The sequence below is a fragment of the Macaca fascicularis genome, chromosome X, assembly GCF_037993035.2.
Source record: "Macaca fascicularis isolate 582-1 chromosome X, T2T-MFA8v1.1".
Classification (NCBI taxonomy): domain Eukaryota; kingdom Metazoa; phylum Chordata; class Mammalia; order Primates; family Cercopithecidae; genus Macaca; species Macaca fascicularis.
The window spans coordinates 136,002,485-136,144,718 of record NC_088395.1 but is presented as its reverse complement, the minus strand read 5'-3'; the positions used below and the strand labels follow the sequence as shown (position 1 = coordinate 136,144,718).

General features: G+C 46.4%; 3 protein-coding genes and 1 pseudogene across 4 annotated transcripts; 1 reads left to right on the top strand and 3 right to left on the bottom strand.

The window, feature by feature from the left end:
• Positions 1–367: 367 nt before the first annotated feature.
• LOC102146178 (sal-like protein 4) lies at positions 368–9,697 on the bottom strand (annotated as a pseudogene).
• A 17,255-nt stretch (positions 9,698–26,952) lies between these two features.
• ZDHHC9 (zDHHC palmitoyltransferase 9) lies at positions 26,953–67,472 on the top strand. 2 transcript variants are annotated; one of them, XM_005594543.5, is made up of 9 exons: positions 28,786–29,038; positions 41,977–42,137; positions 47,265–47,423; positions 56,041–56,178; positions 57,110–57,158; positions 58,029–58,131; positions 59,521–59,624; positions 60,028–60,124; positions 64,235–67,472. In XM_005594543.5, exons 1-9 carry the CDS (start codon positions 28,872–28,874, stop codon positions 64,349–64,351), a joined length of 1,095 nt encoding a protein of 364 aa, XP_005594600.1. In that variant the 5' UTR covers positions 28,786–28,871; the 3' UTR covers positions 64,352–67,472. The 2 variants fall into 2 exon arrangements, with proteins under 2 accessions (XP_073885273.1, XP_005594600.1); XM_074029172.1 differs by lacking the exons at positions 58,029–58,131; positions 59,521–59,624; positions 60,028–60,124; positions 64,235–67,472 and adding exons at positions 26,953–27,110; positions 27,480–27,547; positions 57,935–57,967 and having other exon boundaries at positions 28,737–29,038; positions 57,110–57,174.
• Positions 67,473–75,375: 7,903 nt separating this feature from the next.
• SASH3 (SAM and SH3 domain containing 3) lies at positions 75,376–91,368 on the bottom strand. Its single transcript, XM_005594542.4, has 8 exons — positions 91,159–91,368; positions 83,197–83,292; positions 82,690–82,836; positions 79,480–79,621; positions 78,091–78,239; positions 77,733–77,942; positions 77,436–77,586; positions 75,376–76,932 (listed from the first exon to the last, which is right to left on the bottom strand). Exons 1-8 carry the CDS (start codon positions 91,213–91,215, stop codon positions 76,742–76,744), a joined length of 1,143 nt encoding a protein of 380 aa, XP_005594599.1. The 5' UTR covers positions 91,216–91,368; the 3' UTR covers positions 75,376–76,741.
• Positions 91,369–101,785: 10,417 nt separating this feature from the next.
• On the bottom strand, positions 101,786–132,687 carry XPNPEP2 (X-prolyl aminopeptidase 2). Its single transcript, XM_005594541.5, has 21 exons — positions 132,413–132,687; positions 129,482–129,555; positions 127,550–127,660; positions 126,357–126,420; positions 125,285–125,389; positions 124,944–125,030; positions 123,849–123,995; positions 121,041–121,142; positions 119,830–119,911; positions 119,311–119,506; positions 118,120–118,209; positions 116,558–116,667; positions 115,790–115,867; positions 114,600–114,671; positions 112,013–112,073; positions 110,685–110,754; positions 109,991–110,095; positions 109,205–109,264; positions 108,492–108,568; positions 103,612–103,701; positions 101,786–103,014 (listed from the first exon to the last, which is right to left on the bottom strand). The coding sequence occupies exons 1-21, from the start codon at positions 132,459–132,461 to the stop codon at positions 102,820–102,822; spliced, it is 2,025 nt and encodes a 674-aa protein (XP_005594598.1). The 5' UTR covers positions 132,462–132,687; the 3' UTR covers positions 101,786–102,819.
• Positions 132,688–142,234: the final 9,547 nt, after the last annotated feature.

Below are 142,234 nucleotides of genomic sequence, written 5' to 3'. Positions count from 1 at the left end.
CCATTCTCCTGCCTCAGCCTCCCGAGTAGCTGGGACTACAGACGCTCGCCACCTCGCCCGGCTATTTTTTTGTATTTTTTTTACTAGAGACGGGGTTTCACCGGGTTAGCCAGGATGGTCTCGATCTCCTGACCTCGTGATCCGCCCGTCTCGGCCTCCCAAAGTGCTGGGATTACAGGCTTGAGCCACCGCGCCCGGCCAAAAATCTCAGAATGTTTTAAGAAACTTAACGAATTTGTAATTTGTGTTGGGCCACATTCAAAGCCGCCCTGGGCTGCATGTGGCCTGCATGCTGAGGGTTGAACAAGCTTGGTCTAGACATTTCACTCTGTCTACATTTCTTCTTCCAGGCAAGTTCCCCTTTAGCTTAGCTGACCACAATCTTGTTTTCTTCCAGGAAGTGAGGGAACCAGTGTGTGGGAACAGTCTCAGTAGCACCTGGTTTTTCCACATTGGCATTGATACCTGACTGGGAGCCATCCATCTTGGACTCAGTAGTGTTATTCACAGCAGAGTTGGCCCCCACAGAAACTGAGAGTGTGGGAACACCACCACTCTGGGTCATAGAGATCTTGCTAGTCTTCATGACAAGATTACTGTTAAGCATGTTGGTGTATTGGTTCCACCACCTTCACTGAAGGGGCCAGGATTTCCTGGAAACATTTCTGAGATTCTTTCCATTCATACCTAATGGAGCCACAGTGTTCTCAATGGCTAGCTTCCTTCTCTGGCATGCTGAGTTATTGTTTGCTCCATGAGTCATACAGTGGACCTTCAAGTTGCCTTTGGCGGTAAAAGCTTGCCCATGTATGCTGCGCACAAAAGGCTATTCTCTAGTGTGAGTCCACTTGTGAATCTCAAGAGCACTAGTGGACGAGAAGTTCTTCTCACACTGTGTGCAGCTGGGTTGCTTGGCCTGGTCAGTGTGGCTGGGCCACTAACACCAGGGACATGATTGAGGATCCAACAAATGTGCCAGTGAAAGCGGAGAGTTCCCTGAGCCCCCTCACAGGTCGTGTGACAGGGGTGTGGCTTGTCTGTTTGGTCGACACTGCTGCTCAAACCTCTTACAGGAGGGGGAGTAAACAGACAGACAGGTGCAGGAGCCCAAGTGGGCGTGTGTTATAGTGCGCCCTTTTAGCCTTGCCATCTGCAGATGGCTTAAGTGTTAATCAGCTCAGTGGACCCTCTACCTTTCTGCAAAGGCAGAGGGCCAGTGTGACAGCTTTCTGTGTCCTGAGTTGTTGTCCAGAATCCTGGAAGAATCAGGTCACACATGGACTTGAAGGATGGATAATGCAGAGTTTTATTAGGTGGTGGTGGTGGCTCTCAGTGGGATAGATGAGGAGCTGGACAGGGGATGGAGTGGGAAGATGATCTTCCCCTGGAGTTTGGCCATCCAGTGGCTGATTCTCCAACCATTCCCAGCCAAACTCCTCCTGATGTTTCTTCTCTTCTCTCCTGTGCCGTGCCATTCTGCCATTTGTCTGCTCATCTCCTCATCTCCTGCTTCTGGAGCCTCGGGTTTGGGGTTTATATGGGTGCAGGATAGGGGGTGTGATGGGCCAAAAGGCAACATTTTTGACACGAAAACATGAACGCCTGTTCTTACTTAGGGCTGTGGGTATCCAGGCTTGAGGGTGGGACCTTTGCTGGGGAACTGCCCTCTTCTACCCAGTGTTTCCCTGTCTCCTAGCTGTATCACCAGGAACTTCAACTTTTCATTTTTATTTTTTAGAGACAGGGTCTCTCCTTTTTGCACAGACTGGAGTGCAGTGGCACAATCATAGCTTACCACAACCTTGAACTCCTGGGCTCAAGTGATCCTCCTGCCCCAGTCTCATTAGTAGCTGAAATTACAAGCACTGGTCACCAAGCCTGTCAAAACTTGAACTTTGACATAGGTTGACTGGACTTAGAAAAACGTTGATGGGAGGTGGCCCATCTCAGTGTGGCTGTTCTTGGGGTGCTCAGCTTTGCCCCCAGCATCTGGAGACTTTGACATAATGCTTTCTGCTTGGCTACTGGCCAGGGAGCGTGCTTGGAAGGATGTGGTTTCCACAGCATCTGGAGTTTGGCTAATAGTTCTGGTGTCCCATCAGTGAGAATGAGTCATTAAACTGTTGCTCTCCACTAAATTGTTTTTTCAGCTCCTCTGCCACTGCAGGCCAGAAAGAACAGGACCCACTTTCCTGGTGACTGCTAGGGAAGCCTTCATGGCAAACCCTAAGGTAGGTGATATTAAGTGGATGCTAAGAAGAGGTATGAGGACCTTTGAGTAGCTACTGGGGGCATCCTGGATGCTGACTTTGTCCACAGTGGTGTCTTCTTTCAACATCATCATGGCAGATGGCACTTGTATTACCATTCTCACTGACCATCATTGGCTCAGGACCCCTAAAATCACCGGGATTCTCTGGCGGGGGCATGCTGGGAATCTGAGTGCCCATGTTCATCCAAATATGTTGTTGCAACATGACCATGTTGGTAAATTTCTTTTGACTAATGGGATTATGTACTTATGGATAAGTTGGTTCAGTGAACCCTGAGAAGTGTCTTTATGTTGCCTCTGGTAGAAAAAGGTTGGCCACAAATTTCACATTGGATGGGTCTCTCCCCAGTGTGGGTGTGGTAATGTATTTTTTTTCCAAGTGAGAGGAAATTTATTAAAGTAAAGGAATAAAAGAATGGCTATTTCATAGGCAGAGCAGCCTTGAAGGCTGCAGGTTGGCTATTTTTGTGGTTATTTCTTGACTACATGCTAAACAAGTGGCGGTTGATTCATGAGTTTTCCGGGAAAGGGTTGGGCAACTCCCAGAACTGAGGGTCCCTCCCCGTTTTAGACCATACATGGTAACTTCCTGACGTTGCCTTGGCATTTGTAAACTGTCATGGTGCTGGTGGGAGTGTCTTTTAGCATGCTAATGTATTATAATTGGCATATAATGAGCAGTGAGGAGGACCAGAGGTTACTTTCCTCACCATCTTGGTTTGGGTGGGATTTGGCCTGCTGCTTTACCACATGTTGTTTTTATCAGCAAGGTCTTTGTGACCTGTATCTTGTGCTGACCTCTTATCTTATCCTGTGACTTAGGATGCTTAACCTCCTGGGAATGCGGCCCAGTAGGTCTCAGCCTCATTTTACGCAGCCCCTATTCAGGATGGAGGCACTCTGGTTTGAACACCTCTGACATATTTCTCCCCTGCCTTTTACAAAGGAATCCTTAATCTATTATTATTATTATTATTACTATTATTATTTGAGATGGAGTCTTGCTCTGTCACCCAGGCTGGAGTGCAGTGGCGCGATCTTGGCCCTCTGCAACCTTTGCCTCCCGGGTTCAAGCGATTTTCCTGCCTCAGCCTCCCAAGTAGCTGGGACTACAGGTGCATGCCACCATGCCTGGCTAATTTTTGTATTTTTAGTAGAGACGGGGTTTCGCCATGTTGGCCAGGCTGTCTTGAACTCCTGACCTCAGGTGATTCACCAGCCTCGGCCTCCCAAAGTGCTGGGATTACAGGTGTGAGCCTCCGTGCCTGGCCGGGAACCCTTAATCTTAAGGGTTATCGAGAGACGAAGATCCATCTTCTGTAACTTCTTCAGGCTGAATTGGGCAATGATATTCCTGCCTACCTATTAGGGTCTCTTGTATTCAGGGTAGAGAGGAGCTCAGTCAGAAAGTGTAAGTATGGTGACGTCCATCCATAACTCTTGAGTTCTGACAAAAGGTGATATCTGTAATAAGTATTCAATTTAAGAAAATGTTGAGTAAGCTTATCCTGCGTTCCTACACAAAGAGTACAACAATAATATGGATATGGTGTTGCTAGCTGAATCTAATAGGTGCCCAGAATTAGAATACTGACCCAGATTTTTACATTACCTATCCCTCTTGTTTCTTCTGAGCAGCAGCCAGAGATCACTGGTTGGTTCACAGGAATAAGCACGGTTAGTCTAAATTGTGGGAAAAACTTAAAAACAACGAATGAGACTATAATTTAATAACAGGTGTATCATCGTTCTTGAAACAATTTTTCTCTCTCCAGTCTCCCATTTTTACTAAAGACAAATCATGGTAAGACTAATTTGCTTTATTATACTTGGCCTGATTATTTGTATAAAGTGCAGCAATAATAATAATAATTGTTAGTTTTTTTTTTTTTTCCCGAGATGGAGTCTCACTGTGTCACCCAGGCTGGAGTGCAGTGGCATGATCTTGGCTCACTGCAACCTTTGCCTCCTGGGTTCAAGCGATTCTTGGGCCTCAGCCTTCCAAGTAGCTGGGATTACAGGCACACACTGCCACGCCCAGCTAATTTTTGTATTTTTTAGTAGAGACGGGGTCTCACCATATTGGCCTGGCTGGTCTTGAACTCCTGACCTCAAGCGATCCACCTGCCTTGGCTTCAAGAACAATTATTTTTAACTAAGCTTTTAAAACTGTCTTTGACAGAACTCTGTTCCATAAGGAATCTTAGATAAGCCTCTTTTTTTTATATATATGGAGTCTTGCTCTGTTGCCCAGGCTGGAGTGCAGTGGTGCAATCTCAGCTCACTGCAACCTCCGCCCCCGGGTTCAAGTGATTCTCCCGCCTCAGCCTCCCGAGTAGCTGGGACTACTGGCACGTGCCACCACACCCGGCTAATTTTTGTGTTTTTTTTTTAGTAGAGACGGGGTTTTACCATGTTAGCCAGGATGGTCTCAATCTCCTGACCTCGTGATCTGCCCGCCTTGGCCTCCCAAAGTGCTGGGATTACAGGCATGAACCACAGTTTCGGCCAGGTAAGACTTTTTTTTAAAGCCGAACCCATCCATGGGTTTGTACCATCAAATACCTATGAGTTGGGTAAATTTCCTCTTCTCTTGAGGTCCCAAGATAACTTGGGGCTCCTGGGCCTGTTAGAAAGCAACATTCTTTACTTACCTATCAGAAGCCCTGTACAGGGACTGTGTAGACAAGGTATGGAGGCCAGTTTTCCCAAGGGAGGTAATGCATTGTGAAGGACCTTTGGCAGCTTAAGACTCGGTGGCAAATGAGACATTCACTGGGGTCAGAAGTGGCCTTGTTGCTGTTCTCTACCAGCTGCTGCAATTTCATGGTCTCTGACCCGGGCTTGGTGGTCCCACTCCCTTGAAAGCCGCCAACCCTTGGGGAATTATGGTTTGGCCCCACCCCAGGGAGTGTGGGTCCACTCTCACTTTCTGGAGAAGGCCCAGCAATGAGCCACCCATGTGGTCATTGGGGTTAGCGCCCGAAGAAAGATTTTGAGATAGTTCTATGGAGGGGGTCCTTGTTACAAGGACAAATTTGCTGTCTAAAGAGAGACTGGATTCATCTATGGGGACAGGTACAGAGAGTGCATGGGGTGACATTGCCTACCACCATTTTGTTCTGGAACTTGGCAAACAGCTGGGGATTTGCCTTCACCTGGGGATATTGATGAAAGTGTACCTTCAGGTTACCCTTGGTGGTGAAGCCGTGACCACACACAGAGAACATGAAGGGTCTCTCTCCAGTATGCATGTGGGAATGGATCTGCAAGGAGATACCAGTCTCCCAAACCTTGCTACAGTTCTTACAGTTGTGCTTGTAGAGGATGGCCTCGTCTTTGGGTTCGACATACATCTCAGATGTTTGGTGGCTTATCTTTCTCTTTCTTGGATGGGTATAATGCCACAGTAGAGAAAGGACTCTGGAAGAGCACAGAACCCAAGCCCGAGGTAGCAAAGCACTTGGGAGCTGAGACACAATGTTCAGGATCACACGTGTCCTATCCAGCTTCAGGGTGAAGGGTGTCAGCCATGGGGTCACAGAGCTGGCAGCAGAAGGGAAATTGGTGAGATAGCTTGGCTTGTTTAAGGTGTCCAGGGACAGACCTTGGCTTCCAGCTTTCTGGCTAAGCAAAGCCACAGCTGCAGAAACTTGCTTGGACATGTGGCTATCTAAGGTCTTCAGGGTATTAGCTTGAGTGGAGGATGTGGGAGGCCCATGAGTTCACTTGAATGAAGATCTGCTCAGTGAGCTGGATCTGCTGTCGTTGAAAAGATGCTGTTGGCGCTGGGCAGAGGGGCCAGCAGCACATATGAGCTCAACTGATTTACTACTCCCTTGTCTCCTTGTAATGCCTGAAGAGTCACATTAATATTGGCCACTTTGCCTTTGGGTAAATAGCTTATGTTCTGGGGTGCGGATGGTAGGGCAGTCTCTGTCTTTAAGTGCAAGACAGACTCTGCACCCAGCTTCTCCTTTATGTCCCCTTAGCTGCCACCATTTTCCTTGGGACTGTCGCTGCTTGAACTGGGTGACTGGTGGCTTGGTACAGCTGTACAAAAGTCCTCTGAAGGCACTGGCTCCATGCTGTCATTCATGGGGAGGACAGGTGGATTTTTAGTGCGATTTTTCTTATGTTCCAAGAATTCAGAGATGCTAACGAATTCTGCACAGCATTTCTTAGAGATGTGAGTTTCCTACCCATGAAGCTGCTTTACCATCACTTTGTCCTCATCCACTTCATCACCATTCCCTGGGTGGTTCATTGGAGCACCTGGCTTGTTAAGATGATGGCTTGGTAAAGGGTGAAAATAGAGATGTGGAGAAACGGATATAGGTTGGGTGGTAGGGGTAAGGAGAGTTAGAGAGAAATATAGAACACTAATATATCTTCATCTTGCAAAGTAAGTTGTTAAGGAGATACTATCTATGGTTGATTAAACAGAAAATATAAGTGGATGTATGTTATTTAAAGTGAAAAAGATTCCTATTAGAGGAAATAAAAATAATGCTACAACTTTATTGGAAGGAGTGGATGGAAGGTAGGAATGGTGGAATTGAGCTTAATCCTCATCTCTGGCTGGGCATGGGGGCTCACACCTGTAATCCCAGCAATTTGGGAGGCTGAGGTGGGCAGATCCCTCGAGCCCAGGAGTTTGAGATCAGTCTGGGCAACTGATGAAACCCCATCTCTACAACAAAAACAAATATATACAAAAAATCAGTCAGATATGATGGTGCACAACTGTGGTCCCAGCTACTCAGGAGATTGAGGCAGGAAGATCACCTGAGCCTGGGGAGGTCAAGGTGGCAGTGAGCTATGCTGGTGCCACTGCACTCCAGCCTGGGCGACAGAGTGAGACTGTTTCAAAAACAATTCCTTGTCTCTCATAGCATTAATAGATAATGTCAAAAAAGAAATATAAGCCAGGTGCAGTGGCTTATGTCTGTAATTCTAGCACTTTGGGGGGCCAACGTGGGAGGATCGCTTGAGCCCAGGAGTTTGAGACCACCCTGGGCAACATAGGGAGATCCTGTCTCTATGAAAATTAAAAAAGTTAGTTGGGTATGGTGGCGGTGGAGTGCCCATGTGGTCCTAGCTACTAGGGAAACTGAGGTGGGAGGATGGCTTGAGTCCAGGAGGTTGAGGCTGCAGTGAACTGTGATCACTGGCATGGGTAACAGAAATATACAGGCAGGGACAAAATATATATATATCTATATTTTTTTTGAGATGGAGTCTCGCTCTGTCACCCGGGCTGGAATGTGATGGCGAGATCTCGGCTCACTGCGACCTCTGCCTCCCAGGTTCAAGTGATTCTCCTGCCTCAGCCTCCCGAGTAGCTGGGATTACAGGTGCATGCCGCCACACCAGCTAATTTTTTTGTATCTTTAGTAGAGACGGGGTTTCACTATGTTGGCCGGGCTGGTCTCAAACTCCTGACCTTGTGATCCACCTGCCTTGGCCTCCCAAAGTTCTGGGATTACAGGCGTGAGACACCACACCCAGCCAAGGCAGGGACAAATTTGAGGAATTTTTTAGAAGGTAAAATTTGCAGGACTTGGCTGGGCGCGATGGCTCACACCTGTAATCCCAGCAGTTTGGGAGGCCAAGGTGGGCGGGTCACCTGAGGTCAGGAGTTCAAGACCAGCCTGGCCAACATGGAGAAACCCCATCTCTACAAAAATACAAAAATTAGCCAGGGATGATGACGGGTGCCTGTACTTCCAGCTACTCAGGAGGCTGAGGCAGGAGAGTCTCTTGAACCCAGGAGATGGAGGTTGCAGTGAGCCAAGATTGCACCATTGCACTCCAGCCTGGGTTACAGAGTGAGACTCCGTAAAAAAAAAATAAAAAATAAAAAATAAAAAAAATAAAATAAAATTGTAGGACTTAGTGATTAACCTAATACAGTGAATAAGGGAGAGGGAGGAGGCAAAGGTGATTTGAAGAGTTCTATCTTGAGTGATTGGGCGGATGTGATATCACAACTGGAGTAAAGAATATGGGGTACTATCTAGTTCCAGAGGGGAGATGATGTGGTGGTTAATTTTATGTGTCAACTTGAGTGGAACAAAGGGTGCCCAGATATTTGGCTAAATATTATTCTGTGGGTGTCTGTGAGGGTGGTTGTAGATGAGATTAACACTTACATTGGTAGACTGAGTAAAACTGATTGCTTTCCTCAGTGTGGGTGAGTCTCTTCCAATCTGTTGGAGGCCTTTATGGAACAAAAGACAGGGTAGGGGAGAATTCATTTTCTCTGCCTGATTGTTTCTGAGCTGGGACACTGGTCTTCTCTTGCAGCTGAACTGGAACTTACACCTTGCTTCTCCTTGTTCTCAGGAGACTTGGACTGGAACTATACCACCAGCTCTCTTGGATCTCTGGCTTGCAGATGGCACATCATGGGACTTCTCAGTCTCCACCACTGCATGAGCCAATTCCTTATAATAAATCTCTGTCTCTCTCATTTTATATATATATATATATATATATCTTGGAGAACCCTCAATAACCTTGACTAATACACAAGATAAATTCAGTTTTAATTGTATGTGAGGCATTGTAGTGGAGATACATACTAGATACCCACACACAAGTGGGCAGAGGTCTGGGATCAAAATATCTATTTGGAAATCTTCAGAATATGGGTGATAGTTGAAATCATAAACGTGGTTGAACTCTTCTGGGACTCTCATATATTGTAATAGGATGAAACGTGGAAAGAATAGATACAGATACATGTAGGCTGGTTAATCTGATGGTTGGAATGTGGACTTCATATTCGAGGTACTTGGTGTGTGTGTGTGTGTGTGTGTGTGTATTTGCTTATAACGAAGTCAATTGTTCAGTAATGTGCATATAATAAATTCTGTAGTGTGTGTTGTTCAGTCACTCAACTAATTTTTAAAACTCTTCTGCTAAAGCTCTGAATTGAAAGAACTCATGGTGGTGTTGTTATACATGAGTATCTTTACTTGATAGACCTCATTGATTACAGTCAGGATTCTGGTAGATAAATTGGGCAGATGAGATGAACTCCTAACGCTTCTCTGGTGCTGTCTGAATAAGGCCTGTGTTTGTCTGGCTGTGCCATACATTTTATTTTCTCTTTCATTCATTTGTAAGCCTCAGCAACAACCCCCTTCTCCAACACCTTGATGTAAATTGCCTTCATACTCTAATAGAACTTGAGAATGTTGATAAGCCCAAACTATGATATCCTGATGTTTCCATAGTAACTAATGCACACCAAGGGGGAAAAGATGGAGAATAAATGAGAATAGCATTTTAACAAAATAAGTGAGGGGCAAAGAGGCTTTAGACATGTTATTACCTCTTGTTTAGGAATATGGAAATATTCGTCTCCTTAATAATGGGGTTATAAAAGTTGCTACAATGAGACTTGTCAGTAGCCATTTATATTTCATTTTTCTCTATAATTGTCGTCATCAAAAGCAGTTAAATGCTTCTCTGCCCAACAATACTGTAGAGAGTGAGTTAAATGGACATAGTTACCATTTGCCTGTGAACCTGCAATCAGAATAGGACAGGGTAGGCCAGTGTCTGTATTCTAGTCTCCCAGGCAGAGTTTTGACCTAGTGGATATTAGGAGGAATGGCGATTCAAAGAAGACAAATCAATGTTGTGGCATTTGTTTGCTTTGATACAAGACTTTACTAGCATCTCAGCACTTCCTTGGTTAAAGGGTGCGAGAATAGGATGCTGCTGTTTCTTCTTTCCTATTTCATAAGAAGGAGGCTTTCTGTAGGCCAGGAAGAGGGCACTCTCAAATAATCAAATTGGTTGGCACCTTGATCTGGGACTTCCAGTCTCCAGAACTCTGAGAAAATATATTTGCGTTGTTTAAGCCAGTGAGTCTGTGGTATTTGGTTATGGCAGCCTGAGCAGCCTATACAACAGTCAGTGTACATGCACAACCAATTAAGCTATTGTTAGATAGGAATAGATTTAGTAAGGGTGAAGAGATGACTTTTTATTTTATGTATTTATTTGAGACAGAGTCTCTCTGTCATCTAGGATGGAGTGCAGTGGTGTGATCATGGCTCACATCAGCCTTGACCTTCCAAGCTCAAGTGATCTTCCCACCTCAGTCTCCCAAGTAGCTAGGACCACAGGCATGTGCCACCATGTCTGGCTAATTTTTGTATTCTTTGTGGAGATGGGGTTTCACCATGTTGCCCAGGCTGGTCTTGAACTCCCTCTTGCCTCGACCTCCTAACGTGTTGGGATTATAGGTTTGAGCCACCATGCCCAGCCTGATATTTTTATTTTAGAATTAGAGAGATTAGGCCAGGCACGGCGTCTCACGCCTTTGGGAGGCCAAGGTGGGTGGATCACTTGAGGTCAGGAGTTCGAGACGAGCCTGACCAACATGATGAAACCCTGTCTCTACTAAAAATACAGAAATTAGCCGGGTGTGGTGGTGCGTGCCTGTAATCCCAGCTACTAAGGAGGCTAGGGCAGGAGAATCGCTTGAACCTGGAAGGTGGAGGTTGCAGTGAGCTGAGATCACGCTATTGCATTCCAGCCTGGATGACAGAGCAAGACTCTGTCTCAAAAAAAAAAAAAAAAAAAAAAAAAAATAGAGAGATTAAATTGCCACAGATAAGTGTAATAACTGATGGGATATCTATCTAACCCAGAACAGAAACACAGAGAGTAGAGGGACAGAAAGTATACGGAATAGCTCCAGGTAAGGTAGATAGCATGACTGGGATTCTGCTTAGCCTGATACCTTCCCCATTTAGAAGAGAAAGGTTAAAAAGCACATTCTTCTTCTTCATCTTCTTCTTCTTTTTTTTTTTTTTTTCATACTCACATCACCTTTTGAAATTAGTCTTCAGTTTAGCTTTTGTGCAAATGAATTCAGAGATTAGAAGCAAGATGTGTTGGGAGGTGCCAGTAGAGTGAGGCTCATCAGTGGGAATGAAAACTAATTTCCTGGACTTGCCTGGGGAAGGTATATTAGAATGGGGGCCATTTGTTCTCAATGTTCAACTCCCACTTATCAGTGAGAACATGCGGTGTTAGGTTTTCTGTTCCTGTGTTAGTTTGCTGAGGATGATGGTTTCCATCTTCATCCATATCTCTGCCAAGGACATGATCTCATTCCTTTTTATGGCTGCATAGTATTCCATGGTGTATACGTACCACATTTTCTTTATCCTGTCTATCATTGATGGGCATTTGGGTTGGTTCCACAAACCTGCATGTTCTGCACATGTGTCCCATTTTTTTTTTTAGAAGAAATAAAGTAAAAAGAAAAGACAAAAAAAAAAAAAAAAAAAAGAATGGGGACCATTTGTCTTGGATGGCCAGAGGTTTGGTAGACATCCTCAAGTTTAGACAGGCCTTAGAAGTCAGATGAAAAAGGAGTGTATCTTCATGTTAGACTCTCAGTTTGGACAAGGGAAATTTCAGTGTGTGTGTATATGTGTGTGTGTGTGTGTGTGTGTTTAAAATTTGTGACATTTGGTCTTATAGTCACTGGGAAAAGGCAGAAATTTTGAGGAAAAGGAGTTCTCAATAAAGCATTCTTTTACCCCAAGGTATTTGGTCTCTGTCCTTATTATACCCAAATTAAAACAAGACAGGGAACTATGTATTCCTTGATAAAATGGTCTTCTTCACTTGTAATCTGTATTAGAGTACTTAAAACTCCTGATCAATCAATTATATATCGTACATTGAAATGTAATTAAAATTTTGTCACTGCAACTTTTTCAGACCTCCAATTATTCTTATTTATTTTTTGAGACAGAATCTCCCTCTGTTTCCTGGGTGGGAGTACAGTGGTGTGATTATAGCTGACAACAGCCTTGACCTCCTGGACTCAAGTGATCCTCCCAGGCTCAAGCAATCCTCCCAGTTCAGCCTCCCAAGTAGCTGAGACTACAGGTGTGCACCACTTTGGCCAGCTAATTTTTTGACTTTTTTGTAGAGATGGGGATCTTGCCACGTTGCCCAGACTGACATTGAACTCCTTGGCTCAAGTGATCCACCTGCCTTGGCCTTCCAAAGTGCTGGAATTACAGGTGTGAACCACCACACCTGACCTAATTTCTTTTTAGTCTTTTCACAGTGTGGTATTCAGAGTCTAATAGATTGCTGAAATACATATTTAATACCTCAGTTTTAAATATAAGAAATATGATAATATTACATCCAATTGTAGCTGTGTAGAGGTCTGACTTAAGATCCAAATAGTATAGCTTGGCCGGGCACAGTGGCTCACGCCTGTAATCCCAGCACTTTGGGAGGCCGAGATGGGCGGATCACCTGAGTCAGGAGTTCAAGACCAGTCTGGCCAACATGGAGAAATTCCGTCTCTACTAAAAATATAAAAATGAGCCGGGTGTGTTGGGACATGCCTGTAATCCCAGCTACTTGGGAGGCTGAGGCAGGAGAATTGCTGGAATCCAGCAGGCGGAGGTTGCAGTGAGCTGAGATCGTGCCGCTGCACCCCAGCCTGGGCAACAAGAGCAAGACTCTGTCTCAAAAAATAAAAGTGTAGCTTTGTACAATATACTGATATAAAATTAATATTTTCGTATAGCTAATATATGCACATGGAGCAAAGTTCCAAAGTTACCAAAGGGCATACACTGAATATTAGGTCTCTCTTTCTCCCTTATTTCCAAGTTCTCCAGTTCCTTCCCCTGAAGGTAACCACTATCACAAGTTTCTTATGTTTCCTTTTACAGATATTCCACAGTGCATTGATTCTGGAACAGGACATTTCCCCCTCCTTAGCAAGCTCTCAGTACCTGGCAGCAAAAAAGTGTTGCTCTTCAAGGTGAAAAACTAATGTTCCAAGTAGTAGCATGGAATAGTGACCACCCTTGTTCCTTCTCAAACTCCTCCTTAGAAATCATATTCCCAGACCAGATCAGCAGACATTTGTCTAAACCACTTCTAGCTGGGCATAACATGAACACAGACACCTTTATCATGAGTGTACAAGAACCCGAACACCTAACACATCCAGACGTTTAATATTTATTTATTGCATATGTGTATAAAAAGTAGGTGCTTTTGGTAGGTTGTTGAGCAAGGAGGGGGTTGCGGTTTTATGCAAGATGGAATCAGGGAGAAATTGTTGACTCTTTTCCAAGAAGTTGGAGAGAATTTCATCAAAGAGGTGCTGTGTAAATGACAGAAAGGAGATGTAGAGAAGGCATTACAGTATGAGTTGTGGTCTGGGAGAAATGTTGGAATTGGGGTTTGGGATAAAAGAAAGACGGTAGTGTTGAGTGTTGACTCGTGAAGAGCAAGGGGAGACATTAGATTGGCAGGAAGAGGCAGTGAAGGGAGAGTGAGGTAATATGGGATTTGCATTTGTAGATAATGAAGGCTTGTACAGGACCTGTGGACAGAAGTCAGTAAAGAACTCTGTATTTACTATGCTTCCTATATTCCTAGCACTGCAGTCGGAACTATCACTTGGTCTAGAATTTTTCTCTAACCGAGGCGCTAAAGAATGGATTGTGGGTCTGAGTGCTGTGGCTCACGCCTGTAATCCCAGCACTTTGGGAGGTCGAGGTGGGTGGATCACTTGAGGCCAGGAGTTCAAGACCAGCCTGGCCAACATGGTGAAACCCCATCTCTACTAAAAATACAAAAATTAGCCAGGCATGGTGGTGCATGCCTGTAATTCCAGCTACTCGGGAGGCTGAGGCAGGAGAATCGCTTGAACACAGGAGGCGGAGGTTGCAGTGAGCCGAGATCGTGCCATTGCACTCCAGCCTGGGTGACAGAGTAAGACTCTGTCTCAAAAAAAAAAAAAAAAAAAAAAGAGAGAGAGAGAAAGAAAAAAAAAAGAATGTATTGTGGGATAGTATAGTGGGTTTCCTATATCATGTTCTTCTCATAGGTTGACTCTGTTTACTAAACAGTCATACCACTCCCTAATAACTTGTTTTGCATCTATGATCCGCACATTTATGTAAAGCAGGGTTCCTTAGCCTCGCCCCTATTGGCATTCTGGTTTGAATAATTCTTTGTTGTGGCAAGCTGTCCTGTGCATTGTAAGATGCTTAACAGCATCCTTGATGCCAGTAACACTCTCCCAAAAATGTCTCTAGACATTGGCAAATATCCCTTGGGAAGGGAGCAAAATCACCCTCATGGAGAACCACTAGTATAAAGCCCCACAAACTTATGTTTTTTGTTCTGTAAATTCCTCCCACCTTTTTATTTATTTATTTATTTTTTCTTTTTGAGATGGAGTTTTGCTCTTGTTGCCCAGGCTGGAGTGCAATGGCACGATCTTGGCTCATTGTAACCTCTGCCTCCCAGGTTCAAGCGATTCTCCTGCCTCAGCCTCCTGAGTAGCTGGGATTACAGGCATGCGCCACCATGTCCAGCTATTTTTGTATTTTTAGTAGAGACGGGGTTTCTCCATGTTGGTCAGGCTGGTCTCAAACTCCCAACCTCAGGTGATCCGCCTGCCTCAGCCTCCCAAAAAACCCCTTTTAAAAAATTAACATCTAAGCTGGATGTGGTGGTGCCCATCTGTAGTCCCAGGTACTCCAGAGGCTGAGGTGGGAGGATCTCTTCAGCCCAGGAATTAAAGGCTATAGTGCACCATGATTGAGCCTGTGAATAGTCACTGCACTCCAGCCTGGGGAACACAGTAAGACCTTGTCTCAAAAAATCAACATTTAAAAATCTTTATCGGCCGGGCGCGGTGGCTCAAGCCTGTAATCCCAGCACTTTGGGAGGCCGAGACGGGCGGATCACGAGGTCGGGAGATCGAGACCATCCTGGCTAACACGGTGAAACCCCGTCTCTACTAAAAAAAAATACAAAAAAAAAAAAACTAGCCGGGCGAGGTGGCGGGCGCCTGTAGTCCCAGCTACTCGGGAGGCTGAGGCAGGAGAATGGCGTGAACCCGGGAGGCGGAACTTGCAGTGAGCTGAGATCCGGCCACTGCACTCCAGGCTGGGCGACAGAGCGAGACTCCGTCTCAAAAAAAAAAAAAAAAAAAAATTTATCAAAATAATGCATTGGGCTGGGTAAGGTGGCTCCCACCTATAATCCCAGCACTTTGGGGGGCTGAGAAGGGTGGATTGCTTAAGCCCAGGAGTTCAAGACCAGCTTGGGCAACATAGCAAGACCCCCATCTCTACAAAAAAATTTTCAAAAATTAGCTGGGCATGGTGGTGTGCACCTATAGTCCTAGTTACTCAGGAGGCTGAGGTGGGACAATGATTTGAGCCTGGGAGGTTGAGGTTGCAGTGAGCCAAGATTGCACCACTGCACTCCAGCCTGGGTGACACAGCATGACCCATCTTGAAAATAATAATAATAATGATAATAATAATAATGCATTTATGTAAATAAAAATCACTCATAATAGAAAGCAACTATCTCCTGCCTTGCCCCTGCCTACCTGTAGTCCCATTCCCTAAGAACTGCCACTTAACTGTTTCTGGTTTGGGTTTTTCTAATGATTTCTGCCATATATATTCACCTGTTTATCCATTTACTTAAACAATATATTAGTTGAGCACTGTGCCTGTTTGCTCGGGCTGCCATCGCAAAATACCACTAGGTGACTTAAACAACAGAAATTAATTTTCTCACAGTTCTGGAGGCTGCAGGTTCAAGATCAAGGTGCTGGCAGGGCTGGTTTCCTGTGAAGGCCATCAGGGAAGGATCTGTTCCAGGCCTCTCTCCTTGGCTTTCAGATGGTTGCTGCCTTGCTGCCTCCAAACCTGGTTGTCCCTCTGTATATGTGTGTCCCTGGTGTCTCTTCCTCTTCTAAGGACACTAGTCATATTGGTTCAGGGCCATACCCCAATGGCCTCAGTTTAATTTAATCACTTTAGTGAAGACCTTACCTCCAAACATAGTTTCATATTGAGGTACTGGGATTTCTGTATATGAATTTTGGGGGACACTATTCAACCCGAAGCAAGTACCTACTGTGTGCCAGTCAACGTTCTAAACACTGGGCATGGAATAGCCAACAAAACAGATGAAAATCTCTGCTCTTGGTTGGGCATGGTGGCTCACATCTGTAATCCCAGCACTTTAGGAGGCCGAGGCAGGTGGATCACTGGAGGTAGGGAGTTTGAGACCAGCCTGGCCAACATGGTGAAACCTCGTTTCTACTAAAAGTACAAAAAATAGCCTGGCATTGTGGTGGGTGCCTGTAATCCCAGCTACTTGGGAGGCTGAGGCAGGAGAATTGCTTGAACCCGGGAGGTGGAGGTTGCAGTGAGCCAAGATTGCAGCACTGCACTCCAGCCTGGGTGACAGAGTGAGACTCTGTCTGAAAAACAAAAACAAATAGAGTAGCCAGGGAAAACCTCTCTGAGAAGTGAACATTTGAGTAAGGACCTGAAGAAGGTGATAGAGAAAGCCATACAAATGTCTAGGGAAGGATAATTCTAGGCAGAAAGAACGGCTGGTGCCAAGGTCCTGAGGTGGGAACATGTCCAGTTTGCTCAAGGAACAGCAAGGAGGCTCCTGGGGCTGGTGAGGAATGAGCAAGGGGGAGTAGCAGGAGCTGCAGGGGTTGGGGGATGGTGAGGCAGATGATGGCATAAGGCCTAGTAAACCATTGTCATGGCTTTGGCCTTTGTTCTGAGTGAGATAGCAAGCCATTGGACAAGTCATGGGTGGAAGTAGGTTTCAAAAGAATCTCTCTAGCTGCTCTGTGAATAACAGACTAAAAGGCGGTTGGGGGGAAGCAGGGAGACCAGTAAGGGGAATGTTGCAATAATCCATTTTTTTCTGAATCCTTCCTTGGTTTACCAGCTCTAGACATCTTCTATTGACCTCCTGCTCTGATAGGTGGGGATTTAGCTCACTTCTGCTGCAGCGCTGCCTTTTTCTTCCTCCTAATGTATCATTAGTTTTAATTTCTCTGTTTGGATTCCTTCCCCAGAGGCAATCATTCTAATGGTATCTTTTTGTTTGTATGCCTTTTTGGTTATCTTTGTGCCTTTTTTTTTTTTTTTTTTTGAGACAAGGTCTCACTCTGTTGCCCAGGCTGGAGTGCAGTGATGTGATCACAACTCACTGCAGCCTCGACTTCCTGGGCTTAAGTGATCCTCCCACCTCAGCCTTCTGAGTAGCTGGGATGACAGACTTGCACCACCAGGCCCAGCTAATTTTTTAATTTTTTTGTAGAGACAAGTGTCGCCATGTTGCCCAAATTAGTCTTGAACTCCTGGGCTCCAGCAATCCACCACCTCAGGCTCCCAAAGCCCTGTGATTACAGGCATGAGCCACTGTGCCTGACCTCTTTGTGCCTTTATACAAGGTATGTAAACCTCTATTTCTTGTTCACCTATAGATAATATCTCTAATTGTACACTTTTTAAAAATTAGAGTATTAATGCCACTATACATCCTTCCACCTCCCCTAATTCTGTCTACTTTCCAACTTCTGTAAGCTATCGCTTGTACATTAAGTTTGTTCACATTTCCTTTATACTTTGTAATCATAGTTAAATTTCCTGTGATTTGTCTCTAGGTTAGATTCCAAAAGTTGAAAACCAATAAAGATAGTGTTTACATTATTATAAGTATATAAATATTTTTCAGTGTAAAGCCAAGGGATGTGCCTTGATTGCGTTTTCTTCTTTATAGTTCCAATGTCACAATTTCCATCAATTACTCTTTATCATTCCATGTTCTAGCTGCCTTTATTATTAGAAAATGGCATTCTTGCTTGCCTTTTTTTTGTAGTTAAGCTAGATATATGCCTTCTTTACCATATCTCTGCTATCTTCCAGCTTCTTCCTTATTTTGTCTATTACTCAGAATAAAGTCTATTCTTCTTAAAGCCCACTTCCTGTGTTAATTCTTTTGTTGTTGTTGTTGTTTATGGAGACAGAATCTTGCTCTGTTGCCCAGGCTGGAGTGCAGTGGTGTGATCTGGGCCCATTGCAACCTCTGCCTCCTGGGTTCAAGTGATTATCCTGCCTCAGCCTCCTGAGTAGCTGGGATTACAGGCATGCACCACCATGCCTGGCTAATTTTTGTATTTTTAGTAGAGACAGGGTTTCACCATGTTGGCCAGGGTGGTCTCGAACTCCTGTCCCCACTTGATCTGCTCACCTCAGCCTCCCAAAGTACTGGGATTACAGGTGCAAGCCACTGTACCTGGCCTGAAAGTTATATTTTATTAATGTAAATGTTAGGCTTAATATATAGGGGACACTTGCTTGTCAGCACACAGTTAATTATTGAGAATATATATATATATATATTTTTAACAAGAGTGTTCTTTATTTGTACAAAGCATTACAATCTTCTCAGCATTCTTCACTCACAAACTTTTCACTATATTTATTTAACAAGTTAACAGTGTCAAACTACATGTTACTACCTGTCAAACCCCAAGTGCTCAACTTAGAGACAAACGAAAAGTGCTTGGAGCACTGAATGGAAACAGAAAAAGGCTAAGAAAGGCCAACAGAGATATTTTAGAAGCAGTTAAAGAGGATGGTTTGGGGCCGGGCGCGGTGGCTCACGCCTGTAATCCCAGCACTTTGGGAGGCCGAGGCGGGCGGATCACAAGGTCAGGAGATGGAGACCATCCTGGCTAACACGGTGAAACTCCGTCTCTACTAAAAATACAAAAAAAAAAAAAAAAAAAAAAAAAAAAAAAATTAGCCAGGTGCGGAGGCGGGCGCCTGTGGTCCCAGCTACTCAGGAGGCTGAGGCAGGAGAATGGCGTGGGTCCGGGAGGCGGAGCTTACAGTGAGCCGAGGTCGCGCCACTGCACTCCAGCCTGGGCGACAGAGCGAGACTCCGTCTCAAAAAAAAAAAAAAAAAAAAAAAAAAAAAAGAGGATGATTTGGGGAGAGTTAGATTCCTGAGCAACATCAGATTTCCCTTAAGGTTCAGAGGGGCCTCACAAAATAATTTTTAGAAGACATGAGACAAAATTAGCTGGGCTTGGGGGCACGCATCTGTAGTCCCAGATACTCAGGAGGCTCAGGCAGGAGGATCACTGGACCCCAGGTGTTCAAGGATGCAGTGAGCTATGATCATGCCACTGCACTCCACCCTGGGCCAGAGTGAGACACAGACCCCATCTCTTAAAAAAAAATATATATATATATATATATATTTATATATATGTATAGATGTGTGTGTGTGTATATATGTATAGATATGTATAGATATAGATAAACAAACAAAGCTGGGCATGGTGGCTCATGCCTGTAATCCCAGCACTTTGGTAGGCCGAGGCGGGAGGATCATGAGGTCAAGAGATCGAGACCATACTGGCCAACATGGTGAAACCTTGTCTCTATTAATATACAAAAAATTAGCCAGACATGGTGGCGTGCACCTGTAGTCCCAGCTACTTGAGATGCTGAGGTAGGGGAATCACTTGAACCCAGGAGGTGGAGGTTGCAGTGAGCCAAGATCATGCCACTGCACTCCAGCCTGGCTACAGAGCAAGGCTCCATCTCAAAAACAAACAAACAAACAAACAACAACAACAACAAACACAATGAGATTAGACCTAAGGTATCAAGAGATCAGAGGAACTCACACTTTGGAGTACTAAGCAGGTAATCAAAGCTCCTAGACTGACAGAAGTGAGAAAAGGAATGAGAGGAGAAAATGGGATGGGGAGCAGAGGAGAGGCAGAAAAGAGAAAGGAAGTAAGAGGTGCAGAGGGAGGAAGCTGTGTTTAGAGGAAATAAAATTTGGAACTCATCATGAATTGAAGAATGAAAAGCCATAGTCACAAGTCTGGGAGATGGACTTCAAGAAGAGGAAGCCTGGGGTTTTACACTCTCCAGGAGGTGATGACAAATCCTAAAGCTGTACAGTAGCAGAGAGTAAGGTACATGTGACATTATGCCATCTGCTTTTGTAAAAGTAAGACACTGGCACCCTTGCTTGATGAATACCATTCTAAACTGCTGATTTAAGAACATTTGTGACCAGATTACCCCCACCCCAGCAGGTCGAACACCTACAGGCAATATAGAAAGGTTTTGAGCCTAGTGGGTCTATGGAAAACAAAACCCAGTTAATGCTTCTGTCAAGTGAAGAGACAGAACAGATTTTGTTATTCTCCCACAGCATTTTAGTAGTATCCTAAAGCTTACTCGTTCTGACCAATCTTAGTAAGCTACTATTGTCAAAGACTGTGCAATCAAACATAGGCTGACCATAAGCAAAGCCCCAATTTTTCCTGAGCCTTGGCTGCCTCTGTGATCTGGAACACAGCAGGCAGCATGGAAGTTATTATTACTTATTTGGGGGAATAGGAAAGACTGCGGATCAAAACCCACCTAACCATACATATAAGTAACCAAAAGTGATCAAACTGACTAATTTAGCCGGTCAGAATCCCTCTTGCCAAAAAGTCATAACCTTCAGATTGGTGAAGCAAAACAGGATTCTGCTACTCAGGTGCTTTGAGTTTAGGAAGTGCTGGTTTTGATGTCAGTTTTTATTCTGATCTTTTCAGGCACTTCTGCCTGAGACTACTCTGCCCAGCATTAAAAAGTTTCACAGAAACATGTAGCACATCTCATCCCAAGTGGTATCTTCCAAGGTGCCACAGTCTCCCACCCTATTCGGTTGTCTACTTCTTCCTCTTCATTCTGTTCTTCTTCCAGCCTTTCTTCATGTTCATCATTGTTCTCATCCCTGCTCTTGTCTTGCTCCTCCGAGTCTTTTTTTTTTTTTGTCTTTGTCCTTCTTCTTTTGCTCTGAGGCCTCCTTCTTGCCTTTCTGCTCCTGCCTATATGCTTCCAGAGCTTCTTTTTTTAAAAAAAAAATTATTTATTTATTTATTTTTTTGAGATGGAGTCTCACTCTGTCGCCAGGCTGGAGTGCAGTGGTGCGATCTCGGCTCACTGCAACCTCTGCCTCCCGGGTTCAAGTGATTCCCCTGCCTCAGCCTCCTGAGTAGCTGGTGCTACAGGTGCGCACCACCACACCCGGCTGATTTTTGTATTTTTAGTAGAGACGGGGTTTCGGCATGTTGGCCAGGCTGGTCTCAAACTCCTGGCCCCAAGCAATCCACCTGCCTCAGCCTCCCAAAGTGCTGGGATTACAGGTGTGAGCCACCGTGCCCGGCCTCAAGAAAATATTTTAATGTAAAATTTCCATTGAAATATACCCACATATAGGAAGGCAGTGGTCTGCTCTTTTCTGTATGAATGTCATATACCATTATTTTTAAGAGTGGCATGGTACTGCACTATGTGGATTTCCAATAGTTAACGGCCTTTTTTGTTTGCTAATTTTTGCAATTACACATACACAATTATGCATATTCACAAACGATTGCAATGTGTGTAGTGAACATCTTTGAACATATATGTTTGAACATTTGTGCAAGTATTTCTAGATAGAAGTAGGATTATTGGGTCAGTGGTTGTGTAATGCAAAATGTTAAAAGATAAGGCCAAATAGCCCTGCTGAAAGATTTTTACCAATTTACTCCTGTACAATAGTATTTGAGAAGCTACAACGCTTTGAGGCAAGATCTCCTTAAGAGGTTGGAGACTGTGCTATGCATAGTTGAGAATCTGACTTTGCACTGTTTTGTATTTACCTTTAATGACTTCATAGGCACAAGTCTTTTTGCCCCTAGAATATTTTAAGTTCCTTGGAGGCTGGGATCACGTCATATACTTCCTTGGTATTTCCCATATTGCCTAGTACAGGCTCAGAAAACTGTGGCTGCTTAATACATACTTCATGATTGACTGATAAACTGGTTCTATTTTTGGACTGCACAGTGATTGAGGTCAGCTCTTGGAATGAGAGAGCTGGGTGGAGTCAGAGACTAGGGTTGTGCCAGGTCAGTATCAGATGCTCTCACTTGCACATCAAGTTTAGACCGTAATCTGAGAATCTAAATGTATAAAGCACCTACTACAATCTCTGGCTCAGATGAGGTCCCCAATAAATGGTTTCTATTGCTGTTATGATTCTTTTTAATGAGAGGATTGTCTTAGGGCTGGTGTTGAGGGTTCAAGCATAGGACCTAAAGCCATCCCAGGCAGAGTCAGAAATCCACAGTCTAGAGATGAAGTCAGATTGGGAACCAGTGGGAGCAGCCATGCATCTGAGGCAGAAACAGAGACCTGGGTTTGGGCAGTTCAGGTGTATTGTGATAAACACTTTCCTGGCCATCCCAGGCTGTTTGTGTGTGTGTGTGTGTGTGTGTGTGTGTGTGTGTGTGTGTGGTGTGGGCGGTGGGGGGGGAGGGGGCTTTCTGCATGCTTGGCTTTCATACAAAAGTATCTTTTTTGTTTGTTTGTTTGTTTTTGAGATGGAGTCTTGCTCTGTCGCCCAGGCTGGAGTGCAGTGGCACAATCTCAGCCCACTGCAACATTTGTCTCCCGTGTTGAAGCGATTCTTGTGCCTCAGCCTCCCAAGTAGCTGGGATTATAGGCACCTGCCACCAAGCCCAGCCAATTTTTGTGTTTTTATTACAGCCAGGGTCTTGCCATGTTGGTCAGGTTGGTCTTGAACTGCTGACCTCAGGTGATCCACCCACCTCAGCCTCCCAAAGTTCTGGGATTACGGGCATGAGCCACTGTGCCTGGCCATGCAAGGACATCTTTAAGGTGCTGCTCAGTTCCCAAGAGAAGCCAACAATCTCAGCACAGGGCTGTGAACATAGGAGGTGCTCAGTGAAAGCAATCCCATTTACCTTTTGCCTGTTGAAACAGATAACGTGGCAGGAATGTCGATGATTTACTTGAGAAGATGAGGCTAAGGATCAGCCATTCTACTGGAACGAGATTACTATCCAGGCTTTCCCCAGTCCCGGGTGGAGTAGGGGACAGGGAAACCCAGTCAGATAAGGATTCAATTCAGTGATGAATTTAGAGGCTATGAAAACATAGTGGCACATGGATGACAAGGACTCTATACAGTGAAGAATGGGTCTCATTTTTTCTACCTCTCTACCCCAGTCAGCAGGGTGGCTAAGGGAGGGAGGTGGGAGGGGGCAGTAATGGAGATGGCATTATAACATACAGCATTGACTGTGTCTCTCTTCCATGCCAGACAGTTAGCACACAATTCCCTTTATAACTCCATGAAATAGGTATTAGCTTTATTTTACAGATGAAGAAATAGTCTCAGAAAGGATAAATTACTTGCCACAGGTTATACGAGCTATTACGTAGCAGAGCCAGGATTTGAACCTAGCTCTGTCTGGCCATAAGGCTTATGTGCTTTCTGAGCTACCTACCATCCTGGCTCTTCTATGTCAGTGATAGCAGCCCAGGCCTCAGAGAAACAGATGTTGCTTAAGAATACTAGCTCATCATGCGTGGGTAGGGCATTCCATGGTTCATTCTTTTGCTCATCAATTCATTCTACACACACATATATTTATAGCCAGAAAGCAGAAAGAGATGTGCAAGTCAGAGAGGTGGGGTGGAAAGGGCCGTGTGTGGGGGGAGGAGGGCAAGGTGACATGACAAGTTTGAGGCTACAGAAAATAGAGAATAAAGGAGCTATCATGAATTCAAAAGCAGGATGGGGGCTGACGCTTTATGTCTGCTCCTGGGTGTAGTACTGAATGGGTCTCTGGATGGTTACAGAAGAGAGTCTTTGAAGCAACACTACCAGGAAAACTTCAACCCAGTAGTGGCACTCAGGATCAAACAGCACATTACACCTACACCTACACACACCTACACACACACACACGCACACACAAAGCATAAATATGGAGACAGGTATTTTTAAACAAATACTCCAGAACATATATGATAACACAAGGAGCTGTCTTATAAATTGGAAGGCTATACTTTGATTTTTTGTGTTGCTTCTAGTGCTCATCACATGACTATAACCCCTTTCCTTCCTTCCTTCCTTCCTTCCTTCCTTCCTTCCTTCCTTCCTTCCTTCCTTCCTTCCTTCCTTCCTTCCTTCCTTCCTTCCTTCCTTCTCTCTTTCTCTCTTTGACGGAATCTCGCTCTGTCGTCCAGGCTAGAGTGCAGTGGAGCGATCTAGGCTCATTGCGACCTCTGCCTCCCAGGTTCAAGTGATTCTCATGCCTCAGCCTCCTGAGTAGCTGGGATTATCAGTGCCTGCCACCATGCCCGGCTAGAGATGGGGTTTCACCATGTTGGCCAGGCTGGTCTCGAACTCCTCTCCTCAAGTGATCTGCCCACCTTGGCCTCCCATAGTGCTGGGATTACAGATGTGAGCCACTGCGCCGGGCCTATAACCTCTTTTCAAAAGAGCCAACACTGACTTGGATGTAAAAAGTGGGAAGTCTGTTGAAAAGAGAAGAGGAAAGAATAGGAAAAAGCAGTCTCATTTTATAGTCACAATTTAGTTGTGTGTGTATTAAGACTTTAAGGATTATATAAAATGATGTAATTACATAGAAGGAAGTACTATGGGATATTTGTCCACATAAATTTTCCTTATTTTTCTTTGAGTGGTGAGCATAAATAATAATAGATTGTAATAAAACAAACCTGACTCACATAGCCACTTAATCTCAGAGGGAATGTGACCCAGAGCAGGGAGGGGCAGAGCTCAGGAATGTGTCGCCATGACACATCGATTCCAGGACTCCTCAGGCTTCACCTGCACCTGAGCTATGGACAAAATATGTTTGAGTGCTACAGAGGCTTATTTTTCACTGCTCCATAGTCAGAAGGATGGCAGCTGGGGTGACCATACTATTCCTAAGGGCATCTGATATATACAGGCTTGGAAATCCAGAGAGCTGATGAGGTTTAGGGAAGTTCTTCTCCCTCCCATACCAAGTGTGTGCAATACCAGCACCCTCCAGAATTCAAAGCAGGAGAATTGGAGGCAATAATACTGATCGTACCCTTCATGAGGAATAAACTGATGATTGTAATCAGCATGAGTGCTAAGGAACAATGGAAGCTTTATAAAGACAAACTTTCCTTTGAAAATTAATTACCACACATCTCAGAATTACCTAGTGTTTTTTAAATCCTTTGAAAGTTTTGAAGGGTGCCATGAAAGTGTCAAATGTAATTATTATGTAGCTTTTTGTTTCATATCGTGTGTGACACAAATACTGTAAACGAAAAATAGTTCTTGACTATGTATGTGGTCCTTCAACTAACATACAACTGCCTTAAGAAGAGCTTTGACGGTCTCTTCTGTACTAATTCCAAATACCAAATTTCTAAAACTTTGAAATTTTTCTCATGCTTAGGAAAACCTAGGCTGGTAATGTTGGCATTCTCCTCCAATCTTCAACCTTTTCTCCTATTTCCTCTTACACTTGGAAAGGAGATGCCACCTTCAACCTTTTCTCATATTTCCTCTTATATTTGGAAGGCAAGAGCCATACTAATGAAAACAGACCTAGTGTCTTTTAAAGTCACCCTATAATACAATACTGTGGTTCTCAATTGTTTAATTGTTTCCCCACCTCAATCTCAAACCTTTTTTTCTTTTTTTTGAGACAGGGGTCTTGCTCTGTCTCCCAGGCTAGAGTGCAGTGGCATGATCTTGGCTCACTGCAACCTTCACCTCCTGGGTTCAAGCAATCCTTCTGCCTCAGCCTCCCTAGTAGCTGGGACTACAGGCAAGTCTCACTGCTCCTGGCTAACTTTTGTATTTCTAGTAGAGACGGGGTTTTGCCATGTTGGCCAGGCTGATCTTGAACTCCTGACCTCAGGTGATCCACCGGCCTCGGCCTCCCAAAGTGCTGGGATTACAGGCGTGAGCCACCGCGCCCAGCCCAATCTCAAACTTTTGATGCATGCAACTCACTCAGCTCAGTAGCAGTGGCTCATGGTGGCAGTAATGCAGAGCTGGGTGGCAGAAGGAAAGAATCAATCTGGTTGGTGGGTGGGAATTCTGCATTAGATTCTCCCCTTAGTTATCATAAACTCTCCAAACAGAATAAAAATTTACAAACTTTTTGGCAATCTTTACTTCATTACCTACCTGGAAGAATTTATGTCCTCTCAGTGGAGTTTCTTTAACTCCATTAATGTCAATTAGTTGTTTTAGGTCTGCAAAATGATAATATGTTCTTGGGACATTTATCCTTTACAACATGCTTTTTTATGCTTGTTTGTGTGTTTTGATTTGAAAGCCTTAGAGATGCAGGCTAGGGTGACTGGGACAGATATGGGGTCCCTGGCTACTGAATGAGACTTGGGAGGCAGAGGACTTGTTTTTATGCCAATAAAGAGTAAAATCTCAAGTTGTGGTTGATTTTAATGCAAGTAGGGCTGGAGAGGCCCACGACAGACCTAGTTTGGGGTGAGCACCCGGATCTGTGAGCTAGCGTTGCTTCAGCATCTCACTCTGTGTGTGTGTGTGTGTGTGTGTGTGTGTGTGTGTGTGTGCAGGCTGGTTCCACCCTTCACTCTCCCATCGGCACTACCCTTCACCTCCGTCTCTGCGTAACTATATTAATAGAAGGCAACACTTCACCTACTGGCGCTCAGACCCCAAAGAGAGGCTGGCAGTGGCTGGGCAGGTGGGCATGCAGCAGGGAGATGGGTGGAGGAGTGGGCGGAGGCATCGTCGAGTGGCGTTCGACATATCCAATGGCAGTTCGGGATAGGGGCGGCCGGGGCGGAGGCGCCGAGGCCGATCGGCCAATAGAGGGCGAGCAACTACTGGAGCGACCTGGTGACGTGAGGAGCGTTCCATTTGGCCAGCGGTGGGCGGTTGCCACAGCTGGTTTAGGGCCCCGACCACTGGGGCCCCTTGTCAGGAGGAGACAGCCTCCCGGCCCAGGGAGGAGAAGTCGCTGCCACCTTTGGCGGCCGACGCGATCCCCTGGGACGGTCCGCTTCCTGTCGTCAGCTGCCGGCCGAGTTGGGTCTCCGTGGTTCAGGTAACGAGGGGTGGGGGCGGGGGTCTCCCGGGCTGGTCTGCAGGGTGGGCTGCCTCCCCTTCCGCTGCGCCGGGACGCGGGGACGTAGGCACCGCCCTTCTCAACTCGGCAGCCGCCGAGCCCCTGGCCCGGGGTGACTACACGTGGCGGGGCGTGTGTGAGTGTGTACGAGCGTGTGGCTGCGTGTGCGTGTGGATGTGGCGCGCGTCCCAACCTGCCTGGGGCGGTGGTCCGCGGCGTGGCAGAGGCAGGGCGGGCCTCGCGAGGCCGCGCGCGCGGCCCGGCCCCGATCTCCGCTCTCTGGCCTCCGGCCCCCCGCTGGGGAGCCGGTCGCTGCTTCCCGACGGATTTTGATCTTTGTTCTTCCAGGCCGGCTCCCCGTTCGTGGTCTCCCTTCTCCCGCTGGGCCGGTTTATCGGGAGGAGATTATCTTCCAGGTTAGTTTTACACAAAGGACGGGTTCTCTGCACCTCTGGGCCCCCTTCCCCTTCCCCGAGCCTTCTACCTTCTCATTTCCCTGCTCCGCTCCTAGGCTGTTTTTGGACGTTTGCCCTCTCCAGCCCGGGAATGATCTCGAGTTGGCTGTTTCTCCCTCTGTCCGTCGGGCTGCAGGCTTCCGCCTCAGTCCTGCCAGCGTGGGGCATGTGGTGTCGGTAAATAGAGGCCACAGCACCACACCTGAGCGGAGGAGAAGGGTGGCAGAGGCTGAGAAAGGCTGGGCCTGGGAATTCAGGATGCTGAGTAGAGATGGTACTTAGGACATGTCCCAGAAAGCGCCCTTGTGACTTTTCTTAGCTGCTGCCATTCCCCACCCCCCAACCAGCCATCAGCAGTCACCAACCATTCCAGAATCTCTCCTGCTTAAGTCAGCCTTTCACCTACAGGTCTCTGATGTGGTTTCATTATGATTCCCACAAATGTTAGGCTAGACCAGCCAGATTGTTTCATTTCCCGGACTCAGGAAGTTGCAGAGGGTTTGATGAGGGGAAATCTGTTTTGTGTAAATACAATGCACGTATGTGCACAGAGCGTCCAGAACCTCCCGGCCCTGCCAGAGGGTGACTTGTTCCCTGCTGTGATTCATACTCGAGTGGCTAATTGAAGAAAGAAGGTGAAGTGGAGGAAGGGAGGGAGGCTTTATAAGGACAGAAACTCTACTATTATTTTTAGAGTCCTTTTAATGATGTTGAAAGAACATTGTGGCATAGTGGAACATGCCCTTGACTTGAAGTTAGCAGTATCAGCATTGCTGCTGTGTGGCCCTGGATAAGTTATTTCCTCTCTCTGGTCCTCATTTTACTCATTTACAAAACAAAGTATTAATAATTGGCACGATCACCTATAAAATCCTCTCTAGTTCCAAGGTTCTGTGATGATCAGATCACCAGCATTAGATTGGAAGCATAGAGGCTTATTTAAGAGGAAATACTAGCCCTTTTCCTTATTTGAGAACCTTTAATCATATCTTCTTGTAGAGAACAAACACGAATTGGAAATAAACTTTTCCCCACTTCCCCGTCCCCACCCCTTCAGTCAGTTTTCAACTTTCTGTCTCTGGGAAAGGAGGGTTGAACTGTATTTTTTTTATTCTTGCCTCATTTTTTTTCTTTTTCTGCTTTTTCTTAGGGCTGGCAATTGGACTTTTGATGATGTTTGACCCAGCGGCAGGAATAGCAGGCAACGCGATTTCAAAGCTGGGCTCAGCCTCTGTGTCTTCTCTTGTGTAATCGCAAAACCCATTTTGGAGCAGGAATTCCAATCATGTCTGTGATGGTGGTGAGAAAGAAGGTGACACGGAAATGGGAGAAACTCCCAGGCAGGAACACCTTTTGCTGTGATGGCCGGGTCATGATGGCCCGGCAAAAGGGCATTTTCTACCTGACCCTTTTCCTCATCCTGGGGACATGTACACTCTTCTTCGCCTTTGAGTGAGTTTTGGTTGAGTAGAGTTGCCTGATTATGGTTACTTTGGGTCTAGGGGGAGAACCCGCTTTCTGGGGAGTTTGGGGCTGGTCCTTGGATGACTTTAACATCCTCTTGAGCAATGTCTGTAGATGATGCCAGCTGAATTCATTGCTTCATGGTCATCACAGAGTATGTGCTTCCCCAAAAGACCAATACCTTTGATACCAATTTTGTAGTACTGGTTTGGGGCTATCCTTGATAGACTTGGGAAATAAGGAAGTTTGTCTTAATTACTCACCTCTCCCTTTTAGTGGTCTCCTTAGAAGCTGAATGACAGATGGCCTCCCCTGCACACAAACCTAAGGGCACCCCTCATTGTTACATCACTCAGCAATCCTCACCTATTTTGTTATTCTGGGCCCTGTTTCCTTAAGGCTCAGCTCTCAGCTAGCTGTTACGGTGAAAAGCCGACTGAATTGGGAACCTACGGATTAGTTCCAGCCTCAGCTGGACCACATACTAGTTGTGTGCGTGGCACATACGTGCTTATTAGAAGTGAGTTGCTCTTTCTTTCCCTCAAAATCACTGAATGTAAACAACTCTATATTCTGTGTATGCCTGGTACCAGCCTTGGAGTGATTTTTTTCTGTGGTGTAATACCTTGTACTCGAGCCACTGTTTGAAGTCTGTGTAGGTCTCGTCTCTAGGGGAGGTGGCCGGTTGGATTCTAGGGCACTGTGGCGTGTCTCCTGGGTGTGCTGAGAATGCTCTACACTCTAGGGATGGGAGCAGTGCTAATTGTTTTGGGATTACTGTGAGGAGGCCTTTGAGAGCCAAGAGGTGTGTGTGTGGACTGTAAGCCACACCTGACGTGAGCCTGCTATGGTGTATGTACATGGGTGACCTGGAAATGGAGGCCTCATGCTGGGGTGTGGCCATGGGAGATAGGAGGGGGCACCTTGGCCAGCCTAGTGGGGAAGTAAAGTGAGCTCTGGTCCCTTGGGGCTCATTTTTTTGTCCTTCTGTGAGGGCTTCAGGCTTTCCCAATGCACCCAGAGTGATTTTCGGGCTGCTTTGCCAGACTTTTGGATGGTTGCAGCTGGCTTGAGTAACAGCAGGGGGAGGAGGGGGACCCAGTATATAACGGGGCTGGGAAAGTAAGGTCAGAGGAACTCTTTGTTAAAGGTCTTTTTGCTGCTGCTGCCGCTACTGCTGACTTTGTGAAGTGTTTAGCGAAGTCAGGCAGGTTGCTGAAGGCTTCTTACTTGCTTTCCAGTTTGAGTTTCCTGACTGAGGGTGTGTGCGTGCATGTGTGCATGCACGTGCTTGTGTGTGGTACCAGTGAGCATGTGTAGTCAGGCAGGCATAAGTTCCTAGTATTAAAAATCGTTTTTCCTTCCCCTCACCCTTCTCTCCAAGTTTTCCTTGCCTCATTCCTGCCCTGCTTCTTCTTGGAAGTGAATAGCTGACCTCTGTTCTTTATCATTCTTACTCCCTTTTTCTCTTTGTGTCCCCACCCCCACCCCCATGGTTAAATTTTTATTATTGCAACCATTCCAAACAGAGATGAGCCTTGTTCCCAGGCTTTGAGTTAGTTGGTAGTTCTGGGCCCAGGAAACCTCTGGTTTGACTGGCCAGGGGTACTTGAAATTTGGAGCTATTGCCATTTGTCCCCTTTTGTATCTGGGAGCCAGCAGAAGAATCTTATTGGAATCTGTTCCACTGAGGCCCCTGCAGGCCTCTGAAGAAAACCGCTGGTGGGATGAAGCTTCTAATTAGCCATGTTGCTGTTTGACAGAGCCAGGTTGAGTTTTCCACCATGATGACTTCCCCCTCCCCCCAGGTTGTTTCTTGCATTTTGAAGGGTGAGGTTATTTGTAAAACTTCCTTGAGTACCAGCTGTGTGTGTGAAAGACTAAATATTTTTGAAGATAGGGCTGGAGGAGGGAGTAGTGGGAAGAAGAGGGGAGAAGGAAGTAAATGTGTTAGCAGAGGAGTAGAGTGGGGAGGTGGAAATGTGACCAAAGAGGAGAGGACCCTGGTGATGAATACTTTGTACTGAGAATGGCGGAATTTGTGTTTGTGAATGTGCGTGCTTGTGTATGTGTGTGTGTCTGTCATATATAAACACATAGACACTTTAGGTGGTGGCTGCGTTGTGCCTAGCCAGTGACAGGTGGTACAAGGTACACCAGCATGCCTCTGAGGAATGAAGTCTCCTTCTGGTGGGCCTTTTTCTTTGGCGTCTATAAATTCCTGTCCACCACATAGTGGGGGCACGGTTTGGGGAGCAGAATGTGGGCTGCTTTGTTAGTATTAGAACTTAGCGCAGTGGCTCATGCCTGTAATCCCAGCACTTGGGGAGGCCGAGGCAGGCAGATCACTTGAGGTCAGGAGTTTGAGACCAGCCTGGCCAAATGGTGAAACCCCCATCTCTACTAAAAATACAAAAATTAGCCCCGTGTGGATGTTGTGCGCCTGTAGTCCCAGCTACTCAGAAGGCTGAGGCAGGAGGATCCCTTGAACCTGGGAGGTGGAGGCTGCAGTGAGCGGAGATCTTAGCCTGGGTGACAGAGGGAGACTCTGTCTCAAAAAAAAAAAAAAAGAAAAAAGAACTTAGTGAGACCTCAGGTAATCAGTTGATCTAGCCCCCTGCCTTCAGGCAGGTGAGGGTATCTGAATAGACAAATGGTAATCTATTTTCATCCTTACATTGTCTAGGAGTAGAGACTCCACATCCTCTGGCTGCTGCATTTTTGCCTTGTGGGAAGATAGTCCAACTCTTGAGGCACATCTGGAGCTGCATTTTAGTAGCAGGGTCCTGCTTGCAGCAGGTGCTTAGGAACAAGTGTGAGTTGATTTATAGCTGCCTGCAGCACAGCTCTGGGCCAGCCAGATGGCTTGAGGAGTCTGGTCAGGCATGTGGGTGCCCCTTAATGAAGAACGCACAGTGTTAGCAGTGCTGGCAGATGTCCTTTTATTTTTGGATTATGCCTTTACATATCTTCTAGAAGACTTTTCAAATGAGTGACCTGTAATTTTCAGTGGACAGATAGTAGATTGAATACATAAAACAAAAAAAGGTTGTTCCACCCTGGGGCCAGTTAGCTCTGTATTGTTAGAGTGTTTCTTTTTTCTTTCTTTCTTTCTTTTTTTTTTTTTAACTTATTTTTTGAGACAGAGTCTCGCTCCATCACCCAGGCTGGAGTGCAGTGGCATGATCTCAGCTCACTGCAACCTCTGCCTCCCAGGTGCAAGCAGTTCTCCTGCCTCAGCCTCCCGGGTAGCTGGGATTACAGACACCTGCCAAATACAAATAATTTTTGTATTTTCAGTAGAGACAGGGTTTCACCATGTTGGCCAGGCTTGTCTTGAAATCCTGATCTCAAGTGATCCACCTGCCTCAGCCTCCCCAAGTGCTGGGATTACAGGCATGAGCCACTGTGCCTGGCCTGTTAGAAGTGTTTCTGAAGAAGCTGGGGAGCCTCTCTCAGGGCCGCTGTCACAGAGTAGAAATTTGGCCAAATATTCACTAAGCCTCTTGCAACTCCAAGAACCTGAAATTCTGTATAACTCTGTGTTTGTCTGGAAGACTCAAATACACATGAAAGGAGATTATAGATTACCAGTAGGTTACTATATTTAAATATAATTGTATTCATGGCAAACGTATTTAAACTTAAAAGCAGAGTGAAAATGGTATAATGCTTAAAGAAAAAAGATTTTCTAATTAATTCTTAGGGTGAGGTATTTAAGAAATGTGAGTGTGTATTGCCAATTTCAGCTTTGAGCATATGAACAATTTTCACTTCTTTCTGCTCAAGCTCTATCCAGCTTGTGCGATGAACACATAGCTACCAGCTTGGCCTGAAGTGTCAGGACACTGTAACAGAATGACACTGACAACCTAGGAGCCATCCAGCTACTGAAAGGCTATTGAGGTATTCAGGCAAATTCAACTTCCTGATAAAATGTGATCCCGGAGAAAGGAACAAGTGCACTGACTCCTGGAATTGGCTTCCAGCTTTCTCTTTTAGCTTTCTGAGCAGGCCACTAGTGGGACCAAAGTCCTCAGACTTCCCTTGTGGCAAGAATGACTGTGTGACTCTTGACCCCTGAAGCAGAAGCAGTTTACTGCTATAATCAGTGCTTATGGTCTCACTCTGTCCTCTGTATATGAAGGAAATCTTATCAAGGCACTGTCAGACCAGGTTCTGTCAGATTGGTCCCCATTAGAGCTTTTGATGTATATATTGGCAGAAGAGTCATTGAATTGGATGAACTGAAAACAGCTTTGCAACACTGTTTAGTAATCAATAGTAATCAATACAAAAAATACTTGTCTAGCGTATCCAAATTCTACCCCTCCCTCAAATTCTTTCTTGAGTCTTCATGAAAACTTTCCAGTAATTTCTGCATTCATTGGGCTAATTGTGCACACCACTCATTCAACAGATAATCACATGACATTTCTTATAGTTTGGAGCTCTATGGTGATTACACTTCTCACTGTTGTTGTCCCCTACAGCTAGTCTCTTTCAAGGACAGAGACTATGTTCAATGGCTGTGTAGCCCCCACAGTGCTCTCTACCATGCCTTACATAGAGTAGATGGCCAATAAGTGTTGCTGAATTAAAACATTCTGGATGTACTTAAAATTTAACAATCTTGACCCGCAGAATCATAGGATGGTAGAGCTGGAAAGGACTTTTGAGACTATCTCCGTTCTTGTGTGGGTGAGGAAACCAGGCCCACAGAAGTGAGGTTCCTTCATCAAGATGAGTTGGCCAGCCAATGTCTCTATACTGTCTCAGGGCTTTTTCTTCTAATTTCGACCTTTCATTGTTATCCTTTGGCTATGGAATCCTGAAGACATTCAAACCCACATGCTTTAGTAAAGTGTACATAGTACCAAATACTAGACCAGCATATTCAGGATTCTTGCGAGCTAGTGTGTGTGTTACCCAATGGCATCTAGGCTCTTGGGGTCTCCCAAGCTTATGCTCCTAGAAAGTGAAGGCATCTTTGCAGAGAATTGATGGTGTTGCAGCATGGCATTTCTGGTAGCCTTGCAGGAACAGGGAAGCCTATCAGGAGCTTTGTGAGTTAATGAGGGATCATCACTGCTGTGGCCACTCCTGGTCCCTGCTGCCGAGATGAGGATGACTTGGAGAAGAATCGAGCAATTTGTGCTCCATACATTGTTACTTAGTGAGTTATCCTGATGAAAGGGGCAGCGTGGGCCGGGTGCAGTGGCTCATGCCTGTAATCCCAGCACTTTGGGATGCTGAGGCAGGTGGATCACTTGAGGTCAGGAGTTCAAGACCAGCTGGGCCAACTCCTGGTGAAACCCTGTCTCTACTAAAAATACAAAAAATTAGCTGGGCGTGGTGGTGCACACCTGTATTCCCAGCTGCTTGGGAGGCTGAAGCAGGAGAATCACTTGAACCTGGGAGGTGGAGGTTGCAGTGAGCCAAGATTGCACTATTGCACTCCAGCTTGGGCAACAAAACAAGAGTAAAACTCCATCTAAAAAAAAAAAAAAAAAAAAGAAAAAGAAAGGGGAGGCGTGTCTGGAAGACAGGTGAAATAGAAAAAGCAGACCTGATAATATGAACTTACTAGGTTTGAGGAGACACAAGACTATGTAGACCAAAGCCAAACTTTGACATGCCAGAATGTTAGTGCCCACAGTGACAAGGTCCAGGTTCCTGAAGAGCATCCTTATGTGAGATTGGGAAGAGGAAAAAGTGACTATATTGTGCTCACCAAGAGTACATTCTCTGGAGAATGACTCTATGGAGGTCAGTCTTGGCTTTATCTAGCTTTGGATTCTGTCTGTGACTTGGCTAACCAAATGAGTTTTAGAAAGGCATAGTTGCCTCTTTGATATCAATCTGTTACAGCACTTAGCTAAACTTAACTTCCTGATAAAGTATGTTCCTTGAGAAAGAGTTTTTCCCAAGAGTTCCTTGGGTTGTGTCTCCTGAACAGTTTGCTTTCTTTTTTCTTTTTTTCTTTTTCCTTTGAGACGGAGTTTCACTCTTGTTGCCCATGCTGGAGTGCAATGGCGTGATCTCAGTTCACTGAAACCTCCACCTCCTGGGTTCAAGCGATTCTCCTGCCTCAGTCTCCCGAGTAGCTGGGATTACAGGCATGCGCCACCACGCCCTGCTAATTTTGTACTTTTTAGTAGAGACAGGGTTTCTCCATGTTGGCCAGGCTGGTCTCGAACTCCCGACCTCAGGTGATCCACCCGCCTCGGCCTCCCAAAGTGCTGGGATTACAGGCATGAGCCACCGCACCTGGTGGCAGTTTGCTTTCTTTTAATAATTCATTTTTTTCTTTCTTTCTTTCTTTTTTTTTTTTTTTTTTGAGATAGGGTCTCCCTCTCTTGCCCAGGCTGGAGTGCAGTGGTTTGATCTTGGCTCACTGCATCCTCTGCGTCCTGGGCTCAAACAGTCCTCCCACCTCAGCCTCCCAAGTATCTGGGACTACAGGCATGAGCCACTATACCTGACTAATTTTTGTATTTTTTGTAGAGACAGGATCTCGCCATCTTGCCCAGGCTGGTCTTGAACTCCTGAGCTCAAGTGCTCCAACAGGCTTAGCCTCCCAAAGTGCTGAGATTAAAGATGTGAGCCACCACACCGGGCTCCTTTAATAATTCTTTATGGTTCTGTCATTCAGAATTTCTCTACATTTTCAGCCTCTATTACCTTTTGTGGTAATGAGTTTCACACTGTCAGTCCCCACTGAATGCCTCTCCCATCTTTTGAGGATGAGTCTTAATTAAATATAGTGATCCTCTGTTTTGGGAAAAGCAAGCCCAGAGAACAGGGATGTTTCCCAACATGTTGACATCAGTTCAGATGTTATTGAGGGAAAGAAGAGACTCCTAAATCTTTCTCCTCAGAGATGCTGGAGCTGGTATTGTGCTAAGAACAAAGGAGGTACCTTAGGCTATTTGCAGTAGCAAGAAGCTAGCTAATTCAGGGTAATTAATTAGTGGGATGTTTCTGGAATGGAGTGGGGAAGACAGGGGCCTTATGATGATGATTAGATAAGGCCAGTTAATGGAGAGCCTTGGAATACTGACCTGTGGAGTTTGGGACATAATGTAATAGGCAGCAATGAATGGTTCTAAGTTCTCGAGCAGGGGTATATTGTAATTGAAATTTGAACTTTGCTATTATAATTGAAATTTGAAAACCACTGAGCAGGTTTGCCTGGATAGAGATTTTGATGAGAGGATGGCTTCTCACTTCAGAATTGAAAATGTCCCTGTTTGTTTAATTTTCTTTATTGCTACTGGAGCAAAAGAGGGTTGTACATTTTTCTCTGACCTTCACATAGAAGTAAATCTGGAGGCTGATTGTAAATTATGTTTTTAGTGTTAAGGGAAACTTCCCCTCTCAGCAGACTCTGAGGGTCATCAGAAAAATCTTGGAACAGTCTTATGGGTGGTTCTACATGTTTATTGTGTTCTAGAGGTAGTGTCTTAGTTTGTTCTGGTTGCTGTAAGAAAATACCATCGACTGGGTGGCTTATAAACAACAGAAATTTGTGTCTCACAGTTCTGGAGGCTGGCAAGTACAAGATCAAGATGCCTACAGGTTTGGTGACTGATGAAGGCCTGCTTTCTGGTTCATAGATGGCTGTCTTCTCTCTGTGTGTTCACATGGCCAAAGGGGCAAGGGAGCTTGCCAGGATTTCTTTTATAAGGATGCTAATCCCATTCATGAGGGTGGAGCCTTAGGTGACCTAATCACCCCCCAAAGGCCCCACCTCCATAATCCATCACATTGGATGTTAAGATTTCAACATATGAATTTTGCAGGGATATAGACATTCAGTCAGTAGCAGGTAGGTAGTAAGAGGACAGATGGCCGTCTATATCAGGGAGGTATTATAGCAAAGGCTTATTTCTCTCATGTGTGACCAAAGAGTATCGTGGGGCTCTGATCCTTGGGCCTTCCTCCTTAAAGCCATATTTACCAGCTGCTACTGGAGCAGTTTCAAGCAGCCAGCAGCTCCCCCACAGAGCTCTTCCCTGACCACTTACAGCCCATAGAGGCTGAGTCACCGTTCTAACACTTGATTCATATGTCAGTTATGTTTTCCTCAACAAAATTAACTCCTATTTCCCTTGTTCTTCAGTTGTTAAACCAACGAATACTTGTTGGCTGACTGATTACATTGATAAAAGAACAAACAAACCAAAAAACATAGCAAGAAAGCTATTAGGGAGACTTAGAAGCAGTGTATTGTACAGAACACCAATCCAAGCTGCCAATCTGTAAGGCATAACTCTCTGTCTAGATTCTTACCCATTCTACTCATGAATCTCTTCTGAGTGTTTTCATGTGAATTGAAGTCTGTGTCATTACCATCATCCCTCCAGTGAACTAGCATGCTAGGGATGGGGGATGGGACATGACACATGAGCCCAGCCTGGCACTGATGGTTACTGCTGGTCAGTACCACCGTGCCGCCTGAGGGGACATGTGGGATTCCAGTTGTCTAGTCCAGCTATGGTAGCCTGAGGACAGTCAAGAAGTCAGTAGAGGATGGCTTAAAATGATGATGTCTCTTCAGGTGGCAGAAATGAAGACTTAGTTGGGACATGGTTGCATTTATAAAATTCATAAGGGAGAAAAGGAACTCTAATCCCCAGGAAGGAGAAAGGCCTCTTGGTACTTTGAATACAGGAGAGTTCTGTTTTAAGAAGTATATGGATATTATTATTCCGAGGAGTGATATAGGGAGTTTCAAAAACAGTTTATATTTGTGGATGACAGATCTGATCTAGTCTTTTTTTTTTTTTTTTTGAGATGGAGTCTTGCTCTGTCACCAGGCTGGAGTGCAGTGGTGCAGTCTCAGCTCACTGCAACCTCTGCCTCATGGGTTCAAGCGATTCTCCTGGCTCAGCTTCCCGAGTAAGCTGGGATTACAGACGCATGCCACCATGCCCGGCTTATTTATTTATTTATTTATTTATTTAGTTTTTTTTTTTTTTTTTTTTTTTTTTTTTTTTTTTTTGAGACGGAGTCTCACTCTGTAGCCCAGGCTGGAGTGCAGTGGCCGGATCTCAGCTCACTGCAAGCTCCGCCTCCCGGGTTCACGCCATTCTCCGGCCTCAGCCTCCCAAGTAGCTGGGACTACAGGCGCCCGCCACCTCGCCCGGCTAGTTTTTTGTATTTCTTAGTAGTATTTATTTATTTATTTAGTTTTGAGACGGAGTCTTGCACTGTCGCCCAGGCTGGAGTGCAGTGGCACAATCTCCACTCACTGCAAGCTCCACCTCCTGGGTTCACGCTGTTCTCCTGCCTCAGCCTCTCAAGTAGCTGGGACTACAGGTGCCCAACACCACGCCCGGCTAATTTTTTGTATTTTTAGTAGAGACGGGGTTTCACCGTGTTAGCCAGGATGGTCTTGATCTCCTAACCTTGTGATCTGCCTACCTTGGACTCCCAAAGTGCTGGGATTATAGGTGTGAGCCAACGTGCCTGGCCTTATTTTTGTATTTTTAGTGGAGATGGGGTTTTGCCGTGTTGGCCAGGATGGTCTTGAACTCCTGACCTCAGATGATCCACCTACCTTGGCCTCCCAAAGTGCTGGGATTACAGGTGTGAGCCACCGTGCTTGACTGATCTAGTCTTTATCTTAGACAAGTTAGTGATGTTTGAGGATACTCCTGACTTTGGAGGTCTGTATTGGGAATTACCACCAAACTTTCACATAGCTTATTTTTGTCAGAGACAGACTTCCAGCTTATAGCAATTATGGGATTAGCCTAGGGTGATATTTTTGAAGTATTTTTAAATTGACAAAAGTTGAATATATATATATATATATATATATATATATATATATAAAGATATATATATACACACACACACAAATATACATATATAAAGATATATATATACACACACACAAGGATATATATATATATATATCTGGTATACAATATGATGTTTCGATACATGTATACATTTGGAATAGTTAAATCAAGCTAATTAACATATGTATTACCTTACATACTTATTTTTTTAATGTTGGGAATGCTTAAAATCTACTCTCCTAGCAATTTTCTGGTATACAATATAGCGTTATTAACCATAGTCCTCATGCTGGGCAATAGATCTCAACTTATTCTTCCTTACTGAAATTTTATGTCCTTTGACAAACATCTTCCCAATCCTCCCTTCCCAAATACCCCCACCAGGGGTATTGGTGGGTTTTTTATCATAACTTTTGAAGACAAACACTATGGGTTGCAGTTCACAATAGTCGTAGTGGCTGGCGCTCGAAGTTTCCCCTTACTCAGAGTAGAAAGGCCTGCTGGTCCCACATCTGGCTTCACAGCCACACCCACTCACTAGAGATGACTGGCTGCCAATAGCCTCATCTCTGGAGGAGAACAATACAATAGGCCTGTTGTGTACTTGTTGACATACAGAGTGGATTGTTTTAGCAGGTGCAGAAGATGCTCTGTGTGGAGATTACAGAGACCTTTATCCTTGATGGCGTAGCGTAGTTCAAGTCTAAGTTGTCCTTTGTCTGGCCTACAAGCAGGTGTTGGAACTGGACTTAGTTAAGCTTGGGTCCTTCTGTGCAGCGGGGCAGCATTAATTTAGAATTTTTTGCTGCTGTTCTACTCACTCTGTATGTTTTCCCTTTAATAAAAAAATTAAACTCTCTTTGGTGGCCAATCAGATAGATCTGATTTTTTAAGGCTTTTGATTGGAGATGATACATCCAGGGCAGTTTGAGTCCTGGAGACATTACTTCTTTGTTTTCAAGAATGATCTTAGTGATGGGCAGTGGCCAGGAAGATTCCTATTTGCTGTTAGTGTGGTGATTTCACTTTGCTTGTTCATGAAATGAAGCCTCATTCTTCTCCTGCATCCTTTGGGTTCCTGATAAGTGGAGGTGATTTTCGCTTCTGAATTCCCTTTTTGGTTAATCTGTACCAGTGAAAAGGAGTAGTGGAAAATAAGGTAATCCACAAGCTAGTGATATGTAAGAACCTTAATTACCCTGAACTCAGCTGCCAGATCCTTCAATTCTCCAATTTTCCCCCCAACCCTTGGCTTTTAGGAGAAGGAAGTAAATCATTAAAGAGCAACCTAAGATGAAGGATTTTGTTAAAAATAAGCAAGCAAGCAAACAAAAAAGTCACTAAAATCATCCTCCAGGTTCAGTACATACGTTCACCTTCATCGAAAACTGCTTAGCCTAATATAAAACTTGGCTTGTGTCCCCCCATGCAGTTGTGTGTGTGGCAGGGAGCTAGGGGAGGACCTCATGGGGGTTGTTCCGAAGCTGCAGAGAATATATAACCGGGGTTAAACGTTTGCTTTGAATGGCCAGCAGCTTGCTTACTTCTCATGCTGATGAGGTAAGCGTTTTTCTTAGCTTACTTTCTCTGCTCTCCCTCTGCTCCTTGCTCCTCCACTTATAGTCTGCCTCCAAGTGAAAACTCTGTTTTCAAGGAGAAATGTGCCTCAGGAGGAGGAGGATAAAAATAGGTCAGCGATAACTCTCCTCACATATTCCTATTTATTTTGTTTGAAATTCAGTTCAGATCAACAAGTATTTATTGATAGCTTCTTTGTTCCCTTACTTATATTAGAGCTCTGGGAGATACGGAATCATGGTGATAATGTTAATAGCTAACATTTTACTTAGTGTTTAGTATTTACTGTGTGTCAAGTGCAGTTCTAAGCACTTTATACTAGTGCATTTGATCCACACAGTGACCTCATCAAGCACTGCTATTATCCTCATTTTATGGATAAGGAGACTGAAGTTAACTAAGTCACCCAGCTAGGAGCTGGTAGAGCCATAATTCAAACCCGAGCATTCCCAGTCCAATAAAACTAGGTCCTTGCTCTTAGGAAGTCCGGTTGAGGGAGATGCCATCAACATACTGAGAAATAGCTAGGAAATAATGCAAGGCTCTGGAAGTGAGGACCACAGGGAGTAGAGAAGAGAGAGATTATTGCAGCTTAGCATAAGCCTTTTGGAGGAAGTAAGAATTCTCTAAGTCCCAGATTCTTCATGTATCAGATGGGTATAGTAGAATCTATTTCATAGATTTAGTGTGAGAACTGGATGGGATAATGTAGATGAAGAGCTTAGTACAGTGCCTGGCTTATGGAGAGCCGTCAATAAATTATAGTTGCAATGATGACAATGATGATATTGATGTCTCTGGCACCTGAAAGATGAGTAGAGTTGGGATATTCAGAGAGAAGGAGAAATAGCTTGCCAGGTGCATTATGAGGAAAGGGGGGAGTGAACATGATGTTGGGGAGGGGTACTAAGGAGAAACGATTTTCTTATTTTCTTGCTGATGGTCATTAGTCACTTATTAGCTGAGCTAATTGAGGAGACCAGAGGAATGGATGTTGCAGAGTCAGTCAACAGCCCTGAAGGTTTTCATTGGTCTTGAAGCATGCGGAGATACTCTCTGACACTGTGAACCTGCTTTCTGGTTGGTTCTCATCTTTTCTCCCTCCTCATCAAGCTCAGCCTGAATGCCAGATCAGTGGATATGAAAAGCCCTGGACATTCCCAGAGTGAGATCAACCTGTGTTGCTTAGAAATCCAGGCTCAGTTGCTTCCCTATTCTTAGCAGGTGTGAACTTTCCTGAGGTAGAGGAAATGTAGCTCCCGGTGGGCTGATAGGATAGACTGGACTTGGGGGTAAGAGAGTGTCCTCAAGACTGTCTTCTGCATGTTATAGGTGGCAGCAGTCAATTATTTGTTGAGCTCTTACTATGGGTAGAGCCATATGTCAGGAGTTTTGGGTAAATCAAGAGAAAAAACATGGTCCCTGCCCTTGAGGTACTGCTGATTCTGTTGTGGGGGCCAGATTGACATACTGGTAACAATTGGAGATCAATATAGGGTAGGTATCATTAAATGTTGAATTACCTGCTTTCTTCAGGTGCCGCTACCTGGCTGTTCAGCTGTCTCCAGCCATCCCTGTGTTTGCTGCCATGCTCTTCCTTTTCTCCATGGCTACACTATTGAGGACCAGCTTCAGTGACCCTGGAGTGATTCCTCGGGCGCTACCAGATGAAGCAGCTTTCATAGAAATGGAGATAGGTGAGTCTCCCAACCAGCTGGCAAGCTGCTGTGTAGTGGGTGGCCCTAATCAGTAAAAGAATGGAATCATAATAGTAGTTGCAGATAATAATCACTTCTAGCCTTTTCTCTCTGAGATCCTGAATCTGAGATCATGACTACTCTGTGAATTTAGTAAGGCAGGTGTAGCAACAGTCTAAAGTAATAGACTTTGTCCTTCACTGCATTGGGTCACATTTGCGGAAGGATTTGTTACCAAGGTCCTGCTATATTGTTCCCAAGAGGATGGTTTTATTACTTATCTGGGGGAGGTGGTCACCAACACATTTTTTCTGAAGCAATGAAAGCACAGATTTATTATCATTTTATTTATTTATTTATTTATTTATTTAGAGACAGAGTCTGGCTTTGTTACCAGGCTGAAGTGCAGTGGCATGATCTTGGCTCACTGCAAGCTCTGACTCCAAGGTTCAAGTGATTCTCCTGCCTCAGCCTCCCGAGTAGCTGGGATTACAGGCACGTGCCACCACACCCAGCTAATTTTTGTATTTTTAGTAGAGATGGGGTTTCACCACATTGACCAGGATGGTCTCGATCTCCTGACCTTGTGATCTGCCCGCCTTGGTCTCCCAAAGTACTGGGATTACAGGTGTGAGCCACTACACCCGGTTAGCACAAATTTATTGAAACAAAAGTACACTCCACAGAGTGAGAGGGGGCTTGAGCAAGTGGCTCAAGAGGCACTTTTGGTGTTTTGATGAAAGCTGTAAACCTTCTCCCCATAAAAATGCTCTTATATGCATGTACATGTACATAGTTTTGGATGTAATTTCAGGGATTCATAGATCTTCTGAAGCACATACATTTATCCCCGCCCCCAACCAAGAATTCCTGCTTTAGGCCGGGCGCTGTGGCTCACACCTATAATCCCAGCACTTGGGGAGGCTGAGGTGGGTGGATCACTTGAGGTCAGGAGTTCAAGACCAGCCTGGCCAACATGGTGAAACCCTGTCTCTACTAAAAATACAAAAATTAGCCGGGGATGGTGGTGTGTGCCTGTAATCCCAGCTACTCAGGAGGCTGAGGCATGAGAATCATTTGAATCTGGGAGGTGGAGGTTGCAGTGAGTCTAGATTGTGCCACTGCACTCCAGCCTGGGCAACAGAGCGAGACTCCGTCTCAAAAAACAAACAAACAAAAAACCCTGCTTTAGGGGAACATGCAATGTGAAAGGGGGCAGCTGTGGCGCCAGGAACCACTGAGAATTCTAGGAGGGGTAAAAGAAGCAATTGCAGGGTCAATAGAGTGCAGACCGCAGCTCAGGATAAGGATCTTTGGTACAGAGATGAAGTGCTACATTATCTAGGAGCCAGGGTGGCTTCATGAATTGAAGCAGAACTATCCCAGGGCCAGAGGAGGAGATATCCTGGGATCTCACAGTGAGAAGAAGACTATGATGCAAGTACTAGGAGGGAGTGGGAGCCCACCAGTGCCTACCTAAATGGTTCTCAGGTTTGGTACCCAGGTAGCTTGAGTTGGCATCCAAGCTAGACAGAGTAAGAAAAAGGGACCCAGGACTTGTAAGACTAAGAAGCTGTGCCAGTAGAGCACCAATCTGTGTTCTTTGAGGGTGCTTTGAAGGCTTCCATGTATTTCTTTTTTCTTTTTCTCTCTCCTTCCTTCCTTCCTTCCTTCCTTCCTTCCTTCCTTCCTTCCTTCCTTCCTTCCTTCCTTCCTTCCTTCCTTCCTTCCTTCCTTCCTTCCTTCCTTTTTTTCCTTCCTTCTTTTTTTTTCACAGTTTCACTCTGTCCACCACGCTGGAGTGCAGTGGCGTGATCTCAGCTCACTGCGACCTCCACCTCTCAGGTTCAAGTGATTCTCGTGCCTCAGTCTCCAGAGTAGCTGAGATTACGGGCGCCCACCACCACTCCCAGCTAATTTTTGTATTTTTAGTAGAGACAGTGTTTCACCATATTGGCCAAGCTAGTCTCGAACTCCCGACCTCAAGTTATCCTCTGGCCTTGGCCTCCCAAAGTTCTGGGATTATAGGTGTGAGCCACCGTGCCTGGCCCATGTATTTCTTTTGTTTATTTTAGCTGTGTTTTCCCTTAGGCTTCTTAACGGATTTCATTTTGAAAAATTCCAGCCTGTTTTAGTTGAGCTAAGGAGAAATGGGTTTGTGCACATGTGAGCTATAACTATTTGGGGGTGGGGTGAGGGTGGGGATAATGGGAAGAGAGCAGAGGTGACGTGTGTTGGCACAGCTGGAGTTCTGGGGAGACCCGAGAGAACTAGGAGTAATTAGGAGCAAGATGGTGAGGAAGAGTTGAGTGCTGTTTTTTCTCCATCTGGGTTATTCTTTTCCAGTTCCCTTCCCATTCACATATGGAGAAACTGAGGGTCAAGGCAGTACCTTGACTTGTCTCTTGCCTCTCACAGCAGATTGTTAACAAAGTTATCTCTTTTCTGCCCGATCACTGGGCCTGGGGCTCAGACTCAAGCTGTCACATCGCGGCCTCTGCATTTAGCATGTTTCTCTCGGTAGAAGAGTACATTTTTCAGTTCATATGTGTGTTTATGTTAGGAAGTTTTTGTCATCTTGTATTTAGTCCTGTACTGGGTATGCTGTGGGTGGGGGATGGGGAGAGAGGAAGTCATGTGATGCCCTTGCCTGATACGGCCTCCCGGGGAAGGTGAACTATGAACCCTGTCTCCCAGGTGCCCTCATGGAAAGCATATGCATAGAATATTAAGGTGGCATGCTGGTACTTATCCTCTAATGAATAGCTGTCCTCATCCTTTTAAGACTTGTGACACACTGTTATTGTTTGATTTCACAGCATCTACCCCACTCCACAAAAAAAGGAAAAATGTTCCATATGGCAGATATTTTTAAAATCAAAGTGAATTGAAAAATATTCTGTTTTTAGAATTATACTGCATGGCGAGGGTGCAGTGAGACAGGCACTCTCATATGCTGTGGATGGGCAGGCATGCAAATTCATACGGTCTGTCTGGGAAGCAGTTTGGTAATAAGTAATATGTACTTTAAAGGGTCATACCCTTTGACCCAGTAGTTCTACTTCTCTGAGGGTTTAACTAAAGGAGATAAAGATTTTTACAAATTACTGTAGAAGGATTCTTAGTGCATCGTTTTTTCTTTTCTTTTAAATATGAGTAGCTATTTTAATGCCGGCAACTTCATGTATTACTGCTTAGACTTCAACATTCTTTTCTTTATTCTTTCTGTTTTAGAAATTAATTTTAACACATGAATATGTTCTTGGAAGGGAGGAGGGGACTAGGATTGAGGTGGTGATTGAAGGGGATTTAAGCTTTTATCTGTAATATTTTAAATTTTTACATGTAACGTCAGCTAAATAGTAAAAATCCCAACAATATGGAATATTTAAATAAATCACAGGACACATATATGATGGAATATTACCAGTAGTTATGTTTTAGAAAAAAATTAACAGTGAGAAAATGTTCATAGCATATAATATTAAGTAAATACTTCACGGTACAAAACTGCATTTATATTATCTCAATTTTTTTAAAAAATTATGAATGCTTACCTGTTAATAGAAGATTAGAAGGAAATACACCAAAAAATATAAATATCTCTGAGCTGAGAGACTGTCAGTGACATTTATGTTTTCTTATTTATACTTTCTGTTTTTTCCAAAAAAAAAAAAATTTTGAGATGGAGTCTTGCTCGCTCTGTCACCCAGGCTGCCTCCCAGGTTCAGGCAATTCTCCTGCCTCAGCCTCCAGAGTAGCTGGGATTACAGACGTGTGCCACCATGCCTGGCTAATTTTTGTATTTTTAGTAGACACGGGGTTTTGCCATGTTGGCCAGGCTGGTGTCGAACTCCTGATCTCAGGTGATCCGCCTGCCTCAGCCTCCCAAAGTGCTGGGATTACAGGCGTGAGCCACCGCGCCTGGCCCTGTTCTGTTTTTTTCTAAATGTTTACAATAAGCAAGTGTTACTTTTATTTCAATAACTGTTTTTGTATTACGAGTCGTTTCTTTTCACATGCATATATTTTATGTTTGCAAGATAGTATTGTTTTCTGCATATTGCTTTTTAACATTTATTTTCATTTTGCCATATATTGTATTTTCCTGTTTTTACCATTCTTTCATCTATATCATTTTTAATGGCTGCATAATATTCCATTCTATACACATAACATAATTTACTTAACCAACCTCCTATTGTGACATTGAAGTTATTTTTAGTCTTTCACTATTAAAAGGAACTCTGTGACAGATATTCTTATACAAACATCTTTCGTATATCTCATTATAATTTTGATAAGTTTCTAGAAGTAGACTCGGTCAGTACATGAATACACATGTTTAAAACTTTGGTAGCTGGCTGGGCATGGTGGCTCACGCCTGTAATCCCAGCACTTTGGGAGGCTGAGGCAGGTGGATCACTTGAGGTCTGGAGTTTGAGACCAGCTTGACCAACGTGATACAACCCCATCTCTACTAAAAATACAAAAATCAGCCAGGCATGGTGGTGGGCCCCTGTGATCCCAGCTACTCAGGAGGCTGAGGCAGGAGAATCACTTGAACCCAAGAGGCGGAGGTTGCAGTGAGCCAAGACTGAGACCACACCACTGCACTCCAGCCTGGGCGACAGAGCGAGACTCCATCTTAAAAGAAAAAAAAAGTTTAGTAGCAGCTGCCATATTGCTCACTGATAAGATATGAGAATGACCTTTCCCCACCCTTGTTAACATGGGGTATTTTTGTTCTTTGTATTGCTTTTTAATATGATAGGTAGAAATGGTATCTTTGTGCTTTAATTTTTATTTCTCTGATTATTAGTGAAATTGGATGTTTTCATTTAATGTATTTTTAGCAATTTTTTTTTATGAATGTTTTTGTTTGTAATCAGAAAAAAAGTCTCGAAGAAACACTTTTTCATATGTATACCACAGAACTGCATACACTTAGTGGAGTTTTATGGGCATATTCTGTGATGTTGAGTGTCTAGTCTATAAATGATTGCCTAGAGAAGACAGTAGGCTTAGGGAACCTTTGAATGCCCCCATTGGGTTTGGAGAGGTGGTGAGACTTTTGGGCTGAAATAATGGCTAGCTGTGATATTAGCTGTCTTTATTGATTTACAGAAGCTACCAATGGTGCGGTGCCCCAGGGCCAGCGACCACCCCCTCGTATCAAGAATTTCCAGATAAACAACCAGATTGTGAAACTGAAATACTGTTATACATGCAAGATCTTCCGGCCTCCCCGGGCCTCCCATTGCAGCATCTGTGACAACTGTGTGGGTGAGTAAAACTACAGGGACATTGCCTAGGGAAAAGTCTGAGTTGAACAAGAAAGTCAGGGTGGTCACCAATTCTTGGGAGAAATCAGTGGGGGAGGGAAGATAGATTTAGATGGAAAATGAGCTAGATTTAGATAGGAAATTTAGATAGGCAACAAGCTCCTGAAAAACTGCAAATCAGCTGTACTTATGTAGATCGAATCACAATTTAAATATACTCTAGCCTAAACTTTACAAAAACCCCTTTAGTAAATGAGAAAAATAAACTTTACCTATTTTTGAAATTTAGATTTTCCTGTACTGGATTTTCACGTGGGACCCACCTTATATAGTGGGAGGAGACTCCTAGTCCACTGGAGGGCAGTATTGAGGAAGGAAGGCCTAAGACACAACCCAAGAAGAGGAAAGTTGCTAGTAGCATTTATTGAGTTTCTACTACATGTTGGGCACTGTGCTAGGTGATTTACCTTTCTCTCATTTAAGACTTGTAACAGCCCCATGAGATTGGTATTATCCCCATTTTACGGATGAGGAAATAGGTGAAGCACCAGTATGTAAGTTCATATAATTAGCATAAGATGAAGCTAGAGCAGGTCTGATTCCAGACTGCTTATTTCTTCTCTCTGCTGCTGCTGCAAGAGGGTCGGGTATAAGTGTGCATAATACAGTGGTCTGTGCTTCCATCCACATATATGTGGCTTCGTTGTAATCACTGCCTACTGTGTGCTAAACCCTGGCCAAGATGAGAAACGGGCCATAAAGATTCCTGTTGATAGACCTATATGTGAAATTGCTTATATCATCAGGCATACTTCTAACGTTCTTTTTAGAATTACTTTTTCTTGAGTTCCCATCATTGGATAATGTTTTTTCTGTATACCATGTGGCATTCTGAGGGCGTTGCTTTCCTCTTACTAGTCATTTCTTTAGGCAAAGGTTGGGAGATATATCTTGCTTTATGTGGTAAAAAGCTATATGGTGCTCTCTTTGGCAGCATGTATACTAAAAAACTACTATATGTAGATAAGATTTTTATAAATCAAAACCCATTTTATTATTATTATTTTTAAAATTTTACTTTAAGTTCCAGGATACATGTGCAGAATGTGCAGGTTTGTTACATAGGTATACATGTGCCATGGTGGTTTGCTGCACCTATCAACCTGTCATCTAGGTTTTAAGCCCCAAATGCATTAGGTATTTGTCCTAATGTCCTCCCTCCTCACCCCACCCCACCGACAGGCCCCAGTATGTGTTGTTCCCCTCTCTATGGCCATGTGTTCTCATTGTTCAGCTCCCACTTATGAGTGAGAACATGCAGTGTTTGGTTTTCTGTTCCTGTGTTAGTTTGCTGAGAATGATGGCTTCCAGCTTCATCCATGTCCCTACAAAGGACATGATCTCATTCTTTTTTATGGCTGCATAGTATTCCATGGTGTATATGTGCCCCATTTTCTTTATCCAGTCTATCATTGATGGGCATTTGGGTTGGTTCCAAGTCTTTGCTATTGTAAATAGTGCTGCAATAAACACATGTGTGCATGTGTCTTTATGGTAGAATGATTTATAATGCTTTGGGTATATACCCAGTGATGGGATTGCTGGGTCAAATGGTATTTCTGGTACTAGATCCTCAAGGAATCGCCACACTGTCTTCTACAATGGTTGAACTAATTTACACTCCTACCAACAGTGTAAAAGTGTTCCTATTTCTCCACAGCCTCGTCAGCATCTATTGTTGAAGCCCATTTTATTTTTTTTTATTTTTGAGATGGAGTGTCACTCTGTCGCCCAGGCTGGAGTGCAGTGGTGTGGTCTCCACTCACTGCAACCTCCACCTCCCGGGTTCAAGTGATTCTCCTGCCTCAGCCTCCTAAGTAGCTGGTATTACAAGCGTGCACCACCACGCCTGGCTAATTTTTGTATTTTTAGTAGAGATGGAAGTTCATCATGTTGGTCAGGCTGGTCTCAAACTCCTGACCTTGTGATCTTCCCACCTAGGCCTCCCAAAGTGCTGAGATTACAGGCATGAGCCACCGTGCCCGGCCCTCGAAATCCATTTTAAATGAAGCAGGAAACTTGATATTTAAGGAAGGTCTATACCCAGTAATGAGATTGCTGGGTCAAATGGTATTTCTGGTTCTAGATCTTTGAGGAGTTGCCACATCTTCCACAATGGTTGAACTAATTTACATTCCCAACAACAATAGGGTTCCTATTTCTCCGAAACCTCGCCAGCATCTGTTGTTTTTTGACTTTTTAATAATCGCCGTTCTGACTGGCATGAGATGGTATCTCAGTGTGGTTTTGATTCACATTTCTCTAATGATCAATGATGTTGAGCATTTTTTCATATATTTGTTGGCTGCATGAATGTCTTCTTTTGAGAACAATGAGAACACATGGACACAGGGAGGGGAACAACAAACACCGGGGCCTGCTGGGGGATGGGGAGGGGAGGGAGAGCATTAGGAAAAATAGCTAATGCATGCTGGACTTAGTACCTAGGTGATGGCTTGATATGTGCCGCAAACCACCATGGCACACATTTACCTATGTAACAAACCTGCACATCCTGCACATGTACCCCAGAACTTAAAATTAATAAAAAAAAGAAGAACTGATGTGAGGTAGTATTTCCTTTCCTTATTAATATTCTTAACTATAAGGAACTCATACAAATCAATTTTTTTAAAAGCACTAATGTTCCGGGAGAAATATAGGCAGTTCATAAAAATATAATTGGCTAGTTATCATGACTAATAGTCAAAGAAATGATTTCAGGATGCTTTTTTTTTGGAGATAGGCTATCATTCTTTTTTCCAGGCTGGAGGGCAGTAGCACAATCACACCTCACTGCAGACTCAACTTCCTGGGCTCAGGTGATCCTCCCACCTCAGCCTCCCAAGTTGCTGAGACTACAGGCATGCACCACCATGCCTGGCTATTTTTTTTTTTTTTTTTTTTTTGCATTTTTTGTAGAGATGGGTTTTCCCCATGTTGCCCAGGCTGGTCTCAAACTCCTGAGCTCAAGCAGTCCACCCGCCGCAGTCTCCCAAAGTGTTGTTATTATAGGTGTGAGCCAATACTCCCAGCCCAATATGCTGTTTTTAAATCTAGAAAATTAGCAAGGAAAACCTGATATTTGTTCTTCCACTAGTAAGTGTAAATTGGAACAAACTTTTTGGAAGGCAACCTAATAAGAGTAATCAAAAACCTTAAAAACATCTATACTTTTTGATGCCAGTGGTTCCCTTTCTAGGGAGTCTGTCCCATGAAATCAGAGATGTGGGAAGATATTTAGGGGTAGAAATGTTTAACTCAGGATTATTATGACAATTAAAAGTTGAAAAGAACCTAATTGTGTACCAACAGACGAGTAGCCAAATAAATTATAGAGCTGGACGTGGTGGCTCACTCCTGTAATCCCAGCACTTTTGGAGGCCGAGGTGGGAAAATCACTTGAGGCCAGAAGTTTGAGACCAGCCTGACCAACATGGTGAAACCTCGTCTCTACTAAAACATAAAAAATTAGCTGGACATGTTGACATGTGCCTGTAATCCCAGCTGAGATCCCGGCTGAGGCATGAGAATCAAAAACCCATGAGGTGGAGGCTACAGTGAACCGAGATCGTGGCACTGCACTCCAGCCTGGGTGACAGAGCTAGACTCTGTCCCTAAATAAGTAAATAAATAAATAAATAAATAAATAAGTAAATGGACATTCATACATTAGACTAATGGAAAGAGTTCATACCAGAAAGCTAAATGACACAAAACAGGAGAGAGGCTACATTTATCGTGTGAAGTCAGTTACCTATTTAAAAAAATATATAATGAGGTATAAAGAAATATGCAAGGAAATACAGGAAATATGCCACAATTTTTATAATTTATTATCTATAGGTTGTGGGATTATGAGTGATTTTGTTTCTTTCATTTTTTCATATGCTGTCCTCCACTGCTGTGATTTCTTCATGTTTCTTTTTATTTTTTTTTCAAGTTTTCTATAATGAGCATGTATTACTTGTATTATCAGAAAAGATGTGATTTAAAATACTGTAAAAAATATGTATCTGTATAACCATTCTTCTCTATACCTTTCTTCCCTTTCCTGAAAAGATGTAGCCTCCTCAGCAGGAGATAGACCATTTTTACAGCCTTATTTTTTGACCAGTACACAGCTCACTTTTCTTTCAAATTGATGTATTTTATTCTTTTTTTTTTCTTTTCTTTTCTTTTTTTCTTTTTTCTTTTTTTTTTGTGATGGAGTCTCGCTCTCTCTCCCAGTCTGGAGTGCAGTGGTGCAATCTCAGCTCACTGCAAGCTCTGTCTCCTGGGTTCACGCCATTCTCCTGCCGCAGCCTCCCAAGTAGCTGGGACTACAGGCGCCCACCACCACGCCTGGCTAATTTTTTGTATTTTTAGTAGAGATGGAGTTTCACTGTGTTAGCCAGGATGGTCTCGATCTCCTGACCTTGTGATCTGCCCTCCTTGGCCTCCCAAAGTGCTGGGATTACAGGTGTGAGCCACCGCACTGGCCCAAATTGGTGTATTTTATTCTTTTGTAACCTTTTATTCATCAAAATAACACATGTTCATTGTGGAAAATATGGGAAGTACAGAAAGTATAAATAAAACTTAATCCTAAATTCACTCTCCATTTTGCTATATTTCCTTCTAGTGTTTCTGCAAAATTGGACTGTAACATGATAGTTTTTAATCCTGCTTTTGTCATTTAACATTCTATCCTATTTTTCTGCATCTTTAATAAATGTTTCTTTAATATATTATTTTAATGACTGCATAATCCATCATATGGTTCTATTCAAGTTTATTTAGGCAGTCTTCTGTCATTAGACATTATTCATTCTTCTACTTTATTCATTGTTATAACACTGCAATCGTAATTATTAAACATAAGGATATGGAACAATTGGAACCTTCATACATTTCTGGTGAGAATGTAAAATCATGCAGCTGCTGTGGAAAAGTTGGTGGTTCCTCAAAAAGTTAAACATAGAATTACCACATGACCCAGCAATTCCACTCCTGGGTGTATACCTATATTAGTCTGCTTGGGTTACCATAACAAAATACGTCAGACTGGCTGGCTCAAACAATGGGAATTATTCTCTCACAATTCTGGAGGCTGGAAGTCGAAGATAGAGGTGCGAGAAGGGATGGTTTCTGGTGAGGCCTCTCCCCCTGGCTTGCAGATGGCTGCCTTCTTGCTGTGTCCTCATGTGACCTTTTCTCTGTGCTCACACACTACTGGTGTCTCATCCTCTCCTTACAAGGACCCCAGTCCCATTGGGTTAGGGCCCCACCTGGATGACCACATTTAACTTTAGTTACCTCCTTGAAGGTTCTGCCTCCAAGTGCAGCCACATTGGGGGTTAGGGCTTCAACATATGGAACTGGGGAATGGGGGAACAGTTCATTCCATAACAATTGCCAAAAGAATTGACAACAAGGACTCAAAACCTACTTGTATGCCAGTGTTCATAGCATCATTATTCACAGTAGCCAAAAGGTGGAACCAACCCAAGTGTCTAACAACAGATGAATGGCTAAACAAAATGTGGTATATACATACAATGAAATATTATCCGGTCATAAAAAGGAATACAGTACTGATACAATGTGGATGAACCTTGAAAACATGCTACGTGGAAAAAAAAACAGACAAAAGGACAAATACTGTATGGTTCCGCTTATATGAGATATCTAGAATAGGCACATTCATAGAGACAGAATGTTAGAGATTGCTAGGGGATAGGGGAAGGGGGAAATGGAGAGTTACTGCTTAATGGGTGCAGAGTTTCTGTTTGGAGTAATGAAAGGGTTTTGGAAATAGATAATAGTGATGGTTCCACAACATTATGAATGTAATTAATACCACTGAATTGTACACTTAAAATGGTTAAAATGGCAAATTGTATGTTATGTATATTTTACCATAATAGATTTTTTTTTTTTTTAAACAAGGTCTCACTCTGCCATCCAGGCTGGAGTGCAGTGGCGTGATTTCAGCTCACTGCAACCTCTGCCTCCCGAGCTCAAGCGATTCCCCCACCTCAGCCTCCTGATTAGCTGGGATTACAGGCGTGCACCACCACGACTTGCGAATTTTTGCATTTTTTGGTAGAGATGGGGTTTCACCATGTTGGCCAGGCTGGTTTCAAACTCTTGACCTCGTGATTCCCCTGCCTGGGCCTCCCAAACAATACAAAATTTGAACTTCAGCTGGGTGCGGTGGCTCACGCCTGTAATCCCAGCACTTTGGGAGGCTGAGGCGGGCAGATCACCTGAGGTCAGGAGTTTGAGATCAGCCTGGCTAACATGGCGAAACCCCGTCTCTACTAAAAATACAAAAATTAGCAGGGCATGGTGGCGGGCACCTGTAATCCCAGCTACTCGGGAGGCTAATGAGGCTTGAACCTGGGAGGTGGAGGTTGCAGTGAGCCGAGATCACACCATTGCACTCCCAGCCTGGATGACAAGAGTGAAACTCTGTCTCAAAAATAAGTAAATAAAAATAAAAATTTGAACTTAAAATTTCTGTGTGCATTTATATTTACTTAAGAGAAATTACTGAAAATGGATTTATTCTGCCAAAGGGGTACAAGCTTTATGAAGGCTCTTGATAAGTACTGCCAAATTGCTTTCTGGAAAGGTTCTTTCATTTTATGCTCCCACAAGCAGTATGTTAGAGTGTCCATTTTACCTTATTCTCACTAGCACTGAATTTTATTATTTATGTTCTTATTTTGATAGGCATAAAATATGTTACTGTTTTACTAGTATTACACTGAATTATTGGTGAATAGGAAAAATGTTAAATATAGGTTTTATGGTATTTATTAGTTTTTGCCCTATTTCCTTTTTGTTTGTTTTTTGTTTTTGTTTTATGTACAGTTGACCCTTGAACAATGCAGTTTTGAACTGCATGGGCCCACTTAATAATGAGGTTTTTTTTTTTTCAATAAATACAGTATCAGTGGGTTCCTCATCTGCAACCAAACGCGGATCCAAAATACAGTCGTCCCTAAGTATCCTTGGGGTATTGGTTTCAGGGATTGCCCTTGAATACCAAACCCCATGCATTCTCAAGTCCTGCAGGGGCCCTGTGGAACCCATGGATATGAAAAGTCAGCCCCCTGTATCCGTATCTGGGGGTTTCATATTTTGTGAATACTGTATTTTTGATCTGGTTTTAGTTGTGGATGCAGAACCTGTTGATACGGAGGACCAACTGTATTTATTGAAACAAATCCACGTACAAGTGGACGCACACAGTTCAAACCTGAGTTGTTCAAGGTTCAAATGTACAGTATTCACAAGATGCAAAACCTGTGTACACGAGGGGCAACTTTTCTTATCTGTGGGTTCTGCAGGGCTGCTGAGTGACTTGAGTATGGGTGGATTTTGGTATCTGCCTGTAATGCTTACCACAATCAAATGAACATATTCATCACCACACAGTTGCCATTGTGTGTGTATGTGCGTGTGTGGTGTGGACACTTAAGATTACTCTCTTAGCAAATTTCAAGTAACTTTTGACTATTATTTTCTTGACGAAGTATTTGTATTTTCCTATTGATTTCTAAGAACTTTTCACATAGTCAGGTACAACTTTACGTAGATTGCCATTGGTTTTTTTCTCTTTAATTTTCTTTATGGTAATTTTAAGACACACAAAATATTTTTAAATTTTTAATTTTTTGTTGGTATTTAGTAGGTATATATATTTATGGTGTACATGAGAAGTTTTGATACAGGCATGCAATGTGTAATAATCACATAATTGATCGCCAAGGAAATGCAAATCAAAACCACAAAATTTTTTTAAAGTTTATGGAGTCAAATCTATTTTTCCTTGTCATCTGTTTTCTTCCAGTACTTTTATGCTTAGAAAGTCCTTCTGCATATAGCGGACAAATAAACATTTATTCTTTGTAGTTATTTTATGGATTTGCTTTGTTTTTACATTTAGCTCTTTAATTCATCTGAATTTACTATGACAAGTAGTATGAAGACAAAAAAGAAATTGATCCGTATTTTGCACCAAATAGCCAATTGTCACATAATTGTTTATGGAATAATACTTCCTTTCACCTGATTTTGTGATGCTGAGTTTATTAGACAACAAAATCTTATCTGTTCTAAGATCTGTTTCTGGGCTCTTTCCATTCCATTGAACTATGCCATACCATTTTAAATATTGTAGTTTTACATTTTTCCTTGGCTATTTTCACCTATTTATTCTTCTTGAACTTAGCAGGCCCACCGATTAATATTTTATTTGGACAAGCAGTGTCTCTGCTTTTAATGAGCAAAGTGAGGCAGATCACTTAACCTCTCCATGCCTTTGTTTCTTCATCTGTAAAGTGGGGAAAAGAGTATCTCCTTTTGCTCAAGTTCCAGGGAAATTGTGAGGATCAAATGAGATGGTTATGAAAACATTTTGAAAAAGTAAAAAAATAAAACCCTGTATTTTTTACAACTGAAATAGACAATGATCCTGGAGGTCTTTGAATTAGATATTATGCGGATGGCGGGGTTGATTTTTGTTCTGGAGTCTTTTGGCATTGGACTCTCTCTTTCTTCCACAGAGCGCTTCGACCATCACTGCCCCTGGGTGGGTAATTGTGTTGGAAAGAGGAACTACCGCTACTTCTACCTCTTCATCCTTTCTCTCTCCCTCCTCACAATCTATGTCTTCGCCTTCAACATCGTCTATGTGGCCCTCAGTGAGTATGCAGGGCAGTGTCCGTTGTTGGAGTGGGGCGGGGTGGGGGAAGAGTTAAGGGCGGCTTAGAGGGTGGTTGGGTTTCCTGGTGGTACCATTGTGAAAGGTACCTTAGGACAGGTTAGAAATGAGCACTGTTATCTGCTCTTGAGCAGGGTTGCAAACCTTAGTGCACATCAATGAGTATTACTCAGTGTGTTGGCCTTTTCTCTGACCAACTGCTGGGGCCTGGGGCCATAATTACTGGTCTGTATCCAGAGTACTGGGGCATTTCTGAGGTAATCCCAAAGGTTGGGGATGTATTTTGTCTCGGAAAATCCTCTCTTCTTCTGCCTTGTAAAACTTGCCTTGTGCTAAGGGGTAGAAAAGGGTTTTGCCTGAGAAATGTCTTTTGGTAGCTCACAGTCTATTTTGGGAGATAGAAAGCACACCTACATGTGTGCATGTGCACAAACATACACACACCCACACACACACCAGTCTAAGGGCAGATGTGATGTGGAGTTAAGGGAGTGGTCTTAAGACAGCTTCCTGGAAAGAGAAGAGTTCTGAGCTGGATTTTGAGCAAGGGAAGGACACGTATTGGCAAGGAGAGAGGATTTTTCTTGGGTATTTCTGATTTCTTTTATCTGTTAATATCCCCCTCACATGTCCATAGTTGGGGGCTAGGGAAAAGGGAAGGGATCCTGCTGCTTAGCTTCTACCCACCTCTCTAGTCCAGGGCCTGGTCCTGCACTGAAAATGTGAACTCTTTAGTCATGAGACTACCAGCTAGGAGATGAAGCTCTTCACCCTTGCCCGAGTGAGAGCTTAGCTCTTGCCAGTGTGTAACATGGGAAAGGGAGGGAAGGAAGTGAGTAGGCACTAGGATAGTGTGTAGTTTTGACTGAAGTCACTAATTTTTCTCTCTACTCCTCCTCCCAATTTCACAGAATCTTTGAAAATTGGCTTCTTGGAGACGTTGAAAGAAACTCCTGGAACATATCCTCCCCTGGCAGTATGTCCCTCTAAAGCCTTCTTAAGCTACTTTCCAGCATGCTTTCTCCCCACATTTCTCCCACTATCTAGTTTTTCAGACATCAGAGAGTGCCAAGGTCTAAAATAATTAAAAAATATATATAGTCTTAGTGGTAACAACCAGAATGGAAGATGACCGGGACTAAAAGGGAGTTCTTTCCTTCACTCCCTGCTCAGAACGGTGGCTGCATTTCTGCAAAGGGGGTTCAGATGAGATTTCTATAAATCACATCCTCTTTCTTTTCCCTCACTAGTTCTTCATTTATGAATCTTTTTTTTTTTTTTTTTTTTTGAGACAGAGTCTTGCACTGTTGCCCCAGCTCGCCTCCTGGGTTCAAGCAATTCTCCTGCCTCAGCCTCCCGAGTAGCTGGGACTACAGGTGCCTGCCACCACGCCCGGCTAATTTTTTGTATTTTTAGTAGAGACGGGGTTTCACCATGTTGGCCAGGCTGTTTTTGAACTCCTGACCTTGTGATCCGCCCACTTCGGCCTCCCAAAGTGCCAGGATTACATGAATTTTGTTTTTTGACAGAATTTCCATTGGCAGTGATGGCCAACATTGTTTAGCTCTGGCCACTCCCACACATCCCCTTCCAAGAGTCAATGATGAATAAATAGACAAACCCCTAAATATCCTAGATATGCTAGAAATTCTTTCATAAGGGATCTATCCAGTAAGTTCAGAATTCATCTGTTGTTATATATATGGAAACATGACTTTTTGTGATATACGTTCCAGGAGGTAAAGATGGTGTGACTGGTGCCCTGAATATGGGTGGAGGCATCAAGTCTCCTGATGTTGAGTTCTTCAATATTCCTTAACCACACCTCACTGTTCTAGAAGTCCTCATTTGCTTCTTTACACTCTGGTCCGTCGTGGGACTGACTGGATTTCACACTTTCCTCGTGGCTCTCAACCAGACAACCAATGAAGACGTGAGTCAACTTACTCTTCTCCTCACCACATATTCTTCTTCCCAAAGCCTATCCTCTTGCTACTTGCTAGAGAACTACTTGCTAGAGTCTCCAGGGCCTGGGAGGTTGAGGCAGGCAGAAACGTGGTGTGCGAGATCGTTAAGTCAGATGTGTGGAAGAGAAAGCAGAGGGCTTTGTTTGGAGTTGAATGCTTGTGGAGCATTAGGAAGAAGAGGTTGAAAAGTTGGGTTGGTATATAGCCTTTAACTGTTCACAGGTCCTTAAAGTCTAGCTGGTGCCTCTCTTTGGCATGGAGAGGGACAGTTGCACTGGATGAATCCTTGCTATATAAAAAGTTACCAATTAGGCTGGACGTGGTGGCTGATGCCTATAATCCAAGCACTTTGGGAGGCTGAGGCGGGCAGATCACCTGAGGTCAGGAGTTCAAGACCAGCCTGGCCAACATGGTAAAACCCTGTCTCTACTAAAAATACAAAAATTAGCCGGGTGTGGTAGTGCGCACCTATAGTCCCAGCTACTCGGGAGGCTGAGGCAGGAGAATCGCTTGAACCCTGGAGGTGGAGGTTGCAGTGAGCAAAGATCATGCCAATGCACTCCAGCCTGGATGACAGAATGAGACTCTGTCTCAAAAAAAAAAAAAAAGGTACCAATTAATCTACATTCACTGTAGAAAATCAGAAAATACAGATGAGCAAAAAAGAAAAAGTAAGTTCCTCTTACTTTACTTCTTAGACATCACCTTTGTTAGTAGTATATTTATATATTCTAGACTTGTCTAGACTTGTTTCCATGTTTGTGTTTATATTATGTACTTTTAAATAAAAATAATATGGGAGTTATACCTGATGTAAATGACGAGTTGATGGGTGCTGACGAGTTGATGGGTGCAGCACAGCAACATGGCACAAGTATACATATGTAACAAACCTGCACGTTATGCACATGTACCCTAGAACTTAAAGTATAATAATAATAATAATAATAAAAATAAATAAATAAATAAAAATAATAATATATATCATTCAGTTATCTGCTTTTTTCACTCTATTGTGAGCTTTTTTCATGGCTGTGTATTTCTTTTTTATTATGATAAAATATACATAATATAAAGTGTGCCATATTAAATGTCTTTCAACCCTGGCGATCAATGGGGAGACAGATGTTGCAGCCAGATTGCCCTCACATCCTAAATGTACAGTTCAGTGGCATCACATTGTTGTGCAACCATTGCCACCATCCATTTCCAGAACTTTTTTATTATCCCATGCTGCACGTGTTTCTTCAACATTATTATTATTTTTTCTTTTTTGTGTTTTTTTTAAATTTTATTATTATTATTTGTTCTTTTTAACATTATTTTTAATGTCAGCCTTGGCTTTTATCTTGCAGATCAAAGGATCATGGACAGGGAAGAATCGCGTCCAGAATCCCTACAGCCATGGCAATATTGTGAAGAACTGCTGTGAAGTGCTGTGTGGCCCCTTGCCCCCCAGGTACTCAGGGCACTCAAAATTCCTGGGACTTTTGGGATGAGCAGCTCAACCTGGTCCTGTTACCTGGTCTGATGTGTTTTTCTGAATGTGGCCTCTTGGTGTCAAATAGGTCTTCCCAGGGCTTGCCACTTGGTACCATGTCTATATGGACCATAGACCATGGGCTGGTTGTTTTGGAGGGATGATCTTTCATTCTTATTTCATTTGTTTGTTCCCTGGTTAATGTGACATTTCCTGGTTTGTGAAAGAAAAAGTGAATGGGAGATAAGAGGCGTGTGCTGTGTTCAGGCTAGATCGCCAAAGGACAGGTTTATATTTTCCAGTCTATGCAGCAAAATTCAGTAGGCTGGGTGGGTGGAGGGGTGAATGCCCAGTTCTTTGTTAACTCTCTTATCTCCTTCAGTGTGCTGGATCGAAGGGGTATTTTGCCACTGGAGGAAAGTGGAAGTCGACCTCCCAGTACTCAAGAGACCAGTAGTAGCCTCTTGCCACAAAACCCAGTAAGTGTTCCTGACTTAAGGCTGGGTCAATGATAGAGAGGGCGGAGGCCAATTTACAGCTTGGAAATATAATTAGGCAATATTGTATTCTAATCACCCCAGCTTCCCTGCCTCTACAGCTGCCCTGACATTGCCTTCAGATCTTTGTGCCCTTGATGTAGATTAAGATTTAGTCATTTCTTTGGTGTATATTGAGTGACTCTGTGCCAGCCACTGTACGAGCTGCCAGGGATATACCAATGAATGAGGCAAACGACGTCCCTGCTCTCAAGGAGCTCATTGTCTAGTGGGGGCAAGAAACAAATAAACAGGCCATTGCTCAACATTGTGAAAAGTGCCTTGATGAGGAAAGCATAAAATGCTATAGGGGCAAAGATAGAGGTCAGGGGATTGTATTAGAGTTAGTGATGTGGTTACCTTGGTAGAAGGGGGCTTCCTAACTGGAATATGCAGATGTTGTGGAAACTCTCTCAGCTGTCCTATTTAAGATATATAAGTGTATCTTTAAAGTATGTAAAGTACTTTCCAAAAAAAAAATTACTTGAGCTTTTTTTTTTTTTTTTTTTTTTGAGATGGAGTTTCACTCTGTTGCCCAGGCTGGAGTGCAGTGGTGTGATCTCGGCTCGGCTCACTGCAACCTCCGCCTCCAGGTTCAAGCAGTTCTCTGCCTCAGCCTCTGAGTAGCTGGGATTACAGGTGCCCGCCACCATGCCTGGCTAATTTTTGTATTTTCAGTAGAGACGGGCTTTCACTATCCTGGCCAGGATGGTCTCCATCTCTTGACCTCGTGATGTTCCCGCCTCAGCCTCCCAAAGTGTTGAGATTACAGGCGTGAGCTACCATGCCCGGCTGAGCTTTCTTTTTTTTAATAAGAACTTTATTGAGATATGATTCACATACCACAGATCCCCCCCCCCTTTTTTTTTTGAGACAGAGTCTCACTCTGTCGCCCAGGCTGGAGTGCAGTGGCGCGATTTCAGCTCACTGCAACCTCCGCCTCCCGGGTTCAAGCAATTCTGCCTCAGCCTCCTGAGTAGCTGGGATTACAGGCATGTGCCACCACGCCCAGCTAATTTTGTATTTTTTAGTAGAGACGGGGTTTCTCCATGTTGGTCAGGCTGGTCTCGAACTTCTGACTCAGGTGATCTGCCACCTCGGCCTCCCAAAGTACTGGGATTACAGGCATGAGCCACTGTGCCCAGCTAATCCCTATTTAAAATGTATGATTCGGTGATCTAGAATATTCACAGAGTTGTACAATCATTATAACAATCAATTTTAGAGCATTTTCGTTACCCTTCCACCCTAAGAAATCCTGTACCCATTGGTAGTTACTCTCCCTTTCCCCTCAACTTCCCCAGCCACACCCCTAGGCAACCACTAATCTACTTCCTTCTAGTATAGATTTCTCTCTTCTGGGTATTTCATGTAAATGAAATCATACAGTATGTGGTCTTTTGTGATCGGCTTCTTTTACTTAGCATGTTTTCGAGGTTTGTCCATGTTGTACTATGTAGCAGTACTTCGTTCCTTTGTATGGCCAGATGATATTCCATTATATGGATATACCACATTTCATTTATCCATTCATCAGTTGATGGACATTTGGATTGTTTCCACCTTTTGATTATTATGAGTGATGCTGCTATGAACATTTGTGTACCAATTTTTGCATGGACATATATTTTCATTTCTCTTGGCTATACACCTGGGAGTAAAATAGCTAGGTCATATGGTAGCTCTATGTTTAACCTTTAAGGTACTGCTGAACTGTTTTCCAAAGTGGCTGCACCATTTTATACCCCTACTAGCAGTGTCTGAGGGTTCCAGTTTCTCTACATCCTTGGCAACACTTACTATCTGACATTTTGATTCTAGCCGTCTTAGTGAGTGTGAAGTAGTATCTCATTGTGGTTTTGATTTGCATTTCCCTGATGACTAATGATGTCGAATATCTTTTCATGTGCTTATTGGCCATTTTTATATGCTCATTGGAGAAGTGGCTGTTCAGAGCTTTTGTCTATTTTTTAATTGGATTGTTTGTCTTTTTTGTTGAATTGTAACTGTTCTTTATGTAATCTGTGTGCAAGTCCCTTACCAGATATACAACTTGCAAATATTTTCTCCTATTCTGTGGGTTATCTTTTCATTTTCTTGATAGTGTCCTTTGGAGCACAAAATTTTTAAATTTTGATGTAGTCCAGTTTGTCTATTTTTTTCTTTTGTTGTTTGTACTTTTTGGTGTCATATCTAAGAAACTGTTATGTAATCCAAAGTCATGAAGATTTATGCCCCTGTTTTCTTGTTAGAGTTGTACAGTTTTAGCTCTCACTTTTAGGTTTTTGATCCATTTTGAGTTAATTTTTGCATATGGTGTGAGGTAGAGGGTCCACATTCTTTCTTTTGCTTGTAGCTATCCAATTGTCTCTGCACCATTTGTTGAAAAGACTGTTCTTTTCCCATAGACTTGTCTTGGCACCCTTGTTGAAAATCTAGAAATGTGAGAGTTCGTTTCTGGACTTTCAGTTCTATTGTATTGCTCAATATGTCTGTTCTTATGCTAGTACCACGCTGTCTTGGTTACTTTAGCATTGTAGTAAGTTTTGAAATCAGGAAATGTTAGTCCTCCAACTTTATACTTCTTTTTCATGATTGTTTTGGCTCTTCTGGGTGCCTTAAATTTCCATATGAATCTTAGAATCAACTTGTTATTTATGAAAAGAAGCCAGCTGGAATTTTGATGGGGATTTCATTGAATCTATAGATCAATTTGGGGAAATATTGCCATCCTAACAAGATTAAATATTCTGAGCCATTTGCATGGACTGTATTTTCATATATTTAGTTTTGATTTGATTTCTTTCAACAACATTTTGTAGTTTTCAGAGTATAAGTTTTATACTTTTGTTACATTTATTCATAAGTATTTGATTATTTTTCATGTTATTGTAAGTGAAATTGTTTTACTAATTTCATTTTTGGATTTTTCACTTGGAGTGTATAGAAATACAATTGATTTTTATATATGGATCTTATATCCTAAAACCTTGCCAGACTTGTTCACTAGTTATTTTTTGTTTGTTTGTTTTTGTTTTTATTTTATGAAATGGAGTTTCACTCTGTTGCCCAGGCTGGAGTGCGGTGGCGCCATCTTGGCACACTGCAACCTCCACCTCCTCGCTTCTAGTGATTCTCCTGCCTCAGCCTCCCAAGTAGCTGGGATTACAGGTGCCCACCACCACGCTGGCTAATTTTTGTATTTTTAGTAGAGACCGGGTTTCGCCATGTTGGCCAGGCTGGTCTCAAACTCCTGACCTCAAGTGATCTGCCCGCCTTGTCCTCCCAAAGTGCTGGGATTACAGGTGTGAGCCACCGTGCTCGGCCCTTGTTCATTAGTTCTAATAGATTTTTAGTAGTTTGAACTTTGTTTTAAAATAGAATCATACTTTTAAGTGAATGCTTTTTATAAGATACATAATTGTTCTCTACTTTGCCTTTCCTAAATTTTGAATTTCCTTTTAAACTACAGCAACCCATGTTTATATTATTGTTGTCAGTTTTAATATTATTTTTTAAATGAGTCTGGACTCAAATTGTAACAATCTAGGTTAGTTATTCTTGGTTCAAAGTGGGGAAATGTGGTATTTTAGAATCACTTGGGGACATTTTCAAACCACATATGACCAGCTGAAAATTTGGACACTTGGCCTTCTTTGGTTCAGAATCACTCTTCGAGTGACCTGTGTTTGGGCAGAAACACGATTGAGGACCATTGCGTCAGGCCTTGTTAGATAAGTATGTTATGACACTTATTCTGAAGTGGGGAGGACCTGTGTAATTATTTGTGATCCCTATTATTATGACTATTAATAATAACAGAAAAATCTGTTCCCAACAGACAGTTAAGGATCGAACTCAAATAAACTTCAGTTGTGTTCTGCTGAGAAGATGATAGCCTGGTGTTGGTTCTGAGTTTGGTGTCAGTGGCTGCATATCTGTAGCATCAGTACGGTCAGGGGGCTGAGAGGAAGAGCTCAGTGTCTAAGGCTTATCTGCATTTGGATTTTGAGGGACAGCTTTGTGTTGAATCTGATATCTTTTCCTTCTCAGGCCCCCACAGAACACCTGAACTCAAATGAGATGCCGGAGGACAGCAGCACTCCTGAAGAGATGCCACCTCCAGAGCCCCCAGAGCCACCACAGGAAGCAGCTGAAGCTGAGAAGTAGCCTATCTATGGAAGAGACTTTTGTTTGTGTTTAATTAGGGCTATGAGAGATTTCAGGTGAGAAGATAAACCTGAGACAGAGAGCAAGTAAGCTGTCCCTTTTAACTGTTTTTCTTTGGTCTTTAGTCACCCAGTTGCACACTGGCATTTTACTGCTGCAAGCTTTTTTAAATTTCTGAACTCAAGGCAGTGGCAGAAGATGTCAGTCACCTCTGATAACTGGACAAATGGGTCTCCTGGGCCCTGGCACTGGTTCTCCATGGCCTCATCCACAGGGTCCCCTTGGACCCCCTCTCTTCCCTCCAGATCCCAGCCCTCCTGCTTGGGGTCACTGGTCTCATTCTGGGGCTAAAAGTTTTTGAGACTGGCTCAAATCCTCCCAAGCTGCTGCATGTCCCGAGTCCAGAGGCAGTCACAGAGACCTCTGGCCAGGGGATCCTAACTGGGTTCTTGGGGTCTTCAGGATTGAAGAGGAGGGAGAGTGGGGTCAGAGGATTCTCCTGGCCACCAAGTGCCAGCATTGCCCATGAATCCTTTTAGGAATGGGACAGGTACCTTCCACTTGTTGTATTTATTAGTGTAGCTTCTCCTTTGTCTCCCATCCACTCTGACACCTAAGCCCCACTCTTTTCCCATTAGATATATGTAAGCAGTTGTAGTAGAGATAGCAATTGACATTTCTCGTAGACTACCCAGAAACTTTTTTAATACCTGTGCCATTCTCAGTAAGAATTTATGAGATGCCAACGGCATAGCCCTTCACACTCTCTGTCTCATCTCTCCTCCTTTCTCATTAGCCCCTTTTAATTTGTTTTTCCTTTTGACTCCTGCTCCCATTAGGAGCAGGAATGGCAGTAATAAAAGTCTGCACTTTGGTCATTTGTTTTCCTCAGAGGAAGCCCGAGTGCTCACTTAAACACTACCCCCTCAGACTCCCTGTGTGAGGCCTGCAGAGGCCTTGAATGCACAAATGGGAAACCAAGGCACAGAGAGGCTCTCCTCTCCTCTCCTCTCCCCTGATGTACCCTCAAAAAAAAAATGCTAACCAGTTCTTCCATTAAGCCTCGGCTGAGTGAGGGAAAGCCCAGCACTGCTGCCCTCTTGGGTAACCCACTCTAAGGCCTCGGCCCACCTCTGGCTATGGTAACCACACTGGGGGCTTCCTCCAAGCCCCACTCTTCCAGCACTTCCACCGTCAGAGTCCCAGAGCCACTTCACCCTGGGGGTGGGCTGTGGCCCCCAGTCAGCTCTGCTCAGGACCTGCTCTATTTCAGGGAAGAAGATTTATGTATTATATGTGGCTATATTTCCTAGAGCACCTGTGTTTTCCTCTTTCTAAGCCAGGGTCCTGTCTGGATGACTTACGCGGGGGGGAGTGTAAACCAGAACTTTTCATCTATTCGAAGGCGATTAAACTGTGTCTAATGCAAACTTCCTGCCTCCTCCTTCCCCCTTCCATTTCAAGAATATGTTTGTGTGTAGGGTGGGGGTGGGGGTTGGAAGGGGTTGCTTGTTACTCCCCAAACTTCCATTAACCAGGGCACCCTTGGGTTGGAGAGCTAGTTCCCAAACTCTCCATTGATCTATACTACATTCTGGGCTGAAGTTTATCTTATTCTGGACTATGAAGAAAGGACTTTCAAGGAAGTATAGTGTGAACAGGATCGGGAAGGTAGAGGGATTATATTTACTTAAGAGAACAAGCTCTATATTCGGATATTGTTTTGAAGCAGATGGATGCCGTTAATTGCTAATGAGCCTTGGTTATTAATGCAGGCTCATCAGGGCCTCCCCTTGGAAATATTTGATCAGTGGTCTTTTACAAGTGATGGTATATGTTTATTTCTAGGTGGTGTATAATCAAGACTCCTTATCAATTCCCATCTCATACTTCCCAGTTAATTGGAATTAATGAAATTTGGCTGCTCCCAGACTTTTTTCCATGTCTTCCTGTTTTCCTTGTAGCAGGATTTAAGTTGAGCATTCGAGAGAGAGAGAGGGAGAGAGAGAGAGAGAGAGATTGGAAGAGAGATGGGGAGAGACTGACTCAGATCCCTTTCCTGTCTTCTTCTTCTTCTGGTTCTCTCTGTTTTTTTTTTTTTTTTTTTTTTTTTTTTTTTTTCTTGAAGTTATAAAGCCAAACCTGGAGAGTTTGTAAGTTGTTAGGTTTTCCCAGGTAACCTGGCACTCATATGAACCCCATTTTAATAAGTACTCAGCCCATCTCCTCTCCCGGGCTCAGATGGATCTCTCTCCTCCCTCACCTTACCTCAAGTGTTCTCCTGAGGACCCTTAGGTCAGACAGAGAAGCTTTCTCTTTCTGATGGGGAGGGTCAAAATGGAAATCTCTTATCTCTAGTGTGAAATGATTTTTTTTTAAGTTTCTGCTTTTTCATACTCCCTGCCCTCTTTCTTTTCCTTAATAAATCTTCTGTGTTTAAGATGTTGGCCTGAAGATCTGTCCCATTCATACCATGCACCAGCCGGGACTGTCCCTATCTGATCAGAGGGGAGATTAAAGAATCAATCTTCCCAGGGGAAAAGGGCCTTAAATTGTTTGGTCTTTTCAATGGCTGACACTGTCTCCAACTCTCCCCTTCCTCCTTTTTCCTCCAGCTTCCTATGCACCCTACTTTCCCAGGCCAGGATGGTTGGCACTGATCCCAAACCTCTGGGGGCAGGTGGAAATTGGCCGTGTTGAGCCATTTCTTCATGTCCATTCAGCTCTGAGGCCTTCCTGGCCCTAGCTGAGATCATCATCTCCTCCTTTGCTTTTTTCCCCAGGAGTGAGGTTGGGTTAGAGGTGGATTCTGATTCCATAGCAGCTAAATTCCATTCTCCCTGTCCTGACCATCCTGCCTTTACCCGTAAAGCACCCGTTCCTACTGACCAAATCTCTTTACCTTGTTGGAGAAAAAAAGTATTTTGTTTTTAAATCTATTTTCTAACTTAAATACAATTTAATATGTAAATCTCTGCACTTTTGTGTGAGCCTACAAATGTGTATGTGTTGGGGGTTTTTCACTCTCTGGTATTTCTTAATAAAGAAATCTTTCTTTTGGGGGGAAGCCAATTAATGAAGGAGCCTTGAGTGGTTTTAGAAATACAGGGCTGTCTGTTTCTTTGTGCTTCTGCCTCATTTCTTTACTTGTGCCTAGTGTGAGTGATTGGCCTCCCTCCCCCACCTTTTGACCCCCTTCCTCTGAGAGGGCCCCCAACTTAGTGGGGCAGAGAGAAGGACCTGTCCTGTGTCTGGTACCCCTCTGGGACCACTTGGATTGGCTCTAGTAGTAACCTAGCAACCCAGCCCCCTTCCCTCTCCCCATGGCCTGGCCCTGTTAGTCCTTTTCTTCCAGCTCAGTTCATTTTATACTCCTGAGCTGGGACCAGGCCAGGGAAAATCACCAAGGGAGCACAGTAAATGGTTTTAAAAAAATGATAATTTGTTCTCGTGCCTTGGTGCTACTAAAGAAGAGTCATGTTCCCAGTAATTCAAAAAGCATTTGTGTCAGTTTGGAGAATACATTCTAGGAATCTCTTGCTGTTCTTGGTGGTAGGCTTTAGAAACAATGTCAAAGGCTACAACTCTGAATATCATTTGTTTTAAAGGATGCAAGCCCAGCTCACAAAAAAAGAGAATCATTATAAACTTTATGTTTGAGATTAATATGAAAGGGCAATGGGAACTGCAAATCTACATCAGTAAAACTTTCAATGTTCTATATGTTAATGTAGGTGGAAAAGACTGGTATAATTGGCTAGACCTAATTATTTTACAAATGAATGCAAAATGTTTTTACAGTTTTAATATATACACTGAATTTCCAGGAGTGCAACAACTGTGTACATTGGGGGAAGAGGATATTCTATTTTGTTCAAAACTTTACTAAGTAAGAGTTGCTCACAACTTTTGAAAATCATGTCACTGATGACAGTGCCATTCATGGGTATTTAAGTTGCCAATATAACATACCTGTATGAGTCTTCATTTATAGAGATTGCTTTCACACTGATATTACATATAGGTAGAAGCACCTCATACTCTATTATATGCTTTAGTATAGTCTTGCCTTAGGTATCTGTATATTGAAATACATATCCTATTACAAATTACTTTCTATTTCTTCTTTTTAGTCTAATTAGTATATTATGTTACTATTCTTGAAATTATATGCATAAGCAGGTCATATTAACTATGAAGTTCATTTCAGGGTGGCAAAAGATGCATGCAAAATATGACATATACCAAGGGAGTGCTAGGGCTGCTAGTTTTGAGAACCGCTGGACTACATTATCTCAAGGGTTCCTTTCTAACCCTTAATATTTGGAAAGCTTGGAGAGAAAATAAACATCCTCCTCCCCTCACACCCTTAATGTGCTTTTTAAAAATTTAAAGCTCGTTTTTGAAAATTGGAGAAGTACAGAGTAGTAAGATTTGAAAAAATCACCCATAACCTAATCACCAAGATGTCATAATCACCAGTAATGTTTTAGTGGATTTCTTGGTAGTCTTTTTTTCTGTGCACATGCTTTTTTAAACATAACTGGAATTCAACTGTAAATGTAGTTTCGTAAACCTGCTTTTTTAACTTAGTATTTTCCATATCATTAGAAAATATTGAAAACACTTTTTTTTTTTTTTTTTTTTTTTTTTGAGACAGGGTTTCACTCTGTCATCCATGCTGAAGTGCAGTGGTGCAAATTTCAGCTCACTGCAACATCCGCCTCCCAGGCTCACACAATCCTCCTGCCTCAGCCTCCCAGGTAGCTGGGACTACAGGCACGCGCCACCAAAGCTGGCTAATTTTTTTTGTAGAGACGGGGTTTCACCATTTTGCCAGGCTGGTTTCAAACTCCTGACTTCAAGCAATCCGCTTGCCTTGGTATCCCAAAGTGTTGGGATTACAGGCGTGAGCCACTACTCCCAGCTGAAAATACTTCTTTTTTTTGTTGTTGTTTGAAAATACTTCTTAATGACTTTATAACACGTACATGTCAGGCATTTAAGAGTTTCTAATTTTTCATTATTACAAATAATGCTGTGATGAACTTCCTTAAATATGGGTGTGTCTGTGATTATTTCTTTAGGACAGATTCCTAGAAGTGGGATTATTGAGTCAAAGGGAATGCTCTTTTAAAGGCTCTTGATAAATATGGCCAAATTGCTTTACTGAAAGACTGTCCCTGTTTGTTTTGCCAGCAGTGTATCAGAGAAGACTCTAATCAACCCATGTCATTTAAACCTTTCAAAGTTTTATTTTAGCTTTTTTGAGACAGAGTCTTCTTTGTCACCCAGGCTGGAGTGCAGCAGCACGATCTTGGCTCACTGCATTCTCCACCTCCGGGGTTCAAGTGATTCTCCTGCCTTAGCCTCCTGATTAGCTGGGACTACAGGTGTGCACCACCACACCTGGCTAATTTTTATATTTTTAGTGGAGATGGGGTTTTGCCATGTCAGCCAGGCTGGTCTCCAACTCCTGACCTCAAGTGATCTGCCCACCTCGGCCTCCCAAAGTGCTGGGATTACAGATGTGAGCCACCGTGCCTGGCCTGAACCTATGGTAATTTGATAGTTGTAAACTTATATCTCAGTGTTATTTAGTTTATATTTACTTGATTAATAGTGAAGTTAAACACTTTCTGCACCTTTCCTCTGCCTTATGTTTATTACCATTTGTATTTCTTCTGTAAATTGTCCTAATCTTTTGTCTATTTTTCCTCAGGCTTTAAGGGGTTTTCTGATTGATTGATTAATAAATTAGAACTTAGAGCTCACACTTCACCATGGGCCAGGAAATGAAGGGGCCTTTGATTTAGAAGTGGCTTTACAACTCTGGAACCCAGAGTAGAATTACCTCCCTGACATTTCAAGTCCTTAACTTTCTTCATGCTCCCTTGTTTGCCTTATCACTGCCTTTTCTGCCAGCCCTTGCCCTTCTTCAGTTGTTTAGCTGTTCCAACTTGTTAAAAGGGTTGGGGTTTTCTGCCCAAATAGGAGACATGATGATTATTTGTCATAAAACACGGATGCTGTTGAACAACATAGCTTAAAGGGACATATTGATCATGTAGTCTATGCTTCTCTCTCTCTCTCTCTTTTTCCCTCAAATTAAATACTGTAACTTACCCAGGGTCACATAGAGAGTTACTGTTAGAGCCAAGACCAGAACCCAGATGTACTGGCTCCCAGTCTAGAGAGCTTTCTGGCATAACTGATTGGTCCTCTGTCAAGCAGGTGTAGACAGATAAGAGAGTTGGAATAACTGCATATGACACTTGAATGAAATGAAGCTTTCATTTATTTAACATTCAATAAATACTTGTTGAAGATTGACTGCATGCTAGGGTTAACTTTAGGAGAAATTGTAGTACCAACCCTCGTAAGTTGAGAAACAGCAATGATTTTTAGGATTATTTGCCATTTGGGATATTACTGATAAGCTCTCCATTTTAGGCATATAGAGGACTGACTATATATAGTCGGGCTGATATGAGGCTGGTTGTTGGATTTTTGTTTTAAACTCAATGCTCTCAAGTCTCTCTCCAGACCCCCGCATTTAGGTTGAACTGATGGTGTGGTTTCTTTAGCACAGAAAGTCAGGAAATTGCCTTGCTAAGTTCCCACAGTCAAGTTGGCTGTCCCTTTGTGAGGGCCATTGCTCTGGGCTCTTTCTGACGCTATCCCTGGTAGGTCCCAGAGGCAATGGTATACAAATGCTATATTGGTCACTGTGAAGTTATAGGAAAAGGTGAAGCCTACATATCAAGTGCTATAGAATTCCATTTATTTAGGTCCTTCCTGGAGGAGGAGTCTTGGCTGAGTCTAGAGGGGAGGCAGTTCCTTCCCACTTGATTGTGTTGTTGGCTGAATAATCTGTAATATGGCCAATGTTGTGTGAGAAGCTATGGTAGCCTCTATTGTGAAGGAGAGGTGGGAGAGCCACTTCTTTTCCCCAGTGGGAAACCTCATACCTCATCCTGAATTTCCTGACTTGGGAGGGGGGAAGGGCCTTGTTGGGCCTTGTTGAGACGATGTGCTTATTTTTCCCGTAAGAAACCTCGTTTAGCCTTTGTTTTAATGCCCTAGGTCTCTCATGGCCCAACCGTGGGCGGGGAGCTCTGTGAGTAGGAAATGAGAAACTGACTCATGGGGGCTAGGGCCTCAGTGCCATGTATCAGATCACAGTGCCATAGGGATTGGGGTTTAGGAGAGGGAATTTGCGGAGGCCTTTGGGGGGCTGATCAGAACCTGCTGGGGTAGTCTACGGTGAGGTTGTGAGATACAGAGGAAGCAAGTGAGAGAGGACATTCTTCATTTGGGCTGTGCCGGTGCCTCCAGCTGCTTCTCCTGACAGGAAGGAGACGCAGAAGGTAGCTCTAACTCTGAACTGGTGAGGAGCTGGCTAGACTCAACTCTTTCTTCTGAAATCTGGTCTTTATTCTCTTCTTTCTAGCAGCCCCTAGAAGTCCAAGAGAGTTGCCTAAAGTAAGTCTAATGCCCAGGGCTGATCAACTTGCTGTGGACTGGGCAGAGCCAGGGCTGCCCCAGGCTCCTCAGGTGGGCTTTCTTTCATCACCAGCCTCTCTGGGCACCAGAGCTGGCACCCTCTACCCCTGAATCCCAACACCTCCTGGGGGCCTGGACATCAGTGGTCTCTGGGATATGACAGGTCTGAACATCAGTCAGTCCTCAGACAAGCATGTAGTGACACGGCCTTTGTGCCCAGTCTTGAGCTCAGTACCCTGGAGGTTACAAAAAAGTCAAATAGCCACCATTTAATGTCACTATGTGCCAGGAACTTTGTACGAGTTATCTGATTGATTTCTCTCATGTCCCCCAAGAGGTAGGTATTATTAGATCATTATTCCTGTTCCACAGAAAAGAAATGTATATGTACGTAATTTACTCAATGTCATATAACTAGTAAGTGATGTAGCAAGAGTTTGAAAACACTTTATTTGAACTCCAAAGACTTTTGCTTTTGGTCACTTCACTATACTAACTGGAGGTCAAGGGTCAGATGGGCCTTGAAAGGAGTGAAATGGAGGTAGCAGGATGGAGCAAATCAAGGCAGCCAGACACACTATCACTCCTTGAGCATTTATTTTGTGCTGGACAGTGTGCAAAGGACTTTATCCTAGTACATTAAATCTTCATAACAGCCCCATGGCGCTAGCACTAGTATTCCTACATTATTGTTGTGGAAACGGAGGCTCAAGTAGGTTAAGTGGCTTGTCTAAGGTGACCCAGCTAGGAAGTGACACAGCCAAGACTTGAACTCAGGTAGGCCTGAGCTCCTAAGTGCTAGGCCTCAACTACCCTAGAGAAGCTTCTGCTTGCTCTCCTCAGGCCCTGAAGAGGCCACGGGCAGAAGAAGAGCTTGCCTCATCAACCTCTTAGATAAGCCTGTCCCCACCCTTCCAAGGGGAGTGAGCTAGAGGCTACAGCTCTCTGGGCCGCTGACATCCCAGGCTGGGGTGGGCGTGTAAGGTCTCCAGCTGTGAAGAGTCAGCTCTTTGCACCCTAGACCTTGGTTGCTGGGTTCAGGGCACCACTTGGCACCTTCTAGAAGTGCATGGGGCAGGACAAGAGATGTCAGCAGCCCTGTCTGGAGGAGGAGCTTTGGGCCTTGTGATCCTGCTCAGCACTGCCTTTCTTGCCCCTAGGGCCCTGGCCTGTTCTACATTCCCTTGATGCCCCACCTCACCTGTCCCTTCCAAACTCCTGTGATCCCTGGGGTCCTTGCACAGCTACCTACCTCCAGACTGTAATCATCCTGTACGCCAAACTGGGCCTGATATCTGAGACATACTCCCACTCTTGAGCTGCCTCCCCAGGGTAGGAGAGGATTTCCAAACATCATGTTCCCAGGCATTCCTCTCTTTCTGATCTTTTCCTTTCCCCAGCTTAAAGCAACAGCTATTACACAGGGGTTTTAAAAGGTTTAGGAATCTCCTCTGATAGGTGCACCCTAGTATGCATGGATTTTAAGCACTTTGGCCATTATTCACCTATCATCTTTCCAGAACCGTGTGCCAAAAGGCAGCAGGATAATGGTTTTGCTGCTACTGTCCCATATTGGAGGCCAGAGGCGTGGGCTCTATTTATTTGTTAATTTAGTTTTATTTTTTAAAAAATTGAAATGCAGTTTCCTTTTTTTCATAGATATAAAAATAGTACTTTTGAAATGCAAATAAAACAAGGATGTAGAAAGTGAGCATTTTTCTCCCTCACTCCCCTAGTCCCACCCCATGCGCCTCACAAGATAACCAGTAGTAGTCATTTAGTACAGATCTTCATAATCTTTATTCTATGTATATGTTCTCCTTTTCTAAAATAAAAATGGAATCATCCTATTAATAATGTTTTAGGATTTGCTTTCCCCCTTGCTATAACACAAATTTATTTTACAACTAAACTGTTTATACATTATTTGTGTAATTTTCAAATTTGAAATTAAAGAAGGTTGGGTGTGGTGGCTCAATGCCTGTAATCCCAGCACTTTGGGAGGCTGAGGTAGCAAGATCACTTGAGCCCAGGAGTTTGAGACCAGCCTGGGCAACTGGGCAACATAACCACACTTTCTACAAAAACTAAACAAAAATTAGCTGGGTGTGGTGGCGCATGCCTCTAGTCCCAGCTAACTCAGGAAGCTGAGGTGGGAGGATCACTTGAACCTGGGAGTTCGAAGCTGCAGTGAGCCATGATCATGCCACAGCACTCCAGCCTGGGCAACAGAGTGAAACCCTGTCTCTAGGAAAATAAATAAATAGAATCAAAGAATAAAAAAGCACAAAGATTTTTCTCATGTTATTAAATATTTTTCTACAACATCATGTGTCATGGGTGCGTGGTATATGAACAAAATATAAAGCATTTAATTTCCCATTTGCGTCGTTTTCAATTTTTTACTATTACAGACAGCTGTTGTGAATATCTTTGTCCATAGGTATTTGTGCACTTGTGTGGCTGTTTCTGCACTTACGTGGCTGTTTAAATTCTAGAAGGTCAGAGGGTCAGCTTGCCTAAAGTGCCCAGGACTTTTGAATGCTTGTTGGATGAGGCCTTTGGAGAAGCATTGTAGCATAGGAGTTAAGAACATGGGCTCTGCAGTCAGGCAGACTCCTGCTCTGTTACTTTCTAGTCAACTTCTTCAACCTCTCCAACCCTCAGTTTCCTCCTCTGTAAACTGGGCTGATGAGGGTACCCATCTCAGGGGGACACTGTGAGGATTACATGAGATGCTATATGTAAAGTGCTCTGGCACAAGTGGAGGTGCTCCCTAGATGACTGCAATTATTCAGTACCCTTGGGGCTTTGAGGCTGTTAGGGCTCTTGCATCTTTGGTGAGGATCATGCCTGCGGTTTCCTGGCACCCTGAGTCACTAAGGACGGTGGGATGAATGCAGCTGAGAACAAGGCCTGGAAGTCGAGTGGCCTTGTCCTCACTCTGGTGGCAGCTCTCCCTCCAGTAACCCCCTTCCCAATGCCCAAGGCAGTTAATTCTGGCAGAAACAGAAAGGAAGCTAGGGGTCTTCATCTCCATCCCACCTCCCAGGAGATGGTACTGCTTTAGTGGGAACAGGGTGGGGGCCAGGAAAAGGTGGCTTCAGAGGAAAGGCTATGCTGACCCCAAATCTCCCCCTCTTAGACTCTGGACAGCTCCTTAGTGCAGGCCCTTCTTCACAGGGGTGAAGGTCTTGAAGGGTCCTGTGAAAATGAACAATTATTGGATGAGAGAAATAGTTATTCCCCCTGCACCTCTTGGACCCCAGCAAAGCCTATGGCCATGGGAACCTGAGCCTTGTTCTGAGGAGAGCTGGTTAGAGGGAAGGGCAGAGCCAGCTAGGGCTTCAGACTGGAGCTTTAGGTCAGCAGAGTCAAGGACACTGAACATTTAAGGGAAGAGAAAGATGGACCTGAAGAGACAGTTAGGGACACTTTGTTGAGTCCAGCCTTGAAGGAGAACGGTCTGGCCCTCCCCACAACCCTCTCTCCATAGAAAAGATAACTGGAGACAGTAATTTAGTTCTACCCATGTTTATTGCTAACAGCTGGTCTCCTTCCACCCTCTCATATTTACACCCAACCCCTTCCCCAAAGCTAGCTTTTACCAAAGTTCCTGGTAGGAGGTCAAGAAGTGTGTCCACTTAGCCGGCAGTCCTAGATGTAGTGGACGCTGTTTGTCCCCAGGCCAGTTGGGCACCAGGGAAGGGCTACTCTGGGGATTCAGGGCACAGACTTGGTACCAGGGTCAAGGGAGGCCCCCATTCACAGATACTCTCCTTTCCTTCTGGGGCTCAGTGTACACCAAAACCTTCAGAAAGCAAAGTTGGAGTGGTGGACCCCCAATGTCAAGTTTAGTGCTCTCTTTGCTTGTGAGAACCCACACAAGTGGCCAACTCTGGACCCAGATCTGCAACTGGCTTCTGAGAGGCAATTCTGTCCTTGGAAGCCAGGTTTGACCATCTGCAATCAGCCCTGTGAGAAGTCTCGTTTGAGGGGGCCAGGAATGGAAGGGGAGGGTGCATATCGTGTGAGGTATGGGCATTGTGTTAAGCTGGGGGAAGTTGCAGCTTGTCCTGAGTTACATGGGGAGGAATAAAGTGGGTGGGTAGGAGGAGCCATTTCATCTGAAAGCTTGAGGCCCCTCTGGTCCCCTTGATAAACCCCACTGGTGTCCCAGGCCACAGGTAACAGGAGAATAGACATTTAATGTCACAGAATGTCAGAGCAGGCAAGGCCTTCGGTGATCATCCATTCTAACCCCAACCAGTCCTAAGCCTAGAAAGAGGAAGCCACTTGGTTCAAGTCTCATAGGATTTAGTGGCCAAATCTCTAAGAAAGCTAAGGAGAAGGAAAGTGGGAATGGTACTTGTGGATTTCTTCAGGCCTTATTTAGGGGAACTGGATTTACCCATGGTCACTTTGGGTTCTTCTAAATGGCCAGCTTCCCTAGGGTTTTTAGACTGACCTGAAACATTGACTTGGCCCCCTTTTCAGGAGCAGTGCGACAGGGGTAGGTGGTGTGGGGGTGAGGAGGATTTGGAGGCCTTGGTGGTGAGGGACATGGGCAGGGTCTCCCAGTGCCCCGCTTGCTGTGGCCATGGCTATGGCGGGGGAGCAGTTGGGGCCAAGAGGGACTGCGCTGTCAGTCGCTGGTGGAGGGTGGGGCTCAGGCAGGTGGGATGTGCCCTTGGGCGACTCCCCAACCACTCCAGCTGAGCCTGGAACCTGTAGGACCCTGGCCTGGCCTCTGCCTAAGTGTCCCTGGGGAAGCAGGGCCAGGCTCAGTGCCAGTCCTCAGGGCCTGGGCCACCACGGGAGGCTGAGCCCACTCCTGCAGCCTTTGCAGCTGGGGCCCAGCCTTGGGTTATTGCCACCGCCACCTCAAGGTGCCCCGGCCAGGGAGAGGCCCTGCAGCTGCTCCTCAGTGCCTGCCAGCTCTGCCTCATCGCGCCCGCTCTCCGAGCCCTCAAAGCAGCCTGAGTCGCGCGGGATGTCCACCTTGGGTTCCGACACTGTGTGTGCCACTGGCTCCTGGCTGCTCTCGGCACCTTCTTCTGCCTCCTCGCTGCCAGCTGCCAGGGACGAGAGAGGGAGACAGAATATGGGGGTGGGGGGAGGGACCTTGAGAAATGCACCATAGGCGGTCTCTCCCTCTGGGCACCTGCCACCACTCTGCCCCTCTCCTCACTGCTTCCAGCTTAGAAGCCGGTAGTTGTTGTTTCCAGGCCAGCTCCGCAGTCCAGGAGCTCACACTTCTTTAGCACTAAGCTGGAGCCAGGCAGTGGGCTTGAATCCTGGCTCTGTTATTACTCGGCTTTGAGGCCTCAAGTAAGGCTTTGCGTTTTTTGGCCTTAAGGGTCCCCTTTGATCCAAAGTGGGTTGGGCCCAATCATCCCTACAACTCCTTTGTCCCATACACTTTCCCTGAAATCCTAATTCAAAGTGGAAAGTACCTTTCCACTGCAGAGCGGTCCTAGGGCAGAGCGTGGACAGAGGGCAGGGCCAGGGCAAGCCTCCCATCCCTGGAATGCTGGCGGGCACACACCCTCGCCAGGCTGTTCCTAAAGCCACTCACTGTCATAGTCCAGCAGCAGCTCGGCGGCCGTGAGCAGCTTGGCCCGGTGCTGCGGGTCCATGATGTTCAGCTCATTGAGGTGTGTTTCTCGCAGCTCTTTGAAGTCCTCTAGTGTCTGGTAGCCATTGAGCAGGAGGGTGGACGTGTGCTCCTGTGGGCAGAGGCAGGCCACCGGCACAGCTGCTTACCAGCCACCCCTGCCTAGATCCTCCCCAAATAACTGTCATTTCCTGGTCCCCATCCCTGGGTCAATTGTGTCTCCCTGATACTAGATACTAGTGAGGTCCAAGCTCAAACCTCCAGGCCGATGCGCTCCAGCAGCTCATGCAGGGTCTTAGGCTTGGGCCTCTTGCCCTTGCTCTGTCGGCGGCTGGGTCGGGCATGCCCCACGGCCTCCTCGGGCAGCACATCCACATAGATGAATTTGAAAGAGCCCACCTTGCCATTGAGTAGGCCCAGCCACGTGCCCACAGGTGGCTTTTCAATGATCTGGATCACATCTCCTTTCTGTTGGGGGAGAGGAGAGGAGAAGGGAGCAAGGGAGAGAGGAGATGGGGTCTTGGCCTCCACTGACACTCTCATAGTCTGGTTCAGTCCAGCTTCCTTTTTGGGTGCAGCCTGCCAGGCTCCAGAGAAGCCCGGATGCTGACCTTACCTGCAGTTTCAGCGAGTCGTGGTCATAGGGGCTGGGAGTGAAGTCGGTGTGGACTCGTGCTCGGCCACAGAAGGGCCCTGTGTACTGGGGGGCAGGTGGTTCCTCCCCGAAGCTGCCAGAACCTGGGCTGGGGCTGCAGAGCTCACTGCCTGCAGGAGATGGGGCAGGGAGGAGGCTCACCTTTGTCCTAGGACAGCTGAGACAGTGCCTAGCAGGTGCCTTCCAGGGGGTCTGCCTGGAAATCCCAAAGGTATACACTGGGAAGGCAGCTGGGCTCTGGCAAGCTTTACACTGCAGAAGGGATTCTGAGCCACCCCCTTGGCTACCCATCAGGAGCATGGCTTCACCTCTGGGCCCTTGGACATGAAAAGAATTGGCAACAGGAGGAGAAATGGCTCACTGACCACAGAATGGGCAAATTAGGAGAGCCTCTAGAGACCAACTGGGCCAACACCCCAGTGAACAGGAAATCTGAGGTCACACAGACCAAGTGAACTGCTCAAGGCTTCTCATTTTGTAATTGGCAGCACTGAGTCCATTAGACTCCATGTTCCCTGCCTCCCACTCCAATGCTCCCTGCACCTAGGAAGCTACCCCCTGCATTCATATTTGACTTTCCTTGCTTAATAACTCAATGTTTAGTTACAATGTCACATAGAAACTCAGTTGGGCTCCTTCTCCCTGGGAAGGACAGAATAGTGGGCATTTTGAATGATTTTCAGTGGGGGGCAGGGAAGTGTCTGTGGAGCCAGAGAAAGCAGGAAACTTGGAGTGGACCTGAGGGGCAAGAAAGGCAGTGCTGAATGGGGCTACAGAACCCAAAGCCCCTGCCTGGAGGAGTTCCCTGCTGGCACCTCTTGTCCTGCCCCATGGACTTCTAGAAGATGCCAGGTGATGCCCTGAGCCCAGCAACTATGGTCTAGGGTCAAGAGGCTGACTCTTCACAGCTGGAGACCTCATATGCCCACCCCGGCCTGGGGCATCAGAGGCCCAGAGAGCTGTAGCCTCTAGCTCCCCTTGGAAGGGTGGGGACAGGCTGGTCCAAGAGGGTGACTGAGAGTCTTTCTCTGCCTGTGGGCCTCTCCAGGGCCTGGGGATAGCAAGTGGAAGTTCCTCTATGGTACATCTGAGTTCAAGACTGGGTCACCTTGGGCAAGTCACTTAACCTCCCCAAGACTCCGTTTCCACATCAATAAAGCAAAGATAACAGTACTGGCCCCATGAGGTTGTTGAGAAGATTTAATATGAAGAGGGCTGAGAATGTTCCCAGCAGGCAAAGAGTAAGCATTCATTTCTGTTAGCCCCTTCCCAGACAGAGTGCCACCAGCACGGCTGTAACCCAGTCCTTTCCTCCAGATTCGGCAGGTGTCCCCCGCGTCCCCTACTCACCTGTTGATGCCTGGCGGCTGAGCACCGGAAGTTCACACTCCTCTTGCTCAGAAAAGGCCAGTGCCATCTTCTCAGGGCCAGGGCTGTCCAGGCTGTAGTCTGGAGATGTCGGGGAGGCAGAGCCCTCCTCCAGAGTGTCTCCCTGCAGGGAGGGTAGGCGGGAAGCTTTAAGGAGCCTTGCTGGGGTGCGCATGAAGCTGAGGAAATGGGACTGGGCTTGGTGAAGAGCTGGGGGTTGGCTCAACCCCCAGCTCTGCCACTTACAGGCTGAATGGCACTCTCTGAGTTCTAGTCTCCCCTTTTGTAAAAATGAGAGTGATAGTCCTTACCCTGGCTACCTCGCAGAAACAGGTTCGACCAGGGCACCATGTGGATGTGCTTTTGTCAGCCTCAAGTGGCGATGTACGTACAGAAAAGACCACAGTGGCACAACCTGGACTCAGCCATTGCTACCGCACAACTGGGCAGACAATGGCACTGGAGAGGAAAATACTTTTGCCTGTGCTTCTGTGTACCAGGCCTGCCTGCCATTTCATTGAATCCTTACAGTGACACTTGAAGGTAAGTGGTATTGTTGGTCTGAGTTTGCAAATGAGGAGTAAGGCCCAAGGGTTACTTACTCCTCATTTGTAAACTCAGGCCAAGGGAATTCAGGTTCAAGTCCCAAGGGAACCCACAACCAAGTCGGCCAGACTCCAGAGCTCCCCCCACCTCACCACACCTCAGTGAGGTGATAACTGTTTAACAGCTGGCCCCGATAAGTTGCCAATTCCTGTGTTGTAAACACTCCCTGCCACGGCCAATGTCAAGCTACCGTTTTGACATCACTGGATGTGTTGTCTGAAATGAGGGCGAGGCTATTTCCACCATGAAGATGCTATGGATGCAAGTAACCTCAGCAGCACTGATAAGAGTAAAAGGTAGCACAAGAATTAGGAAGTGGTAAGTTTTGAAGACTTACTGTATTACCTTTGTTCTTTTTTACAACACTATTTATTTATTTATTTATTTATTTATTTATTTATTTATTTAGAGACAGAGTCTCGCTATGTTGCCCAGGCTGGACTCTCACTGGGCTCAAGCAATCATCTTGCCTCGTCCTCCCGAGTAGCTGGGATTATAGGTGTACACCACAATGCCCAGTGTACCTTTTTAAAAAAAATACAATTTACCGAATTGTAAGTTTCTTTAATTTGATTTTTAATAATGGTTGTGTTTAACAACTGGCTTGCAAAATTTTTGACAGTTTGACCAACTGCTCTAAGCCCATTATGAGCCAACTCCAGCACACCACTGCCTCAGTGCCATGGCACCCCAGACCCACTGTGTGATTTAAGCTCCTTGGGTCATGCCTGCCCCACAGCTGTCTGTGCCAACTTTCCTCCCTGGGCTGAAGCCAACCTTTGCTGTTTTCTCTCTTTTTTTTGAGATGGAGTTTTGCTATTGTCACCCAGACTGGAGTGCAATGGTGTGATCTTGGCTCACTGAAACCTCTGCCTCCCAGGTTCAAGCAATTCTCCTGCCTTACCCTCCCGAGTATCTGGGATTGCAGGCACCCACCACCACACCTGGCTAATATATATATATATTTTTTTGGTATTTTTAGTAGAGACGGGGTTTTGCCATTTTGGCCAGGCTGGTCTCGAACTCCTGACCTTAGGTGATCCACCCGCCTTGGCCTCCCAAAGTGCTGGGATTACAGGTGTGAGCCACCGCGCCCAATCTGTTTTCTCTTATAGGGATTCTATGAGAGAAAATAGGCCTTCCCAACCCCAGGGGCTAGTTCCAAAGCAAAGCTTTGAGGTGGATGGATTGCCTCAGGCCATCTCATCTTTCTTCAAGCTGCCGCTGTCCCAGGCCCGCCTCCTCAAGAAACATCCCAGACTTTTCTTTCTTTCTTTCTTTCTTTCTTTCTTTCTTTCTTTCTTTCTTTCTTTCTTTCTTTCTTTCTTTCTTTCTTTCTTTCTTTCTTTCTTTCTTTCTTTCTTTCTTTCTTTCTTTCTTTCTTTCTTTCTTTCTTTCTTTCTTTCTTTCTTTCTTTCTTTCTTTCTTTCTTTCTTTCTTTCTTTCTTTCTTTCTTTCTTTCTTTCTTTCTTTCTTTCTTTCTTTCTTTCTTTCTTTCTTTCTTTCTTTCTTTCTTTCTTTCTTTCTTTCTTTCTTTCTTTCTTTCTTTCTTTCTTTCTTTCTTCTTTCTTTCTTTCTTTCTTTCTTTCTTTCTTTCTTTCTTTCTTTCTTTCTTTCTTTCTTTCTTTCTTTCTTTCTTTCTTTCTTTCTTTCTTTCTTTCTTTCTTTCTTTCTTTCTTTCTTTCTTTCTTTCTTTCTTTCTTTCTTTCTTTCTTTCTTTCTTTCTTTCTTTCTTTCTTTCTTTCTTTCTTTCTTTCTTTCTTTCTTTCTTTCTTTCTTTCTTTCTTTCTTTCTTTCTTTCTTTCTTTCTTTCTTTCTTTCTTTCTTTCTTTCTTTCTTTCTTTCTTTCTTTCTTTCTTTCTTTCTTTCTTTCTTTCTTTCTTTCTTTCTTTCTTTCTTTCTTTCTTTCTTTCTTTCTTTCTTTCTTTCTTTCTTTCTTTCTTTCTTTCTTTCTTTCTTTCTTTCTTTCTTTCTTTCTTTCTTTCTTTCTTTCTTTCTTTCTTTCTTTCTTTCTTTCTTTCTTTCTTTCTTTCTTTCTTTCTTTCTTTCTTTCTTTCTTTCAGACAGAGTCTTGCTTTTTTGCCCAGGCTGGAGTGCAGTGACCCGATCTCGCTTACTGTAACCTCTGCCTCCTGGGTTCAAGTGATTCTCCTGCCTCAGTCTCCGAGTAGCTGGAATTACAGACATGTGCCACCATGCCTGGCTAATTTTTGTATTTTTAGTAGAAATGGGGTTTTGCCATGTTGGCCAGGTTGGTCTCGAACTCCTGTCCTCAAGTGATCAGCCCCAGCCTCCCAAAGTGCTGGGATTATAGGCATGAGCCACCACACCCAGCCCTGTTGCCCAGACTTTCATCCCTTCTCAAACTCCACCCCTTCCCCCGCCAGCCTCCTGCACCCTCAAGATGGTGCCTGGCTGCCTGTCTGTGGCTACGAGTGAGTTTCCTCTCCCATGTGACCTTCCTTCTTGCATCAAATAGGGCCTTCGGGCCTGAGTAGTGGCTATTGAGGTGGTCATGCTCACATTCTGCCACAGCGGTCCCCAGGCCCCCATGGACTCCCCATCCCCTGCGTCCCCAGGCCTCACCATCTCTTCTGACAGGGCCTTCACCATCATCTTGCCCATCTTCCTGTTCATGGTTCGGGAAATCACTGCCCTCCACTTCTTCCCCAGCTTTTTGCCACTCTTCCCAGCATCCTCTGGGGTGGGGACACCTGAGTCATCTTCTGGAATCTGTGACAACAAAAGAGGCGATCCAGGGACCCTGGTGGTCCTGCCTGGGTCCGGGACTTGAGGCACAAGAGGCCTTGGGGTCACAGCAGAAGCTGGAGGGGGTGGAACTGAGAGACCTCCATCCCCTCCCCTCTTAGCCCCAGCCATGTCCTTAGCCCTATAAATTTATAAATAGTTTGCTATTTAATTTGTAATTGAAAGGAACGCCGGGGAGTGCTTGGTGTGGGGAGAGGTGGACCCTCTGTGTTAAAGGGGGCTTTGCCCCAACAATTCTATCTCCTCTTCACCTTCCTCCCTCCCACCCCCACTCCCCCACCCAGAGCCTGCAGCCAGGTCCCCCAAGGACACCCTGAAACTCACGTTATCATCCAGATTAAACTCCTTCTCGCTCACCACGGGGGAGCTGGGTTTGGATTTGGCAAAATCCTTGAAGCTGCTGGAGCGCTGAAGGGAGAGCTGGAAAAAGCGTGGGTATTGCAATCAGTGGGCTAAATGGCTGCCTGATGGCCCACATACTTGCCTCCCCCCATCACGCAATACCTACAGCCCAGAGCTGGCAGAGCCACATTGCCCCGAGAGCCCCAGGCTAGTGGGTGAAGCACCTTGATGTTCTTGGGGCTACCTGGTTTCATCCCATTCTTCACTCCAGCCCTGGCCACAGACCAAGCTCCTGACCTCAAGAGCTTCCCACCTCAATCGGGCCTCAGACTTAGCCTGAAATTCCACCAATTCCTCAAGTTTGGTCCCCAGAATCCTGGAGTTAAAGACTACATGAGTCAGAGTAAATGTGTATCTACTACTAGAGACATACCTCAGCATTCACAAGCACATCGCCTGGTGTGTAACTGAGCAAATCCCTCCCAAAACCCGTGGCTCTGGCCTCCATGTCCTGGGTGTGTTCTGAGCCAGGTCCCCAGTCACAGTGATAGGAACAAACACACTGGTGTCTCTAGCCTGATGAATTTGTGTCCTAATAAGAGCAAGACAATCCGACTAGAAGCCAGCAAGACCTGGCATGACACTTTCTGGAAAACCACAGTAGAGGCTTACTCACAGGAGGGGCCCACAGATTTAGGATATACGTGATTGGGGCTAATTTGGTAGAAGGCACCATTTTCTCTTTATTCTCAGCTTTTAATCTTAGCCACTAATGTGATGAGCTGGCAACCGTGACGTTTGCCAGTGTTTGGACTTTTAGGTATGGCCTATTATTGTTTGTGGTTTGTGTTGATGAGATGGTTTTCAGGATATGAGTTTTTTTTTGTTTTTTGGTTTTTTTTTTTTGACAGAATCTCACTCTGTTGCCCAGGCTGGAATGCAGTGGTGCAATCTTGGCTCACTGCAACCTCTGCCTCCTGGGTTCAAGCAATTCTCCTGCCTCAGCCTCCCAAGTAGCTGGGATTACAGGCATGAGCCACCATGCCCAGCTAATTTATTTTTATTTATTCTTATTTTTAGTAGAGACGGGGTTTCACCATGTTGCACAGGTTGGTCTTGAACTCCTGACCTCAGGTGATCCACCTGCCTTGGCCTCCCAAAGTGCTGGGATTGCAGGTGTGAGCCACCGTGCCCGGCTGAGCTTCTTAAATATATATGCGAGCACATGCAAGGTAGCAGCCAGAAACCAGGGCAAGGCAGGCAAGGGGGACAGGCCCTCGACACAAGAAGTTAAGGCTGAGCCTATATCAAGATAAACAGTTGAGCCCAGAAGATACACACAGGAACCAGGGTTCACAGATGGCCAGACAGATAGAGTGGGATAGACTGCAGACACCCGAGATAAGGGCTTGAGGAACTGAAGCCCCAAACCACACAATGTTGAAGGTTTCACATCCTCTTTCCTACTAAAGGGGTTGTATGTGTCCAGTGACAAATTCCCAGGGCAGGGGCACTATCACCTGCCCCCCACCAACACACACACAAATAATTGGCCCCAACTCCTGGGGACTGCAGTGTGGCAGCTTAGCACTCTTGATGGGTCTTGACCAAAGCCAAGTCAGCAATTGGGGGTCAGGGGTCACACATTCCTAAAAGTCACAGCGAGGTAGTTGATGAGAAACTAGGTCAGTGGTCAGGCCAAGCAGACGCTAGCACGACTGGGGCCTGATGGGTGGGGTGCCTGCAGCCTCAGTCAGAAAGCCTCTTCTGTGTTGCCCTGGGGAGCTGAAAAGGGGGCCATAGGTGGGTGTGAGGGGGAAGCATGACCACAGGGTGACCACTCTGGTTCACCTGCATCTCCTCCATCTTCCTTTCTTGGTTGTCTCCTTCCACTATTCTTTTCTCTTTTTCTCCCTTTCTTTCCCCTTCTCTCCTCCACCTTCCATTTATTTCCTCCTCTTGTATGGCTAGGATGCAGCTGCCTGGATAACTTCCTCCTCTTAGTATGGAAAAGAGGGAACGGAGAGAGGGTGGGCATCGGGCTGGCCTGGGCCCAAGGAGGGCAGGCTAGGCTGCTATTTATAGGCTGATGGGGCCTATTGTGGCCTTCTCTCCACCAACTCTCAGCCTGATCTGCAGACCAGGAGGCTAAGAGCCGACCCCGAAACCCTAGGGACTGGTGAGGCTGGAAAGCAAGCAGGAGGGCAGGCATGGGGCCGGAAGTTGGCTTTGTTGGGGAAGAGTAAACTCACCGCCTGCCTGCCCTCTAATCGCAGCTCTTTCCCAAGGCCTTTTCCTGTCATTAATCTGCAGTCTGGGGGCTGGGAGGAGAGGCCTTTGGCTCCCAGGCCCTTGTGCGAGGGTCCCTCTGTCTCAGTTTTAGTCCAAAGCGGGAGGAGATAATCACAAAGGACTATAGAGATGGTGCTGGGTCTTGGGCCTAGTTGAACACTCTCAGCCCAGGGAGATGGAAAGGACGAACACATGTTCTTTGGGTGATAGAGTTTCAGGGCCTGCCAGGGTGGCATTTTGCCAAGCCTACCTCCAACCTCAGGGACAGCCCCAAATATCTTGACCGCCTTTCAGGGAGAGGTGACCCCCACTCAGGGTTGAGTTGAAATTCTTGAGCCTGGCTGGCTTTTCTGCTGGCTTCCCTTTGGGGTGAGGACTTCCTGGGAGTCATGCCTGACGGAGGAGGTGGTACCATACACTGTTGGCCCCCTTTTCACTTCATGGCTCAGGGGAATGTGTGGGCCTCTTGGAAAGAGCTACATTTCAAATGTATATTACATTTGAAATCTACTAAATATATTGTTGAGTATACATGTGTTGTATTGTATATTACATTTGAAATATGCATTATTGAGTATATATGTATTGTATTGTATATTACATTTGAAATATATATTGAGTATATATATGTGTTGTATTATATATTACATTTGAAACATATATTGTATATATATGTGTTATATTGTATATTACATTTGAAATATATATTGTTGAGTATATATGTATTGTATTGCATATTACATTTGAAATATACATTTAGTATGCTTCAAATATATATTGAAATATATACTGTTGAGTATACTCAACAGTATATATTTAGTATATTTCAAACGTAATATACAACACATTTGAAATGTAGGGCCACCAAAGAGTATATATACACCATATGATTCCCCATGTATAATTATAGTTCAAAGCCTGGCAGAACTCACCTATGCTATTGTAAGTCAGGATAGTGATTACCGTGGGAGAAAGGGGGCATGTAGTGACTGGCAGGGGCATGAGGGAAGCTTTCTCAGAAGTTCAACTCTGGGATGTGTGACCTCCAGCAAGTTATCGAACCTCTCTGAAGCCCACTTCACATCAGGGCAAGTGTTCCCATCTTGGTTCTGCCACTGACTGTGTAAACTGGGTATGTTTCTTAACTTCTCTAGGTTTCTGTTTCCTCATTAGTGGAATGAAGACAAAAGCACTGACCTCATCTGGCTGTTGTGAGGATGAAATAAGCGAGTACGCATACAGTGCTTGGAACATTGTCTGACACAGCAGTCCCTTGTGGAATGTCAGTTTATGCTTACTCTTTCCTACAACCTACCTCCAGCCTCTTACCCTGGGCATTTCCCCACCCGGAATACTCTGCCCTTCTCTCTGTCAGCTGTAGTTTCTCCCCCTTCCAATGTAAGTGGAAAACCCGCAAATGCCCATCATCTGTAGAATGGATAAATTAATTGTGGCAGAGTCACACAAAAGAATAGTGCCCAGGATGGAGATAGAAAGGTTCCCAACAGTATGGATGAGTGTCACAAACATATGGTTGAGTAAAGGGGCCGGCCACCAAAGAGTATATATACATGATATGGTTCCCCCTGTAAGTTCAAAGCCTGGCAGAGCTCACCTGTGCTGTTGGAAGTCAGGATAGCAGTTGCCCTGGGGCAAAGGGGGCGTGTAGTAACTGGCAGGGGCATGAGGGAAGATTCTAGACTTCTGAGAGTGTTGTTTCTTGATCTAACTTCTGTCTACATGGGGATGTTCACATTACAGAAACTCATTCGGTGGAGCAATTATGATTTATCCACTTCTCTGTATGGATATTATACTTCTATAGAAAGATTTTTCAATTCCAGCTTAAAAGGCAACATCCATGCAGAAACTATGCCCTGATCAATCTCTCAGAGGTCCACACCACCCCAGCCAGCAACCTCTTCCCTCACTTCCTGAGCAAACTTGGCTTTCCCCAGTGGTCTCCTGAGCCACTCCCTCTGCTCCTTCAGGGTACCAGGCATATACTGAGCACCCTGTGAGCTCTAGGCCCCGCCTCTGTGTGTGTGAGAATCCAGCAATGAGGGTCTAAACACCTCCTGCATGCCCGGCATCCTGCCAAGCACTTCATGTGTGCCAGCTCACTCCAGCCTCATTGCAGCTCTGCGTCATATTCACACCTCAAAGCAGAGGAGACCAAGATGCGAAATGAAGTGCCCTAGGCAGGGTGGCGCAGCTGGTCTCAGGAAGAGCAAGCATCCAAACCCAAGTCTGTGACTCTGAAAGCCCAAGTATGTTGCTGCGCTCGTGCTACCTCAGAGGTCATGCTATTGCTCTGCCCCACCAGTGTAGAAGTTAGCAGTGGATTGAGAATAGTGGTGATGGCATGCAGGTGGTTTTTGAACAGAGCTCCAAGGAAAGCAGGTGGGAGTGCAGAGGGGGAAGGGCTCAGGCGGGGCTTCGTGGAGGAGGTGCATTTGAGCTGGGCCATGCAGGGAAGGCAGGATTTCTCCAGATGGAGCTCGGAAGGGTTTGAACAAGAATGAAAGTTTGAGATGTTGAGAGCATGGTGATGGGATGGTGGGTGGTGGAGTAGAAAAGGCTGTGGAAGGCTCTTGCCAGCCAGGCCAGGGGCATGTATCCTGTGGGCAGTGAGGAGCCACTGAAAATACAAAGTGCATGCTGGCGGGGTGGTGGTGGTGGTGGTGGGGGTGGTGGTGGGGGGTTATACTAGAGGTGTGCTGTAGGAAGGGAGAAAGCAGGGATGTGGTAGAGTGGGAGCATCCTTAGGGGAAGCAAGTCCAGGAAAAATCCCTCTCCACTGCCTATACCCCAACACTGGCCTTTGGGTGAAATCAGATCAAAGGGCTCGCAGAGCAAAAACTTGAAGGAAGTGAAAGTCTCCAAAGGGCAGCTAAGAGGTCTGTCTCCCAACCCTGGGGCCTCTCCAATCCTTCATGATCCATGGGAGGCGCCGTGTCCTAGCCCTACCCTTCTAGAGGGCCCGCACCCTCCTCTGCTTTGCTGGCTGGAAGGTCACTCATTCCACAACTATCTGGGTCTGCCCCACGGAGCTCTCCTGCTGATAGGTTGAATCTTTTATGCTCATCAGACTCTTCCAGCGCCTTTGAGATCAACAGGGGGACAAGAGAGTGGAGAAAGAAGGGGTCAAGACTCTGGAGTCAGACAAATCTTGGCTTGGATCCCTGCTCGGCAGCTTCCCAGCTGTGTGACCTTCATCAAGTTGCCTCACCTCTGTGAGCCTCAGGTGTCAAATAGGGATAATGACAATATCTGCCCCTACCTCACCAGGTTGTCGTGGGGAGTGAACAAACTTAGAGATGCACAGCACCATACCTGGCATCCGATGAGCCCTCACTCTGTGGTGGCTCTTGGTACTATTAAGTCTTCTGTTCTCTGCGCCAGCACTGGGGGCATGGCTCGTTCTTCTTCGCAGTGTCTCCCTATCCCCACCCATGCCTACAGCAGGCACCCCCTTGTGTGCACGTGCACACATGCGACAGGGTACTCTCACATCTATTCTTTTGGGTGATCTGTACAGCCTCTTGAGGGGGGCAGATTAGGAGTTATCCCCCTTTTCAGAGGCGAGGAAACTGAGGCCCAAAGAAAGTCAATGAGCTGTCCAAGGTCCTGGTAGGATTCCAGCTCAGCTTTCTTGCCCCCGTCTGGCACATTCTCCATTGGCAGCCCCAAGAGGAGAAGCAGGGGCAGGAGAGAGAGGCCTCTCTTGCCTTTGTGCTTTCCTCTCCACCACGTCATCTCAGCCTCTGAGAGGAAGGGACTAGCAGTGATGGAGCCAGTCCACTGCCTCTGGGCCTGGGGAAGATGCTCTGTACCTTCTGGAAGCTTGGGTTTTTGGGTGGCATTTCCACAGTCTGGGGCTAGCAGAGTGTGTGGAGGCAAGCTCATTCCAGCTCTGGAGGCTGGCACCAGCTCTGGCAGAGTTTGAGGTGGGGTTTGCCTGGACTACCCTCCCCAAAAGGACCCCTTAAAGGACATGGGCTTCAGAGAGCCCCATGGGCCTTGCTTCTCCTGGGAGAGACCTGGGGAAATCCCAGGGACCCACCTGCCTGCTGAACACAGAATCTGGGTATTGAAGCTGGGAAAGAAAAAGGGGACTTCTGGCTTTGTGTGCCCCTAGGTACGTCCTCCTGATGTGGCACGGGGTCCCAGTGTCAAAGTGTAAGCTCTTTCTCACACTTTCCTCCAGCTCACCGCCCCTGTGGTGTGGTTTGAGGCCTAGCAGTGTCTATAGAGCAGTCTCTGTTTCCCACCCCCACCAGTCAGAGAGCAAGGGGAAGTGACCCTGCTCGCCTAGGAGTGGCAACCAATGGCAGGCCTGCTGGGCCTAGTGCTGTGCAGGGTTTGGACGGGGATGACAGAGCCCGTGTGAAGATTCATGAACCTCCCCCCTCCCCTGCCCACCACCACTGCAACCTTAGAGAAGCAGCTGGGGTGGGGAGAATACAGCCGGAAGTGGCAGCCACCCCAGGACCTGAGAGCTGGGGCAGGATGCACACCCCAGTGCCCTGAGACTCAGTCTTTCAGCTGCCTTGGCTTCCATCTCTGAGCTGCTCCCCTGACAAAGGGGATCCACCATAGGGCACCTGGGCTGAGCTCCAGGGAAAACTGGCGGGGGACAGCCTGGGCCTCTTGGACCTAATTCAGGCCTGCTTTGGGACTGTCCTAGCATCCCACTGGATGTGTAGGATATACTTGCTGACTGTCTGGGAGAATTCTTCAATCGAATTAAAGAATTAGGTCTAGAAATCCTCAAACCCAAACAAAGAAATCTGGAAATCTTCAAATTCAACCACGAAATCCTAGATCTGGCAGAGACTTCAAGGAATCTTCCAGTCCAGTCTCTGTCCCAGGAGGATGAACACCTCAGCTATCCATGACAGCTGTTTTTCCTCCTGGTCTTTAAAATCCCCCCTCCTCAGCCTTCACTCCTACTCACCACCTCAACTTCATTTCTCATTCCCCACCCAGGAAGAACCTGTATGCCCCCTGCATTCCACTGCACTTCCGGATGCCTTTTCCCCCAAGACTGGAATGGCCTTAGGCCCCATCTCCAGGTTGGCTCCATCTCTGGTGGGGCCTGGGAGCTACCACAGAGCTGAGCCAAGTGGGCAGGGTCTGGGCCATGGCCAAAGTGGAGGAGAGGGTAGCGGTCCTGTGAGCATCATGGCTCCAAGCTGGGCGGCCCAGCGGGGCCTTTTGAGTGAGATGGCTCTTGAGAGGCCGTGGCCGGGGCAGAAGTGGTGGCAGGACCAGTGTAGAGGAGAAAGAATTAAGTACAGGCTTAGGGTTCAGCTTGAGCATTGTATTTTGTCATTCTCAAATTCTAGTCTAAGATTCTGGCCCATAATTTTAGATCTTTTTTCCGATCCTTCTAGGGTTGAATTGCATGACTCTAGACTTCTAAGGATCTATTCTGTAACTCTTTTGCTCCAGAATTTTAAACATCTCTTCTGTACTTCTGTTACTCTTGTAACCTTTGGGTCCCTGTCCCGTTGCCCTCTAGGTGAGTGGCCCTCACCTACAGACTCAACATATGGCCTTTGGCTCTTCCCACTTCCAAGAGTCTTGGAGGGGATGGGTCGAGAAAGCAGAGCAAAGGAAGATGTGAGTTCCCAAAATGCTCCTTACCTTTTTCTTCTGAGTGGGCTCCTTCTCACTGGCATTGGAGGGCTTGCGGCGCAGCATGGTCCTCCGCCCTGGGAGACTCCGCGTCCCTGCTCTCCTAGGTGTCAAGATGCAGAGGCCTCTTGCTCAGCCTTGCCAGTACTGCCTGGGGACACGGCATGAACCGAGCCTTCAGCTGACACTCTGACTGCTGCAGTGGCAGCTTGGGGGTGCGGGCCATGGACACCCGGCGGCAGCAGCATACAGGAAGCCCTGACACGTGACCTACTCTTACAGCAATCGCAGCCCCTGCCGGCCCCTAGGGAGGAAGGAAGTCCAAGCTTCAGTCTCCAGAGATTCTGATGCAGACGGCTCTTGGGTTGAACAGTCAGAGAAAGTCCCTACCTTGTTGTCTCATGTCAATCATCATCAGTCCTTCTGCTCCATCCTCCCAGAGGTGGACAATCAACTCGACATTATATGGCGTACCCAAGCCCTTTATCTCACTGACCAGAATCCAGAAACCAGAAGTTGGATCATCTGCCTGTTGGATCAATGCTCCTGGTCAACTCGCATCTGCAAGGTCGTCACTGCCATCACTACCACTACCATCACCCCTGTGACCATTACCACTGCTACCATCACTCCTATCAATAGCCATCACCATACAGCCATCACCCCTACAGCCATCAGGCCTGCAGCCATCCCCGCTGCCATCAGCACACCTATAGCCATAGTCACTACGGTAATCACCTCTACAGTTGACATCCCTCAGCCATCACCTCTACAGTCATCACCATTGCTGCTATCGCCCTTCCAGCCGTCATCCTTACAGCTGACACCCTTCCGGACATTACAACCAACCACACCCATGATCCTCTCACCCCTATAACCATCGTCCCTACAGTCATTGCTCCTACAACAATCATCACATCCGTGCAGTCATCAGCCCTGCAGCCATCACTCCTACAGCCATCAGCACACCTAAAGCCATCATCACTAGAGCAGTCACCCCTCCAGTCAATACCCTCAGCCAGTGTGAGTATATTTATCACCGCCACAGCTGAAAAGCACTTGCAGCCAACTCCACGCCTCTAGCAAGTATCCTATTCAACAGGCATTTATCAAACACCTATGCAGTTTATTCACTTTGTGGGCTATCTGTGGCAGATTTTAATAACTTTAATAACTTTCTGCTATTACAGAAGCAATTTGTATTTGTGATACAATTTCACAAACACATAAACAAAAAAAATTTCAAAATTTCCCGTCATTGTCCTCTATACTGTTTTAAGCATCTATCTACTCTCTGTCTATACACATTTTTTTTCTTTTTACAAAAATCATACTGCTCAGAAAACAGATAATTGATTTGGGGAGAAGGGGAGGGGAGAGAAGGGAAGGGAGAGATCACACAGGGTAACAGGAAGCTTTTAGGAGTGATGACTATGTTCACTATCTTGATTGTGGTGGTGATTTCATGGGGGAATACACATGTCAAAACATATCAAATTGTATACTTCAAATGTGTGCAGTTTAGCTCCACTTATACCTCAATAAAGCTGTTTAAATTTTTTTTTTTTAATTAAAAGGGTCATAATTCACACTATTGGTGTCTGCTTTTCACACTAAGCACAGTATCTTTTTTTTTTTTTTTTTTTTTCGAGATGGGGTCTCTCACTCTGTCTCCCAGGCTGGAGTGCAGTGGTGTGATCTCGGCTCACGGTAACCTCTGCCTCCCGAGTTCAAGCGATTCTCCTGCCTCTGCCTCCCAAGTATCTGGGACTATAGGTGCGCACCACCCTGGCTACTTTTTGTATTCTTTGTAGAGACGGGGTTTCACCATGTTGCCCAGGCTGGCCTCAAACTCCTGGTCTCAAGTGACCTCTTTGCCTCATCCTCCCAAAGTGCTGGGATTACAGGCGTGAGCCACTGCGCCCAGCTGAACACAGTATCAAGATTGTCTCATGCTATGAAATATTCTTCAACTACATGATTTATAACGGCTGCGGAACATCCCATTGTGTGGATGTGCCATGCTTATTTCACCAAGCCCCTGCTGATGAACTTGGGTTGGCTTAGATTTTAAAATTATTCATTGAACATACTTATGATAAATATTCACATCCATAGTTTTTTCTTTGGGGGAAATACCCAGAAGAGAAATTGCTGGGGTCAAAGGTATGCACATTTTTAAGGCTTTCGAGTCTGTGGTACTTGTGAAATCCTGGGCTGGTCCACCCCTGCTCCCAAGATGTTCTTGTGACTTCCTCCTCGATTCTGCTTTATGCCCTCTGACCATCCAACCTTCAGGGTGAGCTCAGGGAAGATAAGATCTTTCTTCCCTAAGCTGTAACCATACATTCTTTGGCCTACTCAGCCTGCCAGGCAGACTCATGAAAAGATTCCACACCCCAGATCTCCTCCCCACTGGCCTGTGTTTTCCACCCTGAAAGTCCCTCCCAGGCGGCCCAGGGGCACCAGCAAGCATGGTAACTGGTTAGGGCTTTTTGGTATATGCAGTAGACTGGCAGCTGTGTAGGGAACCCATCGGGCCTCTGGGGCTCTGCGTGACCAGGGGCAGGAGGGCAGCCCCAGAGGGTTCTGGGATTGGAGACACCACTGTAGTGGCCTGGGGCACCTGGAGCCAGAGCTGTGAGGGAGGAAGCAGGTCGCAGAATCTTCCGGGCCTGCGCAGCGGCTGCGTCCCTGGCCGCCTCGCAGGATGTGCCCGCTTCCTGTTTGCTCAGCGCCAGCAGCGACCGAAGATCACACACTAACCGCAGAACCTTCAAAGGCGGCCAGCAAACCAGGGCACAGGGCTGGGGAGGCTTGGGAAAAGGCAGCGAGGGGGAGGTGAGGGTGCCTCGGAGAGAAATACAGAGAGGTGACCAGCTCCCAGGACAGAAGGGAGCAAGCGTTTTCAACGGCTTCCTTCTTTCTCCTTTTCAGATCTGTCTCCTCTGATCAGCAACACTTCTTCCCCGCCACTTGGGGACCGGAGCCAGTGGAGGTGGAGTGTCCAGGACCCCCTCATTGGGACTTGCCTTCCCCCAGCTTTTCTCTTCCAACAGATTGCCTTGGCTGAATCCCAATAGGCCAGGTCCTTGCTGCCTAATGACCCTTAAACACGTGTTTAATAGATTTTCCCTTCTGGGGAACATATTTGCATTTCACAGGTTATGTTGTTTGAGGTACACGGAGCCCTCAGCTAAGGAAGTGATACGAGTCAGTAGTTCAGGGAACAAGGTCATCTTAAACTTGATAATGGGCCGGCAGGCAGGACCTAGGAACTTGCTGTGGGCACAGCCTTGTGCTAGACCCCAGGAGGAGGTACAAAATAAATAGCCATCAGGGCCCCTTGTACCTGGGAGCTGACATCCTAGGTGGTGTGGCAAGCTTACATTTGCCCAGCACTTGTTCTTTACTAAGTACTACATTAAGCACTTGACAGATGTTTAATCCTACCACAACCCCGGGAGGCAAGTAGTTTAGTATAAAGATGCACCCAGAAGTATAGATTTGGGGCAGAAGAACCTTGATTTAGTGCCAATACTGCAGGATTGCAGGGTGTGTATGTGTGTGTGTGTGTTTTGGGGTTCCACTGATAGTGAAATCAACCTGAACCCTCAGAGGGTGGATGTAGCACTACCAAAGACACAAAGGTCATCGTAGGCCACATTCAGATAAAGCAGCTCCCATACCAGCACACTCCAAGTATTTTTAATTTTAATTTTAATTTTATTTTATTTTGAGAGTCTCACTCTGTCGCCCAGGCTGGAGTGCAGTGACATGATCTCGGCTCACTGCAACCTTCACCTCCCAGGTTCATGCCATTCTCCTGCCTCAGCCTCCCGGGTAGCTGAGACTACAGGCGCATGCCACCATGCCCGGCTAATTTTTTGTATTTTTAGTAGCGACGGGGTTTCACCATGTTAGCCAGGATGGTCTTGATCTCCTGACCTCGTGATCTGCCCACCTTGGCCTCCCAAAGTGCTGGGATTACAGGTGTGAGCCACTACACTCGGCCAAGAAATTCTTATTTAGTAGATGATCACGAGTGGGATATTTGGGGCAGGTGGGATCCAGAGCATGCACAAAAGCGTCTCTCACTCTCTGAATGGATATATTTCTGATTTGAGACAGTAAGAGTTTGGATAGTGAGAGATACCTATATCTGGAAAAACCTCCACAAATATTCTTTAAGTTGTAATTAATTAATTTGAGACAGGGTTTCCCTTTGTTGCCCAGGCTGGAATGCAGTGGTGTGGTCACAACTCGCTGCAGCCTCAAACTCCTGGGGCTCATGATCCTCCCACCTTAGCCTTCCGGGTAGTTGGGACTACAGCCACATGCCACCATTCCTGAGTTTTTGTTTCTTTGTTTGTTTGTTTTTTGCCTGTGTTGCCCAGGCTGATCTCGAACTCCTGGCCTCAAGTGATCCTCCTGCCTCTGCCTCCCAAAGTGCTGCAATTACAGGTGTGAACCACTGCACCTGGTCCTCAAAGATTCTTAATTCCACTCCCCCACCATCCCCACATCTAGCTGAAAATTATTATACTTCATGGCAGGCAGTGGGCTTTACAACAACCTGGTAAGTCAGGCACTATTGTTATCCCCATTTTCCAGGGAGGAAGCCGAGGCCCAGAGGAGTTAAGTGAATTGCCCACACAGCTAGTAAGCAGTGGATCCCAGTGTTAAATGCAGGTCTGGTCTTGGCCAGGGCCCACACTACTAACCACTCAGCTGAAGTGCCTCTGATGCAGAGTTCCTGAATGGGGAGGTGAGATAATTATGGAGCCTTCTCTTGGCACCTGATGCTGGTTTGGGTACCACGCTAGGTGCCACAGAGCCACCTTGAAGCAGGCCCAGAGGGGAGTGAACAGGAAGGGGAGGATATCTGGAAGTCGCATCACGTGTGCAAAGCTGCAATAGCTAGGGTTGATTAAGTAGGGGTGAAGTATAGGGAAGTCGTTGTCAACGTGTGAAGTACTAAACTCCTGTCACATTTAGCCTAGGTGATTGGGGTGGGGAAGCAAGTGGTATGAATGATGGGGAACAGATAAATGGAAGGTTTTAGTTTATTCCAAGGAAGGAATTTTGACTATTCAGATGGCACTAGTTCAGCTCTAGTAAGTAACGATCTCCCCATCTCTTGAAATATTCAAGCAGGCCAGGCACAGTGGCTCATGCCTGTAATCTCAGCACTTTGGGAAGCCCAGGTGAGTGGATAACCTGAGGTCAGGAGTTTGAGACCCACCTGACTAACATGGTGAAACCCGTCTCTACTAAAAATACAAAAATTAGCCGGGCATGGTGGCACATGCCTGTAATCTCAGCTACTTGGGAGGCTGAGGCAGGAGAATCGCTTGAATCTGAGAGGTGGAGGTTGCTGTGAGCCCAGATCACACCACTGCACTCCAGCCTGGGCAACAAGAGTGAAACTCCATCTCAAACAAACAAAAACAAAAACAAAACAAAACAAAACAAAAAAAAAAAAAAAAAAAAGAAAGAAAGGAAAAGAAAAAGAAAAAAGAAAGAAAGAAAGAAAAGAAAAAAGAAAAATAAATATCCAAACAGAGGCCACATAGTTTCTTGAAAATACCTGGACATTTCCAAGGTAAAGCCCATTTTAGTAGCCCGGCCCATTAGCAAATTTAATGGTGGTCATTTTAGGCAGGGAGGGCAGAAAGAGCAAAATTGCAGGAGGGAGAAGGCGGGCAGAGGAAAGCAAGGAGACAAGGGCAGGAGACTCTTCCACCCATTCCTCATGCCCACATACAACACACACAGAGTGGGCAGCTGATGGCAGGGGCTGATGGGAGGGGAGGGAAAGACAGTGATCTTTGGAACTCTGAACTCGTGATAAGGTCTTGGTTTTAAAACAAAACCAAAAACACCTGCTGGTAGCTCTGTCAAGTACCATTAGAAGAGGAGGCTGGACTTTGGTGCTCAGATTAAAACACACTCATGACTCACTGGTGTGGGGGGCACTTTCTATGGGGGACAAGTAAGTGCTGGGCTACTCTGCATAAATCTCTGTCCCAAGGTTACACGGACAAATGTCTCTGATCAGTGGGCCCCTGCCCCATGGGGACAATTGTCCAGGGCTCCAGGGAAGAGGAGGAGCAGAACACCGCTCAGAAATGGAGTCAGGTGGTCCTGACTGGATTCAGATTGTTGTATGGTCAGCTATTGGCTGCATAACCTTGGGCAAGTGATGTCACCTGCAATGAGCCTTAGTGAAGACAGTAACAGTGATAATGTATAATATGGGCCTTTCCTGTGGGTGTGACTAGGGTTACTACTCAGGTGACATGCATAGAGGGAGTGCTCTTAGCCCAGTGCCCAGCTAGTAGAAAGTGCTGGGTACCTGGTGAGTGACTCCACATCAGTTCACTTCAGGCTCCACCTGGAGTTTCTCCCCTCGCTAAATACAGGAGGACCTTGGTGACTGTTTGGAGCTGCTGCCTTCTCCCTTGGTGTCCCCTTGGAACCTTCTTCTTCTTCTTCTTTTTTTTTTTTTTTTTTTTAGACAGAGTCTCACTCTGTGGCCCCAGGCTGGAGTGTAGTGGTAAGATCTCGGCTCACTGCAACCTCCACCTCCTGGATTCAAGCAATTCTCCTGTCTCAGCCTCCCAAGTAGCTGGGATTACAGGCGCCTGCCACCACGCCCAGCTAGTTTTTGTATTTTTAGTAGAGACAGGGTTTCACCACGTTGCCGACCATGTTGCCAGACCAAGCTGGTCTTGAACCCCTGACCTCAGGTGATCCACCCTCCTCGGCCTCCTAAAGAGCTGGGATTATAGGCGTGAGCCACCGCGCCCGGCCTGGCACCTGCTTCTATGTCTCTTGTGGTCCACATCCGAATCTCTGCCAAATGACCCTGTGGCCCATATCCTATGTCTCCACCTTGTCAAGGGCACATCCCTCAGCCCAAGTTGTTCTAGAACAAAAGAGGTGTGACAAACAAGAGGGCCTGAAGCTGCCTGGAACCCGCTGGGAGAGAAACCAGCTTTTCAGCTTCGTGGCCTTGCCACGGACCACTGGGGCTTTCTCAACCACCCATCCTACCCGACTTAAGCTGCTTGCTCAGTTCCTGTTTCACAAAGAAACAAGGAAGTGAAGAGATGGGCCGGCCTCTGGGCAAAGGCTAGCTGGGTAGGGGTTTGGGGAGCACCTCCCCATCCTGGCTGTGACGAGCCATGAGGGGCAGGAACGGACAAGGAGGAAACGATTGCTACTGAATCTTTCACATTTCTTTTTTTTTTTTTTGGTGCCAAGAGTGCCCAACCACTGATTTGAGGAAGCAGCCAGTGAGTTGGTAAAATTCACTGCTGACGTGGTTTAGCTGGCTGAAGAGTAGCCAGCCCAGCCCCTTCTGAGGGCCCAACTCACACACAGCTGGAACCAGTTGACTGGCAAACGAGCAAAGGTTGACTTAGTTATTTAAAAAAATGAACTGTTAAGTGATTCACACCTGTAATCCCAGCACTTTGGGAGGCCAAGGTGGGAGGATCGCTTGAGGCCAGAAATTTGAGACCAGCCTAGGCAACATAGAGAGACACCATATCTACAAAATAAAAATTAAAAAAAAAATTAATCGGGCATGGTGGTGCATGCCTGTAGTCCTAGCTACTCAGGAGACTGAGGTGGGAGGAGCGCTTGAGCCCAGGAGTTCAAGGTTAATAGTGAGCTATGATGGCGCCATTGCACTCCAGCTTGGGTGACAGAGCAAGACCCTCTCTCTAAAAATAAAAAACAAAAAAACAAAAGGACGATTTGTGTATGTACGTATCTACCTATCATCTTACCTATGGACTTTTCTATTCGGATTTGAAGCTTGAAGGAACGTAGCTCAACACTGCCATCACCATTGTTGTCATAGCTGTGTGACCTCCAACAGGTCTCCTTGGGTCTCAGTGGGTCATTAGAGGCAGTAAGGGAGTGACAGAAGCACACACTGAAAGCAAGAGCGGAGCCATTGAAGAGCTGAGTCAGTATGCTGCGATTTAGTCCTTGCTCTGGCCCCAACGGACTGTGTGACCTTGGGCAAGTCCCTTCCTCTTCCTGGGTTGCTGTTGAAGTTTCCCCATCTGTACACTGAAAGGGCTGCACCAGGGTTGTGTGTGTGTGTGTGTGTGTGTGTGTGTGTGTTTGGTCATGGAGCTCCTATTCAGGATTGGCTCTGGAATTTTGGGGGCCTTGTGCAAAATGAAAATGCCCGGTGCCCCTTGCTTAAAATTATCGAGAATTTTGAGACACTGACAGGCGAGCATTAAACCAAGCATGGGGCCCTTCTAAGCACAAAGAGGGAATGCACAGGTCCTACATCCGTGAAGCTGGCCCTGCAACTACTTCAAGTACAATTTTATGGGAAGCCCATCAGGGCTACTTCGTGCAGCAGCTGTTTTCCTCGACAGTCCCTGTGGTGTTTCTGAGGCATCTCAGGCTCCTGGGAGCATAGTTGGAGAGACATAAACTAGATGTTTGCTCCAGAGCCTTTCTAGTTTCGACTATTTATATATAAAACTTGGATCCCAGACCTTTTTCTTACCTACCTGCAAAGTTGAAGCTGAGTTGAACTCGTGCTGGGCAAATAACAGCAATATCATTTCTTGTCTGTGTGGCTTCCTGGTTTAGAGTGCTGCCACATCCGGGTCTCATGAGCTTCTCACTGTAACCTCACCAAGAAGGCAGTATGGGAGATTCCAGAAGGGATAACTGAAGACCAGAGAGAAGTTACTTGCCCAAGGCCACACAGCTGGCACAAGTGGGACTCAAATCCCAGAATCTTAACTCCTAGGAAAAGGGGCTTTTCCACATGGCCCACTCCCCAGGCAATCAGCAGGCGAGGAGAGGTTTGCTAAGCCCCATCCTCCAACATTAAAACAAAGTACTAGAGCCCAAGGGGACAGTTCCTAATGATCTTTCATTCCTAACGATGTCACAAGAGTCCCTGTGTATCAGCCCTGGTGTATGTGCCCTGAATGTTTTCCTGCCTGACCTAGAGTTAACCCCTTAAAGCAAGAATGGTCAAGGCTGGCCATCTGGGTCCCAGGGGAGGGAGGAGCTGGGGTGACTGTGAGCCCTCGTTCCAGCCATGTTCCAGGGCTGGGTTCTTCCTCCCAGAATGGTAAGCTGGAAGGGGCAGTTAAGGAGAATCAGAGATGAGGTGGAGTCCTGGGTCTCGCACTGAGGAAAAAAGCACATGGGCTGCCTCGGGCCAAAAGGCCTGTGTGAGGGTGTTGGTCAGGTGCCTGGTCTTGCCACCCATGACCTGCCAGAACCCCAGGAGCAAGTGTCAGCGTACAAAGGGAAAGGTCTGGCAGGGTCTGGGGAGGCATTATGGTGTGGATCTGCTTCTCACCAGCGGTGTGATCCTGCTTGAGCCTCAGTTTTCCCATCAGTAAAATGATGAAAGCCATACCACTCGCCCTTTATTTTATTATTATTATTATTTTTTGAGACGGAGTCTTGCTCTGTTGCGCAGGCTGGAGTGCAGAGGCACGATCTCAGTTCACTGCAACCTCCGCCTCCTGCGTTCAAACGATTCTCCTGCATCAGCCTCCCGAGCACCTCGGACTATAGGTGTGTGCCACCACGCCCAGCTAATTTTTGTATTTTTAGTAGAGACGGGGTTTCGCCGTGTTGCCCAGGCTGCTCTCGAAATCCTGGCCTCATGTGATCCTCCCATTTCAGCCTCCCAAAGTGCTGTGATTACAGGAGTGAGCCACCACACCTGGCCAGGACTCGCCCTTTCTTGAGAGTGGATTCTAGAGTCCTCTGACTGGTTTAAATCTGGCTTTTTTCATTTACCTAATGAAAAAAGTGACTTAGAGCCACTCTCTATGGGCCTCACTGAGTTCCCTCACTTGTAAAATGGGAATAAGTAAAGGCCCTTCTCAGAGGTTGTGAGGATTAAATGAGAAGATGCATGGAAAGCTTCTTGCATGGTGGCACATAAACACTCAGTAAATGGTAGCCATGATCATGATGATGGTGATGATGATGAAGGTGATGATGACTTTAATTCTATTAGTAGTCCCTGTCTGTGTGGGGTTAGCAGGTGAGGGAGCAAATGACTTAGCAAACAGAGGCTCATCTTTGGGTACTCAGTAAGGCTTGGTCAGGGCTGGGGCCTCTGGATGCAAGCATTGGTGATGGTAACCATCACAGGTCACCCTCACCCTCAGCAGACTAGGCCTGATGGTTCCAGGCCAGGAGACTTTTCTGCCTGGTGCCTTTGCCTGGCACCCTGCACCCAGAACCTTGGGTCTTTCCTTCCACCAACTGTGCGCTGCTTGGCAAAGGTGCTAGCCCCAACTTTTCTGGACAACATTTGACAAGTTTACCAGTGTAGGGCTCCTTTCTCTCCCCTCCACAAGGTTACAATACCTTTTTAGCACAGGCTGGAGGTTGGCTGATTGGGTGTGGTGTGCACGTGCATCTGTGCACATGCGCACACATACTCACATGCATGCCCCCACACACACTCTCAAGCCCATGTGCTCCCCCGCTGAGCTTCTAGGAGCCTCATGTCCCCACCCCCACCGTACCCTCTCTTCTTCCTCCCCCACCACAAAAGCCACAGGTGACAGCAGTCTCTGGCAAAACAGCAGACACAATGCAAAACCCAGAGGCAAGTGTCTTTGTTAGACTGTTTTAAACGTCTTAGCAGGATGTGGACCCAGGTGGCTAACGGCCAATTTGGCCGGAGCAAATTCTTCTCACCACAGTGGGTTCAGAGAATGAGGAGAGGGCTGGGAGGTGGGCTCAGGGACTCTGCATGATGCTGAAGGGTGAAAGAGCTGGAGTGCCAGTTCATCCGGCCCCATCAGCTCTCAACCAAATGTATGTGTCCTTGGCCAAAACCTATCCCCTGTCTGAAGCTCAGTTTTCCTGTCCGTAAAATGGAGAAACCAGATACTGTCCACACAAGGTGAAGGGGCATCCAAGAATGTGGGAGGATTTAACAGCATTGTAGCTGTGGCTGCACTTTGGAAAGTTCAAAGGGCTCCTTGAATGCCAGGGAAGTCTAGAATAGTGACGTGCTCCGGCTGCCCAAGTTTGTTTTCCAAACTCTGGTAGGGTCATATTCCAGAGTGCCTCACCGCATTCCCTCCTACTCCACAGCCAAATTCCTGTGGCTTAACTCCCTCTGCCGTTACTTGGCATAGAGCCCACCCAGGGTTTAGGAATGATGGGTTCACATGTGGGGGGTTGCTGTTTCATGCCCTGACTGGGTGGGAAAAGCTCTGGCTATACCCAACAGGTGGTGATAGGTTTGGACTCTCCTGGGACCATGGCACCCTGGGGTGGTAGGGGCATTGCTCTCTTGGGGTTTTGTTTGGCGGGAGGGGAGCAGCTGTAGCAATCTGTGTTAGGTTATAGGTTAGGCCTACTGAGATCACAGGAGAGAAGAGACCAGCTGGCTCTCCTATCTCGGGGCCTGGGGTTAGGAGCCCAGGGTGCAGTATACAACCCCGGGGTGCAGGGAGGTGTCGTCTGGGGCCAAGAAGCCCCGTGTTCCTGGGGCCTGGTCTTGGAGAAGGAGGATGAATGCAAAGGTTTCCAGGTGATGGGCCAGCAGGGACCCTTGGGGTATGTTCGGTGCAGGGTGAGGGCATCTAAGCAAGGGAGCCCCCCATCTAGATGGAGGGTTACCAGGGTAGTCTGGAGCCTCTAGACACTCCAGCTGAGGATGGCAAGAGTGGAGACCACTAACACAGAGGCCCAGGAGGCGGTGTCCGGGGCCCTGGCAGCCAGGGGCTCTGTGTGCTGTTGAAGCCACTTGAACTCTTCCAGCAGCTGGCGCCTCTGCAGCTCTGGACCCACCTTCTCCCGGATGGTCTGGTAGTAGTGATTCAGGTACTGGAGCTGCGAAGGATAGAAGGGGTGAGAGCCTCTCCAAGCCAAGCTGCCAAGAGGTGAAGTCTTGGTGACACCCAATCCCCTGCTGTGGTACTCCAGCTGTCACCGTGGTCCAGATTGCCACAGGTCCCCCACCATCATCAGGACTCAGGAATTCTCTGGAGCTTTCCAGAGGCAGTTCCCTCGGTGGCTGTTTCATGTCATGGTGATGTTCATGGGCGGTGGGGTGGGTAGATTTCAGGCCCGGTAATGGGAGTAAGCTGGGCAGGCATTCTTATCCTCCGCTTACAAAATAGGAGACTGAGGCGAAAGAATGGAAGGGATCACTTATAGTTCCAGGCCTTGTAGTGGCTGAGCTCAGAGGCCCAATCTCAGACCCCTCCAGTTATTCACTACCTGGGGTTGGGCAGGCTGGTCTGACTGGAAAGTTCTAGAAGCTCTGGGGTCTCTGATGAGCTGGGGAGGAATGCCCTAGTGTGTGTCTGCAGGTGCCACCAGTGTGGACCCTCCTGGGGGAGGTGAAGGGACAGAGGATGTGGTGGCAGGTAGCAGAGGCAGGAAAGGCCCAGGGTCAGGGAGAAGGCAATGCTGAGGGGCACTCACATGCTCGGGAGACAGCAGGCTGACATCGATGAGGTTCCGGTCATAGGGCACAAATGATACCACTTCAAAGGTCAGGTAGCTCCCTGGGTACTGGGAGTCCACAAGAGAAGGCAGGTAAGCAGGACAGTGAGGGAGGAGGAGGAGCTGGGCTGAAGGGAAGGAGAGAGCACTCCACCCAGAGGACACAGGGAGCTGGGCTTCATCAACCCTGGACACTCTGGGTAGATCTGAGCCTTCTAGAGTCCCTTCTCTTCGCCAGCCCCCTTGTCTGCCACTTAGTGCTTCACCTTTGGTGCTTCCCTCCTGATTCTGGAAATTTAGACTTGAAGTATGCACATCAACAGCACTTAGGGAGCATGATAAATATGCAGATTTCAGGGCCCACCTCCCAAACCTACTGGAGGCAGAATCCTTAGGGCAGGGCCCAGAAATCTAAATTTCAATTATTTTATTTTATTTTTTTGAGATAGGATCTCCCTCTGTTACCCAGGCTGCAGTGCAGTGACGTGATCACAGCCCCCTGCAGCCTCTACCTCCTGGGCTCAGGTGATCCTTCTACCTAAGCCTCCCAAGTAGCTGGGATTATTGATGGGCACCACCACACCCAGATAATTTTTGTATTTTTTGTGGAGATGCAGTTTCACCATGTTGGCCAGACTGGTCTTGAACTCCTAAGCTTAGGTGAACCACTCACCTCAGCTTCCCAAAATGCTGGGATTACAGGCATGACCCACCATGCCCGGCTGATCTGATGGTTTTATAAGACAGTTTTCCCTGCTCTTGCTAGTTCTCTCTTTCCTGCCACCATGTCAAGATCCTTGCTTCCCCTTCGCCTTTTGCCATGATTGTAAGTTTCTTGAGGCCTCCCCAGCCATGTGGAACTGTGAGTCAATTAAACCTCTTTCCTTTAAAAATTACCCAGTCTTGGGTAGTATCTTTATAGCAGTGTGAGAACAGACTAATACACCAGTTTCTACAAAAAAATACAAAAGTTAGCTGAGCATGGTGGTGTCCATCTATAGTCCTACTTATTTGGGAGGCTGAGGTGGAAGGGTGGGAGGATCACCTGAGCCCAGGAGGTCGAGGCTGCAGTGAGCTGTGATTGTGCCACTGCACTCCGGCCTGGGCAACAGAGTGAGACCCTGTCTCTAAAAATAAAAGAGGTTGGGTGCGATGGATGGCTCACGCCTATAATCCCAGCACTTTGGGAGGCCGAGGTGGGTGGATCATTTGAGGTCAGGAGTTCAAGATCAGCATGACCAACATGGTGAAACCCCGTCTCTACTAAAAATACAAAAATTAGTAGGGCATGGTGGTGGGTGCCTGTAGTCCCAGCTACTCGGGAGGCTGAGACCACAAAAGATGTAGAGGAGAACCTCTATCAACTCATTTATAATCTCAGGGTGGAAAAGAATCTTTCTGTGCAAGACCAGAAGCCATGAAGGAAAACATTAATAACTCTGACTAAACTAAATAGAAAATGGAAACAATGTTTATGGAAACAATGCCATAAACAAAGCCAAGAGATGTGTGACAAATATAGCACATATCACAGAGAGATGGTGAATTTTCTTATTTACCATGAGCTCTTACAAATCCATAAGACAAAAATAGGCAAAACAGGAAAAAATAGGGCAAAGGACATGAAAAGGCAATTCACTAAAATTAACACCAAATGGTCCACATACATGTGGAAAGATGCTCAAGTCCATCCTTAAAGAAATATAAGGCCGGGCATGGTGGCTTACGCCTGTAATCCCAACACTTTGGGAGGCCGAGGCTGGTGGATCACCGGAGGTCGGGAGTTTAAGACCAGCGTGGCCAACATGGTGAAACCCCATTTCTAATAAAAATACAAAATTTAGCCGGTCATGGTGGTGCGTGCCTGTAATCCCAGCTACTCGAGAGGCTGAGGCAAGAGAATCACTTGAACCCGGGAGGCAGAGGTTGTGGTGAGCCAAGATCTCGCCACTGCACTCCAGCCTGGGAGAGGGAGACTCCATAAAAAAAAGAAAAGAAATACAAATCAAAACAACAATAGTATACCATGTTTCGCCTATCAGATTGGCAAAAATTAGTGACTTTGGTGATTCTCAGTGCTAGTGAGTATGTGAGGAAATGGGCACTCTCACACACTGTTGGAGAAAGTACAACCGGTGCAACCTTTCTGGAGGGCAGTTTGACAATATCTATCAAATTACCTATTAAAAATGCTTGTACTTTTTGTCTCTGAAATCCCGACGCCAGATATGTACCTTCTGGATATAGTCCCAAAAGCTCACCAAGATGTTTATACAGTGATGTTGATTTGTAGCATTGATGGTAAATATAGTAAAAATTTGGAAACAGCCTCAATATCCACGGCTGGTTAAATAAACCATGGGACAGCCACATACTGTTGTTGTGGCTCTTCCACAACCCTTAAAAAGAATGAGGTAGGTCTCCCTGCGCTATTGTAGAGCACTCTTCTAGGTTTACTATTAAGTAAGGGGCAGCCGGGCAGGAAAGGAAGATGCAGAAAAGTATGTATGGTAGAATTCATTTTGTGTGAATTTTCAAAATATATACATAGATAGATACATATGCTGTGTGTGCCTGAAATGTTCTCAGGAAGGAAACTGAGCAAGAAAGATACTTTTTTCCCCTTCTCTTTTCTTTCTTTCTTTTTTTCTTTTTCTTCTTCTTTTTTTAGAGACAGAGTCTCGCTCTGCCAGCCAGGCTGGAGGGCAGTGGTGCGATCTCGGCTCACTGCAACCTCCACCTCCCGGGTTCAAGCGATTCTCTTGTCTCAGCCTCCTGAGTAGCTGAGATTACAGGCACGCACTACCATGCGTGGCTAATTTTTGTATTTTTTAGTAGAAATGGGGTTTCACCATGTTGGCCAGGCTGGTCTGGAACTCCTGACCTCAAGTAATCTGCTCACTTTTGCCTCCCAAAGTGTTGGGATTACAGGTGCCTAGCCCTGATTTCTATTTTTTTGTTTGTTTGTTTTGAGACAGGGTTTTGCTCTTGTTGCCCAGGCTGGAGTACAATGGCATGATCTTGGCTCACCGCAACCTCCACCTCCTGGGTTCAAGTGATTCTCCTGCCTCAGCCCCCCGAGTAGCTGGGACTACAGGCATGCACCACCGCACCCAGCTAATTTTGTATTTTTAGTAGAGATGGGGTTTCTCCATGTTGGTCAGGCTGGTCTGGAACTCCTGACCTCAGGTGATCCACCTGCCTCGGCCTCCCAAAGTGTTGGGATTACAGGTGTGAGCCACTGCGCCTAGCCTTGTATTTCTTTAAGAATGAACTTGAGCATCTTTCCACATGTATGTGGACCATTTGGTGTTAATTTTAGTGAATTGCCTTTTCATGTCCTTTGCCCTATTTTTTCCTGTTTTGCCTATTTTTGTCTTATGGATTTGTAAGAGCTCATGGTAAAATAAGAAAATTCACCCTCTCACAATGCCATAAACAAAGCCAAGAGATATTTGTCACACATCTCTTGGCTTTGTTTATGGCATTGTTTCCATAAACATTGTTTCCATTTTCTATTTAGTCAGAGTTATTAATCTTTTCCTTCATGGCTTCTGGTCTTGCACAGAAAGACTCTTTTCCACCCTGAGATTATAAATGAGTTGATAGAGGTTCTCCTCTACATCTTTTGTGGTCTCATTGCTTACCTTAAAACTTTGGTCCATCTGGAATTTTATTTTGGAGGCTATTCAGTTTAATCCCCCCAAATGATTAGCCGTTTGTTCCCCCTGTCCATTTGCTGAATAATCATTTTTTTCTTACTGTTTTGCAAAATCAGCTTTCTTGTAAACTAAATTCCCATGTTGTTTATGGAAATAAGAGGGTTTATTTCTGGACTAATTGTTCTGTTTCATTGTTACAGCTGTCTATTTCATCTCCAGTGTCATACTATTTTAGTTGTGGTAGTTTGTGTTCAAATTTGAGAGAGCTGGCTTTTCTTATTGCTTTTTTTTAGATGGGGTTTTGCTCTGTCACCGAGGCTAGAGTGCAGTGGCGTAATCACGGCTCACTGCAGCTTCAACCTCCCTAGGCTCAGATGATCCTCCCACCTCAGCCTCCTGAGTAGCTGGGTCTACGGGTACATGACACCACACCCAGCTAATTTTTTTTTTTGTATTTTTCGTAGAGATGGGGTCTTGCCATGTTGCCCAGGCTGGTGTCAAACTCCTGAGCTCAAGCAATCCTCCTGCCTTGGCCTCCCAGAGTGCTGGGATTATAGGCATGAGACACTGCACCTGGCCCTGCTCTTCTTTTTCAGAATTTTCCTAGCTATCTTTGCATGTTTATTTTTACAAATAAACTTTACTATCATTTTGTGAAGTTACAAAAATATCCAGTTAGCATTGGAATTGAGGTTGTGTTGAATTTATAGATTAATTTAGAGATAAATGATATCTTCATAATATTGAGGCTTCTCTCCAGAGAGCACCATTTACTTAAATCTTTTTTATGTCCCTTAGTAGAGAGTTTCTCCATGTAAGCCTTTTTAAGTTTACATCTAGGTATTTTATCTTGTTGGCTGCTATTATACAGAATCTTTATTTCTAACAAGTTCCCCTGGCGATTATTATGTGCATTGAGAACCAATGATATAGGGCAGGGATAATGATTCACTTGGTATGGAGTGGGGCCTGGGCATGGGCATTTAAAACATGAGAAAGCTCTCTGGGTGATTCAAATGTGCAAGTGAGTTTGAAAAGTCTGACTTATGGAATTCCTAAGGAAGACTCCAAATAAATTCATGCCTGCACACTAAATGTCCTTCTCCTTTGATCTTCCTTCCCAAACCTTTCCTCCCATGCAGCCCAAAGTCACTAACGTGCTGCCCACACCTCCAGCCCATCCTGGTGGCAGTTTACCTTGGTCTTTGCTTCTACCACGAGAGCCACGTCTTCGAGACGGATCCCAAATTCTCCATCCTTATAGTAACCAGGTTCTGGGAGACACAGAGATGCTGGTGGCATTAAGCCGGGAGAGGGTCTAAGCCCAGGCTTCCTGTACCTACTGATGAGTGGCTGGAGGGACTGGCTGCCTGGCTGTCCCCTGGCTGTTCCCTGGCTGTTGATTCTGGTAGCCCCACAACTGGTTAGATGCTTGGCTAAGCAGAGGCAACTCATCCCTGTCAGGCCTCAGATCCCCCACAGCGGCATCTGTGACTCACCCTCTCTTCCCTGTAGCCCAGCAGGGAAGACCTAAAAACCCACTTGGGTCCTGAAGGTACTACCATCTCTCTGGATGCCACTGTCCTGTTACTCCAGCATTTGGCAACTCCAGAGTCTGGATATACCACTGGGTCTACGGCCATACCACCCTCAACGCGCCTGATCTCGTCTGAATATATAGCTGGGAACCAACTCCCAAGGGCAAAAAGAGGGTCTGGGCTGAGCGGAGCTGGGGTTAGGGTGGGACAAGTCATTTGGGGCTGGGTGTAGGGGTGGGAATGGGGAGGTGAGTCCCGAGCTGTACTAGTGCCTGCTGTGCTCCTCTGAAGGCTGGTATACCCTAGCCTGCAGTTCTGGGCTAGCCCTGCTCTGGGATGGGGTGGTGAGGTAGAGGGGCCTGAGGGCCATACCAATGGAAGTGAACATGCCCTTGGCCATGGCGATGTTGTTGGACTGGAATCCCACTGGCCCTAGAAAGGAAGACATAAAGATGGTATTAGTTATCGTATACTCACCAGCTTGGAAGTGAGCAGCTTCCAAGGAAGAGCAGGTAAGTGAGGATCCCGGAGCATCTCTACGAGCACAGGTCCATTACATCATTGTCTGCCTGGGCCTGGCACACACCAGATTGGCTCTGGCTTTTATTATTTATTTAGGTATTGAGGGGGTCTTGCTGTGTTGCCCAGGCTGGAGTGCAGTGGCGCCATCATGGCTCACTGTAGCCTTGACCTCCTGGGATCCTCCCACCTCAGCCTCCCGAGTAGCCGGGACTACAGGCACACGTCACCACACTTGGATACTTAAAACATTTCTTTTGTAGAGACAGGGTGTTGCTGTGTTTCCCAGGCTGATCTCAAACTCTTGGCCTCAAGTGATCCTCCCACCTTGACCTCCCAAAGCAGTGGGACTACGGGTATGAGTCACCACATGCACCTGGCTCTGGCTTTTATTTCTCTGGGGTCTATATAAGTTAGCCACTAGACTTTGACCCTCTTTCTGGTGCCCTCTTGAATGCCAAGCAGCCAGCAGGACTGGCCTGCTGCTGGCATTCCTCACTTACCCTGTGGAGCTGGGTAACCTTGGTTAGATCACGGCATCTTTGTGGGTCTTTGTCATTTCCATACCTGTGAAATGTTCTACCTTCATAGAGAGTATAATAAAAGGGGGGGGCTGGGGAGTGCTGAGGAGACACCTACACTCATGCACACACAGGAAGTTGCCAATGCCGTGGCCTGTCCCGTGACCATAATTGAGCCCAGCATCCCACAAGGCTCTGCGGGCAAAGGCCTCCACCATTCGCCCTGGAAGGGAAGAGAGATTGACCCCAGTCAGCTGGCTTTACCGAAGACTGTCCACCTTGCCCCTTCCTGCTCCACTATCAGAGTGGTGCCCAAGAAGAGGGGCCCCTGAGAGGCCGCTAAGTATGCACTGATGCAATGATGTTGGGTTGGGATGGAGAAGGGCTGATGGATGGAGTTAGTGGTTCCCTCGCCAGACCAGCCCATCACTATCTCCAGCTTACTGTACATTGTATCCATTACCTGGATTGATGCCTCTACTATAATTTCTCCCTGTCTGTCAGGGCTTTGCACTTTGACACCTAATTCCTCTAAGAATCCTCCCATAACTGCTGTGGCCCACTGATGTCTCTCACCTCTGAGCAACAGTGTTAGATTAAGAAACTTGAGTTCAAGGCCTGGGTCTCCCGCTAACCTTCTGTGTGACGTTGGGCAAGTCACCTTCTCTCTCTAGGCTGGATTTTCTCACCTACATAAGGGATGGGATGATGACAAAATCCTTGCCCCACCAGCCTCCCAGGGTGATGGTCTGAGTCCTGGTCCTGTGAAATCAGGGCCTGAGGCTGTGTCCATCCTGGTTTCTGAAACCCACCTGATGTAGCAGCAGGAAAGATGAGCCTGGACAAGTCAATATTTCCTATCAGCACACGGGTGTACGCCTCCTGATAGGGAGAGGAAGAGGTGATGTGGAGGACGGGAGGAGGAGCCAGGGGAGTTTCTAGTTGCTTGGCCTATGGATACATGGTGCAGGGCCCAGGCCTGGGTGTGTGTGGGCAGGGTGGGGGGAGTTGCATCGTCATCTGTGGCTGCCCAGGTTCTGGAAGATGGCCAGCAGAGACTGAAGAGGGCCTTCCCAAAGCTGGGGCTCCATCACGTGCTTCTCTATGGCTGGTTTATGAGGGTCATTACAATATCTACAGGAGACACTTGGTGACGGTGAGCCGAGGCTGTGACTCCCTGGGCTGAATCCTGACTCAGCCACTCACTCTGAGACCTTGGGCAGGTGACTTTAACTGCTGTGTGCCTCAGTTTCCTTATCTGCGATGGGAAGATAACAGGACCTAGCTCCTAAGGTTGTTGGGAGAGGTGGGCAGACTAATGTACAGAAGGTGCTGCCAACAGTGCGCATGCTTCGTGGAAGGTTAGCGCTCTCATTCCTGTGGTTGTGACGGCTGCTGAGTTTTCTTAAGGCCTTTCATGAGGGTTGAGGTTTGCTGACTTGGCAGCTTAGCCTTCCTCTGTCAGGGGAGGGAGGTGGGCTGACAGTGGCCTCTTCTGGTCACTTCCAGAGGCGATGTGGTAAATCCCCATCACCACACACAGTGCATAGGCTTGTCACTTTGTGCAGGACAGCCAGAGGCAGCAGACTCTGCCGCTAAACTGTGAGCTCCTGGAGGCCTGCACAGCATTTTGTTCCTCTCTCTGTGTTTCCAGCACAATGTCTGCCCCATAGTTGGCCTGCTGCATGCAGCATGACGGCAGCTCGCTGCTCCACCCCCAGGGCCCTCTGGTGTACAGAGACAATGCCTTCGCCTCTGCCCCAGCTGGCCAGCCTGAACACCTCTGGCTCCTTTCCACCGTGGAGGCTTCACTTGTGCTGTTTTCCTCCACTTGGGATGCCTTTCTTTCTTCTTTCTGCTGAGTATAGGGCCAGGCACACAGGCAGCAACCAAAAAATATTTGTGTACTGATTTACCAGAATAGGACGAGGCTCAGCTTGGGCTGAGGCCTTGTCAGTGGCCTGAAATATCCCCAGGGAAGCAGCAGGGAGCACTGGGTTTTCTGGCACCATGTATGACCTTGGGCAAACTACGTAACCTCTCTGTGCCTCAGTTTTAGCCTCTGAAATGGAAGGGATCTTGATTGCTTGGGTGCCCCCTTGAGGCAGGGGGGAGAGGGGAAATCTGGGCCCATGCTTACCTTCTGGAAGGCAGACGGGGTGCCCCAGTGGACTGTTCTGGTGATGTCTGTGGTCCCGTCCCTGTGGAGAAGGAAAACCAACACGTCCTGCTCTGCCAAATGCCTGGGGCTAGTGACTGGGGCCATGTGCTTTCTGTGTGCTTTCCATAAGTGGCAGGGCTGGGATGGGATGTGTGGACGGCAAAAGGAAGAAGACAGCTACCATAATCAAAATCACCTCTTCAGTGCCTATGTGTGAAAGGCCTCTGCAAAGCTATCAAGTTAAAAGCCACTAAGTTGTCTGACAAGTGTGATTCCCTGCCCTACACACTCCTCCCCCATCGCATCATTTTGGCTGTTTTGTAGATCTGGGTTTCCTTGGGTCTGGCTGGTTCTCAAAGCAAGGCTTCTTCCAGGTTTCCTGGGAGGCAGAAAGGGGATTGTCCCCTTTTTACAGCTGGGGAAACTGAAGTCCAGAGAGATTATGTTATCATAACAGTCTCATATTCAGATAGTTATTGACCATTTATAGGACACTTTTGCTGCTCCCCGGGAAGAATGGCAGAGGAGGCCTCATTATCCCCATTTCACAGATGAGGCCATTGAGGCCATGCAACTGTTTCCCTCTCTGAACCTCAGTGAGGCCAGGCCTAGAGGAAGCACTGCCTCTCCACGCAGTCCTCTCCATGGCAAACACAGATCTGACCCAGTGATTTGCTGAGTTCCATTGAGGTGAAGCCTCAGCCCCAAGGTCTGACTCTCAACCCTCAGCTGCAGCAGTTGCCACAGGATGGTCCCTGTGATCACGCCTTGGTGAGGGAGAGGGGAGAAATGGTCCCAGGGCCCTGGGGCTCCTCCTTGGGTCATAGGGTGTGGTGGCCTTCTTCTTCAGAAGGAAAGAAGAGGAAGTGAGGTGACTATTTCCCCGGCCTCACCCTACTCTGAACACACTTCATTCCAGCAACGCCCCCACAAATTCACTTCCCCTTTGCTCACTGGCCATCTCAAGTACACCCAGCATCAAACTCCTGACCAGCAAAGGCTGCTAAGCTGAGCGTCTGCTACTCCAGATCCCCGAGAGCTGTGCTAAGAACAAGCAAAGAGCCTCTGTTGTTAGCACATTCGCCATTTCCACAGGATAGAGACTGGGAAACCATTTGAAACTACTCCTTGCTCCTCCATCAGTTCAGCGCGGCCCTTCTTTTGCCCCACCCCATGCTTCCCACAGTCTACTTCCTTCCTTAATGAGAAGGGAAAATCTTTCAGGTCAGCTCTGCTCAGCTCAACTCTGGTGTGAATGATTGGTTACACGTTTGGAAGGAATAGGGTTAGCCTTTTTTTTTTTTTTTTTTTTTTTTTTTTTTAACAGAGTCTTGCTCTGTTGCTCAGACTGGAGTGCGGTGTCACCATTGCGGCTCAGTGCAACCTCCGCCTCCCGGGTTCAAATGATTCTCCTGCCTCAGCTTCCCTTGGGAAGCATGCTCCACCACACCCGGCTAATTTTTGTATTTTTAGTAGAGATGGGGTCTCACCATGCTGCCCAGGCTGGTCTCAAGCTCCTGACCTCAGGTGATCTGCCTGCCTCAGTCTCCCAAAGTGCTGGGATTACAGGTGTGAGCCACCATGCCTGGCCAGGTTAGCCTATTCTGCATGGCTGTCATGTCTGAGCATTCAGGTTGTACACTGTACAAGGGTAGCCCATCGAAAGGGTTGCTTCTCTCATCTGCCCCCACCTCCACCCTGAACAGTGCCATGGGGAAGAGGGGGCTGAGGAGTCTGCATGATGTTGGTGGTGCAGGGCTGTCCAGGGTGTGCACGAGTGGGTGACAGTAGGGTGTATGTGTTTGTGTAGCCAGGCAGGGACATCGAATATAGTTGCTCAGACTGTGCAATAATACGTGGACTTAGAAAACATTTTACTTGAGGCTTGGCATGGTGGCTAACGTCTGTAATCCCAGCACTTTGGGACAGCACTTTGGGAGGGCAGGGCAGGTGGATCACCTGAGGTCAGGAGTTTGAGACCAGCCTGGTCAACATGGTGAAACTCCATCTCTCTCTCTCTCTCTCTCTCTCTCTCTCTCTCTCTCTCTCTCTATATATATATATATATATATATATATATATATATATATATATATATATATATATCTCCAGGCATATGGTGGTGAACAACTGTAGTCCCAGCTACTTGGGAGGCTGAAGCAGAAGAATCGCTTGAACCCAGGATGCAGACGTTGCAGTGAGCCAAGATCGCGCCACTGCACTCCAAACCTGGGCAACAGAGTGAGACTCTGTCAAAAAACAAACAAACAAGCAAACAAACAACCCACACAAAACAGTAAACATTTTACTTGAGCAAAGGAAGTCTTTTCCTAATTCCCACAGAGGTGCTGCCTGGGTCCTGCCACTGTTCCAGCCTCTGTGTATTTCCCACTGTGCAGGGACCCTGTGTGTGAAAATGGGAAGGATGTTTGGGGCTCATTCCAGGTCTCTCCTTTCTCAGACGAAGAATCCATGGCTCAGGAAGGGAAAGCTTTGGCTGACTCTTGGCAGGCTCAGGAGGTCTGAGCAGAGACATCTAGGCCAGGGTGAGGTGAGGGGTACATACCAGTACTGCCCCCCAGAGTCCAGCAGGTACATCTCATCTGAGGACAGCTTGCGGTTCAGCTCCTTGGTCGGGCTGAGAAGGGGAAGAGAATGCTGAGAGGGGCAGCCTAACCCTGCACTGGATCACATGGGGGCCCTTGGTGGGAGGACCTCTGGGGTCTGGGCTTCCAGGCCAGTCCCTCTGGGGGAAGTCATTCTATCCCAAAGGGCCCTGGAAGAGAACTCAGCTTCCGCTGCTGCTGTCTTCAGCACAGGTCTGCTAATCTTGCACCCGGCTGAGCCAGGCCCTGGACCCCGGGAGGAGAGAGAGGGTGAAGTCCAGAATGTGAGAGCTGGGAGAGCCCTAGAGACCCCCCAGCCCAGCCGTCTCCTTTTCCATAAGGAGAAGCAGGCCCATGGAGGCCAAGGGGCTTGCACGAGGATGCGCGGTACAGCGGCGAAGAGTTGGGCCTCTACCTGGATGCTCCCTTCGGCCCTTTGTCTCTAACTTCCTGCTGCCTCTGAGAGCAGAGGGCCCCGAGAAGAAGCAGAGCACAGGAAGGGAGGGTTCCTCCAGGGTGGGGCTGCAGAGCAAGAGGTGGTAAAGCGGAGGAGCACCCACCGCGACACTCTAGCCCGAGTGGGTAGGAGGGCCTGGGGCAAGGCAGCCAAAAGCGTGGGAGACACCAGGGGACACCAGGGAGGGAATTCTGGGACATATCAGGCACTCCCTTGGAGGGCACTGACCTCTCCCTGCTGTGCCCATGCCAGGCGGAGGCAGCTGGTCAGCTTGGCCCCCCACATTTCATCAGGCAGGCCTGCAGGGCTTTGTTTTCTATAGGGCCAAACACCTGGCTAGCCTGCATCTTGGGCCCACCTTGGTTGGTTCAGACTGAGTGAACAGGCCTCTCTTCATGTGACCTCGTGAGCTTTAAGCATTAGCTAACATAAGCAACACACGGGAAGCCAGGGAAAAGCATCCAATGGTGTCTCCCTTCCAGGTCCCCTAGCCTCCAGTGCTCAGGCCTTTTCATTACACAGCAACTCCCTACTCCACACTGAGCTCCTCTCCCAGCCCCCACAGGGCTAAGAGCCTCAGACCTCCAATGTGGACTCAGTTCCCAGAACATCCCCCTCCCCTCACCCTGTTCCTCTATACACACAATGGGATCCCCCCAACAGGGCCCTAGAAAATTAATTTTCCTCAAGTACCTGTAGTGGGCCAGGGCAGCATTCAGACCACTAGCAGAGATGGTTTCAAAACTGGGTCCAGAGGAGAACTGTTCTTCTCTGGAAAGTACAAGGCAAGGCATGGTCAATGAATCGGCCCCTGGACTGGGCTGGGCCTGGGATATCTAATAAAATCCAATGAAGGTCACGGCTGCCTCTACCAGACACCATTTGGCTCTCCCAGCCCTCACCTCCTGGTTCCATCTCCCCAAGCCTTGACCTGTCATTTATAGAGGAAGATCAGAGGACACACTGTAGACACCAATTATTCCCTCTCCACCTCCATTTTACGGATAGTAGTGAAGAAACCCAGCTCTTTGTATCTGAAAACTCCCCCAGTCCTGGAAGAGCATCCTGTACCTCAAACCTACAATCCGGGCCCTGACTTGGGCCAAGCATGCCTTCGGGAATCCTCCTCTCTACCTGGTATTCTCAAGTGGTCCAGGGGCTGACCTGGTCTGAGCCACAGCCTCCCCCAAGGAGAGCCAGACCATGCCTGAAGCAGACACTAGGGGACGCTATTGAGTTGTGGCCCTTCAAGTTGTCCTGCTTTCAGCGGGGCGGGAAATGTAATCCAACGCCCCCTGCTCAACTCCCCCACCAACCAAGAACCTGTCTCTCCTTGTTCTACAGAGCCCTCCCCCACCCAGCCCGCATATGAGGAGGATCTTCCTTCCCGTTAAGTAAGGGGACAAATTCCCCCTCCCTGCCCCCACTGCAACACAAAAAAGGATGGCCGTGGCTCTTCACCCTCGGAACTTGTCCACGAGCTCTGCCCCCGAGAACTCGTCCACTGTGCCTTTGGGCACATTCTTCTCCAGCCAGACCAAGTACCGGATCACAGCCACAGCGTCCCGCACCTGGAGTTGGGGAAGCAGGGAAACAGAGGAGCTGGCTGAGGTCTGATTGCAGCCACAGGCTCCAAGATGATGGAGATCAGATAGCTGCTCCAGGATGTGGAGCTTTAAAAACACTGGCTATTTGATGTCAAAGAATTCTTGTTAGTGTTTATATGTGATCACAGTGTGTTCCTGTTTTTGAAAGAGTTCTGTGTTGACAGCAGAAATGACACGCTATCTAGGATTTACTTTTAAAAGAATCCAGCAGCAGAGGGGGTGGTGGTGGTGGTAATGAACATGGGGTTATAGACAAAACAAGAATGGCCATGAGTCAAGGATTGTTGAAGCTGGGTGAAGGGACACTGGAGATTATGATGCTATTTTCTCTACCTTTGTGTGTCTTTAAAATTTCCTATAAGATAAAGTTTTTTTTTTTTTTAAATGAGGTGGTTTATCTTAATTTTAACAAGAATTCTTTTTTAAAAATTGAGCCATCCTCTTGCCAGTGTGAGGAAATCATTACAGCTAACATTTAACACTTAGAATGTGCTAGATGGTGCTCAGAGCAATATACATATTCATTGAATTCTCACCACAACCATATGCTGTAAGATTACTATTATGATCCTCATTTTACAGATGGGGTAACTGAGGCCCAGAGAGGTAAAATGACTTGGCCAAGGTCACTCAGTTAGGAATTGGGTGGAACTGGGGTTTGAACTCAAGGCACCCTAGCTCCGGGGCCTGTGCTCTAAACCACTGTACTATATTGGGGGCAAGGATATGTGGTACATGTGGGCGCCTGGGAATAATTTGGTGCCTGCTTCTTTATTCCTTCCCCTCCCCTCCCCTCCCTTCCCTTTCCCTCCTCTTTCTTTCTTTCTTTCTTTCTTTCTTTCTTTCTTTCTTTCTTTCTTTCTTTCTTTCTTTCTTTCTTTCTCTCTCTCTCTCTCTCTTCTTTCTTTCTTTTCTTTTTTCTCCTTCCTTCCTTCCTTCCTTCCTTCCTTCCTTCCTTCCTTCCTTCCTTCCTTCCTTCCTTCCTTCCTTCCTTCCTTCCTTCCTTCTCTCTCTCTCTCTCTCTCTCTTTTTGACCTAGTCTCGCCCAGGTTGGAGTGCAGTGGCATGATCTCAGCTCATTGCAACCTCTACTTCCCAGGTTCAAGCGATTCTCATGCCTCAGCCTCCTGAGTAGCTGGGACTACAGGTGACTGCCACCATGCCCGGCTAATTTTTGTGTTTTTAGTAGAGACGGGGCTTCACCATGTTGGCCAGGCTGGTCTTGGACTCCTGAGCTCAAGTAATCCTCTCACTTTGGCCTCCCAAAGTGCTGGGATTACAGGCGTGAGCCACCACACCCAGCTTGCTTCTTTGTTTCATTGAGGGTTTTCTTCAGGCTCTTCTGGAAGCCTTTCCTTTCTAACTCATTAGGCTGGATACTCCCAAAAGGCCATGTCTGCCTGAACGTGGACTTACGTGGCTGGCCTTGAGGAGGGCCTGCTCCTTGCTGTTCTTCACTGCCTTGGTCATCATCACTGGGGAGTAGGTATCTGTCACGAGTTTCTCCTGTTGGGGGCAGGGAGGAGAAAAGGAGGTCTGGGGGCACAGTAAAGGAGGCACAGGGGTGTTTTCAAAGGACTGGCAGGAGGACCCAGCAGAGGTGAGACTTGCCACCGTTTCTTGGCAATGTTCTTTCCTCTGTGTGCTTTCTCTCTTTCCTAGTTTTCCACGTCCAGCTGAACCTTCTCTCCTTCCAGGAAGGCTTCCTTGATTGACACTGCCTTGCTTGGCAGTGAACTCCCTATCTTTGGATCCCACCAGCACTCTGGGATGGATCAGAGTCTGGCCTGAGTCAATCAACAGGCTATTCTTTTTTTTTTTTTTTTTTGAGACGGAGTCTCACTCTGTCGCCCGGGCTGGAGTGCAGTGGCCAGATCTCAGCTCACTGCAAGCTCCGCCTCCCGGGTTTACGCCATTCTCCTGCCTCAGCCTCCCGAGTAGCTGGGACTACAGATGCCCGCCACCTCGCCCGGCTAGGTTTTTGTATTTTTTAGTAGAGACGGGGTTTCACCGTGTTAGCCAGGATGGTCTCGATTTCCTGACCTCATGATCCGCCCGTCTTGGCCTTGCAAAGTGCTGGGATTACAGGCTTGAGCCAGCGCGCCCGGCCTCGACAGGCTATTCTGACTGTAAGTTTCCTGTACGTATCATGACAGCTACCATTTATTGAACGCCTACCATGTGTCAGCCATATACACTATCTCCTTTAAATCTCCACTGAACGACTCCTGTGAGGTCGGGACTCTTATTGCCATTTTATAGGTGAAGAAAAAGACCCAGATTGGCTAAGTTGCTTGTCCAAAGTCACTGCACAGCTAGTTAGGGGCGGAGCTGGAATTCATTTTCAAGTTTGGCTGACTCCAAAGTCTCTGCTAGATCAGGCCATATACTCTCCAGCCTCCTGACAATTTTATGAACTCTCTGGACGAACATCCCTGTTTCCTATTCTGTCTCTTCCCAATTAGGCCAAGAAGGGAACTCACTGCACAGTTGTTGGCTGACCAGGTGACTGAATGGCTGAGGGGTTTCATCCCACTTTAGATTAAGACTTCTCAGGCCTGGAGCGGAGATTGGTGCCTGGCTTGGGCTGGGGCCTGGTAAACCCACCTTGGGTATCACTTCATAGATCCCATACATGGTATAGCTGGTCCCGATCCAGATCCTCACATCTCCCAATGCATAGGCCTGGATGCTGTCACGAACTTGACTGTAATCCTCGATTTGCACACACATGGGGCCTGTGCAACTGGAGTTCAGATAGCTCAAGGTTTCAGAGCTAAAGCGACTCTTGTTTGCAAACAACCTGGGTGGGGCGGGAAGGCAAGGAGGGTCCTGAGCATCTGTTAAGAATGCAAAGGACCAGAGGCAGTCACAGTCCCTTTGTTCCTGGAGGTCAAAGGAAGCCAGCCCCAGGGAGCCAAGCAGGCCAGATTTGGGATTCAACAGGGACAGAGTTTTAAAGAGTCAGGAAAAGCCAACAGGGGGTTTTCTAAAGGGTTGTGCTGGGGCAGGCACCAAGCTGATGGGCAACCAGAGGGCTGTACATTAAGGCAGGATCAGTGGTGGGGCATCGAGAGGGTGGAAGTTGGAGGAAGTCCACGACAGCAAACTAAGGAAAAGCCATACCTGATAGAAGAGTCTGTGAGCAGTGTGTAGGAATAGAAGAAGGGGTTATAGGGGATGTCACTGGCTCGAAGGTTGAAGAGCCCTGGGAAGAGAATTGACAAGGACTATTTAATGCTGATCTGCCTGAGGCAAGCTTTCCTTTTCTTTTCTTTTTTTCTTTCCTTCCTTCCTCCCTTCCTTCCTCCCTTCCTTCCTTCCTTCCTTCCTTCCTTCCTTCCTTCCTTCCTTCCTTCCTTCCTTCCTCCCTCCCTCCCTCCCTCCCTCCCTCCCTTCCTTTTTTTTGACAGTATCTTGCTCTGTTGCCCAGGCTGGAGTGCAGTGGCAAGCTCTCACTGCAACCTCCACCTCCCAGGTTCAAGCAAGTCTCCTGCCTCACCCACCCAAGTAGCTGGGATTACAGGTGCCCGCCACCACGCCCAACTAATTTTTGTATTTTTAATAGAGGCGGGGTTTCAACATGTTGGTCAGACTGGTCTTGAACTCCTGACTTTAGATGATCCGCCCGCCTTGGCCTCCCAAAGTGCTGGGATTACAGGCGTGAATCACCGTGCCTGGCCTGAGGCAAGCATTTCTGACACTTTTGCCCTACGGTTTCTTTTGGCCCCCAAAGATTACCAGCAACATGTTTGCATCATCTACCCCTGCATGTTACTCAATCTTTTTTTTTTTTTTTTTTTTGGGAGGGGAGCGGTCTTTGAGATGCTGTTGAGAGTTATGGCTCTTTCCCCCCAGAAAAATGCAGATACTTAGCAGTCAGCACACAGTTCCAGTGGGTCCCTGGAATATCTGAAGCCCAGCCATAGGGATCAGACAAGAAGTCCTGAGCCATACCAGAAAGAGTAGGGTCCCACTGGGTGCTAAAGCTGGGAGTGTGAGTGCCCTGGGGTAGTGGCTAGGTTGTTGGGAGGCATTTGCTGGTCCTCCTCCCCTTAATGAGACGGAAGCACTTTGCTGCCATGGCCAGTTCATTCCTCTGGTGGCCTGTGGGCTGGTACCGGCTTGCTCAGGGCTACCTTGTGTCCTTTTTCTGCAGCCATGAGCTCCTGCCCCCTTACCCTTCTTGGTTCTCACGGGCTGTGGCCATGGAGTTCTGAAGAACTGGTGGGCACACGGTTATTTGGGGAGGAGCTAGCTTTGTGCTACAGGGCCTGGGAGGCTTGGGGCATTGGGGAGACCCAGGCGGCTACCCATGTCTGCAAATCCACACTCACAGGCCGTCTCCTCAAGCGCCGACAGAAGGACGGCAGTTGGGGCCTTCTGATGCTTCTGCATCTGACTTCGGACGCCAGATACTTTCTCCTGCCAAGTGCTCCCTAGAAGCAAAGGAGCCCAAAGAAAGTGTAAGTGACAGACCTTGCCTTTGGCACTTGGTTCCTGGAAGGTCAGCCTTAGAGTAACAGTTTTGCATCCTCTTAAAAAGCAGCAGAACCCTTTCCTCAAACAAACTCTTAATGACATGGGCCCTGCACCAAGATGGGGCTCAAATCCTGGCTTTGCCATTACTGGATGGGTGATCTTGGGCAAATTACTTAACCCCTCTGTGTCTCATTTTGCACATCTGTAAAATGGGGATGAAGTATAATAAGTATCTGCCTCAACAGGGTTGCTATGAGGATGGAATGAATTAATATTTGTAAAGGACACTAAATGGTATCTTGAGATGTAGTAACTCTTATATCTTTCTGATTAATAAATAAGCATGCAGACTGAGATCAGGAGAGCAGTTCTAGTTGAAGGACAAAGGGGTAGGGCTGGGGCTATGTTCAACCTTGTCCTCTGCGGTAACTGTAGTATTTACTAAGCCACGGGTACTGGTCTAAGTACTCCATGTGCATTGTTCTAATGCTTACCCATCCCATTTTACAGATAAGGAAACTGAGGCTTCAGAGAGGTAAAGTGACTTGTCTAGGGTTTCATGGATGCAAGACGCAGAGCTGGGATTTGAACTCTGGTCTGTCTGACTGCATGGTCCACGCTCTTAATCTGTACAGACACTACTGTCTTGATAACATCGTCAGTCTCCAAATCTGTCCTTAAACTCTGTGTCACAGCACCGTCCTTTCTCAGATGCTTATATCCAGGTTCTAGGACTTTAGTTTTCATCTTCTGTCCCTGCCCCCTGCAAGGTATTCAAAGAATCTACACCAGGCAGGACTAGGAGTTTGCTGGCCGAAGGCCATAAAGAGTCCTAGTTGGGTTCAGATATGAGCGTAAATAACTTAATGACGTGAAAAATATTTCGTGTAAACCGGTAAAACTATTCAACAATGACCAAAGCTTTGGGTACAATACATTTTGCAGGTTTATTTTACTACATATTTAACACATAATTTGTTATGTGTAAAATACACATAGCATAAAACGTATCATTTTAACCTTTTGAAAGTGCACAATTCAGTGGCTTTCAGCACACTCACAATGTTGTGCAACCATCGCCACGATCTAATTCTAGAACATTTTCATCATCCCCAAAGGAAACCCTGTGCTCACTAAGGAGTCACTCCCTATCCCCCCTCCCCTGAGCCCCAGGAAACCACTAATTTATTTTCTGTCTCTATGGATTTGCCAATGCTGGATATTTCATACAAATGGAATTGTACAATTCCATTGAGAAGGCCAGGCCTTCTCTGACTGGCTTCTTTCACTTGCAATTATGTTTTCAAGGTTCAGGAATATGATACCTTTCTGAGAAACCAAATGAACCCAAATTTCAACGGTCTGGTGCGTACAGGTATCTTTGAGTAGCGAACTTTTCATGTTCTGCCCTTTGCACTCTCCTTTCTCCTTTAAAACCTGCAAGTGGCTGGAAAGTCTCTCTCGTCTCTATAAGCTTATTGAAGCTGAACTCTGTTCTTTAGCTTCCAAACTCAAGCTCCAGGTGCCTTTTTCTTGAAGACTGGCAGTGTGCGATGACTCGGCATCCCCTCACTTTTGGGAAGTGACAAAACCCTTCCAGCCCGAGAAAGGTTTTTCTGTTTTTTCTCCTCTCCTTCCCGACATAACTTTGACTTTCTTTATCTGAATAAGATGAGTTTTATTTATGATTTAACAGTCTTGGATAGCAAGTTTCTTTTAAAATGGTGTCAAGATGCAGAAAGAATGATTCTACAATTTATATCAGAACAGATAAAGAAAAATGGACACAATTTTCACTTGTTTCATCAAGGCTGCTATTTTGAAATCTCCCTTCTGCTTTATTGGCTCCTTTCTAAATGAGAAATTGTGTGGACTTGCATGTGGAAAGGGATCTCTTGGCTTGATCACTGTTACTAGGAATCCAAGTTCATTGGCTCATTCAGAATTCCCAGGGAGATAGGAGTGGTTGGTGGCCAAGATACTGATTCATAATCAGTAGCCCGGTCCTGGTCAGGACTTTAGTTACGACTTACAGGAATCTTACAACATACTGTTCTTTTGTGATGTATTTAGATAGTGTCAACAGGGTCAAGGTTATTGATGTTATATTTTTCTAACTTTCCTGATTGGTCCAGCAAAACCTGAACTGTCATCTGTGCTACAGAATGACTCTGAACTTAGTTATTTACTTATTCTGTCCACTCCTGGCCCACCTGACCCCAGCCATCTCACAAATCTAAATTCTTCATCACAAGAGGGTCACAAGTAAAGGTCTGACTGATTCATTATGAATCAGTCTCCGCCACCAGACAAGCAAATCATATCATGCTTTTTTATCTCTCTTGAAAGGGGTTGGATATTTCCTCTCATCTTTCTCTGTTTTCCTTCTTTCCTCCCTTCCTACTCCATCTTGCTTCAAATCCTAACATTCTTTAATCCAACATTTTCTAAGTATGGTCGGAGGACATTTTGATTCAGACTCCTCAAGGGGAGGGGGCCCTGAAATCTGCATTTTAAACAAGCATCCCAGGTGACTCATGTGCATGCTAAGGTTTGCAAACCACTGCTTTGGTACCTCTGATGATGAAGTTCGCCACCTACGGAATAGCAGCCGGGACTTGCGTTGCTACAAGTTGGGAAGGAAACTGGGCTTACTGAATCACCTGTGAATGCCTCCTGCAGGGCATAAATGGGTTGATTTGGAACAGGTGGCCTTTCTGATCCCCACACCAGGTCCACAAGGTTGGTTGTGATGGACACCAGCTGTCTGTTAGAGCCTTGGAGGGCCAGATTATAACTCTCCCAGGTGTCTGCAGAGACAGGAAGGAGTCACTTGTCCCTTGCCCATTTACACCTCAGGAAAAAATTGTGATTCAAGCAGTTAGTCCTGGTTCCCTTTGCCTCCATTTGCAGCCCAGCTGCCCTGAGCCTGCCCCAGCAGCCTGCCCCCCCCCCATCCCCCGGCATGTGTGCCCATGCTGGGGTATGTTTCTCATCCTCTTTCTGCTTTCCAAGCCTAATGCCCTGAGCCTACTCGAACACTGACCGCCACAAATTGGCTAAGCTTGTCTTTTACATTGCCAGTGGCTGTGGGTGGTCCTTCTTTTGGGCACTAATTATTTTATCAGGGCTTCAATGTCACAGTCCAAAGGAATGGTGATGTTCTGGCCATTGGACAGGCTGGCAATGAAGCCAGTTCTAAAGCACAAGCCTTTCAGTACATATTCATAAGGACTCCCCTTTGGGAGAATGGGCTGGCCAGCTGTCTGGGGCCCCAGAACTCAGAAAGTTGTATTCTCAGGGGCCTTTTTTTTTTTTTTTTTTTTAAAAAAAAAAAAAAACAACTCAGAGGCCCTCCCAACTCTTTTGACCCTTCTAAGCTACCTTCCAGAAGAGGGTTACCATGTGATTCCAGCACCATTATTGGCAGGGTTCCAGGGCACAGAGGATGGTTCTGAGTTCAAGCACATTCTGCCTATTCATCCACTGGATCTTTAATGATTCACTGAGTCTTCTAGGTTGGGTCTCTGCACTCATGGATTTTAAAATATTTGTACTGATTCTTTTAAATGTATTTTAATTACACAATTCCATGAATACATCCTCATTGCAAAACATTCTGCAACTACAATTTCAAATGCTCTATCTTTATAGTCCCACCGCCCCTCCTTCTACCAAGGTCCATTTCTTTATATCCCAGGAAAGCTAAGTCACCCTTGTTGGCATGGACAAATTCAGGGGCTGAGGGAAGACCATACCAATGGATAAGAGGAAGGGGTCAAAGCCCACACACCCTCCAGCAGGAATCTCGGTGAGGAGCCAGGTGACAATAGGAGTGGTGCCAACTGAAAGAAAGATAGGAAGGAATGCAGAGGTCACCCCCAGGGCCAGCCCAAGGCCCTGCAGCCAGGGGTTCTGTCTGACGGTCCTACCACGTGTGTCTTCCTTGAGATCAGCCTCGAAGGTCAGTGATGGCCTCAAATTTCCTAAGCTCCCCATAGGGACCCAGCATGGTCTTACATGCATGCTCTCACCTATATCTTCCTGAACCTAGTCCAGGTCCCAAGACTTGGGGGACAAATCCATGCGGCCCTTCTACCTTCCTTATGGAGCTCCCAGTTGCAGTCCATCTGCCGCTCAGCCTGAGTCCAGTAGCGACTGTCGGTCCAGACAGCTGCTTTCTTCATGGTCACCACTGCAGTTCCTGGGGCAGAACAGAGAAACTTGCAGGTGAGGGTGAAGGGGAGGAACGTGGCATTAGCTGATGGATGTGCAATGCAGTGCTGGCTCTGAGAATGCCACGAGGGGCCTCTGGAAAGAGATTCTCTCCTCCATTGGAAGGAAGTGAGGAAGGAGATGTTAAAAAGAGCTATGGGGGGAGCTGGCAGAAAGGTGTCCTGAATCAGGCACCTCTGCTTTGTGTCGAGGGCTGCTTGTGGACTTTCAGCAGAAGTGAGGTCAACTTTTGGCTGCAAGTAGGCGCTCTCAGGAAAGATGGGGCTCAGCGTAAAGACTCGGTGGCTGATCGGGACGCTAAGGCAGAGGCTCAGCTGAGGACTGGTGGGGAAGAATAATCCAGAGATTTTGGCAAAGGGAAAAAGAGCCTATGATGCACGAGGCAGGGTAGTTTGAAGCCCAAGGAGGAACGTTTGAGGATCAGAAAAGGAAACTTGGATTTCATTCAATTGGCCAGGATCACGGTGCGAGGCCCCTTCAGACACTGTGATCTCATCAAGGGCTTCTGTTTGTGTCTCATTTGGCCATGTGAAGTGATGTTGTCCGTAAAGCAACTGGCAAAGGAAAGCTTTGTCCCCCAATGAGCCCTCATGTGAAGGGAATCGGCAGATTCTTAGTGGTTAGAGGTAGAAGTAGCAACTATTCAGAAATGGAGCCCAGGAGTGCCAGACTGGGCCTGGCTGCAGCAGAGGTAATGAGCATGGGAAGGCAGCCTCTGCCTCATTTCTACACAGAAAATGGCTGGTGGGCTATGAGATATGTGCCCTGGGGAATATGATGGCTTTGGGCTGGTGGAGGGAGACAGAGAGAGTAGAAGGGTTTTCTCTACAGTAGGTTCTGGGGTCCCAGATGCCGAGACACTAGCCACATTAGGTCCTCTGTGACCACCTCTGGATCTACCAACAAAAGCAATGGGGCTGCGTAATGATTGTCACCTGCAGACCCTGTAAAGCCTGTAATCCACGCACGCCTCTCGTCATGTTGGCCGATGTACTCGTTCTAGGAAATCAACAACACCATCATTAGCCTTTTTCGTGGTGTCAGATCCCACATGAAAGGCCCCCAACCACATCCCAGTTATTTCTGTCTGTCAGCTCCAACCCCTTGTCAGCTACAAGCCCAAGCACACCAAGTGCCTCTTCCAGGAAGTCCTCTGTAACTCTCCCAGCCTTCAATATCTTCCCTTCCTTTGAGCAACCGTAACTTTTGCAATTCAACACCCCCCGCCCCGCCCCATCCACACTGGACTCAGTGCAACACTGGACTGTTCTGCAAAGGAGCCTTGTTGCCCTGCCCTGCAAATTCTATGCAGTCTAGGGTCCTGTCTTTTGGTTCGTTTGGGATTTCCCCTCCAGCTAACCCTTCTCCCTCCTGAGTCAAGCACAGTAGACTGGGAACATCATAACTTCTGCAAAGGGCTTTACATATTATCATATTTTGATCCTCATAATCCTTGGAGATAGATCTCATTACAGACCCATTTCTCTTTGCAGAAGAGGAAACTGAGGCTCAGGGAAGTTCAGACACTTACCCAACATTCTTAGCCCTTCCCAGCATGTAGGAAAACTAATTCAAACAAGCTCATTGACACTGAAAATGCCCTCTCCCAAATGGGCTGGTGTTGGAAAGGTGGATGGTATGGAAGGTGGAGCTAGTGATGGGAAACGGTGGGATGGGTGCCCCCCTCCACAATCAACCCCGTACTCCCATAACCCAGGATTTTGGATCATTTTGCCACTCCATTCCACAGAGTATGGGAAGGCCTGGGCCGGAAGGGAGCTTAGAGTTCTTTCAGTGCAATTTCCAGCCCGCCTTCTAACCTCCTAGGGCAGGGATACCCTAAACATTCATTCTGGATCTGCCTTCTAGGAATTGATGAAAATTGATTCTGAAGTTGTTTATAGTTTAATTTCTTGAGGTTAAGGAGGTTTGGCAATGTCTCCCTGCCTATGTAGAAGGATACATTCTTTCAGTTGCCCTAAAACTACCATGTCCATGCTCTCCACTTCCCTCCCTTTGCCTGTCAGATCCTTTCCCTGTCTTCATCTTCTGAGTTTTAACAGCTACTGTTTGTGGTCTCTGACCCAGGGTATCAGAGAGGGCAAGGGGGAGACAAGCTGTCTCTTACCATGTGAGCATCCGTGTCTGGGATGATGTAGGCTGAGAGATTCTGGGTCTGCATCTGCTGGCGGAGGGCTGTGAGTGACACTGTGGTGTTGACCACAGTAACTGGAAGGTACTGACAGATGACAAGAAGATATCGAGACACAAACAAACAGATACACATGTTGCTTAAAGAAAATCACACATGGGCCCCTGGCCTCCAGAAGAACCCCCAGCCTCTCCTGAAGCAGGGGTTGGGGAAAGTTAGGCTGACCTGGCTTGGGAAGGGTTGGGGCGGCAACTGATGTTACCACTTAGTCTAGATAAAGATGCCTGGGCTGGGTGGAGATGGAGGTGTTGAAGAGTTTGGAAAGGGACCCCTTGTGACAGTAACGGGACCTGAGTCTGGGATGCGGGTGTGGGTGAGAACTGCAGGGGTCTGAGCTCTGGCACTGGGCCAGGCCATGCAGATGGTCCTTCTTTGGCTACCTGGGGTAGGGTTGCCAGATTAGCAAATAAAAATACAGGACACTCACCTAGTTATGTTTGCATTTCAAATAAACAATGTATAATGTTTTAATGTAAGTATTACATTAAATACTTACATTAAAACATGCACAATTTGGGGCATACTTGCAGTAAATTCTTATTTGTTATCTAAAATTCAAATGTAACTGGGTGTCCTGTATTTTATCTGGCAACCTTCCCTTGGCAGGGCTTTTTCAGGTTGCCACCCACTGGTCCCAAATGGCAGAGGAGAGTGAATGAATGCCCCCAACAGTTTGAGATACTGCCCAGAAAGACCCTTTCCAGACCAGTTCTCTATTTCTTTACAGGTCGTTTTAGCTTTAAAACGAAAAGCATGTTTTCGTTTGTGCTGTTTTGCTTTCTACTCCACAATATATCCATGTTTGTTTTAACATAAAAGTAATGTGGTTCGCCCACCCACCTGCCTGCCCTAGGGGGTCCCATAAAGTTGATATTGCTAGCAGATGTACTGCGTTTTCCCATGGCTTACAGTGCTGCTGGCATGCCTACCCCTTAGCCCCTACTCTGATTGTAGAAAGAATCACTCTGCTCCCCAGCTAGGAAGCTGACTACTCAAGCCCCTTCTGCGGGACCTTTTCCTCATCTTCACGCCCTAGGCCTCCCTCTCTTGCCCTTCCTTTGGCTTTTCTTTGGTTTTGGTTTTGTTTTGTTTTGTTTTTGAGACAGTCTCGCTCTGTTGCCCAGACTGGAGTATAGTGGCACGATCTCGGCTCCCTGCAACCTCTGCTTCCTGGGTTCAAGCAATTCTTCTGCCTCAGCCTCCCAAGTAGTGGGGATTACAGGGACCCGCCACCATGCCTAGCTCATTTTTTTTTATTTTTAGTAGAGACGGGTTTCACCATGTTGCCCAGGCTGGTCTCGAACTCTTGACCTCAGGTGATCCACCCGACTTGGCCTCCCAAAGTGCTGGGATTACAGGTGTCAGCCACAGTGCCCGGCCTCCGTTGCCTCTTCTAACACCTGTCTTCCTCCCTCTTCCCTTCTGTGCTTCTCCTTTTGCTGTCACTCTAGAATTTGTCTTTTTTCCCTCCCATCTTCCTAGCCTCTGCCTGGCCTCAGCCAAAGGCCAGCTAGGGCCCTCCTGCCCTCCTCCCACCTCCTAGCGGGGTTTCCCAGACCCAGATCAGCACGGAAGCAGATAACCTGCTGCGGGGAATGAGTGGGAGGGAGGGGAGGGCACTGATGTGGAGGGGAGGGAGTGGAAGGGGTAGGGGCCCCAGAGTCCGGAAATCAGGAGAAAGCCTGATAGGGGGAGGGGCTACCAACTGAGCGAATGGGGGATGGAGAAGACGATAGGGCACAGCGGGGGTGCCTCGATGCAGGGGTGAGTGGGGCAGGGTGGCGGGGAGGTGCGCTGGGGGGGAGGGGGCTTGTGCGTGGGGCGGGAGCGGGGGCGGGGGCTACTCACAGGAGGGTTGGTGGAACAGTTTCTCACATCCTGCCCTCCAAGATCCGCTGGCTTTGGGTGGCCCCAGGCACAAGCTAGAAGCCCAGAGAGAAACCCAGGGTCATTTGGGGACCAGCTAGTTACCAGAGAGGGAAGGACCTCAGCCCGCCCCGCAGGGCCTCCGTCCTTTGAAACGCACGAAGCTGGCCAGCTCTACTTGAGGATAAAAATAATCACATTTCATAGGAAATCAGGTTGAATTGGATAGCACCCTGGGTCACAATCAAAGAAATCTGTTTCATAGACAAGTGATTGCCACTTTTGGATGGGTTTTAGTGCTCATTAAATCAATTTTTCTTCTAATCTAATTGGGTCTTTTCAGGGTTTAGTGAAGTGGAAAAGTTGTGTGTAAATTAAATTTTTGTTATCAAATTTTCTTTGAAATGCTCTAGAGGATCACACTAATTAATCACCCCACCTTCATTTTAGCCTTTTATAAATCTAATTGTATAATACACTGGGTTGACTTCAATTTAAGGCCTGCTTGCACTGTTTCTTATAGTCCAAATCTTTGCCTATCGTTCCAGGCTCATTTTCAATATATTAGACAGAAATCCCAGTCTTCCATGGTGGGGAAAGGTGGATTAATTAGCATTTAAAGACACCCTACTATGTGCCAGATACTGAATGTAGCAATTCACCTACAGTATCTCATTTGATATTTGTGACATCCCTATGAGGTAGAAATTATTGTTCAGTTTCTGCAGAGGAGCAAGTCAAGGCCCAGAGAGATCTGGTAACTTGTCTAACTTGTGCCACCAGCAGTCAGTGGTAGAACAGGGATTTGAACCCAGGCCATCTTAATACAAAAGAGGTGAGTGTCCTTTCTGTCCTCCCACGCTGCCAAGTATGAGAGGCGGGCCTGGAAAGGGTGATGCCACAGAAGGGACAGAGTATATGGAGATCTAGTTTCCAGTTAGGGCTCTGCCCCAAATTTAGAGTGACTCAAGAGTGACCCCCCCAATATTGAGCAAACATCTAAGCGCCTACTGTGTGCCAGGCACTGGACTAAGTTCTCCAGGCTCTGGACCTCTGGAAAGGAGGGGCTTGAATTAGACAAAGTCCCTTCCTGCCCTGAAAGCCCAGTGGTCTCTGATAGTTCTTGCCTCTAACCCCTCTGTCTTTTAGGGAGGGATTTCCCTAGAGGGTAATGGGGCCCTGAGTGTGGGGAGACGTTACACTCCCCCTGGCCTCACCCCTTTTTTTTTTTTTGAGACAGAGTCTCTCTCTGTCACCCAGGCTGGAGTGCAGTGGGGCGATTTCAGCTCACTGCAACCTCTGCCTCCCGGGTTCAAGCAATTCTCCTGCTTCAGCCTCCCAAGTAGCTAGGACTACAGGCATGCACCCACCACACCCAGCTAATTTTTGTATTTTTAGTAGAGATGGGTTTCACTATATTGGCCAGGCTGTTCTCAAACTCCTGACCTCAAGTGATCCACCTGCCTCGGCCTCCCAAAGTGTTGGGATTACAGGCGTGAGTCACTGCACCCAACACCCCTCTGCACCTTTTTTTTTTTTTTTTTTTTTTTTTTTTTTTGAGATGGAGTCTCCCTCTTTTGCCCAGGCTGGAGTGCAGTGGCATGATCTTGGCTCACTGCAGTCTCTGCCTACTGGGTTCAAGCGATTCTCCTGCCTCCACCCCTTGAGGAGCTAGGATTACAAGTGTGTGCCACCATGCCTGGCTAATTTTTGTAATTTTAGTAGAGATGGTGTTTCACCATGTTGGCCAGGCTGGTCTCGAACTTCTGACCTCAAGTGATCCACCTGCCATGGCCTCCCAAAGAGCTGGGATTACAGGCATGAGCCACCACACCCAGCCACACTTTTGAGTGGGTTGAGCTACAGATGCAAGGAGGGTGGCTGGGGTTCATCACCATGAACGCTCTGCGTGATTTTGTCTTGGTCTCATAAACTCAAGGATCAGATGTGACTCATACTGTTTATTTAAGAAAATGAACACCCATTTCTGTAGAAACAGATCCCTGGCAAAATGTTGGCACTGAGATGCTAACATAAGAAGCGGGACACAGCCAACTTATGTCTCTCTGGACACCAGAATATGCTGTTCTCTGAGGCAGCAAAGCAGGGGTTCCCAAGAGTAGGCTCTGCAGCTGAATGACTCTGTGGTCCCTGGCACAAGGCCTGGCTCTGGGTAGGTGCTCAGGAACTGGACACTGAATGATCAGGCCCTGCCGACAGATAACAAAGAAAGGAAGGCTAAGGTGGGAGCGCTGGGCTGGGCACCTAGTTGAGGACAGAGAGGGTGCCGCAGGAATGATGAAGACTCTCTCCCTGACCAAAGTTTAGTTAGGCTCCCCCAAAGCCTCTTCTCCACTTGGCCTTGACCTTGGCCTTCTGTGTCTGTCCTGCCCTTGCCAGGCCTGCATCACCCAGTCTTAGCAAGAATCTTGCTAAGTCAGTTTAGACACCCTTGATATCTGATCACTCTGGCCTGCTGTCAGCAAGAATCCTGTTCAGTCGGTTTAGCAAGAATCCCCCTACCCTTGCTATCTCCTCTTAATACTTTTCCATCCACTGACCCCCTCACTCTGCTCCTTGGCTACGGATCCCTGGAAGTCTTTTCTGTAATCAGAGTTGAGTCCCATCTCTCTCCTCTATTGCAATGCGGTAGTCTTAAATTAAGTTTTCCTTACCGTTTTAACGAGTGTCAGAATAATATTTTTTCTTTAACGGGGGAATGTAAAGGTGCCAAACCAGACTCGATCCAAGTCACGAGGGCCCCCAACACTGGCCCTGAGGTGCCTCTTCCTCAAGTCAGAGAGAGGAAGCAACAGAAAAAGAGACTCGTGCCCCACCCCTCACTCCAACCCTTTCTGAGCTCAGAGGGGAGAGGTCAGAGGTGCCTTCCAGTGGAAGCTAGGATGCACATACCACAGAGGAGGACCAGCCAGGGGCAGCAGCCCCAGTGAGCCCGGGCCATAGGGTCTCCAGATGCAGGCGCTGGGTGGATGGAGGGACAAGGGAGAGAGGGAGGGCTCTGTCCCCGGCCTCTTCCTTCAGGCCTTTCCTGGGCGCGAGCAGACAAGGGGTGGGGGCTGGTGTCAAGAAGGAGGCGTCTGGCTGCTGGATGGAGAGTGCCTCTGTGGTCTTTTGTTTTGGAGGGCTCTGGGAGCCAGAGGAGCTTTGGGCTGCCCGAGGCGGACTCTGCAAGTTCCTAGTTGTTTACGATAGGGTGTGAGGCTATCCTGGGCAGAGTCCAAAGATCTCAAGAGACAGAGGCACAACAGCTGGTCTCAATCAGCCTGCTTTTCCCAGCCCCCTCTCAGCAGCCGAGCCCCCGCCATTCCTTAATTTGGTCCCCTCCCCTCCAGCAAGCTGATTCCCATTAGCTCCCACACTCTGGGCTCTGGCTCCAGCACCTGCTTTTGCTGTGGGGATGGAGATTTGCCTCCTGCTGCTGCTCCTCCTCCTCCCCATCTTCCTCCTCCTCCTTTTCCTTCTCCTCCTCATTTTTCCTCCTTCCCCTCATTTTCTGTTTTCCTCCTCCTCTTCCTCTTCCTCCTTTTCCCTCTTTGTCCTCCTCCTTTTCTTTTTTCCTCCTCCTTCTCCATTTCCTCCTCATCCTCCTTTTTCCTCTTCCTCCCCCTCCTTTTTTGCCTCCTCCTCTTCCTCCAAGCTGGCTGGAAAAGCCAGTGTCCTCTCTTCTTGCAGTGCTTGGCAATTCCCACTGTACCCCTTGGGAAAGTTGGTTGTGACTGGAGAGTTACTTTCTTGAGCTGGGATGAGTCCCCCCAGGAGCGCCCACTCTGAGGAAGTGATGCCAGCTCTTCCCTTGGGATCTGGGGAGTCCCATTCCACTGCATTTTCTGAACCTGCACTCTGGGGAACCGAGGCTGTTAGAGTCACTCACACCTGGGAGGAAATGAAAGCCCAAAGATGCCCCTATCTGGAGGGTTTGAAGGATGCCACTGAAGAGGGAAGAAGACCCAGAAAGGGGAGTTTGGGCGCTCTGAGAAGACTAACTTGGTGAACTGGAAATGCTCTTTCTGCCATAGCTTCTAGAACAGCGATTTGGTTACCCCGAAGTGTCTCCCCACCAGGGAAGTGGAGAAGCTGAGGCCTGCCTTGTCTTCACGCCCAGCTGAATCAGAGGGCAGCATCAAGTCAGCTCCTAGTAAATGCTCTACAAAACCCTTGCTCTTTGGGCTCGAGGAAGGTGATGTCCCAGAGAGGAATGCTTTAGAGAGACAAACAGACCCAATGGGGTTGGGTGCTCACCTAGCCTGGAGGGCCCCAGAGGCAAACCGCCCATTCCTTTTGTTTCTATTTTTATTTTTGAAACAAGGTCTTATTCTGTTGCCCAGGGTGAGTGCAGTGGCATGTTCTCGGTTCACTGCAACCACAGGCTCCCGGGCTCAAGCAATTCTCCAGCGTCAGCTTCCCGAGTAGCTGGGACCCTAGGTGAGTGTCACCATGCCTGGCCACCATTCCTTTTGTTTCTATTTTTAATGGATTTACAGTCTGCTTATGTCCACATCAAGTTTAAAGCAACTTTCAACAATCCAAGAATGACAAAATAGGCCATTTTGAAGAGGGAAAGAGGACCTTCATGGGAGTCTCCGAAGGGGCAGAGTCAAAATGATTGAGGTGGCTCAGTGAACTTCATTCTCAGGAATAAAAGCAGAGGGCAGGAGCCCACAGCCTCAGAGGACAGACCAGGAACAAGGAGAACTTGAGAATGCTGTCATTCAATAACTGCTGAAGCTCCCGCAGCCTTTTCCCCAGGCTCCTCTCTCCCACCCCTTCCAGAGTTGGTAGTGAAATTATTCCCAGAGACCAGAGCACTGGGAAATGCCCCCTCAAAGCCGCCTCCCCGCTCTGTTCATTGTAGTAGCCATCCTGAAGGGCAAGCAGGCAGAGCTGATGGGATTGTGCATGGGAAGACCCCTGAAGATAGCCTTTGAGGACAAACACAGTCCTGTTTTTCTGTCAGTGAATTGAGCCTTGAAACACTGACTTGGAAGCCATCTGCCTGAGTTTCAATCCCAGCTCTGGCACCCACTAGCTGTGTGATCGTGGACAAGTGACTTTATCTCCCTGAATCCCCAGTGTCCTCACCTGTGAAATGGAGTAATGATAGTACTAACTTTTTAGGGTTGTTATGAGGATTCAATGGGCTAATATTTGTGATGCTCTCAGAACATGCCTCGCGGAGACAAGAGTAAATGTTCTACAAATGTTCGTTAACTCACATACTAGAACTAAATAAAGCCAGTCTCATCTGTACTTTGTTCTTTCTCTCCCTGGCATCCAGCACTCCTGAAATGGCAGTTGTTATAGCAAAGATCAGCTGAGCTGAAGGGCCAATCCCTGAAGCAAACAAACTAAACATGGATTTCACCTGCATCTTCTGGACTCTGCCCAGGGATGGTCCCCACGTAATACTCAGCCCTCTGGTTTCATACTTCTGGGTCCCAGCCTTAGCCCTGATGGCAAAGATAACTTCACTTGCCTTCATCAGCTCCTTCCTTATCTCCCTATTTTGAAACCACTGTCTTTACTCTTATCAGTTGAGAGACTTCAACCCAAGTTGGCAACAGGCTTGAAGTGGAAAGAAATGATTCAAGGTGGGGAGGGTTGAATGGCCGAGTCTTTGCATCAAAGTTGTTTGGAAGATGCATGCGTCACTAGAGTCTTGTTCTGGCCTGCTCACGCAGTGGACTTCTGCTTGTTTTACTTTTTGGTCCAAGGCTAGCCTAAAAGCCAAATTCTGAAATCGGAGGTGATCTTCTCTAGAGTATCTCCTGTCTGTGCCTCTTATTTTGCATCCTGATGCCACCCCAGGCTTGTCACCCTGACTTACAACATGAGCCTGCCCTCTCTGGGCACCAAAGCCTCCTTGACTTCCATCAGAATACACCTTCCTGACTTACATGTTCTCTTGCCAGGTGACAACCACTAGGTGTCCTGAATCACAGATGAGGTCACAATAACAACTCATGTCATGAGTATGAATGAGAAAATGCATATAAAGTGATGAGGAAGCAGGAAGCTCTAGCACCAGGGATACAAACAGCTCTGCTGTGGGAGCCCCAGGGAAGGGTAGAACCTGGAGGAAGGCCAGGAATCAGAGAGGTGGAGTGAACCTTGGCAGTAGAGGTGCAGAGATGGCATTGCAGGAGGTGGTCACAGGGAAGGACAGCAGTCTAGGGGCAGATTGGCAGCAGTAATGTGAAAAGCAGCCTGAGGAAGCACAGGTGGACAGTGCTATGGCCTGGAATAGCTGGTGGCAACAGGGAAGTCAGAGACCCAAGGGGGATATGAGCCCTGCAGAGCATCCCCTGGGGATGTCCCAAGTTACTGAGGATGAAATCATGAAACGATACCTGAGGTTCTGCAGTTCTGCAGGTGGGAAGGAGACTTTTGAGCTAGCACATGCCCAGTCTAACTGTTCATGTGACCTCAGAGGCTGAGGGACTGGGGACGCTTGGCCTCGTGGGCACAGCATGTGATCTCTGCTTCCAAATTCCCTTTATAATCTCCCATCAGATTCCAGCATCTCATGCTGGGAGACAGGCAGGGTTCTCAGCAGGAGAAGAGAAGACAGACTTGGAGAAAAAAAGTGGCTTTGCCTAGGTCCAAGCTGACCTGTGGCAGAGCTGGGACTCAAACCTGGGTCTGGGGAACTTAAAAGCCCATGCTCTGTCCATTGGGCCTCATTGTCACCCCAATCTGAAGATCCTCCATGGCTCCCACTCCCTCAGGGTAGAATTCAATATCCTCAGCTCAGTGGCCAAGGCCTTCCTCCCTAACATTACCCATCTCTTCTTGTCCACATTCTCTCCATCCATCAAAGTCCAGCACAAAAGTCATCTTGTCTACCAAAGCCCTCATCACCTCAAATTCATCTTGGAGACTTCCATAACATTTTATGGGAGCTTCTATTTTCAAAGACTCACACTGACCTTTTTCTTTCTCAACAACTCTTCTGTCTTAGGTCACCCATCCCCAGGGGCAGGAGCTTGCTTTTTATAAATGTTTAGATCCGGGACAGGTCCTGTCCAGGACAGAGCCCAGCAAAAAGCGGGCTCAACACAAGTTTGCGGAGTTGATGCATTAACTCCAAAGTCCAAAATTCAAAGTCTCATCTGGAAATGAGTTCCTTCCACCTATGAGCCTGTAAAATAAAAAACAAGTTATTTACTTCCAAGATGCAATGGGGGGATAGGCATTGAGTAAACATTTTCATTCCAAAAGGGAGAAATTGGGCAAAATAAAGGGCTACAGACCCCATGCAAGTTTGAAACCCAGCAGGGCAGTCTTTAAATGTCACAGCTCCAAAATAATCTCCTTCAACTCCATATCCCACATCCAGGCCACACTGACACAAGGGGTGGGCTCCCAAGGCCTTGGGCAGCTCTGCCCCTGTAGCTTTGCTGGGTTTGGCCCCTGTAGCTGCTCTCACAGTTGTTGAGTGTCTGTGGCTTTTCCAGGTGCAGGGTGCGAGCTGTTGGTAGATCTACCATTCTGAGGTTTGGAGGACTGGGGCCCCCTTCCCACAGCCCCACTAGGCAGTGCCCCCAGTGGAGACTACATGGGGGCTCCAACCCCACGTTTCCCCTCTGCACTGTCCTAGCAAAGGTTTTCCATGAGGGCTCTGCCCCTGTAGCAGGCTCTGCCTGAGCACCCAGGCTTTCCTATACATCTTCTGAAATCTAGTCAGAGGCTGCCAAGCCTCCTTCACTCTTGCACTCTGCACACCTACAGGCTTAATGCCACATAGAAGCTGCCAAGGCTTACAGCTTACACTTTCTGAAGCAGCAACCTGAGCTGTATCTGGGGACCTTTGAGCCAAGGCTGGAGCTAGAGAGGCCAGGATGCAAGAAGCAGTGTCCAGAGGCTGTACAGGGCAGCAGGGCCCTAGCCCTGGCCCATGAAACCATTTGGTCCTCCTTGGCCTCAGAGCCTGTGATGGGAGGGGTTGCCTCTTAGATCTCTGAAATGCCTTTTTTAGTTATGCAAATATCTCTAGCAAGTGGTTACCCCATAGCCTGCTTGAATTCATCCCCTGAAATTGGGCTTTTCTTTTCTACCACATAGTGAGGGTGCAAATTTTCCAAACTCTTATACTGTGCTTCCCATTTAAATAAAAGTTCCAACATTAAGTCATTCCTTTCCTCCCACACCTGAGCATAGATTGTTAGAAGCAGCCTGGTACCTCTTGAATGTTTTTCTGCTTAGAAATTTCTTCTGCCAGATACCCTAAATCATCAATCTGAAGTTCAAACATCCACAGATCCCTAGGTCATGGACACAATACAGCCAAGTTCTTTGTTAAGGCATAACACAGGTGACCTTTGTTCCAGTTCCCAATAAGTTCCTCATTTCAATCTGAGACCTCAGCAGCCTGGACTTCACCGTCTACATCACAAACAGCATTTGGGTCACAACCATTTAACTAGTGTCTAAGAAGTTCCAAACTTTCCCTAATCTTCCTATCTTCTTTGGAGGCCTCCAAACTCTTCCATCTTCTGCCCATTACCCAGTTCCAAAGCCGCTTCCACATTTTCAGGTATCTTTATAGCAATGCCGCACTTCTTTGGTATCAATTTTCTGTATTAGGCCAACCTTGGATTGCTATAAAGAAATACCTGAGACTGAATCATTTATAGTGAAAAGAGGTCTGATTGGCTTGCAGTTCTGTGGGCTGTACAGGAAAGCATAGTGCTGGCATCTGCTTCTGGGAGGGCCTCAGGAAACTTACAATCATGGCAGAAGGCAAAGAGGGAATAGGCATCTCACATGGCAGGAGTGGGAGCAACAGAGAGAGTGGAGAAGGAGGTGCCACACACTTTTAAACAACCTGATCACTTGAGAACTCACTGACTATCATGAGGACAGCACTAAACCATGAGGGATCTGCCCCGTGACCCAAACATCTCTCCCCAGGCCCCATCTCCAACATTGGGGATTACATTTCAACATCAGATTTGGCAGAGACATATATTCAAACATTATCAGTGATTATGGTTCAGGAACTTTGCTAGTGAGAACCAGTGGATCTGGCTAGAGCCCTGTGTAGGCCAGTTAGCTTGGTTCACTTCAGTGGTCACAGACTGAGTCAGATCCTGAGCCCTGGCTGAGTTCAAAGCCCAGCCAGGCATGTCACAAACCTATGCTGCCCCCTCAGGGGCCTTGCACTGCATAAGGATGCCACATAGAAGTTGCCAAGGCTTACAGCTTACACTTTCTGAAGCAGCAACTTGAGCTGTAACCTGAGCAGCAACCTGAGCCTTGCACTGCATAAGGATGCATGGCTATAGCACCACTGGGGCTCACCAAGGTTCTAGTCGATTTCACTCAACCCTTCATTTGGTGGTCTTTGGGCACTCTCCCAACCTTCTGTCCTCTCCAGGAACCTGATCTCTTTACTTCTCAGCCATCTTATGCCCCTCTCCTTGCCATCTCCAGTCTAACCATATGCCATTCTTTCAGTCCCTCTTACCGTGTCTCCTCTAGCAACAGGGTCTTTGTCTGTTCTTTTCCCTTCACCCAGAATACCCACCCTTCCTTCCTCTTTTTGCTCTGTGAACTCCTCTTCCTTCCAGTCTTGCCTCAAATGTCATTTGGTCTAGAAGCTTTCCTTGATTTCCTGGCAAGGTTGACTTCCCCTATTAGTTCTGTTACTGCCTTTGTCACAGGTCCCATCATCTGCCTTTCAACACTTCCCCAGTCATGGAAAGGACCACAGCAACTAGCTCATGGTTGCCTCTCCCCAACACATCTGCCATTACCATAAGTCATATCAAGGTTCCTGTAAATGACCCATCTAATGTCCTTCTTCTTCAAGTCCAAAGCTCCTCAGCTCAAGGCCCTTTCTCCTCCACTCCTCCACTCCTCCTCTCCTCCTCAGCCTCCCACAACCAAAGTAGCATCTTGGGCCTTGCCACTGCTTGGGATCGCTGTCCTTTGACATACTGAACTCCAGCCCCCCATTCTCTGAACACACTCTCCTGTGCTTCTCTCCTTCACTCTTACTGCACCTGACTTTTGACTTCACCGAAACGTCCTGTCCTTTGCCCTATGCTCTTCCTCTCCCTTTCTCAGCATCCCTTGGTTTCCCTTCCCTCTCTATTTGGCTCAAACTATATAACCCATCACTCCAACCTCCCTTTTACTAGCACATTTAACTCTTCTGTTCCTTTGTGCTTCCACTCTATGTATCCTGCCAATGTCCATCCCCAAGTAAAGCATGCTCCCATCCCAGGGTCATTACATATATCATTCCCACTAACAGGAATGCTCTTTCTTCAGATGCCAACATGGCTCATTCCTTCGCTTCATTCAGTCCTCTGGTCAGATGTCCCCTTTTCAGAGAGGCCTTCCCGGATCTCGTTATTTAAACAGTGCCTCTGCCACTCTTTATTTCCTATTCTGTATTATTACCTCTTCAGAGTATTTTCCTGACATTATATTGTGTATCTATTTGTTTATTTTTGTCCACTGCTATATCTCAGGGCCTAGAACACTACCTGGAGCTTAGTAGGCATTCATAACTATTTGTTGAATAAATAAGTAAACCCCAGGACATTTGAACCATCTGTCTTCTGTACAGGAGAATATATCCCAACCCTATGGGTTGGGATCACTTCAAATTGTTGGTGTCCAACCTCAGCAGGCCTCTTGGTGCTGCTTGGCAATCCTTTTCCCTGTCTTGAGTCAGCTATATTTTCCATTGCCCTTGTGGGAGATTCCAGACCTTTATCCTTGTCCTCAAATCCCTACCCTGCTTGCATTTCATGACCGATGGACCTTCGGGTTGTTTCTGACTTTGCATTGTTACAAACAGGGGCCATGAAAATCCATGCACATGAAGTATTGATCTGGGATCCACATCTAGAAATAGAAAAGTGCACAATTTTGTCATGTCAGTAGATTCTGCCAAACTGCCCTCCAAGAAAAGCTGTAGCAGTTCACACTTCTACCAATAAAATAGCTGTTTCCATAACGTTATCAACACTGGATAACATCAATGGTTTAAGGTTTTACGAATTTTATGGGTGAAAATTGGTCTCTTGCTGCTTTGTGTTTACCTTCTGGCTGGTAAAGGTTGACTATGCTTCCTTATGTTTTATTTGCCTTTTATTTTTTTCTTCATCTTTGAGTATCCGTTCCTTTCATTAGCCCATGTTCTCATGGGTTGTTTGGTTTTTTTTTTCTTATTAACTTAAAAATGAGATCTTTATATATTTTGTGCATTCTTCCTTTATCTATTTGACAAATATTTTCTCCCTTTTAGCTTTGTTTTTAATTTTAGAGACTGAAATTTTTTTGTGTGTGTAGCCAAAAACCTATCAAGATACTCTTATAATTTCTAGGACTTGTGACTTACTTAACAAGGAAATACTGTCCTATACATTCTTAGAGAGTTTCACATACTTTTTTGTGAGTGCGCATGTGTTTAGCTCATTAATCCATCTGGGAATTGTATTTGGATATGACAAGAGGTACAGATTCAAGAATATTGCGCCCTAACCCTCCCACCTCCAATTTGACAACTAATTGTCCCAACACCATTTATTGACGGGTATACCTTTTCTTCATTAATTTTCAATGCCTTATGTAGTGTATATTATAGTCTCACCTATACGTGGGGTTGTACTAGACTCTTTTGTTCCATTGATCTATGTTGTGATGCCAACATTACACTGCTTTAATTACTATAGCTTGTGTTGTGCTTTGATAGCTGGTAGTGGAAGACTTCCTGCCCATTTTTCAAACACTTCTCTGCCATATTGCATATTTCCTTCTCTAGATGATCTCAAGATCAGCTCATCAAGTCCTATACAAATTCCTGTTATGATTCAAACTGAGATTGCGTTAGACATTTGGATTAATCTGGGGAAAATGTCTGAGTTTTTAAAAACATCCTGGAATATACCTTGTCTTTTCATTGATCCAGGTATTGTATGCCCTTCTGTAAAGTTGTCTACCCCTATCCTCGTCCACAGTGGTCTGATTTGAGCCCGACCACTCCACCAAAGGAGCTCTTACTAGAGTCATTAATGACCTTTGTGGTGCTCGCTACTGAGAGGTGGCAGGTTGAGGGGATGTCTCTGTCCACTCCCCTTGAAACTGGGCAGCGTTTTATGAGTATTTTGACCAATGGCAGATGGTGAAAGGGAACTTTCCATGTATTTTGGTCTTCTTTAATTTCTATATGCAATGTTTTGTAGTTTTCTGAATACAAGTATTTCACTTCCTGGGTTAAATTTATTGATAAATATTTTATTCTTTTACGTACTACTGTAAATGGAATTGTTTTCTTCATTTCCTTTTGGATTTGTCATTGCTGATGTACAGAAACATGGTATATTAGTTTGGGCTGCTGTTACACATTACCACGGATGTAGCTTGAGCAATGAACGTTGATGTCTCACAGTTCTGGAGACTGAGGAGTCCGAGATCAAGGTGCTGGCAGATCAGGTGTCTGGTGAGAACACTCTTCCTGGTTTGCAGGTGGCCATCTTCTTGCTATGTCCTGATATGACAGGTGGAAAGAGAGGGAAGGAGAGGGTAGAGAGAAAGGGGGCTCTTGGGTCTCTTCTTATAAGTGCACAAATCCCACCAGGAGGGCTGGACCCTCATGACCTCTAATCACCTCCCAAACTTCCCCATCTTCAAATACCATCACATTGGGGATTAGGGTTTTGACATATGAATTTGGAGGCACACGAGCATTCTGTCTATAGC

Coding starts and splice junctions, on each gene's coding strand:
- ZDHHC9 (XM_005594543.5), top strand. CDS start 28,872: ATGTCTGTGATGGTGGTGAGAAAGAAGGTGACACGGAAATGGGAGAAA. Junction 42,138..47,264: donor TTTCATAGAAATGGAGATAG/GTGAGTCTCCCA, acceptor ATTGATTTACAG/AAGCTACCAATGGTGCGGTG. Junction 57,159..58,028: donor TTGAAAGAAACTCCTGGAAC/ATATCCTCCCCT, acceptor ACCACACCTCAC/TGTTCTAGAAGTCCTCATTT.
- SASH3 (XM_005594542.4), bottom strand. CDS start 91,215: ATGCTGCGCCGCAAGCCCTCCAATGCCAGTGAGAAGGAGCCCACTCAG. Junction 83,293..91,158: donor AGCCCACTCAGAAGAAAAAG/GTAAGGAGCATT, acceptor CGCTTTTTCCAG/CTCTCCCTTCAGCGCTCCAG. Junction 77,943..78,090: donor ACGACTCGCTGAAACTGCAG/GTAAGGTCAGCA, acceptor CTCCCCCAACAG/AAAGGAGATGTGATCCAGAT.
- XPNPEP2 (XM_005594541.5), bottom strand. CDS start 132,461: ATGGCCCGGGCTCACTGGGGCTGCTGCCCCTGGCTGGTCCTCCTCTGT. Junction 119,912..121,040: donor GGCGCTTGAGGAGACGGCCT/GTGAGTGTGGAT, acceptor TTCTCTTCCCAG/GGCTCTTCAACCTTCGAGCC. Junction 108,569..109,204: donor GGGCATGTTCACTTCCATTG/GTATGGCCCTCA, acceptor TGTGTCTCCCAG/AACCTGGTTACTATAAGGAT.